At 33.0% G+C, this 135,404-nt stretch overlaps 6 protein-coding genes across 6 annotated transcripts in view; 3 read left to right on the top strand and 3 right to left on the bottom strand.

Moving 5' to 3' along the window:
* Nucleotides 1-449, bottom strand: part of LOC132756437 (uncharacterized) — a 73,707-nt gene extending 73,258 nt beyond the window's left edge. The window contains exon 1 of the mRNA XM_060747510.1: nucleotides 1-449. This exon is cut by the window's left edge and continues 3,431 nt beyond it. Coding sequence (XP_060603493.1) covers nucleotides 1-362 — 362 coding nt within the window. The 5' untranslated portion in view covers nucleotides 363-449.
* Nucleotides 450-9,445: 8,996 nt separating this feature from the next.
* Nucleotides 9,446-40,800, bottom strand: LOC132756444 (lon protease homolog, mitochondrial-like). Its single transcript, XM_060747517.1, has 23 exons — nucleotides 40,158-40,800; nucleotides 38,914-38,926; nucleotides 36,399-36,454; nucleotides 35,929-35,987; nucleotides 35,159-35,211; nucleotides 34,569-34,658; nucleotides 32,173-32,285; nucleotides 29,853-29,914; nucleotides 29,315-29,379; nucleotides 27,216-27,274; nucleotides 26,413-26,496; nucleotides 25,483-25,614; nucleotides 22,744-22,832; nucleotides 22,042-22,180; nucleotides 21,208-21,330; nucleotides 20,767-20,910; nucleotides 20,079-20,201; nucleotides 18,166-18,282; nucleotides 16,865-17,005; nucleotides 15,217-15,382; nucleotides 12,770-12,896; nucleotides 12,278-12,458; nucleotides 9,446-11,735 (listed from the first exon to the last, which is right to left on the bottom strand). The coding sequence occupies exons 1-23, from the start codon at nucleotides 40,722-40,724 to the stop codon at nucleotides 11,574-11,576; spliced, it is 2,865 nt and encodes a 954-aa protein (XP_060603500.1). The 5' UTR covers nucleotides 40,725-40,800; the 3' UTR covers nucleotides 9,446-11,573.
* A 17,297-nt stretch (nucleotides 40,801-58,097) lies between these two features.
* Nucleotides 58,098-78,697, top strand: LOC132756443 (CUB and sushi domain-containing protein 3-like). The gene is made up of 7 exons (XM_060747516.1): nucleotides 58,098-58,216; nucleotides 58,919-59,176; nucleotides 60,017-60,265; nucleotides 63,522-63,755; nucleotides 74,536-74,736; nucleotides 75,644-77,040; nucleotides 78,635-78,697. Exons 1-7 carry the CDS (start codon nucleotides 58,174-58,176, stop codon nucleotides 78,695-78,697), a joined length of 2,445 nt encoding a protein of 814 aa, XP_060603499.1. The 5' UTR covers nucleotides 58,098-58,173.
* Nucleotides 78,698-83,745: 5,048 nt separating this feature from the next.
* On the top strand, nucleotides 83,746-107,535 carry LOC132756436 (E3 ubiquitin-protein ligase arih1-like). Its single transcript, XM_060747509.1, has 15 exons — nucleotides 83,746-83,825; nucleotides 83,963-84,295; nucleotides 84,615-84,682; nucleotides 87,028-87,112; nucleotides 87,731-87,808; nucleotides 89,323-89,471; nucleotides 89,993-90,045; nucleotides 90,646-90,781; nucleotides 91,807-91,921; nucleotides 92,721-92,851; nucleotides 95,243-95,300; nucleotides 95,960-96,043; nucleotides 98,046-98,222; nucleotides 100,060-100,172; nucleotides 102,409-107,535. Exons 2-15 carry the CDS (start codon nucleotides 84,077-84,079, stop codon nucleotides 102,494-102,496), a joined length of 1,554 nt encoding a protein of 517 aa, XP_060603492.1. The 5' UTR covers nucleotides 83,746-83,825; nucleotides 83,963-84,076; the 3' UTR covers nucleotides 102,497-107,535.
* Nucleotides 107,536-112,381: 4,846 nt separating this feature from the next.
* On the bottom strand, nucleotides 112,382-119,740 carry LOC132756435 (cilia- and flagella-associated protein 53-like). The gene is made up of 8 exons (XM_060747508.1): nucleotides 119,500-119,740; nucleotides 117,985-118,214; nucleotides 117,290-117,463; nucleotides 116,751-117,054; nucleotides 116,111-116,212; nucleotides 115,272-115,388; nucleotides 114,523-114,739; nucleotides 112,382-113,820 (listed from the first exon to the last, which is right to left on the bottom strand). Exons 1-8 carry the CDS (start codon nucleotides 119,566-119,568, stop codon nucleotides 113,498-113,500), a joined length of 1,536 nt encoding a protein of 511 aa, XP_060603491.1. The 5' UTR covers nucleotides 119,569-119,740; the 3' UTR covers nucleotides 112,382-113,497.
* Nucleotides 119,741-132,742: 13,002 nt separating this feature from the next.
* Nucleotides 132,743-135,404, top strand: part of LOC132756434 (uncharacterized) — a 10,508-nt gene continuing 7,846 nt past the window's right edge. The window contains exon 1 of the mRNA XM_060747506.1: nucleotides 132,743-133,136. Within this exon, the coding sequence (XP_060603489.1) occupies nucleotides 132,954-133,136 (183 nt within the window). The 5' untranslated portion in view covers nucleotides 132,743-132,953. The remainder of the gene's footprint in view (nucleotides 133,137-135,404) is intronic.

Raw genomic sequence — 135,404 nt, 5'->3', positions numbered from 1 at the left:
TTGTCGTTCTTATACTCTTTAACACCAAATTTGCGTGTTGTAAGTTGTTCGCTATCACTCGCGAAAGATGTTGGCGAATCACGTTTTTCGCTATTTCTGCTGTCTGTTTCTGTTATTATTCCATCAAGTGCAGACGAAAACTTGATAGTAACTGTCACATTTTCGGAAGGACTTCCAGAACCAAAGCTAAAGTCTTCATCAGAAAAATAATCTTTGTCAGCACCAGCTGTATCGCACACCGTAACTAACGGTCTACCGTTATTTTGGTTCCTATCGTAACCGTTTGGAAAAAGAATTTCTTGGTTGTTCACTGGTTCAGCCCGTGCGGTTGTTCCAATTTTACCATAATTACGGGGATCCATTTTATTGTAAAGTCAAGTAATATCCATTTAAGCTATACATCCAAAATAGACACAATAACTTTACTTTCACTGTGTCATACGACTATGAAAGAACAGAAATGAGAAATATGCTGACAATTTGACAAAATGGGTACGTTTAGGCTAATTACTTTAATATGAATCACAGGAAAAAGGATGTTGACAATTTAATCTGTGTCCATAGTAACACAAGGTGACTACATAGGGCGGGATATTTCCTCTGACATGAGAACAAACGAGCAGAATGTCAATGTTGCCGTAGGCGATTATAAAGAACGTTTAAAAACATGATTTATCAAGACTTAATACACTGACGCTTGCATACATAATGATATTACCACCTTGTAGTAAAAAATTATTATAATTTCAAGTACCATTATTATAATTATCATCAATAGTCATCTTTATTTATACTAATATATCTTCTGTAGATATCAATAGTATCATTATAATCTTTCACATTTGTACATTAATTTATTATTATTATTATTATTATTATTATTTATTATTATTATTATTATTATTATTATTATTATTATTATTATTATTATTTTTACTCCTACTTATACCACCATTACTTTATCATCATCATTATCATCATCATTATAATCATTATTATTATTATTATTATTATTATTATTATTAATTGAATTATTATTATTATTATTATTATAATTATAAAAGTATCTCATGAAGTTATTTTTACTGTCATTATCGCATGTACATGTATATAACATTTATTACTGTTACAGCAACTGTAAGAATATTTCATTAGCCGCTGTTAATTATCATCGTGTACACGTGTGTAATATTAACAATATTTACCATAATTACTAAATATACGTATGTATGTGCAATTATAATTGTAAACATATTATGATTTATATTATCAATGTACATGTATAATGTTTATCATAATCGTCACAACACGTGCAATATGTAAACTTAATCATTCCCGCACGTGCACCATGCTCATATATTATAGTATTCACAAACATTTGTGTAAAGAAGTAATTTAAACCACACCTCAAAAAAGGTTATATACACTTACGATTATGTTTACAAATTTCAGAGATATTTGTGTGTTTAAAAACATTTTGTGCGTTTTAATATCTATTTAAGATAATTGAATACATTATCAAATTGAAATGGTCAATCGGCCACGAATGGGTTACATTTAAAACATTTCATGATTCATTTTTTTTCTCATGTGTTTTAATGAAAGTTTCCCTTAAAACCGTCTAAAAGTTGATACCTTGTGTTTTGTTGTTTTTTTTTTTTTTTTTTAAATTAAATATTCACGTAATGAAATGTCAATTAAAATGTTGAAATATTGTAATTCAAACTATAAAGCTACAAAAAAGAAACATATATGCAGGTATAAAGGTACAGGACCTCATTAGACGGCGCGACGGCGCGTCTAGTAGATATGCATTTGTTCATATAGCAATGGGGAAAATTTTAGACTTGATTTTGTACATTTTTTTCTTGGTTTAACAAAATCCGATGTTTTCAAATTTTCTAATAAAAATAGCTTTTCTGATGTACAACATGTCACAGAGCAATAAACGTTTAACTGAAGTGACAGTGCCATGTTTAAATATTCTCTATATCATATTCTTTTTATAATTATCTAATTTTATCTACCTCATAAATAACATGCCAATGAGATCGTTCTAGTCTAATGAAGAGGTATCATTAAAATACGCAACGGATATTTTATTGGCGATACGGAGACAGCGGCATTTTTTTTTTTTTTGCAAAACAGAAAATAATTAACATTTTAGTTATAAAACAGATTAACTGATTGAAAAAAGTACGTTTATTTTAAAATGTATCACAAATATTTGCAATAGGTTATTTTGAAGGATTCTGTGACTGACGATTGTTCATTTCACCTTGATTTTTTACAACATTTAGTGGTCCTATACCTAGATTCTAGGCGAATATGCAATCTTGAGTTTAATCAAGTAGTTTAATCTTTTATAAATAAGAAAACAAAACGTAACTAAGAATTGATTATATATATTTATATATCAATTTATTCATAACTATTATCATAATACTGGCACACGCGACTTTTTGTCATCTGCGCAGGGCAGACAACCACTCTGGAGGACGGTCAAAGCTTTATTTTCTTCCATGAGGCCGTATGTTTTGGGTTGAACTTTCTGTTAAATTTACGGGGAAGAGCTTAATATTTGTAAATATTTCATTGGTCATCTGAAATCTCGGAATATGATTAGCCTTTGTTTAATTGTTAAAGTAACGTAAAGGATTTTTCTGACATTGTATCCGCATCTACTTTTTAATTGATCTAAAGGAGTTCTGGAAACGAACTACAATGTTTCATACAATTATAAGTTCTACTATCAAGATAAATTTAACATTCTTAAGTTTTGTTTAATCGTGCCAACTCCTTTCACTTGACTATGCATCCTCGTACAGATTATTTTTCGCTGCTTTAATGAGTTATTAATGTTGTCCATAATAACGTAACCACCACTTTTTTTTTTAAAGATACTTCTTGTTTTAGATAAGATGTACAGCCCGCTCATTCTAAAAAGGAAGCTATGTAAATAATTTTGTGATAAAAAAGAACATTATTTTTCGTCAAGTGAAACCGCGTAATTATCTGTTTGACATTCCGTAAAAAGACTGTTTTCCCTTTAACCTTTTACTTCATAAAGACGTGTTTGCCCCCTCCCCCTTTTTGAGGCCTCAAACAGTGAAAAAATGCCTTATTTAGGGCCCAAACACTGTTTTTCGTTTGAGCAATGTTGTTAAAAAAGTGGCCCAACTCCCCCCCCCCCCGCCCCATCAAAAAGGTACATCAGGGGGTTGCCAGAAGGGATATCGAGATGTGCCCCCTTCGGTTTGGGGGATTTAAAGGGGGTAGTCCCCCTCATCGCCAAGACAAGAAAATCCGGATTGTCTATTGCATTGGTTTTTCGCCTCGAGCAGATCATAAAATGTCAATGTGGTATAAGCGTTTTTTGTCGAAATTTATAAGCTCATAAGTTAGAAGTTGGGTAGGTATTTTGCGATGATAATACTACTTAATTATCGGTCAGTCAGCCTGTCAAACAACCAGCCAGCCAGCCAGTAAAGTAAACTAAGGTAAAATAAAGTAAAGTACATGTAAAGTAAAGCAAATCAAAGCAAAGTAAAGTAAACTTGAGTGAGTGTATTTATAGCGCCAAGAAGCGACACGTATTTCTATTGTCAACGGAACAATTCTACTGCTAAGAGAGATCATAACAATCTCTGATACGAGAACAGATGCCGAATATCTCAGTGTCGTGTTAAATTTTGCGAAAATTTGATGAAATTATAACAAAATATTAGCAGAAGACGTTTTAAATCAGACAACAATTTTTCCCAGCATGTCATGGGTTGAAACAATTTATCTGCTATCATCAAACGTCAATAATTTTCTATTTCAGTAAGATTCTGTTCATTGACTAAGAAATTCACTTGGACCAGTTTTTTCACTGCTATTTTATGATATCACCGATATTTGCATTTTAGCATGTCTTACTACATGGCCAGGGTCTTTATTTCACAAACTTTGGTAGTTTAGCGCGGAGGAAGGTAGTCTGGTACTGGTGAATACTGTTAGAAAAAGGCGTAAAATGAAACAAACAAACAAAATTATTTCACAAAATAAAGTCCGTCCTTGTGCCTAAGAAAATATATATCCAATGAAATACATCTGAATTTAATAAGATCAAACTACATATATCATTGTCGTTCGAATCTTTATAAGGAATAACACATTAATTTTACCTTGTTCAGAAGACGTGTACTTAACCCCATTTGTGAGAGACGTTAGTTCAAATACTGTCGGCAGAACGTCTGATTGTACTTGACCATTTGTCGTTTGTCCAGTCAGCCCACTTCTAATTCCCCAATCCATATCTATATTTATGTATCCGTTTGCTCCAAATAATATACGCTATGCAAACTTTAATAACTTATTTTACTGTTAACATTTAAAGTTTACAATTTAAGTGTTTATTAATAACTGCACCCATTCGTGCGAGATTTAGCTAAAATTCATATTGAACTACTGTAATTTTTTTTTACTTTTCAGTGTTAAAAAGTTTTGAATGCTAACGTATAACTCATCCTACAATGTCACCAATGCCCTTCCTTGTTCAGTCATAAACTATTTTTACAGTTGTTATTTCTACATTCAAAGATACTTTAATTTCATTTTTTTATATTGAAAGGAATGCATGCATATATGAAGGCGTTTGCACTCTATGTAAAACTCACCCACGCAGAAAATTTGTAAACGATCTGTTTTGCATATATTAAAGCAATCAGTTTTCTACACGAGGACACTTCTTTGTTAAAAAGACCTATTTTATAGAATTTACAATGAACAATATTCTCCGGCTGAAACATTTAAATTTATAAACAAAGTGGTGGAAATTTTCACAATATATTATATTTTACTTCCAGCTATTATCACCTTAACCGTTATTATTATCACCTTCTAAAGATGGCCGTTTTCATTGAAAAACCTCCTGTTACAAGTTCAAACTGCTATAAAACTATGAAAAATGCTTCAATACTTATCAAACTTGGCACAAATGTTGACTCGACCATTGACTTTGTAACGACATGCTCAGTCTTAAATTTCCTGTTACCATGGCAACGAGGGGACATCTCAAAATTGTCAAAAATTACTATTTTGCCTTGATTTTTTCCATCAAAATTTATTTCAAAGTGCTGCAACTTCTCAAGGGATTGAGATAGAGTCGAAGGCTTTTCAGCGTTGGTTACACGCTACCTTATGATCGACCTGGGGTCATTTTTAGTCTCTCACAAGTCCAAAATTTTCTTGGGGGCACATCCCCCTTCTAGCAACCCCATGATGTATCTTTTGGATGGGGGCGGCGCCGAAAAAGTGCTCACTTTTTTAGCAACATTTCTCAAACGAAAACATGTGTTTGGGGCCCAAATAGGACATTTTTTCTCCCCGTAGCCTTAACTCTCTCCGAAACCGCAACTTAACTTAACTCTCCCCGTAATCTCAACTCAACTCGCCCATAAACCTCAACTCAACACAACTCTCCCCTAACCACAACATAACTCTACCGGTCAACTAAAACCAACTCAAATCAACTCTCCCCGTACCGTCAACTCAACTCTCTCGCTAACCTCAACTCAACTCAATTCTCCCCATAACCTAAACTCAACTCAGCTTTCCCTGTCGACTCAACTCAACTCAACTCAACTCTTCCTGACCATTCAACTCAACTCTGCAATCTCAATTCTTCGTGTAGCTTCTCAACTCAACTCTCCTGGTAACCTCATCTTAACTAAACTCCCCCCTCAGTCTCAACTAAACTCTACCCATAATCTCAACTCAACTCTTCCCGTAGCCTTAACTCAACTTTTCCCGAAACCTCAACTTAACTTGACTCTCCCCATAATCTCATCACAACTCTCCCAATAACCTCAACTCAACTCTCCACTTAACCACAACTCAACTCTCCCGGTATCCTCAAATCAACTTAACTCCCCGTTATCACAACTTAACTTAACTCTCCCCGTTATCTCAACTCAATTCTCCCATTAATCTTAACTCAACTCTCACCGTAACCTCAACTCAACTCTGCCCTGAACCACAACTTAACTCAACTCTCCCGGTCAACTCAACTCAATTCTCCCCATAACCTAAACTCAAAACTCCCCGTAATATCAACTCTCCCTGTATCCTCAACTCAACTCTCCACTTAACCACATCTGAACTCAACTCTCTCGGTCAACTGAACTCAACTATCCCCATAATCTCATCTCAATTCTTCGTGTAGCTTCAACTTAACTCTCCAGGCAACCTCACGTTAACTAAACTCTCTCTGTTATCTCAACTTAACTCTCCCCTTAATCTCAACACAACTTTCCAGGTAACCTCACTTCAACTCATCTCTCCCTGTCAACTCAACTCTCCCTGGAATCTCAACTCAACTCTCCACGTAGCCTCAACACAACTCTCCCGTTATCTCAACTCGACTCAACTCTCCCCGTAACCTCAACTCAAACTCTCCCGGTAACTGCAACTCAATTCTCCCCATTATCCCAACTCAACTCTCCCCGTAGCCTCAACTCAACTCTCCCGGTCCATAACTATGTAATGATAGAGTTATGATAGAGTAATGATAGAGTTATTCCCTTTGTTACTTTTCCGTTGCATTTTTCTTGTCTATAGCATAACTTGAAAAGCACTAGTTGGAATTCAATTCAACTTCATACAATGGTCAAGCACATTGAAAGAAAGTGCAGTGCACAAGAACCATAGCTCCATCTTTACTAATTACAAAGTTTTTGCCCTTTGATACTTTTCCTTGTCCAGAGCATAACTTGAAAAATACTGGTTAGAATTCAATATATCTTCATACAATGGTCAAGCACAATAAAAGGAATTACAGTGCACAAGAATCATAACTCTATCCAGAGTTACTATAGTTAATGCCCTTTGTTACTTTTCCATTGTTATTTTTTCTTGTCCAAAGCATAACTTGAAAACCACTTGTTTGAATTCTAAACACCTTCATACAATGGTCAAGCACAATAAGAGGAGGTGCAGTGCACAAGAACCATAACTATGTCTAAAGTAATTATTCAGTTATTCCCTTTGTCATTTTCCGTTGCATTTTTCTTATCTGGAGCATAACTTGAAAACCACTAGTTGAAATTCAATTAAACTTAAAACAATGGTCAAGCACATTGAGTGAAAGCGCAGAACACAAGAACCATAGCTCCATCTTGACTAATTGGAATTCAGTGCAACTTCATACAATGGTCAAGGGCAATGAGAGGAAGTGCAGTGTACAATAACCATATCTCCATCTTCAATATTTGCAGAGTTATTGCCCTTTGTTCCTTTTCCTCGTCCGGTACATAACTTAAAACAGATGTTTGGAATTCAATGCAACTTCATACAATGGACAAGCACAATGAGAGGAAGTGCAGTGCTCAAGAACCGTAACTCTATTTGGACTTCTTACAGAGTAGGCCTAATTCAATAACACTTTGTCAATGGTCAACCAAAGTGAAAGGGAATGCAACATACAAGAACCACAACTATCTTTAATTGCCCACAACCATAACTCTTCAATTCTTTTACAAGGTATTCTGTTACTAGTAACTTCATCATTTCCAAAGTAGTCTTGTCGGGGTATTAATCACATTTAGTGATAGCTCTAGTTTTAAGATTAATTTTTCATTACCCTTTTCCATTGTGGATGTCGGTCGAAAGTACATCCTACCCACATCTTTAATGTATATATTATAAAATAAACAGCTAAGTGTAATATGCAAACAAAAAACAAAAAGACCAAGCAACAAAATATACGGCTATAATCTATTGAAACGATTACAATGTAGTATTATGAACAAGGCATGCCTACGGGCAGAATGTTGAGCCCCGCTCGTCTTAAATCAGACCTGGACCTATTAGCTTCAGATCATGGAGAAACCTACATGTATTCATAGACACATCCTCTTTATTCTTTACATTGCATCATCTAAGGTGACCTTGACTCGGTGATAAGGTTTATGTGTATGACATGATAAAAAAACTCAATTCGTGTTATTTGAAAATTCCCCAATACACTAAGAGGACATTGCATGGACAAGTTAGGATGCACACACAAACACTGAGCCGTCATTTTGACAACTGTCGAGCTCAGCGCAAGCGGGCTCGACATAAATCCTCTGGCCATGACCCATAATACTTCAAAGCATAAGCAAAATATAGTGCGGACAAAACAAATGTTGTTAGATTTATTTGACTTCTTATGACATTGGCCTTTATTTTGCACAAAACAACTCAACACACCATGGAGAATATTTATACTAAGTTATATATAAATCCATCCATGTACGAGTAGATCTACACGTCTATAGAAATTATACTCACAAATGAATTAATACTAGCTCTAATGTTTTTCTTTCATATTATTGCATTGATTTAGTTTCATTTTTCATTTGAAGTTATGCTGTAAACGAGGATGTATTATGCACAAATCGAAGTTTTGTTCTATTCTGCTCACTAAATAACTGTCACACCATTGTTGTATTTTGTACGTATGGAGAATTAGTATGAGTGACATTTACGTAGTGACAATTGCTAGATGAATTGTAATAGGGCGGTAAAAAAAGAATATGTTTATAGATTGCCCCGAGTAACTGCTCCAAAAACATATCTGGTCTGTAGACAATTACAATAGAAGATTTCTAAAATATTCATATGAAATCATTTGTGTGTGAAACTGGTAATAAAATACCGGTAAATATTTCATTATTGAAATGATTACAAATAGCTTTAGTTAATCACATTCAGACAAACATTTTATTGAAACTTTGCAAGTCATCAGGCGTTTTATTAGCTCACTTGTACTCAGAGGTGAGCTTTTAGGTTGCTAACGTGTCCGTCGTCCGTACGTCATTGTCCACAATTTCTTTAAACAACATTCCTTCTAAACCACTTGAAAGATTTTGACCAAAGTTTACAGCAATGATCATTAGGTGGTCTCGACAAAAACTATATAAATGGTTATACATGATTAGGTCATAGGACCTGAAAACAGATTTTAAAAATTATATTAAAATTTCTACTCAGAAACCGCAATGCCAAGAACATAGAAATTTGGCATGTAGCATCACCTTATGGTCTTGTACAATATAGATCTTCCCCCGGCGTCAAAAATGACACAGCCGTAGGGCTCAAATAGTTTACAAAGGCCTATAAAGGAAACAATACAATATTTAAGTTTCCTATCATGAAACTGAAATGCATAGAGTTTAGATATGTTGCTTTTAAGCATTGTCAAATAGATCTTTCCAAAAGTAATATCAATCATGCCTCTGGGGTCAAAATTGGTCCCTGCCCAAGGGTCATTTGGATTTGTAATAGTGGCATTTTTATAGAAGAACTGCTCGGACATATAAAGAATCGTTCGGACATATATCGATGACAATTTGGCCATAATAAGGAATGTATATTTGTATTTTGTGGGTTTGTTGTTGGGATACAAATAACAACCAAGTAAATTTAAATAAACAATAATCTTTTAATCATCAAGTCCCAATTATGAATATAATATGTCTATGAATGAAAAGTTTATTAAATAATTTTTTTAGTAAAGATTCCTATTTAAGATTAGTACAGCTTTATGGAGTTATAAATTGACAGTAAGCAGTCGATTTGAATTAACACTTGGAAGTGTTTACTTTAAGACCGAAGTCTTTATTTAAAGTCAAGGCTTGAGCCTTTTTGTAATGACCTAGATGATGCAGTACCGAACTAACAATGACAAATTTCGGCTATTTATTTGTATAACAATTGATTAGATAATAATGAAAATAATCTAAAAATTGATTCGTTTATTATAATTGATAAGAGTCAATCAAATTACTTCTTTTATAATGTACTTGGCAAGACAATCAAAATGGATGCCTCCATGAAAAAAACCATTGTGGAAAGTAAACAATTCATAAAAATGTAAGTTAATCAAAAGTCGTTCTGTTACAGATTATATACTCTTGTATAAGGAAAATCATTTAAATCTTCTTTTTGTGAAACTATGTTAATGCTAAGAGATGTAATATTTGGCATGTAGCATTGCTTCGTAGACCCAAAAGTTACATAATTGTAAAGTAAAAATGTCTCAAAAATCTTCTTTGAAATGACAATGCCAAGATCTATGATATTTTGCTTGTAGCATCACTTATTTGTGGTCTTCTACAACCGTTATATAAATCATGCCACTTGGGTGCCCAGGATTACTTAGTTTATGTAGACTTGTATAGGAAAATGCTTTTAAGTCTTCTTTTGTGAAAATAAATTTCCATGACCATAGAAATTTTGCATCTCTCATTGCAAAGTGGACATCTACAAATAATGTAAAAGCCGGGAAACGGACAAAAGCCCTCCCAGACAAAAGCCCTCCCGTCAAAAAATGACAAGGCGGACAAAAGCCCTCCCGTGAAAATGACAGGGCGGACAAAAGCCCTCCTGTGAAAATAACAGGGCGGGCAAAAACCCTCCCATGAAAATGACTGGGCAGAGAAACTTTAACTTTTTACACGAAATTCGTTAAATACAAAGTCACTTTTTAAAGTGATTGACTTCTGTCCGCCCTATTATTTTCACGGGATGGCTTTTGTCCGCCACGTCATTTTTACGGGAGGGCTTTTGTCCGCCCTGTCATTTTCACGGGAGGACTTTTGTCCACCTTGTCATTTTCACGGGAGGGCTTTTGTCCGCCTTGTCACTTTTTGACGGGAGGGCTTTTGTCCTACACTCCCTTTTTATCTATGCAGGTGTGAAAAAACTTGTCAGTGTGTGTTAATTTCTTATTGGCAATTAAATTATAGCCCTTTCATCATGATTAATTGTGCCTTTCCCTGCTGTATAGGTACGATTTTCAAAATGTTTTTCATTTGTTTAGGTTTTCTCCATATAAAATGTAGAAAAGAATTGGGAAACTTTTGTTAAATGATTCCTGTTTGATCTTGAAGTTATCTTGTTTGGACATTAAGTTTATGCAAAAATAGTAATACTAATTTCCATTAATTGCATATTTCAGAAGCCAATGAAAAGATATAATAATATATTTCAGACAATGTGTTGATTTAATTTCTAATTTTCTGAATAAGATTCATGGATTTGCATAATAAAATAACTTAAAGACAGCTATTGCAAAAAAAATCAAATATGACTTATACAAAAGGGTTGAATAGTTAATACCAAATGATTGAATAAAGTCATTGTTTAAACACATCATAATCATCAATAAATATATAAAACCTCTGAAAACCGGAATCTTCTGAAAACCGGTCTTTTGGTCAAGTCCGGACAGGGCCCAGTTTTCAGATTATTTACTGTATAAGTATATATCACAAATGTTAATCTCTGACATGCATATTCACAGAATTCACTTTCATATCCAACGTTCTAGCACAAATAAACCTAATATATCTTTATTTCAAAATATCTTGAAAATCATTATCTACTTGATCTTTATAAACAGATGGTCTCTGTTAACAAGTGGCCATTAACAAAGGTTTCACAGTATTTTATCATTATGCTGAGTCAACTAGAGCAAGACTTTAGAGTAAATAATGCGTATGATCAGAACACAGTTATTTTGACCCAATTAATCATGACCATCATCAGCTGGGTGGGGTAATGTCCGGGAAAACAACTCGAAATACATCTTCGTATGTGTCAGCATAATGAACTTCTATTCCTTGTGCTATAAATTCTGGTAAATCAGAAAAGTCTTTACGATTATCTTCCGGCAAGATGACACATTTCATACCAGACCGCTTTGCCTATAAAGTAAATAATGTAGTCTGATAATACATGTGACATCTTAATAAAACAACAAAAACAATAAAACACACAAGCTGTAATAAGCTACTTATTATAATCTCATTGTTGTCATATATTAGTCCTGCAGGATTATTGATATCAATAATTTTAGTGTTGAGGATCATATACCAGTTAAACTTGTGCAAGGGGTCTTGGAATTGTTGTACTTAATATATCTATAGGGCTTGGAGTTGCTGTTCTTTATACATCTATATATTTTCATATGAAAAACGGTGTATGAAATTAAATAAGTACAGGTACAACTCAAAACAATTTTGCACTTACAGTGCAACCTGTAAAGAACAATAACCACTTTACAACAACAGTATCAATTCTTTCTAAAGTAAGTCTTCACAATAAGCTTTTCCTCCCTAGAGCAAAACCACTTAGCAACAACAAAAATCTCCATTACCTTGCTCTGCAGTGGTTATACTGTCAAACTAACAGTAAAATAAATTGTAAATTGCTCAAGATTGAAATATCTATGAAAAAGGAAACTTACGGCTATCACTTTTTCTTTCACTCCACCTATAGGCAATACTTTTCCTGTTAGTGAAATTTCTCCTGTCATAGCTAGATCTTGTCTACATGGCTTATCCAGACCTAGAGACAATAATGCTGTAACTATGGTAACACCAGCACTTGGTCCATCTTTTGGTGTGGCTCCCTGCAAAAGTAATGAAGTTAATACAAACACATTTCAAAAAGTGGACAACTTTATGGTTTTGAGTAAGCATTAGACAAGTCAAAAAATTTCTGCATGAAATTGAAGACTGGTGGTGGAAATTTAACAGAATATTTAAATGAACTGCAAAAACATAAATGCTTAAGATAATTTGCATGTATTCCTAAATTATTGATAAAGAAAACTGCCATAAAATAATAATAATGATTTACCTCTGGTACTGTAGAATGAAGAATCGTGTTTCCTAGATGTTTAATTTTCAGGATTAGTTTTATGAAAATAAGAATTTTGGGCGTTATGTATTATTGCTAGGGTTGTAATACTCTCTCCTGCATTACGTTACCAAGGTTACCTGTAACCTGAAGATCACCAGAATCTTTACTTTCAAGGTCAACAGCCTTCTTTAATACCGTCTCGATGTAGAGAGTTGATCCACCTAAAACAAGAACCGGTTGAACCGGGTGATGCTCCCCGAGAAGGTTCTGGACACAGGAAAGTATAAAAAAAATGAACAAAGGGCAATAACTCCAAAATTAGACCAGGCTTTGTTTAGGTTCTTGAAGCGTTGCAGTTCTATCCAATTATATCTAGCTACCTACAAAGTTTCATGTTGATATCTCTAATAGTTTTAAAGTAATGTCCAGGACAAAAGTCATAAAGTAAAAATAAACAAAGGGCAATTACTTCAAAATAAGGCAAGGCAGAGTAATGATTCTTAAGCACTGCACTTCCACCCAATGAGACCTATCTATCTACAAAGTTGCATGTTGATATCTCTTATAATTTTAGAGTAATGTCCCAGACAAAGTTCAAAGTGTCAAAATGAATAAAGGGCAATAACTCCAAAAGTAGGCAAGACAGTGTTACAGTTCTTGTGCACTGCAAACTTACTTAATGAGATCTATCTACCTTCAAAGTTTCATGTTGATATCTCTTATACATTAAGAAATATGTCCCGGACAAAGTTCAAAGTGTAAAAATAAACAAAGGGGGATAATTCAAAAATTAGGCAAGGCAGAGTTAAGGTTCTTGTTCACTGCACACCTACTCAATGAGATCTATCTACCTACAAAGTTTCATGTTGATACCTCTTATACTTTTAGAGTTATGTCCCGGACAAAGTTCAAATTGTAAAATAAACAAAGGGGGATAATTCAAAAATTAGGCAAGGCAGAGTTACGGTTCTTGTGCACTGCACACCTACTCAATGAGATCTATCTACCTACAAAGTTTCATGTTGATACCTCTTATACTTTTAGAGTTATGTCCCGGACAAATTTCAAAGTGTAAAATAAACAAAGGGGGATAATTCAAAAATTAGGCAAGGCAGAGTTACGGTTCTTGTGCACTGCACACCTACTCAATGAGATCTATCTACCTACAAAGTTTCATGTTGAAACCTCTTATACTTTTAGAGTTATGTCCCGGACAAATTTCAAAGTGTAAAATAAACAAAGGGGGGTAATTCAAAAATTAGGCAAGGCAGAGTTACGGTTCTTGTGCACTGCACTTCTACTCAATGAGATCTATCTACCTACAAAGTTTCATGTTGATACCTCTTATACTTTTAGAGTTATGTCCCGGACAAAGTTCAAAGTGTAAAATAAACAAAGGGGGATATTTCAAAAATTAGGCAAGGCAGAGTTACGGTTCTTGTGCACTGCACTTCTACTCAATGAGATCTATCTACCTACAAAGTTTCATGTTGATACCTCTTATACTTTTAGAGTTATGTCCCGGACAAAGTTCAAAGTGTAAAAATAAACAAAGGGGAATAATTCAAAAATTAGGCAAGGCAGAGTTACGGTTCTTGTGCACTGCACACCTACTTAATGAGATCTATCTACCTACAAAGTTTCATGTTGATACCTCTTGTTGTTTCAAAGTTATGTCCCGGACAAGAAAAGGGGACGGACGGACGGACGGAAAGACGGACGGACGGACAGACGGACGGACGGACAAGGTGGCGACTATATGCTCCCCCGAAATTTTTTCGGGGAGCATAAAAATTGTTTATATGAAATTGACCCACTTCTCCTATCATTTTTATTTTCAATAACTTTTGCTAGCTCCATAAGGTGAAACATGGTAAAGACCCTAATAGGACTCAAACCCACGGTCCATAGTTTAAAAATAAGACACCATACCCACTACTAAGCCTCTCCTCTTATTCTTGAATCCTCATTTTCATCCTTTATTTGAATAAATTCAGCATGAATTGTTTGTGAAACCTATTAATTTATTAAACAGCCAGGTTTTCAATAAAATATAACAATTCATGGTGGCAGGGGCCTTGTGAATGATGTGACAACTGCAACCTTGTCATGATAAGCAAGTATTCCAAGTTTTATGTTGAAATTTTAAAATGTTTTGTTATGGGCTACATTAAAGTTTTGATGACAACAACAATGTCAAAGCGATCATAAAAGCTTGACTTTTTCTTTAAAAGAAACTTGAATTAGCATTGATCCATTTCCCCCTTCCAGTAAGAGATAAAAGACATATATATCATACTACAATTACTCATAGCTTTCCATACCTAGTACACAATACACACATTTTAGTCATGAAAATTTGCACTAGCCAGACAGTAACACAAAGGTAAATTTAATTAAGAGTAAGTAAAAATTCCACAATTTTTATATTTGGGCTTGAAAAACATTTATGGCTTTACACTACAGAATATGAATTCAGGTGAAGTTAAACATGAATTTCATTGACTGACAAATTGTTTGTTTTAAATGTTCTTGTCTTACCCATGGCTGTCCATGCAAGTCCTGTAACAACACCAGGAGGTGTAATATCATACATCCTCTCCTTGGTAAACAGAGGCTTCCCAACAAAGTCTTGTAAATTATCCAAATCTACACTTATACTGGCTATATTTTCTGAAACAATCTTCAGTGCAGTTTTCCTATATATCTGAAATAAACACAAATATTTTATTATGGAAATAGAAATACCAGTGCACAAAATATTTGGTAACTTTAGAGAATGAAATGTGATGTGATAATTAATAACACAAATGATTCAGTCTAAAAAGTATTCTAACACTCCACGTGATTTTTCACTATAGACAAAGAAGGAAAAAAAAACGGTGTTAAACTGCCAATAAACACTGGTTAGGGACTACTTGTATATGCGGCTGTTATGTTTTCACCTTCGATTATATAGTTTACAAGGCCTTTTAAAGCAACAATAAAAAGCATTTTCATTTATATTTTCAGTTCTTATAATGTTTTCTTTTCATATAATACCGAAATAATATCTCACAAACACTAATGCCACATATTTGATTCATATCAGTTAATAAATATTTTGACAAAACGGCGCCAATCCATAAGCCGCGTAATGATGTCATCCTAAGTAAACAACTCATTCATAAATAAGCTGACGTTATTTCACACATACAAGAATGGTAAATGGGGCACTGATGTAAACACAATACGACGTTAGTTTTTTGTTGTTGAAAACTTGATAAAATAACGTTTTTTTCTTAATATTTCTTTTAATTAATAATTTCTATATCTTCGCAACAGTAGGGTGCGAAAATCGTACAGCGTTATACGAAAATCGGCACAGGAAGTAATTTCCGCTTTGAAAAAAAATAACATTAGTGATCTTCCTTATTTTATTGTGTAAGAATCGAAATAACATCGGCCTGAGAGGTGTATTTAACTATTGTATTGGCTATTTAACACCGGTTTTGTCGTTTTGATGCGGGAAAATTAACCACTCTAATTTCTACGCATCAAAACTCCAAACTGCTGTTAAATAGCCGATATACACCTCTCAGGCCGATGCTATTTCTTAATTAATTTAGTATTGTATCAATAAAGATCATTGTAAGACTTGTAAGATATTATTTCGCCTGTTCTAATGTAATGTTCATTCTTTTTACAACTTACGATTACAAGCTGCAATTGTTTGATTTCTCAGATTTTGGCTACTCAAACTTGCCATTCTTTTCCTTCTTTGAGCCAATATCCAGCAATAATGTAAAGGTCATTAAAGTTCAGAATACTAGCTGTATTTGATCCTTACAAAACAAACAAACGGCAGTAAGATCTGAACCTCAACAGTATTATTCCCTTCGCCATCAATGTATTATATACTTTGAGTTTCTATTTTAAAATCTGTGTCCGCCATAGGTCAACAAACCTTTTACTATTTTGAAGTATACTGAAACTTTATTGATATCATTATCAACCCTTGGCCATAGCATATTTTTTTATAATTTGGAACTCACATATATTCATGGCTCATGAGAAAGACTTTGGTATCAGTGCAAAAATCTGGCAGTCAACTGTAACCAAACTAGTCAAAAAGCGTCTTTCTGTAGGCTAGCCCAGCTCTATCATAATGTTTATCATAAGCAAGTCAATAATATCTCTGACCACATACCTTCTCTACATGTTTTTGAAGATTTCTCACACCACTCTCTCGACAGTAACATTTTATAAGTTCCTGCATGGCATCCTGGGATATTGTCACCTGATCTGACTTGATTCCAGTGTGTTCTTGGGCTTGGGGTATAAGGTATCTCTGCGGAAAAAAATTCAACTTTATAAACCCTACGTACTTCAAGCTTGGTTAAAAAGTTACAAAACAACCGATTTCTTTGAACACAAAATCTAGTAATCTTAACGATGAAATCATATTTAAGAGGCAGATACCACAACCACTCAGCCAACAGTCCACCTTAACTATAACTAGTTTCTTAAAATATCTAGGCACATTAAACCCCTTAAAATATTACCTCAGCTATAGCTAGTTTTTCCTCAGCAACATATCCAGACACATTAACAACTTAAAATATTACCTCAGCTATAGCTAGTTTTTCCTCAGCAACATATCCGGACACATTAACAACTTAAAATATTACCTCAGCTATAGCTAGTTTTTCCTCAGCAACATATCCAGACACATTAACAACTTAAAATATTACCTCAGCTATAGCTAGTTTTTCCTCAGCAACATATCTGGACACAATAACAACTTAAAATATTACCTCAGCTATAGCTAGTTTCTCTTCAGCAACATATCCAGACACAATAACAACTTAAAATATTACCTCAGCTATAGCTAGTTTCTCTTCAGCAACATATCTGGACACAATAACAACTTAAAGTATTACCTCAGCTATAGCTAGTTTTTCCTCAGCAACATATCCAAACACATTAACAACTTAAAAGTATTACCTCAGCTATAGCTAGTTTTTCCTCAGCAACATATCCAGACACATTAACAACTTAAAATATTACCTCAGCTATAGCTAGTTTCTCTTCAGCAACATATCCGGACACATTAACAACTTAAAATATTACCTCAGCTATAGCTAGTTTTTCCTCAGCAACATATCCAGACACATTAACAACTTAAAATATTACCTCAGCTATAGCTAGTTTTTCCTCAGCAACATATCCGGACACAATAACAACTTAAAATATTACCTCAGCTATAGCTAGTTTTTCCTCAGCAACATATCTGGACACAATAACAACTTAAAATATTACCTCAGCTATAGCTAGTTTTTCCTCAGCAACATATCAGGACACAATAACAACTTAAAGTATTACCTCAGCTATAGCTAGTTCTTCCTCAGCAACATATCCGGACGCAATAACAACTTAAAATATTACCTCAGCTATAGCTAGTTTTTCCTCAGCAACATATCAGGACACAATAACAACTTAAAATATTACCTCAGCTATAGCTAGTTTTTCCTCAGCAACATATCCGGACACATCAATCAGCTCCATCCTGTCTTTTAAAGGTTCTGGTATTGTGTCTATTATATTGGCTGTACAAATGAACAGTACCTGAAGAAGATTTGAATTGTTCCTTTAAACAGTAACTGTAAATTGTATCAAAGCATTTTATTTGAAATTCATTGAGTTTAATTTTTCTTCAATTTAATAATGCCTTAAATCTTACAGAAACAAGAATATAAATTAACAAGAACTGTCGGAGGACAGTATTGGCTCAACTATTTGGAAAAGTTGTCACCAAGGGTGTTTTAATGAGTATAATAATGCTAATTACCTATGAATACATACAATTGACCGAAAAGGTACAAAGGCTTGTTATTAAGATGTTTTATCAAGTAAATCACTGCTTTATTATTATGAATGCATAAAATTGTCCCAAAAAAAGGCACAAACCCTTCAGTAGTTATGAAGATAACAGCTTACAAGCAAAACTTTACCATGAGTTTCTAAGTTGAAAAAGGGGAGAAAAATCATCCTAAATGCAAGATAGAATTACGGATCTTGGTCAGTGGCCTACAATTATGACCCTAAATGCATATGTGAAGTTTTAAATAAATATCTTAAATAGTTATTGAGATATGTAAAACTTGCATGTTAACATTAACAAAGAGACTAAGTAGAAAAGGGGAGATAAATCAGCCTAAATGCAAGATAAAGTTATGGAATTTGGTCAGTGACATACAATTATGACCCTCCATGCATATGTGGGAAGTTTGAAATCAAAATCTCAGATAGTTATTGAGATATGTAAAACTTACATGTAAACATTAACCAAGAGACTAGTAAAAAAGGGTGAGATAAATCAGCCTAAATACATGACACAGATATGAGTGCTGTTCAGTGATCATTATTTATGACCACAAATATACATATGAAGTTTCAAGTTTGTATCTTTAATAGTTTCAGAGATATGCAAAACTTGCATGTTAAACTAAACCAAGAAAAGGAGATTTTTTTAGTATAAAAGGGAGCATAATTCAGTCAAAATACATGGCAGAGTAATGAATCTTGAGATGTGACCTTCAATTATGACCCTAAGTACATGTGTAAAGTTTCAAGTAAATATCTTATAATAAGACCTTTAACCAAAATTTCTAAGTTTCAAAGGGGCAAATAATTCTGCAAATATTGCAGGCAGAGTTATGCAATTTTGCAAACTGATGTACACTGCTACTATAAAAAAGTCTTTTAAATTTCAATTGAATACCTCAAGCAATAATTGAGATATCTGACTTTACAAAAAAACTTTAACTAAAATTCTAAGTTAAAAAGGGGCATAATTCTGTAAATATTGTAGGCAGAGTTATCCAACTTGTCAATCTGATTTACATTGTTACTATACATAAGTATTGTAAGTTTCAATTGAATATCTCAAGCAATAATTGAGATATTTGACTTTACAAAAAACTTTAACCAAGGCAGACGGCGACGCGGACGCCGGGGCGACTACAATAGCTCTCATATTTTTCAATAGTCGAGCTAAAAACCTTTTTGTCAGACCCATGTCTTGAACAATAAGTATCAAAAATTTCCATTCATTTACAAAAGAACTTTTTTTTTCCAGACTAATAACAACATCCTTGCAAAATATGTAAGGGCATTTTAACCTCATATGACAGAGGCCTAAAAAGGCCAATTCCCAAATGAAATTATCTTTAAAATCATGCAGATTTTCCAAAAATCATTAACAAGGTTTTTACTTTCCAAAATTTGCAATTTTAGCAATGATTTTTCTGAAAATCAAAGGCTAAAGCCTCTCCCTAATAAAGACAGGAAAAAAAATGTATGTTCAAAACATGTTCTGAATCTTTCATAGTACTTATAATTATAAGATCATAGTATTATACCTTAGAGAGGTCAACGTTCACATCTAGATAATGATCGAGAAAGTTAGCATTTTGTTCAGGGTCCAACAACTCTAACAGTGCCGATGCTGGATCACCCTGGTGTCCTTTACCAATCTTGTCAACCTATTTCATATAACAAAATTATAATATATATAACACAAAAATATGAGCATCAACCAACTTTTTTATCTTGTCCCTGACATTAATTACTTATATTAATATTGCCTAAATAGCACAGATAAAATTTTCATGCCCATTTACAATCTATGTCAAATTTTAAATACACTGCCACCCCACTCTCTTGTCCAGGTCCAAGGTCACAACCCTGGACTTTTAGTGTATTAGCGAATATACTCAATCCACTTACATGAGCATATCACAGTATCTTTCTGTATCAGTTCTTTCAATTTAAATCATTTCAAATAAAATATTTGTTTCTTAATCATTTAAATAATATAATATAGGCAAATATTATTTTCTTTACTGTTACTAGTAAAAATCGATAAAAATCGCAAAATAAAAATGATAACAAAACCACTTTCTTATAAAGATAACGACCAGAAAACAGCTCCACGGTATATCTTATGCACAAATGGAAAATTACCTGTTCAAGGAACTTGACGTCTGCATCATTGTTTTACACTGAGATATGATTGGGCAATAAATATAAGAATTGACAAGAGCTTACTTCATCAATTAAAACTAATGGGTTTTCTGTTTTAGTCTTCTTCAAGCATTGGATAATTTTTCCTGGCATGGCGCCAACATATGTCCTTCGATGACCTTTGATCTCTGCCACGTCTGTCATACCTCCTACACTAAATCTGAAATACTATAAATAGCAACACTTTCAAACAGAGTTCACATTCAATCCTTATACAACAAAAGAGCATTATCCTAGACTTTAACATGCTTCATATTATTCCTTACATGAGGACTTTTTTCAGCATCTTTCATGAGCCTCACAATACAAAATTAACTATAAACTTTAAGATTTTAAAAAAAATGATTGTTGTTATTTTGGTGGTCAATCAACATCAGAAATTTGTTAGGTAATATAAAGAAATTTCATGCTTTCTCTTTGAAAAGTTATGATATATAGTACAGGATACATAATAATTAGTAATACCTCTCTATTTAATGCCCTGGCAATAAACTTAGCTATACTGGTCTTCCCCACACCTGGTGGACCATGAAAACACAGAATCTTGCCTTGAGTACTACCCTTCAGCTGACTAACAGCTATAAATTCCTGTCAAAAAAGAAAAGTATTTCAATTTATAAAATACATGTACCTCTTCCACAAACTTTTATTATTTGAAGTACAAAACAGAAGAAAAAATTCAGGTCTGTGGTAGATTCAAACTGAAGAGCTGCTTATAAACAAAGACAATACCTGAGTCAAAGAACTGTGTTCTTGGTGCCGTTAGCATGGATTTATTCATTTCTAATCTTAATGGATTTAACTCACTAGAGTGTTGGAGCAGTACCTCTAGACGCTTGCAGAAATCATGATCACAAAGTAGGATATTGTTTTTTCGTAAATTTCCATTCATGACTGTACATAAATCGGTGTAAAGCAATAAATTAAACGTCTTAAACTGCGTTTTCGTAGGTGAAAAGGCGAGATTTTAACATTTAATCCTTCAAGTGCCTTGTCTGGTATATACCAGAATACAGTATTTAGCATGGTGCTCTGACACTTTTTTTAACATTTAAGCTTAATTATTGGAAATTTATTTATTTGGATGGGTTTAAAGTCACATCAACACTATAAAGGTCAAGTGGTAACTTGGAGAAATTCAGCAAACAATACATCTTACAATAATGTGTTTATATAGTGTTTTATGGTTATACATGCAACCATACTTCTAAAATATTTTTCAGGGAAAATCTCCCAATCATTTTTTGCATTCTAAAAGAGACACTGTGAAAGATGCCTACATTATCAAATATGTCATACCAATATTCTCTTTTTAACATCCTCCATACCATAGTGGTCTTCTTCTAATATTTCTTTTGCCTGTTGCAGATCTAGATTTTCTTCACTATATTTTCCCCATGGCAAGTTGGTCAACCAGTCTAGATAATTTCTTGTCACACTGTAAGAAAACATGTTAATTCATGTCTATTATGGTTCACCTTTGTCATAACTACATGTATGTTGATTTTTTTTTCAACAAAGAATATCTCTGGTTATTAAGAGTGCAAAAAATAAAGCATCCACTTGAGGATTCCACAGATATCAGTAATTTCAGTGGAATAGAACTCCTGTCCTCAAAATATATAGTCTGACAGTAATACCACTAAACTAAGTAACCCAATGAAGAGGTAGTGATTTTAAAATATACTTTTACATCACTCAAACATTCAGTATAAAGAACAAATATATACATCCATTTTACAAGAAGAAGTCTGATCAAATACAATGTATATCCACCATTCATATCAGTAGAAGGTCCATTTCAGTGTATTCCTACAATGATTAACTTCTGGAGGAAGACTTAGACTGCTGCTCTCTGCATTTCTACGGCCTCTTGAGTAGAACCACAACCTTGCATGATCTTGCTAGTTAGTTTCTTTACAGGAGTCCTAACTCCCTGTCAAATAATTAAACTAACCAACCCAGTGACATTTGTTTTAAAGAATATGCTCAAGAACTTACTTAAATTCTGATGAATGGTTATCAAGGGTAGACAATTTGTTGAGTTCTTCATTTATCACAGTCATAACATGCTCCGGTACAGTCAGATCCTGAAATATAATAACAAGAATATCTTAACATACTGAAGTTGCGAAATTGATTTGCCCTGCTTTGAATTTGGAATAGTCCATTTAAAGTTTAAGGGATTCAATGTCAAAGCTACCAACAGTACAGAGATGATCAGACAGCACAAGGTCTAGGCTCACTGACCCTATACTGGTGGCAAAGACTAAACATTTTCAGTTCCAGAAGGTTAAGGGTTACTTAGTTGTATTTTGTTGTATCTGATTGGCTAGAGTCAAAAGAAATTACATACCACAACAAGAGCTGTCCGTAAGACAGCGCGCTCGACTTTTTTATTGCTTGCCAATAAAAAAAGTTTTTGCAGTAAAAGGCAATACAAGAATCTCTGTATTTTTAAAGTGAACAATGGCCATGAGCATTAAGATATTTAGTGAAGAATTATTTTACTGAATTGTGTGATACCCTTGAACACTGTAGCTGGTCACTTGTCCACCAATCAAATAGGCGAGATAAAATGTGAAATATGCATATACTACTGATTTTAATTTCAAGTACAAAAAGAGAAAAATAACTAGTTGTTTGATACCCTTGAATATTACAGCAATGTTTATATGACATAATTTATGGTAAAGTGAACAAGTGGATAGGAATGAATTTTTTTAGATTTTTTAAGTTTTTTAGTGCTTGCCTATAATACAAACATTGACAGTTAAGGGCCATAATTCAAATAAAATCTTTGACAGAATTACCTTCTCCTGGACATGTTTGGGAATCATGATTGTAAACAAGTATTCCAACTTTCAAATTAATATCTCAAACAGTTCAGTCAAAAAGTGGACTGGTACTAAAAACTTAACCAAGATTCTAAGTCGATAAAAGGCCTTAATTTTTAAAACAAATCCTTGACAGAGTTACCTTCTCTTGCGTACAGATGGGGGTAATGATGTGAAATAGCATTAAAAGTTTCAAAGCAATATCTCAAAGGGTTAAGGCAATAAGTGGATTTTACCCATATTCAATGTATTTTCTAAGTCAAAAAGGGGCATAATTCTGTCAAAAACCTTGACAGAGTTATGTCCTCTTGTCTGTTGATGAAGGTCGTGATGGTAAACAAGTATGGTCAGTTTCAAAGCAATACCTCCAATGGTTTTGAAATAAAGTGAGGTGGTACAAAAAACTTAACCAAGCTCAATACACTTTCTAAGTCAAAAAAGGGCCATAATTCTGTCAAAAACCTTGACAGAGTTATGTACTCTTGTCTGTAGATGGAGGTTATGATGGTGAACAAGTATGGTAAGTTTCAAAGCCATACTTGTAATACTTCTGAAATAAAGTGGGGTGGTACGAAAAACTTAACCAAGGTGTGACGCCGACGCCGACGCCGGGGCGAGTAGGATAGCTCCCCTTTTCATAGAAAAGTCGAGCTAAAAACTAACAGAAAGGAATCACAAAACCTAGTTTTTGAAAACTTATAATAGAAGTAGACTTACAAGATACATATAAAACATGAAAACAAGTCAGAAACAGAACTATAAGAACCAAATAATTTACAAAATTTCTAATGCATTTTAGCATGCCTAACTATGAGGGAACACAGGAAAGTTTATTTTTAGTCTCAATCAATATCTTGCCTCAGAGACTTTGACCTCACTGACTTCAAAGGCAACACAGAGGGTAGATATGTCCATGTAAAATAGTTTTATACCACATTTTTATCAATAAAATCTTTACAAATGATAGAATAAACACCTATTTATTGCCTCATTTACATTAAACTTACTCCAACAACCTCAAATCCTACTCATTGGTAAAGACCATGCTTGCACCCTCCCACATCCAGTAATTTCCTTTGGGTCTATAATGCTTGCCCCTCGGCCTCCCACATCCAGTCATTTCCTTTGGATGTTCAATGTGCTTGCCCCTCCCACATCCAGTAATTTCCTTTGGGTCTATAAAGCTTGCCCCCCTACATCCAGTCATTTCCTTTGGATGTATAATGCTTGCCCTTTCCACATCCAGTAACTTCCTTTGGGTCTATAATGCTTGTCCCTCCCACATCCAGAAACTTCCTTTGGGTCTCTATAATGCTTGCCCCTCACACATCCAGCCATTTCCTTTGGATGTATAATGCTTGCCCCTCCCACATCCAGTAATTTCATTTTGGTCTCTTTAATGCTTGCCCCCTCCCATATCCAGTTACTTCCTTTGGGTCTATAATGCTTGCCCCTCCCACATCCAGTAATTTCATTTTGGTCTCTTTAATGCTTGCCCCCTCCCATATCCAGTAACTTCCTTTGGGTCTATAATGCTTGCCCCATCCCACATCCAGTCATTTCCTTTGGATGTATAATGCTTGCCCCCTCCCATATCCAGTCATTCCCTTTGGATGTATAATGCTTGCCCCTCCCACATCCAGTCATTTCATTTGGGTCTATATTGCTTGCCCCCTCCCAAATCCAGTCATTTCCTTTTGCTGTATAATGCTTGCCCCTCCTACATCCAGTAATTTCCTTTGGGTCTATAATGCTTGCCCCTCTCATATCCAGTCATTTCCTTTTGATGTATAATGCTTGCCCCCTCCCACATCCAGTTATTTCCAATTTAATACTTGGTAATTTGCAATTACCAAACTGTTGTCAAATAAAAACAAACAAAAGCTGAGAACAGATATTTTACCTTAATCCTCCCAAGGAATTTCTCTCCAATAGCATCTTTATCATCTTTCTCTAAACCCAGTTCTCTTTTGATAACTTTCAGTTGTTCACGTAGAATATACTCCCTGTGTTGTTTCTTTACCTTCTCTTCAACCTGTTGTCAGGATATAAATAACATAATATGATGAGATTTTGTTTAAATACAGTAAGTTTACTCATTTTTTGTTATGGATTTATGATGCTGGTTTGTCACTCAAGACATACATGCTATAATTACCGGGACACCTTCCATCATAAGGGTAAAACGTTATGAATGCATTAATGACTTATGAAGATAATATAATATGAAGGTGTATACCAATAAACTGGTGTCAACTTTGCCTCTATATTACTACGTCACTGTAAGGTGTCCTGGTAAATCCATTTTTTAATAATTTACATTAAAGAATATTGCCTTAATTTTTTTCATTTAACGACAAAATCTTTTATGGGACAAGTGCCTGATTTTTAGGACAATTGCAGACATCCAGGACCATATGGCATGTATGTCTTAATCTATGCATGCTTGTTTAACAATGTTACTGTTCTGTTTACATTTTAGTTTCAATATCAATTGTGTTCAAGTCAACTTAACCTAAACAAAATAAAGCCATTTAATTTCTTATACACAAAACACTCTAATAACCTTAAAACATAGAGGATATTTTCTGCACATATAATGACTTTTGAACCCCAAGGTTATTCAGAGTTCTAATATACTGAAGGCGCAAGTTTCAAATTTCTAGTGGGAACATATTAGACATTTTTTAATTTTCTTCTTTTTAGTTCTTCCAACATCAGTTTTAATCAGTTTTAAATCTCCATTCAAGCAAATGTTTTATTTTTCTACTGTTAGTTTGCCTCTGAAGGTTGCTCAAAATCATTGATCAAATTACATGAAACATTTCATAACCTCTTTCCCAATTTTCTGCTGTAATTTACTTAGTTCATATTCCTTCTTCAACATTGATAGAGCCATCATAAGACGTTGTGGTATCTATAATAACAAATATAATTATATTGTCACACAAAAAATGCCTGAATACAAACAATAAAAGAAGCTGCTAGATGATACAGAAAAACAACTTCAACATACATGTACATAAAAAATTTACAGTACACTATTTTTACTTGTACTGAAAAGAATGATCAGACATTCTTTAAATAGAACAGTTTTGCTTGCACCTAAACTTTTCTTATAGATACTGCAAACTAAATTTTGAAGAAAATAAAATCATGAAAAGAAAAGGAACATTGTTCTTTGTTTAAAATTATAGCATGTAATGTTCTATTACATATAAATGGTAAAATTATGTTCAATACAGAAAACTTTGACATTATAACACCCTGTTTTCAACACTCCTCACAGTGATAACCTCCTTTGGCAGATTGAAATCAATGCCTTCAGAGATTGACGTCACATTGAAATTCAAATGTAAACATCAACCGTTACATAGAAAATTTAACATCATTTTTCTCTTTCTGTTTCATTTTTAACTTTTCGTCCCTACCTTTGAAATAGTTTATCAAAAAACTATCCTTAGTATACAAAATGATGAAAAATAAATTCAAAAGCTAAAAATTTTTTTTAACAGAATATTGTTAAAAAGTATGTGTGTGGTGGCACAGATCTCTGTACTGATAAGGGGAGATAACTGTGTAAGAGAGTGCCCCTCTTCCTGCAACTCTGCTAGGTTAAGGACAACAAAGTCTTACATTTGTTTCCTCAAGAACTTTCTGTAACTCTTCTGGCTCAGCAGATGTCATGGCAGCTCCTTTAAACACATAATATTCACTATATACATGTGAACTTACATAAAATCATTGAATTTTGTATATATCTTTTGGTTCAGTTTAAAGTTACATTAAATAAATATGTAAAAATATTTTGCCGTCGGCCTAAAAAACAAGCATTATACAGTTTCAAAAACCTTTTTAATATTTATGTTGTAAATCTCATCAAATATTGTTCATAAATTAGGATTTTAAACGGAAAACCCCACGATAACACTAAAGTTCGTTATACGAATTTTAAACTCGTGTATGCGCTACGTCACAGTGTTATAGCTGCCCCCCCCCCCCCCCCCCCCCCCCCCCCCCCCCCCCCCCCCCCCCCCCCCCCCCCCCCCCCCCCCCCCCCCCCCCCCCCCCCCCCCCCCCCCCGGAACACAGTAAATATGAGATTTTCTTGTGCAAAACATACTTTAACCGTTTTAGCTTCACGGTGCACTAGGCCTGTGGTTCAGAAAAAAGTAATCATCTCATAAAAAGGATTAAATTTGTATGAAAACATCCGTTACAATGCAGAAATATACTGTTAGATTAGAACTGCTGCACATAGTCATGTTTGTTGATATAATATTGATGTACGGATGAACCGAGGGCGGAGTTTCTCATGCAAACAGAAATAATTATTATTGTACCTCCGATTTCACCACAATGAGGTTGCCAATTGTTTATGCTTATAAAACTTATTTTGGTTGTCTTGACACCAAAATAAAATCTGGAGTCGATATGAAACCCAATTTATTAATGAAATGTCGCCATTTCTGTTTTTATGAAATTTATTTAATGTAGCTTTAAACATAATTTATTTAACAAATTTACAAACATGTATCATTTTACATCGCAATATATATGGATTGGAAAATAAGCATTACACTTCTATAATTTCTTTCCATGATGGAGTTTGTCTTTATCATTTTACTTTATATGATCAGAGCATGTTTTACATTTCAATATCAACAAAATTTTGTATGTTATCATTTAGTTATGATTTCTGATTCATTTTGCTTTTTGATTAACAAAATACACCAACCAAATTAGGAAAATTAGCAAAGTCAACATAATCACTGCTATTTGATTTTTTTTCTTACAACAGAGAAAACAAGTTTATTTAAACAAGATATGTTTGTAAAACATGTATGCCCCCTATGGGCAGCCAATTAGTCATGTGATCAGGTTATTATGCATGACTTCTGACCCAGTGAACAAAAAATTAATAAGGGTTATCTACTAGTCATGACTAGTTACAAGGTAATAATAATAGGTTGTGTGCAGCAATTTAAGTTATTACAAATCTTACCAAATAAAATATGCATACTTTTGTGAATCATGTAGGCCTCATTAATGACAGCCAAGTTGTTATATTACATAAGACCTTCAAATGTGTATACCAAAAGCATTTTAAGTTTAATATAAAAATACCAACCAAGGCAACTTGACTTGTTGAGTTATTGGTCAGAAACCATCTTAAAGTCAATTTGACACTGACCCCTTGACCCCAAAATCAATAGGGGTCATCTGCTGGTCATGACCAATCATCATACCAAGTTTGAAGTTCCTAGGCCTAAGCGTTCTTGAGTTATTGATCGGAAAAGGTTTTTACATCCAAGGTCAATGTGACCTTGGCCTTTGACCCCTTGACCCCAAAATCAATAGGGGTCATCTACTGGTCATGACCAATCACCATACCAAGTTTGAAGTTCCTAGGCCTAAGCGTTCTTTAGTTATTGATCGGAAACCGTTTTTACTTACAAGGTCAATGTGACCTTGACATTTGACCCCTTGACCCCAAAATCAATAGGGGTCATCTACTGGTCATGACCAATCACCATACCAAGTTTGAAGTTCCTAGGCCTAAGGGTTCTTTAGTTATCACTCGGAAACCATTTGGTCTACGGACCGACAGACAGACAAATGCAAAGCAATATACCCCCTCTTCTTTGAAGTGGGGGCATAATAATTATACCATGAGATGAAGATTACAAAATTAAAGTTTTTTATTCAGACATTATTAACTATTAAATACTTACCCATGTCACTCAAGAACACAGGATTATCAATGACTCTTTCACCAACTTGTATTGCCAGGCTTGCACTATGTAGTAAGAAGAAACACATTTTAAAAATAAGGAATTTCTTACACTTTTTTGTCATTTATACTTAAATCATAAAAAATAGACACATGCCAGGACATACCTTTATCAATATTCTAATGTTCAAGTTATTGCTTTTCTGACTTGTCATCTAAGTTTTTTTTACCCTTATCCTTCTTGAATAATATTAAGGTCTACCAAAATGAAAAATCAAGCAGGTAACAAGCTGCATTAGTGTGTAGAGAAGTTCATTTTCACAATGACAGTGAGAAGTCAATATTTTGGTTATCATTTGTCAGTTAATGTCTAATTTCAATACAATCTTTTTAAGAAACTTGGTCAACTCAAACCCTGACATCTGTGTTAATACACTCACCCTGGGCACAAGTTTCGTGCAAATATCTGTTTCTCTGACAGTGTCATACATATCATAACAACTTTACAGACAGACAAGACAAGATATGTAAATAAATACCTGAAGTAAGGGTTAAGAACGTTGATGTCTCTTATAGTTTGAACAACACCTGCTGTTAAAGCCTGCAAAACATTAATGCAAGTTCAGTTCAAAAAAACAATGAGTACAAAACACTCATCCCATCTTCTAAATATGTTGTTGTTTTTTACCTAGATGTACCATGTTTGTTTTTTTACAAGTTGTTTGTGAAATTCTCCTTAATGCAGTTAACAAATCATTATTAGAACTGAGCTTTATAGTTCTTGATATTCAAATAAGAAAGTTGTTGTTTTTTCATATGAAATGATGGTACAAATAATTATCAATATACTTTTATTTTTGTTTCCCCTTAATTGTCATCTAATCATGTATTTGTAAAATATGTCAAACAGTCATGTACTTATTTATGAAGCAATATGTATCTGAAACCTACATTGCTTAAAAAAAAATTTTTTTAGTAATTTTTTACTAAAACTAGAACTATCACAAAATGTGATTAATACCCCCACAAGACTGCTTCGGAAATGAGGTTGTTACTAGTAACAGAATATCTTGTAAAAGAATTGAAATATAGAGTTATGGTTGTGGGCAATTAAAGATTGTGGTTCTTGTATATTGCATTCGAATCCTTTCAATGTGGTTGGCCATTGATGAAGTTTTATTGAATTACTCTGTAATAAGTCCAGAAAGACAAAGAAAAGAAACAAAGGGCAATAACTCTATAAATACTGAAGATGGAGTTATAGTTCTTGTGCACTGCACTTCCTCTTTTTGTGCTTGACCATTGTATGAAGTTGTTTTGAAATTCAACCAGTACGTTTTAAGTTATGCTCCAGACAAGGAAAAGTATCAAAGGGCAGTAACTCTGTGTTTTGTCAAAATGGAGTTATGGCTCTTATGCACTGCACTTCCTTTTAATGTCCTTGACAACTGTATGAAGTTGTATTGAATTCCAAACAGTAGTTTTCAAGTTATGCTCTGGACAATGAAAAGTAACAAAGGGCAATAACTCTGTAATTTGTCAATATGGAGTTATGGTTCTTGTGCACTGCACTTCCTCTCAATGTGCTTGACCATTGTATGAAGTTATATTGAATTCCAACCATTAGTCTTCAAGTTATGCTCCGGACAAAAAAAAGCAATGGAAAAGTAACAAAGGGCAGTAACTCTGTAATTAGTCAAGATGGAGTTATAGTTCTTGTGCACTGCACTTCCTCTCAATGTGCTTGACCATTGTATGAAGTTATAATGAATTCCAACAATTAGTCTTCAAGTTATACTCCGGACAAAAGAAAGCAATGGAAAAGTAACAAAGGGCAATAACTCTGTAATTACTTTAGATAGAGTTATGGTTCTTATGCACTGCACTTCCCCTTACTGTGTTTGACAATTGTATGAAGTTGTTTTGAATTCCAACCAGTAATTTTCAAGTTATGCCCCGGACAAGGAAAAGTAACAAAGGGCAATAACTCTGTAGTTAGTCAAGATAGAGTTATGGTTCTTGTGCACTGCACTTCCTCTCAATGTGCTTGACCATTGTATGTAGTTATATTGAATTCCAACCATTAGTCTTCAAGTTATGGTCCAGACAAAAGAAAGCAATGGAAAAGTAACAAAGGGCAATAACTCTGTAATTACTTTAGATAGAGTTATGGTTCTTGTGCACTGCACTTCCCCTTATTGTGTTTGACAATTGTATGAAGTTGTTTTGAATTCCAACCAGTAGTTTTCAAGTTATGCCCCGGACAAGGAAAAGTAACAAAGGGCAGTAACTCTGTAATTAGTCAAGATAGAGTTATGGTTCTTGTGCACTGCACTTCCTCTCAATGTGCTTGACCATTGTATGTAGTTATATTGAATTCCAACCATTAGTTTTCAAGTTATGGTCCGGACAAAAGAAAGCAATGGAAAAGTAACAAAGGGCAATAACTCTGTAATTACTTTAGATAGAGTTATGGTTCTTGTGCACTGCACTTCCCCTTATTGTGTTTGACAATTGTATGAAGTTGTTTTGAATTCCAACCAGTAATTTTCAAGTTATGCCCCGGACAAGGAAAAGTAACAAAGGGCAATAACTCTGTAATTAGTCAAGATAGAGTTATGGTTCTTGTGCACTGCACTTCCTCTCAATGTGCTTGACCATTGTATGTAGTTATATTGAATTCCAACCATTAGTCTTCAAGTTATGGTCCGGACAAGGAAAATGCAACGGACGTCTGGACCGACCGACCGACCGCCCGACCGACCAACCGACCACCGGGTGACTCCTATATACCCCCCCAAACTTTGTTTTTGGGGGTATAAAAAATTAGCCAACAAAAAACCCTACTGATGTGTTTACCTTAATCTCATCGGTTGTTGTAAAAGGCTCATGTTTCACATTTTCAGTTTCCACCATTAAAACACCATCCAGTATCTCCCCTTTGAGCATTTCCTCTTGTGGTGACACATCCTCTGAGAATATAGATACATTATCATATAAAATTTCCCTTAAAAAAAAAAAACAATTCTTCTTGTTCATTATTGGTGGATGGAAGTATCTTAAAATTAACCCTTTCAAAAACTTAGCATATATGGAACTTGTGTTAAACACTTAATAAATGTGATACTGTGTAAATGATAAGGGAAACAAATTCATAAAAGTATAATAATTGATATTATTGCAATAAGAATTTGTCAAGAGTACAAATAAATACACAAACAATGCCCACTGCACATATTATCCACAGTTGTATGTTAAAATATACATAAATAACCCTGATTAATCGTTTTACCGGGGACAAAAACTTTAATTCGAATAATCGATGGTTTCGAATGATAGAAATCCAAACATAATGATAGACAACAACTAGTTATTTTTGACTGTAGGCCAATCATAGCAAAACTACTGTTGACATCACAATTGTTTCCAGTAATCAATCAGGAAAATAAATACAGTAAAAACCCGCTAATGAGACCAATGAAGGGACTTTACAAATCTGGTCTTAATATCGGGGTGGTCTCATTAATGAGTTTGGTCAAACAGAAAACCAGGCAATATATTAAGGGATACCATGTACTGTACACATGTTTAATTCTGGGCTAACCTTTTTCAAATGAGAAAATATTAAACATACACTATTATTTTTTTATTTTCATTTATTTTCTTTTATTTTTTAACATATAAATTTTTTAAACTTCTTTAGAGGTACAAAATGTATTATGAATGTCTTTTAAACACAAAGATATTTTTACATTCTTGTTAAAAAGAATGACATGACTTACTCAATTAAATCACCATTTTACTACAAAGCACATCGACCAAGTAACCTTTAATTATTTTCACAGTTTTCATCGCCGATAAAAACTTTAAAAACCTAATCGTATCATGTTTATGTTTGTTTAAAATTATGGAACGAAAGAGATAATGATAGCAGCAACACCTCTAAAAAACTTATTGAAAGTTTTCTGTTCAATATTTTGTTGTTTTAATCCTCCAGTTATGACATTAAAGGTGTGAAAAATTAAGAAATTATCGACAATATTATTGATCATTTCCGGTTTGATACAAAAGTAACCTTGACCTCTGCCGTAAATTGGATGTCGTTAAATGTCGTACAACTAGGACAACTGTTGTTTACACTACGTGTCAAAAGATTTCAGCAATATATATGCATGTCAATATCAAGGTGAGAAAGTGCCCGCGGTCGTATTTATGGGTTTCCAAATGTACAGAATTTACGAAATGGGACTAAATTTACTGGTCGTATTACGGAATAACGGGGTGGTCTCAAAATCGGGGTTAGCGACCATTAAAATAAAGAATAAAAAAATCGGGTCTTTGAAAAATCGTTTGTATTAGCGGGTTGGTCTCGAAAACGGGGTGGTCGTAAAGCGGGTTTTTACTGTAAATAATGAAAGATGTTTAAAAAAAATTTCATTAATAAAAGTTTGCATTTCATACCAAATTATGCCGCACAAATACAGTAACATACTGTATTCATGAAAATAATGACATCGCTGTCATCTTCAAGCATTTACAGTAACAGCATCAGACACTGTGGGTGCACAATTTTAAATGTAGAAATTTATACAAGCAATATTAGGATATATTGTGATAGATTTGACATAATGTACTGATGTTAGATAATATAAGAAATATTTTAGTTTGTACCAGGGACAATTTATGTTTTTATATACAAATACACGAAAGTACTTGCTTGCCTTCTTTTACTTTAATTTGCTTGATTGACATAATTGAACCCTTTTAACTGTCTTATTATTGATACAAAATCAATTTTCGGTAATAAAAGAGTACACAAAGCGCACTGTAATTATCACGATTGTCTAAATACACGCATGTCTGTTAGAAAATTTTCTTAAGATTGAACAGTCAGCGAGATGATCAGCACCAATTAGTCTAGGTTCGAATAATAGGTGTGAAATTCTTTCATAAATGTATAATTGGGACCAAAATTTTACCTCGAAAAACAGGAGGGGTTTGGAAAATGCATTTCGAATAATACAATACGTTGGATGGTAGTCCCTATTCCACTAGTAAACACAGTGGAAATATGGCAATATAAATAGATAATTTTATATTATATTTTGTTTTCATAAAACTTGAATAGAATCACTTGGTTTGTTATATTTATGCATATGTTAACTCTATTTATTTTTCTAAAGTTTCATTTTTGAAAACATTTTGCCTCCAACCAGAAAATGATGAATACCGGGTATTTATGATTATAACCAGACCTTTAATCTCGGCTTCTTCTTCTTCCGTTTTTAAAAGTCCATTTCTTCTTTCTTTTCTGGTCATTTTCTGCGGCTTTTCAGTTATATTTTCTGCATTAGGAAAGCAAAAACAATCTATATAAATTATGCTTCCTTCAAAGCTAACATTGTTGTACCCTATTTGATAAAGTTATGATAAAACGTTTTCCTTATGTTTAAATATATATATGATATAAACCTAACAAAACACATTAATTTAAGAGAAAATGATCTGGCATATTCTAACCATTACCATGCTAAATATCTTAAATGAATTTGTCCAGCTTTCCATCTTGACAAACCATTAATCAATTTCAGGAAAAAGTTCGAAAAAAAGTACTAACAGATCATCAAATAGAGCAGAATATTCACAGGTTAGAACCAGATAAAGTATTCTTGAAACTTTTCCAAATTCTTTGAAAATAGAAACTTTAACTGTATTCAGATAAATATTCAGCATTTTTGCTTTTCACTGTAGATGAAAAATAATTCACTTATCATACATGAATTTACTGGTGATAAATGATGAACGTTTAACCGTATGTGTTAGACGGAATATAAAAGTGACATACCTTCAACTCTAGTATCTAAACCAAGCTCTTGCAACTGCTTCACAATCGATATTCTAAAAGAAGTAGACATGGTCAGTAATATATGCTGTTTAACATAGCAAAAATAGATTTTTAACAAATAAAAAAGTTTATGCCAGCTGGTTAGTCAAATATTGCCTCTATCTTAAAGTATAAGGGGTGAAAAGTGAGGCACCTTTGTATAACCCTAAGGCCTGATCTTCCATAAGAATACTTGAGAGTTTCTACACATTAAGATTAAATGAAATTAACATCCATTCCCCAATGGCTTGAAAGTGAATCAAAGTTTATGAGCCACACATTCTTTTTTTTTTTTTGCAATGAACAGATAGTTCATAGCTTCATTTAAGGTGACACAAACTATTTGTGTATGAAATCATTTCAAAGTCATATAAGCAAATTCCTTAAAGTTTCATCTAATTTGTACCAAACAATGCAAGCTTTACAATGGTATCAACCAGATTTGTTGTGTTCCTATTAATGTCCAACCCCATTAAGGGGGCATAGACATGTGCTTAAAAGTCATGCCAGTTAACCGCTTTCTGGGCGTCATAACCAGTAATTGCACCAGTGTGGATTGTGGAAAAGAATCCCACTACTAGTAGGATTCACACAAGTCTTCCAGATTAGATGATGCCTTGCTTTCTCCACTATATAGTTCAAACTGTCAACAACATAGACACTTCATATTTAGGTTGGATCCCTTATTTTACAATGAAATTTTAATAGAACTGCTTTATATGATCATTTACCTTCTGTGACCCTGGATGGTCATTCTTATTTTATTTTCTATCAATTGAACCTCTCTGATCTGAAAAAGTTCCAACTTTTATGGGACTCTGAGGGGTTTGGGCCCACAACACCATTTTTGGGTTACTAAAAAATTTAAAATTAAATCATTACTGCTCCCTAATGAAGAAAAAACAAAATTTGAAAAATGAAACCCCAATCCCAAAACCCCTTGATTTAAAGGGCTTTAAGCTGAAAGGGTCCATGAAATAATGTTTCATTATTAAAATATCAAGATTTGAAAATATCAAGATTTAAAAATGGTGAAAACATATGGCATAATTCTTAATACAGTACAACCCCTGCAGTGCAACCTTCTGTAGTGCAATAACCTCTTTACAATGGAAGTATCAATTCTTCCTAAAGTAACTTCACAACTGATTTAACGTCTCTAAAGCAACATCTTTCATCAATATTTAATTCATTTTTTTACCAAAGAGGTTTTCTCTGTAATGGTTGTACTGCATTTCTTATTGAATTTCCAGATCACTATATAATAACAAATCATGTACAAAATCTGTTTTGTCAATCATATATCCCCTACACAAATGTCTCACTTTGTCAGAAATGGATGTTAGGAAGTAATGGATGAGAAATATTAGATGTATGTATATTTTGCTTTGAACAGTATGATGGCAAGGCTCTGTGACTTGGTCTCAAGGTGACTGTGTTAGTGAAAGTTGACTGTGTTAGTGAAAGTTGACTGTGTTAGACTGTGTTAGAGAAAGTTGACTTTGATAGTGAAAGGTGACTGTTGTAGATGACTGTGATTGTGTAAGGTGACTGTGATAGATGACTTTGATAGTGTAAGGTGACTGCGATAGAGTAAGTTGACTGTGATAGTGTAAGGTGACTGTGATATGTGACTGTGATAGTGTAAGGTGATTGTGATAGTGTAAGGTGACTGTGTTAGTGTAAGGTGACTGTGTTAGTGAAAGGTGACTGTGATAGCGAAAGTTGACTGTGAAAGGTGACTGTGATAGTGAAAGGTGACTGTGACAGTGAAATGTGACTGAGGGTGACTGTGACAGTGAAAGGTGACTGTGTAAGTGTTAAGTGACTGTGTAAGTGTAAGGTGACTGTGTTAGTGAAAGGTGACTGTGATAGTGAAAGTTGACTGTGAAAGTGAAAGGTGACTGTGAAAGTGAAAGGTGACTGTGAATGTGAAAGGTGACTTTGTAACTGTATGGTGAGTGTGTTAGTGTAAGGCGACTGTGTTAGTGAAAGGTGACTGTGACAGTGAAAGTTGACTGTGTTAGTGTAATGTGAGTGTGTTAGTGTAAGGTGACTGTGATAGGTAACTGTGTTAGTTTAAGTTGACTGTGACAGTGAAAGGTGACTGTGTTAGTGAAAGGTGACTGTGATATTGAAAAGTGACTGTGTTAGTGTAAGGTGACTGTGATAGTGAAAGGTGACTGTGATAGTGAAAGGCGACTGTTATAGTGAAAGGTAACTGTGTTAGTGAAAGATTTCTGTGATAGGTGACTGTGATAGTGAAAAGTGACTGTGTTAGTGTAAGGTCGACTGTGATAGCAAAAAGTGACTGTGTCAGTGAAAAGTGACTGTGTTAGTGTAAGGTGACTGTGTTAGCAAAAGGTGATTGTGGTAGCGATAGGTGACTGTGATAGTGTAAGGTGACTGTGATAGCAAAAAGTGACTGTGTCAGTGAAAAGTGACTGTGTTAGTGTAAGGTGACTGTGTTAGCAAAAGGTGATTGTGGTAGCGATAGGTGACTGTGATAGTGTAAGGTGACTGTGATAGTGGTAGTTGACTGTGAAAGTGAAAAGTGACTGTGTTAGTGTAAGGTGACTGTGTTAGTAAAAGGTGACTGTGGTAGTAAAAGGTGACTGTGATAGTTAAAGTTCACTGTGATAGTCAATGGTGACTGTGTTAGTGAAAGGTGACTGTGTTAGTGTAAGGTGACTGTGAAAATAAAAGGTGACTGTGATAGTGAGGTTGACTGTATTAGTGAAAGGTGACTGTGATAGTAAAAGTTGACTGTGTTAGAGTAAGGTGACTGTGTTAGTGTAAGGTGACTGTGTTAGTGTAAGGTGACTGTGTTAGTGAAAGGTGACTGTGATAGTGAAAGGTGACTGTGTAAATTAAAGGTGACTGTGATAATGGAAGGTGATTGCGTAAGTGAAAGGTGACTTTGATAGTGCAAAATGCAGTGTTCAAAATAAGCGGTAGTCTGATAGCCCCCCCCCCCCCCCCCCTCCGGCTACTAAATTTATCACAGTAACAAGCCCGACCAGGCTATTGTATTTTCAGAGGCAAAATAAAACAACTGTTTTTAACAAATGAATCATGCTAGTGAAATGTCTTTTGGGCTAGTAAAATATTCCAAATCTGAATTTTTTACACTGAAAGTGACTGTGATAGTGAAAGGTGACTGTGTTAGTGAAAGTTCACTGTGTAAGTGAAAGGTGACTGTAATAGTGAAAGGTGACTGTGATAGTGAAAAGTGACTGTGTTAGTGAAATGTGACTGTGTTAGTGAAAGGTGACTGTAAAAGTGAAAGGTGACTGTGATAGTGAAAGGTGACTGTGTTAGTGAAATGTGACTGTGGAAGTGAAAGGTGACTGTGATAGTGAAATGTGACTGTGTTAGTGAAAGGTAACTGTGAAAGTGAAAGGTGACTGTGATAGTGCAAAGTGACTGCTCTGATTAAGGCTGGTTACTGTTTTAAACTCAAAAATTTAGTAGTTACTCTAATTAAGATTGGTTCTTTTATACAGATTTTTCAATGACACCATTTACACAAACTAAACATGGGGGCTTCTTCCCAAAAAAATTGAAAAGATTTGGGGCAAAAGGGCTAAAAATGGCCCAAACATGTCATCAAAAAATTTTTTTTTAAACCCTTTTTTTTTTCAAAAAAAGACCCCCCGCATTTAAAAGGGAAATTTTGTTTAACCCCTTTTTCATTATAAGAAACAATTAAAAACTTTTGTCCTCTATCTGAAAAAAATGTTTTTTCTGCTTGAAATGTTACGCAAAATTTTTTCAATAAATTTACATAGCCCAAACCCAAATTAAAAATTGTATAAACTCAACTTAAAAAAACAAATATATAACAAGAAAATGTTTTAAAAGGACAGGGAAAGCTTTACTATTCGAAAGTTTTCACAAGGGTTTTATTTATATAATAATGGCTTACCTATATGAAAACATTAAATTATCCGAAAAGATAAAAGGCTTGATATATGGATGTTTTATCGAGTTAATCACTGCTTTATTATTATGAATGCATAAAATTGTTTTAAAAAAGCACAAATTCTTCCGTAGTTATGGAGAAACCAGCTTACAAGCAAAAACTTTACCTATAATTTCTAAGCCCAAAAAGGGGCATAATTATGCAAAAAACAAATCAGAGTTATGGGACTTGTGCAAATCACATAAGATAATCACAGAGAACAAGTGTGTGAAGTTTCAATCCATTCCCTTCAGTAGTTATGGAGATACCAGCTCACACGCAAAAGCTTAACCAAGAATTTCTAAGTGGGAAAAGGGGCATAATTATGCAAAAAAGCAAATCAGAGTTATGGGACTTGTGCCAATCATGTTAGATAATCACAGAAAACAAGTGTGTGAAGTTTCAATCCATTCCCTTCAGTAGTTATGGAGATACCAGATTACACGCAAAAACTTAACCAAGAATTTTTAAGTCGAAAAAGGGACATGATTGGTTTGTGTCAATCATGTAAGATAATCACAGAGAACAAGTGTGTGAAGTTTCAATCCATTCCCTTAAGTAATTATGGAGATACCAGCTTACATACAAAAAAATAACAAAGAATTTCGAAGTCGAAAAAGGGGCATAATTATGCAAAAAAGCAAATCAGAGTTATGGGACTTATGTCAATCATGTAAGATAATCACAGAGAACAAGTGTGTGAAGTTTCAATCCATTCCCTTCAGTAGTGATGAAGATACCAGCTTATATGCAAAAACTTAACTACAGGGACACAAGCAAATGGGTGACTGCATTAGCTCGATTATTCTGCTTATGGTCAAGATAAAAAATAAGAACTCAACATAAAAAAACAAGAACACAAAAAACAAGAACAAACAATATTCATCTAAACATTAAAAGAATACAAAAATGTATACATTGATATTTCTAAGCAAGCATCATTTCTCTAAAGTCTTGTATATTTATTTAAAAAAAAAATTGAGGTAAGTGACTTACCTCTATAATCTTTTGGAAACGAGGGAAGATTGGAAATCTGTTGGTGGCTATGACAGGGACATTGGGCAACACCTCAGGAACAGACAAAGTGGCTATGGCATTAACTGGATAGTTTGATACTGGAGATACAATTTCTGGCTCTGCATCAACATTATCAGGATCATCTTCACCGTCACCCTCAGACCCCTGAGCTCCTGAGGCAGCATTGCTACTAGAACTATACCATGCAATCTGATTACGGTTAGATGATCCTCCATACGAAAAATAATTGTTTTCCTTTAAAGTTCGTGATACATGAGAGAGGTAAGAATGTCCAGTTGACAACAAACGTGCGTTTGAATATGTATTACATAAAGAGTTATTATTCTTCTGATGCAATGTCCTTTCAAGTTCAACTGGTTTTTTCATGTTTTTCTGTAGCAAAGATCTGTGGCAATAGTAGCATTTGGATGATTTACAAACATTGCTAATGTATGATGACGCTAAATATTCTCTTTTGCGAAAAGATCTCGCAATAACGGGTATTTTCAGTTGAAATTGGAAACATGTCCGCATGTGGGCTGCCATTTTGATCGCTCTCAGTTCATTAGACGCTTGACATCAGTTTCATAATCTATAGGCTGAACGCCACTACATATCTTCCATGATTTGCCCCAATCTCCTTTGTATTATTTTGTATGTATGTACTGTTTTATGTTCAAAAGTGTTGTCACATGCCCATACGGGCCCTGACTTATTCAAATTAACCGGTAAAGATGGATACCGAAAATAAGCTATTTTCGCGAAAATAAGATCGCGCTACGAAAATAAGATTTATTTTTGAAATAGTGCATTTATCTGTTGAAATAATTATGTAAGTTATATATTTATGCATTCTTTGCATGATTTCACAGCAAATTAAATTTTCAGAACCAAAAAAAAATATCTAAAAAAGTACAGTTTGAGCCGAAAATACATACGTACGAATATAGCTCAAATCGCCGTGTGAAAAAAAAACCCAGAAACAAAGACTACTGTCTACTGTATATAGAATATATGTACGAAAATAAAATCTATACAGTACTCTACGAAAATAAGATCTGTAAGTATGAAAATTATGTACATACGAAAATAAGGTTATACGAAAACAAGATATCTTAGTAAATAATACCTGTATGAAAATAATATATGTATGAAAATACTTATACTTGCACGAAAATAGGATCCAATTGAAAATCATGATGATCTATACGAAAATAAGATCTGTAAACAATTAAAACCCTTATGAATTGATATTTGTACGAAAACAAGATCTAATTGAAAATATGTTTTTTGCCAAAATAAGATATATATACGAAAATGAGCTATATTAAAAATACCTTCATGAAAATACTATATGTGCGAAAATAAGATCCTATTGAAAATGTTATCTATACGAAAATAAGATCTATAAAAAAAAATACTGTATGAATTGATATATCTGCACGAAAATAAGATCTCTGCAAACATAAAATCTGTATGAAAATAATGTTTTCAACTAAGATTTTTACAAATATTTTATAAGGTCTGTGAATATGAAATACGAAAATGATACAAATGTATGTGTATGAACATAATATCTGTTTCAGAATGATACGAAAAAATGATCAAAATCTGTAAATAATAGGATATCTAGCTATATGAAAATAAAATATCAATATGGAAATGATTTATACCAAAATAAAAGATAATTTAAAATACGTGTAATATAAAATAATATCTATATTTAGTAAAAGATCAGTATATATCTTTGTTGCTTTAGTGCTTTAATAAGATAATGCACGGACAAGATGAGAAGGAAAAAATTATACAACGTATGACACGTGCACATGGCTGTCGGCAGCAATCAATGCGCTAATACGATGCTTGGATTATTGGATTTTCGCACACGATCTTATTAATGCCCATCATTAAAGGTGTTTATTGGCGGTTTATCACAGTCACCAATCATATCAAAATATAGAATGATGTCTTAATTTTTTTTACAGATTTTGTTATCATACAGATATATTTTTACACAGATCTTATTTTTGTTAAAGATTTTACTTTATATTTTATGTATCTTATTTTTGTAAGGATATTATTTTTATTTCACAGATCTTACATTTGTAAAAATCTTAGTCGAATACAAACATTATTTTCATACAAATCTTATTTAATGTCTATTCAACTCCATGATCTTATATAGCCTATATTTTGGTTATATGTTCATGCGTTCTTTCTATACTAAATTTTGAATACTTACGTACGGATTTATATGTATTTACCATGTTTGCCGCACAGACGTCTAATATTTCATTACAAAACATTTCATTCTTTATTATTTCATTCATACAAATCATTTGATAACACCAAAAAATACGTTTTAATACATTATATCAAAGATAAATCTTATTTTTGTAGACCTGATCTTATTTTCGCTTTACGCAGTGATCTCCCTTATCAGTACTGCCAATGGAGGTAATCACTGTGAGGAGTTGGATTTCCCCAAATCCCCACGCAGTTATCTTCCCTTCTAATATTTTATGAATGTTGATCATTTCGGCTTGTTTCAATAATTAATCAAAGGGCCGCAAGCTCTGTGGTATTTTCTGATCTTTGCAATCTAAATCGTACTGTATATCTGTATGTATTTTCCTGTATAAGTTTATTTTTATATACTATCAAAGGACTGCAGCTCTATGGTATTTTCTGATCTTTGCAATCTAAATCATACTGACTATCTGTATGTACTTTCCTGTATAAGTTTATTTTTATATACTATAATTCATCTTACGCAGCGACAGCGTTTTGATTTTCTTCTATAACAGTTTGAGATTTACATATGGAATTTTGCATGAAAAAAAAATAGAATTGCCTCGACTAGGATTTGAACCATAGGCCTCTCACACCCTCAACGAGACCGCTTACCTCTGCACCACGGCGAAGTTATACATATAAACCTTGAATAAAAACGAATACATTATGTAATTCTAAATTGAGAATTTCCATTTCGTGTTTGTAATCCATATTAATTTCGAGGTATTTTGTTCACGATAAACGTGTTGTTTAACACTGAAAAAAATAATTTATCGAAAATCTTCTCGCCAAAACAGTCCGACATGTATAAATTCCACTACTCGACAGTCAGATTTATTTGTGTACTACGCTCTGGAGTATTCGGTAATCGGCATAGCTAAAAATAGCATTTTCATTGATTAAAATGATATTCATGATAATCCGAAGCTTTACGGAAATAGCCGAACATTTTTCATTGGGTAAAAAAGATATTCATCCGCGAAATTTGTGATTGTAACCTCATAATTCTATTGACTAATCTAAACTTTTAATGCAATGTAATTCGTTAAATGCCTACATTAAAAATTATTCTTTCTTTTAAATTGCTGGTTTTTAAGCAGTTTTGAGTGAGAACTACTTTGCGTTGTTAGGACTGTTAGGAAATTTTGTGTTAGACCGTGGATGTTAGCTATGTATTTACTGAACTTACGATCAGAAAATACAATAATTCATCTTACAGGGCACCGAGTTGCAGCGACTGCGTTTAGATTTTTTACTATAACACTTTGATTTTGATACAAACGAAATTTTGCATGACTAGAGTTGCATCAAAAATCATTTATGTTCATTTTTTATGACAGTCACACTTTATCCTTGCATAACGTGGCTACTTTCTGTAAAAGACACTTACAAAAAAAGTGGTTGCCTCGACTGTGATTTGAACCCCAGACCTCTCACACCCTAAACGAGCGCGTTACCCCTGCCCCACGGGAAAATTATACGAAATATGCCTGAATAAAATCAAATAATTCTAAATTTAAAATTTCCATTTCGGGTTTGTAATCCTTATAAATTTCGAGGTATTTTGTTCACGATAAACCTGTTAATCCTTTAATATATACGCGAATCAACGCACTTTGGACCCCCCCCCTTTTTTTTAGGCCTCAAATAGTGAAAAAATGTCCTATTTGGGCCCCAAACACATGTTTTCGTTTGTGAAATGTTGGTAAAAAAAAAGAGCACTTTTTCGCGCCGCCCCCATCCAAAAGATACACCAGGGGGTTGCCAGAAGGGGGATGTGCCCCCTTCTGTTAGGGGGGTTTGAAGGGGGGCGGAGTCGCCAAGAAAATTTTGGACTTGTGAGAGGCTAAAAATGACCCCAGGTCGATCATAATGTAACGTGTAACCAACGCTGAAAAGCCTTTGACTCTATCTCAATCCCTTGAGAAATTGCAGCACTTTGAAATTTGAAATAAATTTTGATGGAAAAAATCGAGGCTAAATAGTGATTTTTGGCCATTTTGAGATGTCCCCTCGTTGCCATGGTAACAGGAAATAAGACTGAGCATGTCGTTACAAAGGCAATGGTCCAGTCAACATTTGTGCCAAGTTTGATTAGTATTGAAGCATTTTTCATAGTTTCATAGCAGTTTGAACTTGTAACAGGAGGCTTTTCAGTGAAAACGGTCATTTTTCACAATAATTATGCTCATGGGGGAAAGGGTTAAATAACTTAGCGAAAATATTCTCGCCTGTATATAATCTACTGCTCGACTACTCTGGAGTTCCTTCCTCTTGTACTACGTTATTAGTCGCCGGTAGAAACCGGCGACTATATTTTTAACAGTTTAATAATATATCTATGGTAGGAGAAGGCCTTAAAATCTGTAAATAAAAGCATATCAATTACTGAACAATTAAAAACTACAATTGTTTTCAGTAATCTCAAAAATTCAAACATACAATAACGTTGCTCAATGAAATGAAATATTCAAATATTAACATCTTAAAAAGAAACATTACAATTTTTATAAAATGCATTAATGATGTATCCCTATGGATAAGTCATTGAATTTAGGGATAATTTTACTTATTTCAAAGTGTCAGACGTTGCTATTTTTTGATAAATAAATTATGCATGATATTTGAAATTACACTTTAAATTATCTGGTTGTTTGTATCTTATGAGACCTATTCTTTTTTTATTATTTTATTTAGCTAAAAACTATTTCTCCCTGTTTCTTTGTAAGAATCACGTGACTACACGTTGTATGTAATTGTTATAAAATCTATTTATAGTAACAAATGGCTGATAAGACAGACATACAGGTAACTTGTAAATGGTTGGCACATGGTATAGAAGCTGATAAAGTGCATATCAAAGTAATTTTGTTTGAATAATTACAAAATCTCGGTATGACGGTAGGGGGCCGGAATCATATTGGATACACAGAGAAAACTAATAAACTATCTTTTTTTGATAGCTTATCATTAAACGTTAACTATATCTTATGCAACGACGGGAATATTGGTTTCAACTAAATTATATATTTTTTCGATTGCGCATAAGAATAAATTTTTTTATGCAGCCACCACTTTTACAGTAGAATTGCATTGTTTTATGCAATAATTAAGCATATATATTTTCATAGTCACTTTGCAAATATTCGATGATCGGTAATTATTTGTCGGTAATTATCGGATTCTGAAGTAAACTGTATGGTACAACGGTATATCTATAAAGTAGAATTACAAGTAGAATTACAAGCATATCATTTGCTTTAGAAGCCTCGATGACAAGGTGTTAGATTTTCAGTAAGTTTCAAATTGAAAACTGTAGGTTCGATAAAGTGATTTTTTATGTTTTCTTTTATGACATTTTTTTTTATTTTGCAAAACTTGACCATTTATCAAAATTATGAAATAAAAAAGTGCTAGAAATGAAACACACGATTTTTCAACTTATGTTTCATATAGTTAAAAGATATAATAAAAATCAATTTATAAAAACTACAAACAGGATTTGCGCCTACTATGTCACAACTTCGTCATACTTACCACTAGGCCATCGAGCGGTATTAATTGTTATATACATGTAATTATACTTACAATAAAATCGTCAACATGAATCATAATAAGTTATGAAAACTTACGAAACACCGCCCGAAAATTAATGAGTCTCGGGTAAATATTGCCAAACAATACTTGCTTATCTAATAATGATAACAGTTTCTTGACAAAATTGCTAAGCAAGTTTGCTTCAAATATGATGTTTTATTATAACATAACATAAATTTATTGCATGAAACTCTTTTACAAAGTTTATAGCAAGAAAGATATAATTGTGGCAAGTACATGAAAACATGTTTATGAATAAACATTAACTCAACTTATTGTTCCTCTTTTCTTTATACTCGAACCATTAAACTGATATTTTCTTTTATCTATGATAATACAATCATATTTTTATCCGGCGACTTGATGCTTTAGCATCAAAAACTCTACTTGTACTACTTTCCGTAGTAAATGTAGGCAGGGAACCAGACTATCGATTTGTGTACTACGCTCTCAAGTATTCGGTAATCGACATCGCTAAGAATAGCATTTTCATTCATTAAAATGATATTCATCCGCGTAATTTGTGATTGTGCATTTATTGACAATTCTATAATCCAACCTACTTTTAAACTTTGAATGCGTTGTAATTTGTTGGATACTTGTAACGAAATAAAAATATTTCTTTCTTTTACATTGCTAGTTTTAAGCTGTTTTGAGAACTACTTGTTGTTAGGTTTGTCGTGAAATTTTGTGCCAGAGATTGAATGCCAACATTGTTTTTCCTGATCTGCGATCAGAGAATACAAAAATAGAATGTGTTTCATTTTATTAATGTTTCCTGCATGAGATGTGTACTGTGTACAAAAAAAACCCATATTTTAATATAATTACTTTGAAACATTTTATTTCTTTTATTTCATATGCGTCATGTTTTAAAACAAGATTAAAATATTTTCCAAATTGTTTTTTGAAAAAATGTATTAAAAAAAGGATAAAACTGAATGGTTTAGAAATGATACATATAAAATATTGCAGGATTAATCGATATCTAGTCAAAACATAAAATGTGTCCTAATTCAAATCGGTCTCCAATCAAGCACGGATTTATATTACATGTAATATAAATCCGTGAATCAAGTCAGCTTAAAATGTTGTCTGTTGAACCACGGATTTATAGTACCCGTGGTTGAAATAATATTAATTAATATTGCTGCATCGGCATTCTATATTATCTTTCACATACCAAATAACTATTTTATTTAACCATTTATTTTTATGTCTTTGTACAGATCATGTCAAGTTATAAAAAGTAGACCAATTTAAGCACACCCGCTGACAAACCATACTTTTGTTAAGGAAGCCGAGAAATATGTTTTATGTGAACTATTTTATTACATGTATCTCCATTGTTAAGTTTAATAAACACATACTTTCAATGCCAATAATACTTACCTACGCTGTCCTTATATTTTCACTATACTTACACTAATTAACACGATGATTAAAATGATGAATATGTTACAAAATTTAAATCTCATTTTTGTAGTAAAATAGTTTATTGTTAAATTGGTGTAGGGTTTTTAAATAGATAAAATATCGATATATACCTGGGAATTTGAGAAGTGAATGCTTAAGACTATAATAATAACATATTATGAATTTTAGAAAGGCATGTTAAGTACGCCACATTTCTGCTACACTGTCACAATTCTGCAAAGATCAAAATTTTAAGCACGCAACATTTCTGCTACACTATCACACTTTTGCAAACGATGTAATATTGATCAGAGCATCTGACGTATCCATGTATATAGCAAGACTGCACTTATTAAAAAGTATGAAACAATAGCATCTTTAATATACCTGGAATCCTTAGGTGATATATATATAGATTTAAACTATCTCTCTCTCGCCGTGCTTTTATTTACATATACAGTTATTACAAATGTATATTTATTTGCCCTTTTTTATAGAAAATCGATTATATGTATATTATTTCTGGAATAAAAAGTACTATATTAAAGATCGTTGCCCCTCCCTATGACTTTACTGTTCTTGAAACAAATGACAACTTCACTCGATTTTGTAGAATATTATAACAATTAAGATGATCTACCGATAGTAGAAGCAGTAGTCAAATTTGAATTATAGAACGCGGGTAAAGGGATACATATTTTTTCACGACAGTTTATCAGTACCAGACTCGGCATGAAAAATACTACAAAAAGCGGAATGTACACACGGGCTTGCTCCGTATTAATATGTAAACACATTGATGGCTTATATCATACCAATCAGTCAAACATCGTTGGTAGACTGTTTATAATTTTACGCGCTTTCAAGAAGCTGGCAAACCCAATGGTAGAGAAAATCAACAACTCCCTTGCAGCTCTATATTGGGTTATGACGTAAATAGTTTATATGTAGCCTGTATGCGCTTAGTAAACTCATACCATCAAACGTTCAAAAAGCATATAGTTGCTATTGAAAAAAAAATACCGACAGGTATGAGCTTTGTTTCATTCCTTACCTAGCGTAAGGTGACAGGTCATTTGTCGATTACTGTTTAACAAATCAACCAACACGTAAAACTTAGTCAAGGCACGATATACAACACGCGAGTTCCAACATTACAAATTTAAATCACCGATCTCAATAACCGGAGCTTATCAAAACTGTATTTACCGCTTGTATGGAGGAGCGATCTGACAAAAGACAAAAAGAAGCTGAGCAAACCATACAAACTAATACATTAATTCAAACTGTTTGACAATTTTCTCTAGGTGACACATGCAATAGTGTTGTGCTGTAAGTTATATAAGACAATAAGAGTTGATTTTTCAATATGTGGTCTTCGTTTGTTATATTAAGTGATGCAATATCATTTTCGTAGCTAAAGTACAACAAAACTAATAACGGTTTTTGTTTCATTTTATTCCATAAACATGTTTTATAAATGCAGAACCAATGACACTATTGGTATTGAAATGACATTTTTGTAATACAAAAACAAAACATTTTGGCGTCAGTTCACTTTAGTAATCGCATGTTTATTTGTAATTTATCATCGGTTGATATTTTTTCAATAGTTTATCGAACAGATATTTCCTTTTACTAACGGCTGCCTTCCATGCTTCTTCTGATTCAAAGTCATCTTCGTCTCGAAGCCTTCTCATAGTTTGTTTGACAGCTCTGTGAAAGCGATCCTTTTTTACCGATTCAAACCACATAATCCTGAACAGATACTTTTTCATCACTGTCCTTCTGATCACCGGAAGTAGCTTGTGGTAAGCTTTTTTGCTGGCATCCTTTTCGCTTATGTCATTATCATCTTCCATTATCTCGGAAGCTAACGAGTTCACTTCTTCCTGATGTTCATCATAACCGTATTTGACGATATCCCACCAAGGGCCAATTGTTTCTTCAGCTAGTTCTTCATCCGATTTACTTTCCAAATCCGATTCCTCTGTATCGTCGCTGTCACTGATTTCTGATTCCTCATTCTCTTTCGAACGGGTGTCCTCTTCGTGAACGGATTTCTTATGTCTTAGCAAATTGTACTTCTTTGCAAAGTTTTTGTCACAATCGCTGCAGGCAAACATAATTTTAAGTTGAATGCACTCACTTATAAAACCTCTGTGTAGTTCGAGTTGCGAACGATAAATGACTCAAACGTTCAACGCTAGAGGTAAATATGCTATTGTCGAGCAGCAGGCTAAATGACAGTTTGGGAATGAATGAGCAATCTACGAGCAGATGTGAGCAGGCTAGATGACCTTTTTTTAATAAATGAGCAATATACGAGCAGGTGTGAGCAGGCAAGAGGACAGTTCGGGAAAGGAAGAGCAATCTACGAGCAGGAATGAGCGGGCTAGAGGACAGTCCTCTATGGGACTTTAATAGACTCAAATATCGTTTTAACTGTCTCATTATGAGCTCAAGTCTGATCCTAGTAGTCTTATACTAAGTCATGACATGTATATTATGCTTTGATTGCTTTTGTTGTTGCAAGCTTAACATTATTTTGTCTATATTTGTTTATCTCAATTTTCTTTAACTTTCATTTTGTATGTGTGTGTCATATTTAAAGACAGACACGTTATATTCCAATAAAAATACTAGTTGAACAGTGTTGTTTAGTCTCAGTATTCAGTAGAGCTACTTTTAAAACTTTATCTCTAGTCTTGTACATTTTAGTGTTTATTATTATGCATGGTTTTGCTATGCTAGAGTTGCTTACTTTGCCACCTAGTTTTATTATAATGTGTCGTTAAACATTTGTCTTTGATCTTTTTGTGAGTTTCATCGTAGTTATTTAAGTCTTTAAGAGTCAATTTGTCTTTAAGTCTTCTTTAGGTTACTAACTACAATATATTAATTGATGTTTTGGAAAGCTTATTTTATGATTTTCCATTTAAAGGTAGAGTCCTACTTAGTACAGAAATCAAACAGGTAGTTGTCAATTGTTTCTGTAAATATCTGATTATTAAGATTAACTTGATGGATGGTATCTATCAAAATTGTCAATGAAAAGATATGTTAAAATCTGTTTTTGTGCTCTCTCAGATCCACTAGGTTTAACACTCAGGGAAATGAAATCGTGATACTTTGCTGTCTTGAAAGTGACTTGCTGTTGAATCTTAATGTTGATCCAGAAATGATTTTCAGTGAAACATTAACTACATTCCATTTTGTTAACTCTCACACTGAGACTTTTGAATGTTCAAACATTGTTTCAACAAAAATGAATTCCTTTGATTATAATTTACTTGAGCTATTTTAAGAGATATTTGTAGTTGTGTTGAATCATAATTATTGTTTGAAAGAATAACACATTTCGCTTCCTTTTTCTTTCATGAAAATTAACTTTTCATTCTATGTAAATAAAGACATACATAGTTCTTATTTAAGTCTTACTTCTGACTGTGTTTTGCTCAACAGACTTGGACAACATTTGCTCTTTTCTTCTACAATATTCATTCATAGATTAAGGATTTATAACTGAACGTTTTGTGTTTTACTCAATTTACAAACCTTTACTCTATAGCTTATATATTTTGTTTGTGCCGTTTGTCTTTCTATAAATTTCAAGTTAAAAAAATATGTGCATGTAATTTCACAACCCAAGAAGGTAAAGGAAATATTCTTTATTAGTGAGTCAAGTCTGGATGACTGAATCTAATTTTCAGACACTAAAACATAAATACTTTATCTGCAATAAGGTTTCATGCAGATATTCTAACTAGATTAAACATTCAGCAGTGTTAAGATAGAAGTGGAACGTAATGCAGTCATTTAGTTGCGAACATTTCAGGCTTGTATCATTAAAAATCATTTTAGTATAATGAAGGTAACAAACAAGAAAACACTATCATGCTGTATAAGTTTTTATTGCTAAATAAAAGTACATTTTTATTATTCTCTGGTAAATATCAAATGAAACAAATTAAAATAAATCTTGAATCTCTCAACTTCCGCTTTCATCGACATTGCATGGTTTCAGCTTCCTGCAACAAAAAGCGATAATATGTAAAAATATATTCACATTTCATCATCCTAAAGCTAAAACAAAGAATCATTTAAACATAATGGTAACGTAAACAATGAAATCATTAAGTATGTTCTTTAATGAAACAGTTTTAACTATGTATTAAGGTATATAACACCGATGGAAGATGTTTAAAATTCAACATTAGAATTCAAATTTATGATTAATCGTTGGCGTTATCATAATCAACATATTATCATTATTATTACTAATACTATCATTATTCTGAAGACGGTAGCGTGCACATTAATCCCAACTCTCAACAACATTTTGAAGTAACGAAATTTATTTCAAACGAGTAATGTAAACAAGCTTGACTAAACATGAAATGATACTATCCCAACATTAAATATGTAAGATCATTGTGGACTGTCTGTTTATAAACATATGGTCATTTTGTCAATTGACAATGTTAACTGAGCTAATATACATAAACCGTTACAATAGATAATATAGGATCTTTGTAGACTGACAGTTTTATTAAACACATATGGTCAATCTGTCAACAAACTATGTTTAGCCCACGGGCAAATACTATCGTTTTACTTTATACAAGTTTATATTCATGGTGTCAGAGCAAAAGCGAATTTTACTCGGTTTTAACAATGGTATTTCTCGTATATACTATCATATACAGGTAAGTTAATACTATACAGGCGCAAATAACGTCAAAGCAATACTGGATTAAATCTTATTTTACTTCAAAAATAAAACAAATGCTCTATCGTATACAGATAAGATAATAGCAAATATACATAGTGCATTTTACATCCGACCATAACAAACATATCGCTTGTCTTGTCCGAATACACACGAATCTACCCGAGCGTTATACGTCGAATTACGCCGACCAATCGGTGGACGTCGTCTTGTTACGCTCGAATTGTTTTGATCAAAATTTAGGCATGATCATTTTTTAGGCACTGTCCATTTTAGCTCACGCTATACTACTTGAAATATAAGTTTAAGTAAATTTACTTGGAAGGAAGGTTTTTTCCCAAACTTTCGCAATTTAGTGCAGTTAAATATGTATACTTTAGAAAAGAAAGCTGATTTTTTTATACTTAATTTAAAAATATGAAGTATCTTAACAACTTTGGGTTTTAAAGTTAACAGTACAAACAATATAATTAATAAATAGAGGTGTGTGGGATTAAGAAATGTCCAAATTACATTAAAGTTAGATAGCAATATGCTTTAAAGTATGCCACTAAGTCTTGTAAATCCAAGCAGAACTCGCTTAAAGATCCTGGAACACATTTTTATGGTTTTATATCATATATATGGTGCTCAAATTAAGATTTATCAATATTGTAAGTTCCAAAAAGCATTATTTTTAAAGATATTACCGAATTTAACATTTCATGTAAATAAAGGGAGGTAATTAGAAATTAGTAAAATTTTTCAATAAGAAATGAATGCATATATTTTAATGATTACATTAAAATTAATGTGTACAGATATTTGAAGCACATATTTCACATATTCTTAGATGTTTGAAAATTTTTTATAAGCATAATTATATACATAGATCTATATATTATTTCACTTAAGTGTGGTATACAGCCTTAATTAGGGCATACAGGATCTTTAACTTTACGACAAACTTCAGTTGAACACATTAGGACTGAAGTCGCTACTCCTCGTTGATTTGTTAACCAGTGTAACACGTGCTCACTCTTGATCTTTACTTTGACATCATTTGACAAACTTATTTTCATTCATTCTCTTTAAAACATAATATTATTAATTTGATCTCGATTGCGAAACAAGTCCTTGCAATTTATACATGTATTAGTACCGCCTCCGTTGTCGTCGATGACTTCTTATCCAGTTACCTCTCTGGCGTGGGTTCGATCCCCGGGAGATGCTTTGTTAGTTTAGCACGGAGGAAGGTAGTCTAGTAGTGGTGTAACTCTCCAGGAACGATGGTTAGGAAACTACCCGCCTATATGACTGAAATACTGAACAAGTAACATTGGGAAAAGGCGTAAAATGAGATAAACAAACAAAACAAACAAACAAACTCTTTAAAACATACTATTATTAATTTGATCTCGATTGCGAAACAAGTCCATGTAATTTATATTAGTATCGCTATTAAGTCCACTTCCTGGAACGAACCAGTACTGGTGTCATATGAAGAAACATGGTCGTGACCTAAGTAGGGTTCGAACCCACGATCCCTGGGTTAAGAGGTAGACACCTTTACCATTAGACCACCACTCCGGCCCCTTAAAATGTTCAAGTGCATCCTCATTAAACCCCACGTTTGTAGAATCAGCATATATATTGTGTGTATTATGGTACATTCTGATAGTGCTCGTTGTTTGAAGGAGCATTTGGGTGATTAAGAAGGAATTTCCTGCGCTTAAATAGTATGACTCAAGGCCGATAACAATCGGAACACCTCGGGAGAAGTTCCTGTCGCCCTTTCTCATTTCAAAAGGGCGTCGCGCTTCGGCGCGGACGCCAATCATTTACAATGGAATCAATAAGACCCAGCGTCTTACAAACATGTGTGTTTAATGAAAAAATAGTATCTACAGGAAATATCTACATACGTAATAGATTATTAATATTTGTAAAAATCGAAATACAAATTCATAATGTAAACAGTCTGTCTAAAAAACTTAAATATTTATAGTGCCCAATTCTGAGAATTCTTTTGTCTGCATTGATTGATTTATACTTTTGTATATTGGTTATTAAAGGAACACACGTGTCTCACACTCAAAAAGATTTTTATCTGACCATACGCATTATGACGGAATAACATAAATGCAGCTTAACACTTGAGAAGTGTTTGTTACATTATATGAAGAAGTAATAACTGATGCTTATGCTACTGTTTCAGGTTACATTACATTGTATAACATGTATAAATGTTCTCTGATATGTAATCTAAATTATCTTGAAATTGTCCATTGGTAGGGTAATAAATTTTTAGACAACAATTGAAAATGATTTTCACATTATAATTGCTTATGTCTTGATGATAAGTTTGATAAGTTTGATAAGTTTATTTCAATATTCCATTGGACCAAATGGTCCATGAGGATAAACAGATACATGATACATGGCAAGACAGTGTAAAGCATATACATACAATAACATGTGTAAATGGAGAAGGTATACACAAAATTGTATATCATCAATTAAAATGAACATCATAACAAAAGGACATTCAAATTTATCTAATGTTAAATAAATTACCACTGTCTAGCAAAACTTACAGAGAAGTGAATTTCATACATTGTTTTGAGTTAATTTGATAAGATACATGTATATAATATAATGCATCATATAAATTTATATTCATATTTGCTTGAGTATGTATATGCTGTTCTTGTCGAATCAAAATACAAGAACAAACATAACCATTTGTCGGTAAATTTAGATATAGAACGTGAATCAATTTAAAAACAAAATTAAATGAATTTTGACAAAAACTCGGATGTATATACTGTATAATATGAAATTATATTTATACTTGTTCGAGTACGTGTATGTTGTTCTTGCCGAAACAAAACACAAGAACAACATAACTATTAGTCAGTAAATTTAGCTATAGAGAGTGGTTCGATTTAAAAAGGACGCACAATCTTAAGAATCATTTAGCTATACATTTACAAATATATATCCTTGACATGTATATCTTCTAAACTAAAGCATTCACTAATTCAAAATTATTAAGCATAATAATTTAACTATGCATTTACATATATATTTTTGACATAATTATCCATTTCACTAAAATTTCACTTATTCAAAACAAAATAAATATAATCAACTTAACAATAATGACTACTAATTATTTGTGTATAATCTTTCTTTTCTTAGTGTAAAAGCATTGTTTACAAATTTTCCTAATTTACGTAATGTGCATACATTTTCAGAATTTAATAATTCAATGAATTTTGGCATATTTGGACGTCTCCAGTAATAAGGCGGTATCAGACTTTTTCTTAAATCATTATATACTTTGCATTCTAATATGAAATGGTATTCGTCTTCTAAGACATTACATGAAAAACATTTTCTATCATTTAAAGGAGTACTATTTGGTTTAGTCCATCTACCTGCTTCTATATGCAATCTATGTGATGATACTCTTAGCCTAGTGAGATCTTTACAAAACCGTTCAACATTGATAATATTTAGATATGGTTGAAACTTAAAAACAGAAATATGTCTATAAAATATAGCTCTACTAGAGTTATCTAATCTACTTGACCAGTTTTGTACAAATTGGTCTTTCAAACGTTGTTTCACATAAAATAAAAACAGGTAAGTATTACCAACACTTTGCATTAACCAAGCATCATAAAAACCTAATGTACATAAAAGATTTTTCACTAATGAACACCAATTTGTTTTATTAAGGTAATTTTCACAATCATTTTTTAATAAATTATAAACTTTGTTGACAAATTTATTCTCATTTGTATGTAATATTTTAACCCAGTATCTAATAATATTATAGTATCGTATTGTCTTGAAAGATATTCTACCGAGTTCACCATATATAAAATCATTCTGAGTTGTTTTTTTAACACCTAACGTACGTTTACAAAATTGCATGTGCACTCTTTCAATTGCATTACCATGTATAAAACCCCAGACTTCGCTGCTATAATTAAGTATAGGACTAACTAGTTTATCAAAAAGATCAAATCTGTGTAAAGTAGAAATATTAACAAATTTATATAGTTATTTGTTCATTTGATGTATTTTTTAAATTAAATAAGCTTAAACGGATCCTTGGATCCTCTCATGCGCATCGGTCCAATGTTTCACAATCGTTCATTTTGCACGGTAGTGTATTCACTTGGCTGCTAATGGAGCGTAAGAAAACAAGAGAAGGGTCAACAGTAAAGTTAATATTTGCGAATGATTTAATTGATTAATTAATTGATTCTATATTTTGGCAAGTACGCGGAAACTATCCATGTCATCTAACGCTAAACGACGGAGAAGGAAAGTTACCCTTTAAAATTTCTTAATTCAATATCGGTAAAAGTTGATTGAGTATATGCAAACAATTAGATTTTTAAAGAAAATGTTGTATTTTTCGCTTATAAATATTGAACGATGAAAGAGCACGTAGTTGTCGTTGGTTTTTAAAGAATGTATCAGGGTCTTTCAAAAATTCTCTATACTTTCTATTTGAAAGACCCTGAATATATCGACTGGTGAAACCATTCTATCTTTAGTGGCTTTTGTTAATGAAATTTGCATATCTAATCCAAAGTTTTCATCTCATGATTGACATTAACATTATACTTAACATTTATTTACCTGTCTGCATGAGGTCCGTGCCTACAATTGACAGTTTTAATATGTCACAGTGACCATGATGTCCCAGATAAGCTCATCGATCCCTCTGAGTTTTTATTTGTCACAAAAACTTTTTTTTGGATACTAAGCCGCTCCAAAACAAAATAGGTCATATGGCGTTTTTCCAACTTTACTGGTGGTAGAAGACCTCAGGTGCATTATTTCAGTCACGAACCCACAACGGTGAGTGGCAAGTACCTGAACCACTCGACCACAGATGCCCAAATTAAAACTAATAACATATTCTGTCCAAATGAAACCTTCATTCAAATAATAATAATAATAATAATAATAATAATAATAATAATAATAATAATAATAATAATAATAATAATAATAATTATAATAATAATAATGATAGAGATAGAGATAGTTGTAAAAAAAATAAGAGGAAAAACAAGAACTATAGGCGAGGAAGAACAAGAATTAAAGAACATCTATAAAATACCATTCAAATGTCAGAGAAAAAATAATATTATTAATGAACAATGACATTTTCATCAAGTTCAGCTCTTCGCAATTTTTTGTTAAATTTTGAACATAAGTCAGCGAGGGCCTCTAAATGAGAAAAATATAGCGCTTTATAACAATCTTATTGTCAGATATGCAGATCTAAAATCTTCAGACTGTTAATTTTGAAATGTAATTTTTAGTGAGCTAACATTCTCTTTCAAGGGTTATTTGTAGCAATAAACCCTTTAAACACGATCATATAACAAAAAAACCTTGATACCAGCTCAGTTCAATTAAATAGTCAAATTCATACAGGGGCCGTGTGTATATAGATCATATAACCATCTCGATCATCCAATGAAAATCAACGTTATAAACGTGCATTAATTATTTTCAACTTTGTGCAAGCAAAGTTTACTACTTGTACTCTTATAATAATAAAATAGTGTTGGTTTTAGTTTCTTTTTTTTTTCTTTTTTTTTGTAACTGAAAATAATGTACTTTCAGGCCATGTTTGCTTTAAAAACGGCTGTAGTCCAAATGACCCTAACAACACGAAAACGTTAGTAGGTTGAACAAACAAGGTCATTGGCATCATGCCAATCGGGCTAAATAACGGCTGATTATTGACAAATGTTTGATTTTAAATAATAATGTTACTCGGACAGAAACAAAAGTTATGCTGTCATTGAACAGTTGTAAATCGTTTTGTTAATTATATGGATACATTTCCTGTAATATATTTTTATAAATATAAAGTATTAAATTTTTTTTTTTAAAGTGCGAAAGTTATTTATTCTCATTTTTGAGAGTATAATAATTATGAGGCTCAAGTACCAGTTATTCCTGTCTTGCGCTTTATTCGGTAAGTATTTAAATATGACTTCATAACATGACTTTCCTGATATATTCCTTATACTTTACATGTAACTGAATCATTCAAACATTATTCATTATTAGATAAACATTTTTTGATAACTTTAAACAAACTTGACACAAAAAGGAGACTAAATAAAACAAGTTATCACACACCCGTGCCGATTTTGCGACTCCGTAAATATGGTATTGCACGGCCGTGCATATATTTTGACGTGACGTCATTAGCGTTATACAAACATAGTGTAAAGACGCGATAAATGTTAGCGTTATATTATAGACGCGTCAATGAAAAATGACTCTTATTTCTCTTTAAACGGTCTTTATTTTGGGTATGTGATAAAAAGAATATTAAATTCGTGTAAGTTCATTACTGAATTTATTGCACTCGTTGAATAAAATAATATTATGCTCGCCAGAGGCTCGCATAATATAATTTTATTCAACTCGTGCAATAAATTCAGTATTGAACTTACACTCATTCAATATCCTCTATTTATATAATTATGTATATCAGCAAACAAAAAACAAGCATAGGAAATTAGACAAATGGGTATGGCAAATTTAGACATCTGGTGATGTAAGCATTTTGCCTCAAATTCCCATTTGCATTCGACAGAGGTATTTTGTGCCGTTTTCCTATGTCTTCGTGCACTTACATACATTAAAATCCCTATCCATTTGTTTTTAGAAATCTTTGCTCTTTCTGGTGCGGCCTGTCCAGATGTGAGAACGTGTTACAATTGTGAAGTGATTGGGAGTTGTGTTATGATAGAAAGTACAGGTTTTTTGTTAACAGAGGAACAATGTATGCAAAGACTTCTTCTGTATTCTGTTGTTTGGAGCGTTGAATATACATCTTTGACGGGCACGTGTTACCAAAACAGTTGCGATGATCAAGTGGTGTATAAAAAGGGTAGCGTTGTTCACAGGAAAACCTGTGATACTGGTAAATTTTCCGCTCATTTATACTATCGTGTAATACGCTACAGATGTTTTAACACAAATTTATATTTATTTATGTTAATCTACTAAGCCGCATACGTATGATATGACAGTTGATAATTTTACTGTAGCTTTTGAGAATTGCATACATGAGACAATATAGACGAAGGATTTTTTACTAAAATTATACATCAAGATATGTTGAATTTGTTGATTCTGAGCTTAACTACATGTGCAATGTATGCTGTTAAAGGTTGCATGAAATAGTTTCAGCTTATAATGAATCTTTGTGGGTTTTTTTTCAAAACATAAATAATTTGAGTACATTTTTTTGTAATTTATAAGGTTTCAGAGATCTTAAGTACAAATTTACTAGTTATCTGAATGTAATAATAATCATTATCATCATCATCATCGTCATCGTCATCATCATCATCATCATTATTATTATTATTATTATTATTATTATTATTATTATTATTATTATTATTATTATTATTATTATTAAAAGACATGTGTGGTTATTAAAAGACATGTTTGGGACTCAAATACCAGCTTTTCCCGGGGTTTTCTTTAATTGTATACATTGTGTATTTTTGATAACATGATGTACAATTCATATAACATAGTTTCAATATTTAGACGGCAACTTGTATGCCTGGTATTTGTGATAAGGTAATGCTTTAAACGTTATTTTGACATTAATAGATTTACGATTTCAGAGTTTTAAATCAATAATATAGAGCCTGGTCATGCAGGAACGGCTGACCTGACTCAATACTGGTAGCAAAAAGTTTTAATTTGGCTTTGAAATTTGCCATATAATCTCTGAATATATATTTAGTTTGTGAAGATTTTACCTTGTCATCGGGCTATAGGGTTAACTCATCTATCCCTTATGACTCGTATTATACTGGGGTCGACGTACAGACATGCCTGTCTGGGTGTCTCACAACTAATACAAGCTGTGCTGTCCTGTACGAGCCGGGCACAATGGAATGTTGGGTGTACACAAATTGCTTGGATTCTTGTAGCATTGAGCATGCACAAGGCTGGAATGTAGACGTTTACCTGCGTCAATGTGAACCTGAAGGTAATATATTACAAAAAAGCAACCATATGTTAATCTTTGACATTTAACATACTGAATTTTTAAATGGGCTTGTCTAGCTTCACATTTTTGAACTGTCTATGATTTGAATATGACAAATTGAAGTTTGTCAGTCTGATGCTTTGAAGCATGTATGGCTCAGTGATAAGGCATTTAACATAACTTTCCCGCGCAACGTCAATCGAAATGTCCTCGGCTGTTATCTATAATGTCTTTATCCGAAGACTTATAGAAACGGCCGAAAAGTTGCGATTGCGCGCAACGTCACAATACACCGTTTCTTTCTGGACAAAATAGTAATGGAAGGCTAATCAAATTTTAGGAAATTGCTTATAAAATATTTTACTGCTATACATTGCAAACTTATTCCAACTTTTTAATTATTCCATCGAATTTTTGAAACAATTCATCGCTAAAATAGCACAACACAATTCGCAAAACATCATTATTTCGAAGAAATAGTGTTTTCAAAATTTTGTGTCGACCCAACATGACTTGTCACAAAAAAACCTGGGCTTTAAAGACGACTTGTTTTTGCTACCACATGACAAATATGTTTTATTTGATGGAATTTCTGTTCACTTCCTCTTTTATTAATAAAATGTTATTTTATGGAAGACTTGAAGGTCGAATGTCCAAAATACCAGTTAGATAAGTGCAATGGTCTCAATAGACTAGTAAGTTGATTTTTTATATACATGTACATGTTTTTTCAAATTTCTACAAATGCATAAATCCACATGTAAATATCTCTCGTTGATCGACATTATTGGAAAAAAAACAGCAGAAAAATGCGATGATATAAGGACGAATAATGCGGTGTACCTAAAGTACACACGTAGAAACATCAAAATCATGTCAAAAAATATAGAAATCAAAGGGCTGCAAGCTCTGTGATATTTTCTGATCTTTGCGTACTGTATATCTGTATGTATTTTCCTGTAGAAGTTGTTTTGATATATTATAATTCATCTTGCAGGGCACCGAGTTGTAGCGAACGCGTTTAGATTTTTTGCTAAAGCAGTTTGACTTTGATACATATGGAATTTTGCATGGCATTTATGAAATCATTTATGTACATTTTTATGACAGTCACACTTTATCCTTGTATAAAGTGGCTAATTCCTTAAGAAAAATTGTTCAAATCGCTAAAAAGATACTAAAAGAATAAATAGAAAAAAATAGTTGCCTTTACTGGGAAATGAACCCCAGACCTTTCACTTCCGAAACGAGCGTGTTACCCCTGGACCACGGGGAAGTTATAAGAAAAGATGGGAAGCAAATCAAATGGTTCTAAAGTTAGCATTTCCATTATTAATTTCGAAATATTTTGTTCACTTTTTAACACTTCACTGATGTAAATAATTTAGCGAAAATCTTCTCGCCCAGACAGTCAGACATGTATATAATATTTCACTACTCGACAGTCAGATTTATTTATCGGCATCGCTAAAAAAACAGCGTTTTGTTTACGTGGATTGAATTATCGGGTGCTTAACTTACAAGACCCTAATGATTTTCGATCGTCGATTGCCCTAAATTCGTCCCTGTCCTAGAGTCAACATCCTTACTTTATTTTTCAGACAGTCTAAATAACACGTCACAATAATCCGAAGCTTTACGGAAATAGCTAAACAATTTTTGACGTCCGCGCCGAAGCGCGGCGCCTCTTATAGAATGAAATCAGATTTTGTGAAAGGGCAATTACAACTTCTCGGGTATTTTAGTCGGTCATAATAACCGATCATTCCGATTGGGGGGTGTTTGATTATTAAAAATGAAATCTCGCGATAGTACAATGAATAGCGAACTGGAGAATTTCGCAAACATATTCAAATGAAATAATCTTCCGTCAATTAATCGCGCTCTACTGGTTTTTTATTAATCATTTTGTAGTACATGACATGTTATTGTTGTGCATGTATCCGAAAGCTGTAAATAGAGTGATGACCTTAACATTGTGAAAGTCCGAAAATCTATTTATCATTGATTAAAATGATATTCATCCGCGTAATTTGTGATTGTGCATTTTTATTGACAATTTTATAAGCCAAAGCTACTTTTAAACTTTGAATGCGTTATAATTCGTTGGATACTTGTAACGCAATAAAAATATTTCTTTCTTTTACATCGCTACGTTTAAGCTGTTTTGAGAACTACGTTTTGTGGTTAGGATTGTCGGGAAGATATTGAATGTCAGCATTGTGATCAGAAAATACAAAAACGGGTATTAAAGTGGTGAAACTTGTTCAAACGACGATAATGTACATAGTTATATTGCATTTCGATGCCATATGAACTAAACGGACTAGAGAGTCCTTATATTTTGCAATCAAAGCAATATTGTTCACAGTATGTCCGAACTGTTTTCACTATCTTAAGATGGTGAAGCATTTTGCATGTAGTAAAGACTATTAAGCTTCAAGTTAAATGACACATTCGGTGGAATGACAACTTCGATTATTTTACCTTGTTTTGGGTAAATTATCATCTGTTTTCTTGTTGTATGCAGGCATGATATCTATTTTGTAAGAAAGATACGGTGTATGATAATTTGACGTTGCGCGTAAAAGTTGTGGTTAACGCCTTTTCACCATGTGATGGCAAAGGCTTACCGCAGGGTGAAGACAAATGAATATCATCTAGAATGCAAATGACTTAATGCTTTGCGAAATATTTCTATGGAGCTAATAATTGCCAGTTTGGTCATCCATTTTTGTTTCCGCTTTTCATTTGTTCTTTCCTCGCGGTAAAACACCGAATAAATACGGGACAAAAACGTGGGAGCTAGAATCGACCGGAGCAGGGGCACATTAATAAAACAAATAAAACCACATTTAAATTAGGACAATCGGCAACAAAAATCTTAAAAGTTGCTAATTAAGTAGATGTGATGAAACTGATAGAAAGTTTTAATGTTTCATTAGATACAAAAAATGTACATAAATAAGTATTACCTATTGATAATTATAAAAGAACAATGACCTTGAGGAAGCCAGAGCAATAAGAAAATATCTACAATTACCAGAAGATGCAAATTAATTATTTTGGTCCATATGGTGTCTGTGATCATGGTTTAAGAATTTCAGGTGTATACACACTGTTAAAAGTAGTACACAATTTCAACCTAAATTTTACTTTTCATGAGAAAAATAATACATTCCATAATTTTCTGAAAATGTAGTATCTCATCGATATTTTGTTGCAATTCATTTTAATTATATCAATAAAATTACAGGAACTTCAAATGTAGCATTGAATAAATCCACATCCATGTCGACGCTTTGGACAGCCTGGGGAGATGCTTTCACATTTAGGTCTCCCCTTGGCGTCGACGGCGATACTACCCAGGACAAATATGCAAATTCATGTTTCGTCACTGACTGGGAAATAGGACCATGGTGGAAAGTTGATTTAGGGGCAATGTACAGAATAAATCGTGTTGTGTTGTACAACAGACTCGATAGTAACAGTAAGATGTCCTATTATTTTTCTTACAACTTATATAAAAATGTGTATAGAAATTCAAAAATCAACCAACTCCTTATATGAGCCGGACATTTGTAAATGACTTTGTAATTTCATATGTTTACTTTTATATGTATACAGACAATCAATTTGTTTTACTTTTATACACTTAACGAAACTTATAAGTACTCCGACCAATTTTTTATTATATTGTGTTAGAATTACTATAACTAGTCTAAGTCGATACTGTATAAACTTTAATCATAGTATCATCATTTTATAATAGTAAATGCATTTTACAATAACTCAAACTTAACAGAAAATCAGTTACTGAGATCACCATTGTAAAAACAATCAAATACCTTCAAGTTTAGTATATATTTTGAAAACCGGAGTTTTCCTGCAAGTTTGAAATCGGAGTACTTATAAGTTTCGTTAAGTGTATGTATACTATGGAAGCACTGGAGGGCCCTTTTGACTTCTGACTTAATGACTTTTGACTATTGACTTGGGAGTTATGACTTGTGACTTCTAAGTTATGACTTGTAATTTGTGATGATGCATTGCCGCTCATTTTAAGCCAGGAGATGCAACATGGCGGACAGCGATTTGTCAGATGATGTAAGTTTTTAAAGTTTGCTTGAATACTCTTCTTAAATAATGTAATTTAGCGATGTTATACATATCCATCACTAATCGGGCAATACAATTTGGACGGTCTGTGTTTTTTTGTTCACTGAGATTTAGATGCGATTACCATAAGAAATTAACACTCTCCCTCAACGTGAGAAAAGTGACTCCTTTCAAGGCTCACGGGGGAACCGAGTCTAACTTCCATCAATCAAACAATCTATACTTAATGAATCTTATAAGTACTAAGATTAAAACTTGCAGATAAGTTCGAGTTTTCAAAATATATGCCAAATTAGTTATTGGCTTCTTGTTAAGATTGAATTATTACAAAATGTATTGACTGATATAAAATGATGATACTATGATAAGTGTTTATACAAGAATCGTTGTAATTATTCTATACAAGTATATATATACATAATTATTCTGACCACTATATATACATGTACATAGAAAAGGTTGTCGGAATGATCGATTTCGTTTAGTGTATTAATACCATTCACAAAACTAAAAAACAAAGAAACACTCTTCTTTAAATGACTGATTATGCATAAAATACAATTACACACCAATTTTATTCATCAAGGTTATTCATCTGGTCCTCTCCATGTATATGAGAATTAGATTTATCACTGGATTCGGGTTGGTCAAACACATTCGACGTTTCCATATTTTTAGTTTACTGTACATTTACTGTACAAAATGCCTCCTCAGATAAAAATACGGCATATTATATTTGAAAGCCAGAACTAGACCCAGGAGGCCATAAGTGGCTAAAAAACACTTTGGTTCAGCTAGCTAGTTGATCAGCTAGACCTTGTCAGAAAACAAAATAATAAAAGAAAACTTTGCTATCAATAATACTGTACAGAATACCGTTAGGGCCATCGTGGTTGAACATTATAATCCAGAGGGCAACAATGTGATAGTGCGACAACGCGATGGCGATAGTACGAGAGTACAGTGACGATAGTACGATAGTGCGATGATGACAACGCGACAATGCAATGGCGACAATGCGATGACGACAGTACGACAATGCGACAGTGCGATAATGCGATAGTACGATGACAATAATGTGCTAGTTTATAGCATTGTCGTCCTCGTGTTATCGCGTTGTAGTCATCGTACTATCACCATCGTGTTGTCGCATTGTCGCCCTCTGGAATATAACGTACAACCACGATGGCCCTTACGGTATTCCGTAATACTGTGCTTTTCGCTTCATAGATTCATTGAATTTAAGTTTACTTGAAAGAAGAATTAACTTTGATAAAGTTAGTCCTTCTAAACTAAAATGATTCAGTTTTTAATTGTGCTAACCCAAATCAAAAAATATGTTGGTTTGTAGTGTATGGAACAGAATTAATGCATTTATTCTATCTTGCTTAATGACATTGGAACTTGCATTATGCTTAATTCCATCTTGCTTGATGACATTGGAACTTGCATTATGCTTGATTCCATCTTGCTTGATGACATTGGAACTTGCATTATGCTTAATTCCATCTTGCTTGATGACATTGGAACTTGCATTATGCTTGATTCCATCTTGCTTGATGACATTGGAACTTGCATTATGCTTAATTCTATCTTGCTACATGACATTAGAACTTGCGTTATGCTTGATTCCATCTTGCTTTATGATAGTTAAACTTTGCATTATGCTGGATTCCATTTTTCATTATTTCATTCAAACATTTCTAAGTGACCAATTCTTTCATTGAGTGATAACTATAAAAACTGGAACAAGCCATTTGGAATACTAAAATGTTAACGTCATATACCTTTACGCATAAGCTACCTTTGTTCATGCTCTATACAAACCATTTACGGTTTAGTTTTTTGGCTTGCAGCCGTTGACTATTTTTTGTTCACTGATGGATTTTGTTAAAATGTGACTTATTTGATTTATAGCTCGCATGGCGTTTTTACTATTAGCTTTCGCTTATATCCATTATTGCTTAATAAAGCTCGGTGTCTGAGGCATTGTGGATTATGTTTGATCATCTTACATTATGATAAACAATTTAATCTATATCTAGCGATTTGTGAACTGTTAAGGGGCGAGAACTCTGTTATCGATATCAACGGAATTTTTCCACGATTCGCCTATCATCGGAATTTTCCGTACATGCATATATAAATACGTACTAAGCGCTTAATACATAAATTGCAGTTGAAAGAATATAAATACAAGTAGTAAAGGATTATGCAATATAATTTTATATATGTATACAGTCTAATAGAAAAAATATGCTCGTAAACAGTTATTCAATGGGGCAGTTACACGTACACGTACAGTGGCGGATTCAGGCCCTAGCTTAAGGGCTGCACCTACCCCCAAATATACGTTCATGAGCTGGGGTGGAATATATACGTGTCAGTTTCATGCAATAGTCTTCTTACCAAAACATATTATGCTGTCATCCAGTTGTTAAGCACCTGCCTAGGTACTGCGAAGGTCTTTATCTAATGACTTGGACATTAAAAAGCAGCAAAAATTATTGGCCTTTTAACTTAATGAATGTCTCAGAGTCACTAATAGTAGCGAATAGGTATGTAACACATTAAAATATACATGTTTAATAAGGAAAGAAGTTGTTTATTTTTGTAACATGTGCATAGTCAAGTACAAATGAGCCGCGTCACGACAAAACCAACATAATGGGTTTGCGACCAGCATGGATCCAGACCAGCCTTCGCGTCCGCGCAGTCTGATCAGGATCCATGCTGTTTGCTATCAGTTTCTCTACTTGTAAAAGAGTTGGAAAGCGAACAGCATGGATCCTGATCAGACTGTGCGGACGCGCAGGCTGGTCTGTATCCATGCTGGTCGCAAACCCATTATGTTGGTTTTGTCGTGACGCGGCTCAAATGTTGGGCAAATGTGTGTCTGATTATAGATCAGACATCCCGCACATACCACCACATTCACATACATTTGTGCTTAATGATATACTATGCACATCTTTCAGTAACATATTTTTATCACAGAAATTTATTGAAATCTATAAAATTCGTAATAAATATATTTTTTTTAAATAAAACACATACACATAATGTATAGGAATCTGCTTTCCTTATTACGGGTAAAGTAAAGTTGTGTCTGTCTTTAAAAGAAACTTCCATATATTTTTTTGTAATAACACTATACATGTATATTCATACTGCCCACTTACAGTGTAAAGGATTTAAAGCACAATATTTGTGTGAAGCCAAATTATATTTATTTTATTTTACAGAAAAAAAAAATCAAGTTTGTACTGTACTAAGTCATGGCCACGAGTTACTAAGTCGTTTAAGTCGTGGGAACGAGATAACTATGTCGTGCAGGCGAGATAATTAAATCAGATTACACCATGATTTTCAAAACTTAGAAAATTTCTGTTTAAAGATTTACGTGCAACATTAATCTTTGAAAATACTGAAGTGTTCACTTTGAACTTGATACATGTATTTAGGATCATAAGGCCCAGAAATCAGACAATAATTTTGACTAAGTTATAGCCCTTTGTTGGGACAATTCTATGATAGAATTGGTCATTTTGTACGTACAACGGCCTGTTCACATTGTTTATACCATAACTTGAGAGGGACTTAGTCCTGGTTTATTTTATTGGGTAGGGACATTGCCCGTGGACAGTAGATATCCCATAAGGATGTTTGAGGTCACGGGTCAGATAAACATGACACGTCATGTAAAATCCTTGTCTGATAAATGATTTAGAAAGAATAAGCCGTAGTTTATATAACCTAAAAAGATCAGTAGATGGCACCTAATAATTTTTAGGCAATTTGGTCAGAAATCAGGGTCACAATGACGCTAAATCTTTGACCAATCAATAACTTGTATAAATGGCACTTTTACGGACAGGAGAAGTAGGGGCATCCTTGTTAGGAAAATTCATGTAAATAGTGTAATTTGATTGGTTATTTATCTCGTTCGCACGACTTAACTTTTCGTGGCCACGACTAAACTTTCTCGTGGTCACGACATGGTAACTTGTTCCAACGACTTATTTATCTCGTGGCCACGACTTAGTAACTCGTGGCCACGACTTTGTCATTTCGTTCCCACGACTTAATTATCTCGTGGCCACGACTTAGTAACTCGTGGCCACAACATAGTATCTCGTTCTCACGACTTAACTATCTCGTGGCCACGACTTAGTAACCCGTGGCCACGACACAGTATCTCGTGCGCACGATATAAATAAACACACACACACATGTCACCTTTGTGCCACCGTAAGTTTGAGCATAGTATATCTTAAAATTCAATTTCACTATTGCTCATACGACTATCACACACGCTCAAAAAGAAGTGTAAACAATTGTATAAGAGGTGAGTTGCCACTTGTAGGATGAGTTATTAGAGACATATATAACATTTTTTTCCACAAGCTGGCGGAATCTTCAAAAACACGCACTTTTCGTCTGTCGCATCGTGTTCTCTTGTTTTTCAGTAAATTTTCCCTTTACATGTCAGTCCCCAACTAACACTGTTCTGTATACGACCCTGTATAAAGGGGACGTAACTTTGTTTACTCCACGAGCCAAAATATGGAATCATCCGGAAAATAACGGGATGTACCGACAAAGCGACACCTGCTGTCATAATATGAACACAAATTATTGCAACTCGCATTATGCTTACTGCCAACTGCTTAGTGCGTACTGTCACATGCGACTATAATATCGCTATCGTTGTCATCTTCGTTGTCGATGCGCAATGGTCATGTAGTGCATTATATTTGTAATCAGTGAATATATTGAAGCATATGTATGCTAAGACACATCAAATTCGCCAATTATTGATCAAAATTAATAATTTTTTGTGACATAATGTCGACAATATAAGTGGCAGATTTATAGCAAATTAAAGGTACTGACAGAAACTTACCATGTTACATATAGTTATATCAAGAACAAGCAAAGAGGTGTTATCTTAAACACCAAACATAATACGTTGTCCTTAATAAAAGATGCAATTAAATATATAGCATATTAAAATATGTGAGTTTGATGGTTTAGTAGGGAACACATAAGGTTGCAATTACATGAAAGTGCATTCAGTAATCATAAGGCATGATTGAATTCAGCAAAACGCAGGTTTTCATTGTCATTAAGAAGTATAGAAGCAAGCATATTGTAAGTCCCGATAACATAACGCAAGATGGAATAAATGCACTAATTCTGTTCCATAGTAGTGCCCGCTACCTTCCCATCTTCAATTTTTTTAGGCCATCGACTTGATTTTGTTTTATTTACCGATATGTATCCTGTTCTCCCATAATTACTTCCCCTTAATAAGAATATGCCATTTGTAATAAAGATTAGTAACGGAATATATTTGCTATGTTTTATTAAAACAACTAAACCATGTGTAATCTGATTATCTCATGACAGTATACTTTGTGTCGTTAATGGTTAGTATTAGAAAATTGTAATTCTGAAACTTCAATTAATTGAGAATGTTTGAATTCACAAAATACTATCTCTTGTGCAACAGTGATTAAATAATATTATTAAAACACCAGGTAAGCAATGTTGATAAAATGAAGAACAAAATGAAGCACCTTTCGAAATTTTATCTTTTTGTATTTACAGGTCATACATAGGAAACAACGTATAAAGGATGTCATAGACAACATTAAAAATAGAAAGGCAAAGAAGAAAAAACAGCCCCAACTACTAGTTCGCTGCTCCAAGAAATGGAACAAAAGGTTGGACACTACCTTTCACCAGGCGCATACCTTGATAACCTTGACCCCTGGATGACATTGACCTTGAACATAGAATTTTCTAATAAAAACTTTAACATTGGCGTTAACTTCCTCATTAGTAAACATGTTTACTTCATATTTGGACATAACATTCCTTTGGACATTACCTTTATCAGGCGCATTCCTTGATGACCTTGAAAACTCCTGGATGACATTGACCTTGAACATAGAATTTTCAAAAAACTTTAATATTGACCCATAACTTCCTTGTTAGTGAACATGTTTACTTCATATTTGAACACAACATTCCTTAGGACATGACCTTCCTGCAGGTACACATGACTTTGACCCCAGGATGACCTTGACCTTGAACATAGAATTTTCTAAAACCTTTAACATTGTCAAAGCGCGCTTCATCTTACAGTGGCAGTTCTTACTGTGATATGTAATTGTACCTGGTGATTTTTAAACACTAATCTTTTTCTACTTCAATTGTTTATTGCTAAATTAAATCAATATTATAATAAATACTGATTTTTTTCTAATTCAATTGTTTATTGTTAAATAAAAGTTCTTTTTTAAATCAATATTATAATAAATACTAACATTTTTAAAAAGATATTGTCATGTTGTGCTTTTAGTACACAATTGTGTTAATCGTCCTTGATTTTACATCCTGTAATTTATAGCTCGACTATTCGAAGAATAAGGAGAGCTTTCACCTCATCCGGGCGTCGGCGTTAGTTTAATGTTCTGTCCAATTTTTCATACAACATCAATTATGTTCCAAGTCCAAATTTTTCAGACTTGTTAACCACCATGACCCCAACCCCTAGACATGGGTATATAACTCTGTCAAGCATTTTGTTAAAATTGACTGCCTTGTCGACTAAGATGGTTTTCATTTTACTACCAAGAACTAAGAATAGTCGAGTGTCGAGTGTGCTGCCCATGACGCTCTTATTGTAGTTTTCAATTCGCGTGAGCTTAAGTAGAAGCTTTGCTGAGAATGATATTGTTGTCATCTAGAGGAAAATATAACAAAAAGAACCATCTTCCGTGTGCTGGTGTCTCGTATCCAAAGTTGTGCTATTTCAATCTTAAATTTGCTAGAGTAAAATAGGACTGGTGGAATAGGAACAAAAAATCTTAGTTTTGTTGCACGACCTTGCCCTACATTGGCGCTTTATACTAGGGCTAGAAAAAGTCTAGTTGTTTAATCCATTTTGAGGGATTATTGCGAAACGGTTGTAACTAGATAGAGAAGGAGATACAACTGTTTTGCACCAATCCCTCGAATTATATTTTTAGTTGCATTTTATGATACACGTACAGCTGCATGGCGGTTGAATATCTGTTCCTTTGCCAATCCCCAAACCATATATTAATTCCATGCATTTGTAATAGAGGTCGATACGTAAAAAGTCAAGACCACAAGTGTTTGAAGTCACTACTCACAAGTAGCAAGTCAAAAGTCACAAGTAGGAAGTCACAAGTAAGAAGTCAAGTCACACATAGGAAGTCTCTAGTCAGAAATACGAAGTCACAAGTCAGACCATTGTGCACGAAGTGTCATTGCAATATCGTTTAAAACGTCCTTAACTTTACAAATGCGTCATCCTGGAAATTCTTGAAAGCTGACCTTACCACGGATAACTACCTATTCGCCCTAATAAGAGTCAATGCTTCTATAAGCGCCCATCCCTTCTTTTCCATTTGTAAGTGGTTAAGCGCCCAGAATAAATTGTCTTAAAAGAAAAAAAAAAAACTGACCACAATCGACATTTTTAAATTTTTATGCATGTCTGCGGGCCTAGAAAATTTCACTGTTCAAGGAAAGACTGTGAATATTCACATTTTAAACCCATTGTAGTGATTTGTCAGTAAACGGGACCACTTTAAATACGAGATATCAACAGAATTTGCATAGCTGTGACTCTTACATATTGTATACTTTTGTAAGACCTGACTCCTAATAAGCACCCACCTTTCACAATTTTCTAAGCGCCCTGGGGCGATTACTAGGAAGAATACGGCAGTACTGGCTAGATATCCTGTGTAAGTTTCGTACTAGGCGTTTGGTCTACAAAGATGAACGTAAGGCAGTGAATTTATTTTAATAGCCAGATTCTAATTAACTGAAAGTTAAGTATATAGGCCCTAGTAAGTCTGCACACCTGCACAGACTAATTCAGTCTACACTTGTCACAGGTCCGTAGTTTTTCTTGACTGAAACGTTAACGGTTACAAACAGACCTTTGTGAGCCATGATGTATTTGAACGTAGAAAATAACATTTGACTTTCGTGACATATTCGTTTGTTATAGTTGACTGTCAAACATAAGAATAAACATATGCCACTTACGTTATGAACTATAAAATATATTATACTATAGTTTACAATATCATCACGATCATCATCCTTAATATAGTTATCATCATCGTCATGATTATAATCATTATCATCAAAATCAACTTCTGCTTATCATCAACAAACATAATTATTTTTAAATTATAAAGTCGACCTTCATCATGAGGAGCATCATCATGACAATCATCATTGCAGTCAACAAAACTAATAATGATAATCATGATGATGTGTAGATGATGATGATGATAAAGATGAATCGTGTTGATCATTTATTTCTCTCACAAAACAAACTTTATGGCTACAAAAAGACTTCAGTCTTCATACGAGTTTGCCACTAAATCATTCAATTACAGGAACAAATTCAATGCTGAAGATCGGCATCTACTGGCATTGGAGGTCTGGCTTTTAACAGATATGCCAATTCGCTGAATTCGTCAAGCTTTCTCTTTGGGAACTGAATACATGTCTTTACAACAAGTCACATCACGTTTGTCAACCACCGTACCATAATCAAGCGCGCCAAACGTTTCAGGTAAAAAATACATAATGTCAGGTTTTCCGTAATGTGCGTCGGAATTGTGCTGAGGTCTAATTTCATGTACATTCCACTGTTTGAGCAATTCTATCCAGGTGTGTTTTGTATTAGGTTCATAAAACAAATTTTCAAATTTTCACAATGTATCTGGTCGAGTTTATTGAAACGACCAGAATCGCGGAAATCCTTAAAAAAAGTTAATCCACCACTGTATTCCTTGTTGACGTAGCGTACCCCACCATCTTTCAATGTGCTGGTTAGAAGTGCTTCTTCCAACAATAACGCTGCGACTTCCAGCAAAGTGGTCGCTTGCTGCATTCCGAAAGAACTGCTGTAGAAGACAAACAACACTGTTTTCTGTTCCAGCATCGCAACGAAGTATGCGAGGTGTTTTTTCAATGCGCTTCAATGCATCCAAAAAATATATCGCAATCAGTTTTGGATCGTTGTTAGTGTCAGAAACTTCTAACCAGATAACTTTCCTGCTAAAACCATCTACCGCTCCGTGTATACAAAATCCGAATGGTTTCAACTTATCATAACCATCTAAATGCCAAATATTGTTTGGCCCTTTTGCATAATAGAAACGTCTTTTTAGTCGACGTGCTTTTCTCATTTCAACACCATTTGGATCTATTGCCTTCATTATGTCCATAACAGCTTTATGGTTTACATCCATATTATGATTCACTTTCAGCCGGCGCCATATCGTCCGATAACCGACAGACTGTCCACTATAATGCATTTCCGTGCCAATTACACGAACAACGTTTTTCAACTGCAATTGCAAATGTACACCTCGACGTTTCATGTTCAACTGACGCAGTGACAACAAAATACCATACTTAAGTAGCAAAATCCAAGAATTTCACTGGGTTTAAAACCTTGTTTGAAATATTCTTCAATGAGTGATGCTTTATCAACATTCGGAGACGACAAAGGCAGGTAAGGTGGCACCACACCAGCTGTTGTCTTCAACAGAGTGCACAGAAAACAACACGCACAACACAGCCATTTTCGCTCATTACTCACGTGCTCTCTTAAAGTGTGATTTAATTAATTAATTTCACAACTAAGAAGTAATAAGTTTTGAGTTAAAAGTCAAAACTCCCAAGTCAAAAGTCATAACTCCCAAGTCAAAAGTCATTAAGTCAGAAGTCAAAAAGGGCCCTCCAGTGCTTCCATAGTATACAGACAATCAATTTGTTTTTTCGATAATTTTTTAAAAACAGTTTATAAAGACAGTGCGATATTTTCCATTTTACTGTATCCGAATGAACTTATCTTTCATCACCTTTACCTAACAGTCACAAATTTTATTTTGAGTATATTACCAGTTTAATTCATTTTTACTGTGTAGTAAACTTATATATTTAGACAATGTGACAAATAGTATCATAATTTTTGTAATTGGTATATACAAAACATTTATAAGCTCTGTAGCTTTCTTTTCAATTTTTGTCATCGTTGTTACAAATAAGCTATGTTTAAACTAATTGAAATAAGATTTTTCCAGTCGACAGAGCACATGACATTGTCTTGTCCATGGGTTTGACGGAATCGAGTCTTGCAGTATATGACTACATTCCTTATATGTACAGTACATATCCATTTACATTCAGATGTGGCACTACTGCCAGGTTTGTCCAGCTACAGATCAATGCAAGCTATGGTGATCACTTCCATTTGTGCGAGGTTCAAGTTTTTGGTATATCAGGTACATATATATTTATTATGTACAAGAAAATCAAACAAGAAAAAAACGTATTTTTAAGAAAAATAAAAAAGATTCATGATTCACGTAATAACTTACATTATAATATGTGAGATTAATGACTGATTTTACTAAATTTATCACCATATTTTTATTGCGTGACTAACGCAGTAAATAAGGTCCATTTTTACATATTTTGGCCTCGTTTTGGTAATTTACGTGGATTGTAATCGCCATTTGTAATGTGAAAATCCCTTTCTTTGGTCACTTTACAATATTTTACTTTTAAGTACATTTTCAGAATTTTCATAAAAAATAAGCATAAATATGGAGGCATGCTGCTTTAAAAAATAGTGGTTGATGTGTTTACAATATGTTTATATTTATTACATATCAAAATTGCGTTATGCGAATAAAATCTGTTCATGTGATTGAATGTTCCTATCATATATAACATCTTATAATGTTTAGCTTTGACTTATTTGGAAAATCATTAGAAGTTTCTGATACTATATCAACTAAGAATGTTTTAATACACCAATTACCAATAAAGTTTATGTCATCAGAGATATAAACAAGTGAACTATCAACAGAATATGGTAAAGTTTGATCTAATCTACATAGTGGCCCTATGTACAGCAATAACCACTTTACAACAACAGTTTCAATTCTTCCCTACAGTAAGACTTCACAATAAATTCAACATCTCTAGAGCAACACCCATCAGGAGCTAAAAAAAGTATTTGTCTTTCAAAGGATCTTGCTTTACAGAGGTTGTCCTGTATTTATCACACGATATAAGATGAAATGAAAACTTTTTTTATTTATTTCTGATAATCATGTTGCTGTTAATGTGTGGGTATTTCTTAGTTGACTGTTTTAATTCAAGTCTTTTTTCTCTTTTTGACAGACTGTGGAAGTTTGACAAACCCTTTAAACGGTCTGGTTCACACAAATGAAACCACGCTCAATAACGATGCAGTATACAATTGCAATACGGGTTTTATCCTTACCGGAAGCGTTCCAAGAACGTGCCAGACAGATGGGATATGGTCTGGAAATGCTCCTACTTGTGAACCAGTAAATTGTAGTGATCTGGTATCTCCTGCAAACGGTTCCGTGACATTGTCAGGCTTAACATATATGAATACAGCTAGGTACAATTGTTCTATAGGATTTGTTTTAACTGGGTCATCAACACGGACCTGCATGTCTGATGGAAATTGGGACAATTCTCCCCCATCTTGCATTATAGTTGATTGCGGTCCAATTTCCAACCCAGAAAACGGAAGCGTTTTAGTGCCGAGTTCAACGTTTGCAAGTGTAGCAACTTACACTTGTTTGAACGGATACTTTTTAACAGGTTCCGCTACACGACTCTGTACTTCAGATGGTTATTGGAACGGCTCAGCTCCGTCTTGCACTTACATTGCCTGTGGTGTTTTGCTGAATCCCTCAAACGGATCAGTTTCCATTTCAAGTTATGGGTTTATGGGAACAGCGACATATAGTTGTTTAACTGGATTCAACTTGTCAGGAAGCATCGAAAGAACATGTCTTTCTGATGGAAACTGGAATGCGTCCGAACCATCTTGTTATATCATTGACTGTGGCATTTTACAAGATCCTTCAAACGGAAGCGTCACATTATCTGGTTCAACATTTTTGAGCACTGCGTCATATAGTTTTGTTCTTACAGGGATTCAACCTGTTCTGGGTCCAGTTCGAAAGAACATGTTCTTTCTTGATGGAAATTGGAAATGGTTCTGTCCCATTGTGCGGTTGTGGTTAACTGTGGTGGCTTCTGTCGACCCTGCAAACGGTATTGTATCAGTTTCAGGCTTTACGTATTTGAGTACAGCGACATACAGTTGTTTTGTTGGATATAATTTGACAGTATCGGAAACTAGGGTTTGTATGTCAGATGGGAACTGGAATGGTTCAGCTCCCTTTTGTTTATCTTCTTTATCAGTTACAACAAGCACTACCACGCCAAGTCCAACTGTACCGCCATCGAATTTGTCAAGAATTTATATTATGGCATGCATTTGTTACCCTAACAAAACATTTATCGGGCTGACACAAAAAGAAATTATCCAACATCTAATTGAAGACACAAAAATAGACACTAAAAACACATCGCGTTCAAAATCAAAGCTTGTGTGTAGAGATGATTCGAGACAGTCGTCAATGATAATGGGGTCAGTCGGAGCAAGTGTTTTGAGCACTGCGTTAGGGGTTATCATTTGTTCAGATTTGATTACATTGTTGTTTAAACTGAAAAAAGTGAAAATTGCGTCGAACAAGGTAAAAGCCAAAACTTGACAACAAACATTTGGCATGTATTCATGAAATTATGCATCAGCAAGTAAAAACTGTGCATAATTTTGTCAGTGTGATTGTAATCATAGAACATACAATTCATGATCCAGATAGACGTAAGACTGTAAAACGTCCTCTCTTACATTTTTCTGACTTTTTGTTTTCCTTGTAAAACTTGATGTCTTTTGGGAGTATTTGCATATTTATTGTTTTAATTTTTAAATATTCTTTCATATTAATTAAAAATAATAATTTTCATGTTTGCAGTACTTAGATCCATTATTTTAATGAGTGAATATATATTTACTGTAATATGACATCTTAATGATTTACAAATTAATATACATAAATGTAGCGTAAAAGAAATAAGAAGTATCTTTAAAAAGATACTCGGCCGAGTATACCTGTTTTTACGCGCATGGGTTATATCGGCGTTTTTAATACATTAAGAAATGTTAGCTCAGCGTGAAATTAATAATGACAGTCATCATGTGTACAAATAATACTTTGGTCACAATTGACATAACATTTATTGGTATATTAGTTTCAGAAAGATCCTTTAGATTAATTTTACTAATTTATGAATGGCCAATGAGATTCCTTTATTTCAGTTTATAATTTTAAAATGACCAATGAACTATCGTAAAGTGACAACTGTATTATCCGTCCACTCCTGCTGGAAGTCTCTTATCCGTGTCATTTCCTCGTATCAGATTAAAATCTATTTGTACTTAAGAAAGTTGTAGATCAAGTAGCTGAAAGAGAAAAATAGAATGGTTGAAATGAAAATAGCGAGTAGCGGTCTAACAATTAAATGCTTCGTTGATATAAACAAATAAACATGATAAAATTCCTCTGCAATTTTAACTGGAATGTATGGCCTAATTAAGCCCTAATTCCGACTACATTGTGAAATATTATGCAGCAAAAATGTCAAAAAAGTTTTATATGTTTTTTATATGTTTAACAGATTAAAAGACAAACTCTGTGTTCTTAGTCTACGGATTTGATTTGTTAACCATTTGTTTGCTGGGAAAATTGTCGTCGGCTAAAAATCTCGTCTGCATATTTTTTCAACGTTATCCAATTTTCTCAAATTTAAGAAATAAAAGGGGCGTCCGTGGCCCAGTGGTTAAGGTCGTTGACTTCAAACCACTTGCCCCTCACCGCTTTGGGTTCGAATCCCGACAGGGACTTGGATTCTTTCATGTGAGGAAGCTATCCAGCTAGCTTACGGAACGTCGGTGGTTCTACTCAGGTGCCCGTTCGTGCCTGAAATAATGCACGGAGGGGCACCTGAGGTCTTCCTCCACCAGTATAGCTGTCCCAGAACGTCGCGATATGACCTATACTGTGTCGATGTGACGTAAAACCCAATCAAATCAAATAAGAAATAAAACAGCTTTACGACTAACAAGATGTACCCGTTGTCTCATCAGGTACCAAGCAGCTTACAAATGTTACTGTAACAGTCTCCGCATGCTAATGCTTAAAATTGGTTTCAGTCATATACTGCCAAGTCAGTTCCCAAACAAGTGTTTCTTAATTCTGTACCAGTTTTGTAAACTTTTTTCAATAGCTTGCAGCAAATGACGGCAAGCTGTCTTCAACAGATTCAGCGTTGGAAGATGGATGGCGCTAGACTTTTTTTTCTTTTCTCATCATGGAACAAACATGCCGTTGATTCAGACTCGCAGTTGCGAGGATCATGAATTTATAATTCTCCGTAATTACTTACTTGATGGGATCGATTTCCTCCGATTGAACAAAATTTAAACTAACGAAATTTACATTAAAAACTGATAATATGGCTTTTAATGAGTGTCTTAAAGAACCAAGGATTTACATAGCTGTCATTCCACATTTATTCTACCAGCGTTGTTTTACCACATGCACTTCACTAAATTATTCGATGTCATTTGACTTTATGTCATCCTATCAATCATAATTATATTTCTGCCCCTTTCACAAACTTAATGAGCACACACCCATTTTCAAAACTGCTCTATTCCTAGATTTTTATTGAATTTAACAAGGTAATCTATAGACAAATTATATTTCAAGAAGTAGAATAGAAATTTTTAATTTGCTGCAATACATGCATGTATGTATGTTTGTATGTAGATATATAAATAATTCACTTGCAAAGTTCATTCGGACATTTAATAGGACATTTTCACGAACAACCCGCCCCTAACACCATCTCCTGATTTATTATATGTTAAGAATACTTTTATATTTGAGAATATGTTAGATGTCTTGTCAAATTAACGCGTAGACGTACGCTATTGTGAGTATAAACCAATCAAGCTCACAGAAATCAAGAACCATAAAATGATAAAAAAAAACAATATCTAATCGGTTTTAGTTCCCTTGACTGCTAAAAAAATCACACAAAAATCATAGCAAAAATCATATGACAAAATGTATTTACAACATTATACGATTATTTCATTAAATCATTTATTACCGAATAAATTCATAAATGAAGCGACATCCCTGTCTTATCATTTATAATATTATAATTTATAGTGATAATTAAGGACTATGTGATTTAAACACATAACTTATGAAGACCGCTTGTCTGTCTAGTCGGAAGTTGCTTAATGAAATGTAAATGTTTTAGATCACAACTCTTTGAATGGTTGTCTTGAAATCATGTGAAGAAAGTAGCGAAACCAGTTGAAATTAGAGAAGGCCTATCTATGGAATCGATTTTGAAAGTGATCCGTTAAAATTGTCTTTCAGTGTAGAATAAATGCATACATTGCAGTATATTTATTTAAGAAATACTATTGGTCTGAGCGGTGTTTATCAGCTATTTAACACCCTTTGGAGTTTTAATGTGAATGCCTCGATCACGTAGGTCGAAAGCCTTTTTACTTTTGAAAGGAGAAACAGGGCCTTAAACGGTGGTTGTGGAATTTTGATATAAACTTAAGATACAAGTTTCTTATAGAAACCGAATGGACACAGAATCCCATTATATTGAATCTGTTTGGTTACAGGTTAAATTTTCAAACAATAAATATGTATTGTTAAATTTCTTATACAGGCCACCTAACAGTAACCAGTCGTGTATTGATTTTTTGAGTAGCAATTAATATTTTACTGCAGAATTGCATAATCTATATATGTAACTGGAGATATGAACATTAACTACTCACAATAATAGCAAATGGGCCCATGTTGTTAAAGAGTTTGGTCTCAAGCAATAAATCTAATATTCTACTAGAGTAACTAAAGACTCCAATTTAAGTTAAAGCGATCAGCAATAATTGGCGTTTACAAAAGGGAGGCAAGTGCTTATATTCGTATAAAACGATCGATTATTATAAGAATTTAAATAAACAATTACCTAAAAATGATATGAATGATATCAATTTTGATATAATTAATTCAGACTATTACAGAGCAAAATAACTCGCTTGATGTTCCATATAGGTATGATTAAAACATTATTTGACAAAAATAACACGTACGTATCGACCAGACTGGTACTCTGGCGAAATTCAGAGGCCCGCAATGAAAGGGATCACTTAATTAAGCATTGTAAAGAGTGGTTTACTTTAACCGTAAGTTGTGGAGAAATAAATGCCATGATGTGATAAAAAAGATAGTGAGATGCAATTGAAAATTCAAGGGAAATATTATACTATTGGCAAACTTTAAAAAAAAAACATATATAATGAGAAAATGTGACAGTCTTCTTTACAAATCACTATAAACATTAAAGATTCAGGTTTAAATCATAAATATGATGCTCAAATGAACATTTATCAATATTGTAAGTTCCAAAAAGCATTATTTGTAAAGGTATTACCAAATTTACATTTCATGTTAATAAAGGGTTGTAATTAGAAATTTATTTTCTATAAAGTCCGAGTCAAATTTTCCAATAAGAAATGAGCACAGGAGCAATAACAGCATCCTTTAATTTACAAGAAGGCATTTACCAGAATAATGAACTAAATAGTAATGTATATGTATGCATGTTAGATACTAAACAGGCTTTTGATACGGTTTGGTTAGATGGTGTTTTCTACAAAATGTCAAAATTAGGTATAACTGGTAAAATTTGGACACTTCTAGTTGACGCACACACAAATATGTCTAGTTGTGTCGCTGCTAATGGCCTTCAATCTACGTTCTTCCCAGTAAGACAATGCATTAGACAAGGAGGGACGATCTCTACTTGGATATATAAATTGTTTATAGATGATTTGATAAACGAATTAGAAAATAGTGAATTAGGATTAAACATTCTACATCTTTCTGTAGGGGCGACAACTCTTGCAGATGATATAGCCCTATCAGCAACTAACCCCACCGGCCTTCAAGAAATGCTTGATATTACACATAAATATACATGTAAATAAAGGTACAACATAAACCCACTGAAAAGTAACATTATAGTATTTGGTAAAAGACGAAAAACACCACAGGTTCAACTATTAATAGGAGGTTGTCCTATTGATCAGGTTTATAGTGTTAAACATAAATGACAAACTAAATGACACAGACAAGGTCGAGCGTGCATGCGAAAAAAACAAAAACATCCCTTTTTTCTCTATTATCACTTAAAATAGACCCGGTCCACGTAAATCCAATCAAATCGGCTTCGCTTATTTCAAAAATTTGTATACCTAGATTATTGTATGGTTGTGAATTCATGTCTAACCTTAAGAAAACTGACTATAAACGACTTGATAGATTTGTTAGACTAGCTGCAAAAAAGATACAAGGGTTCTCTGTGCTAACACGAACGGATATGTGTCTTAGTATGTTAGGCTGGAAAAATATTGAATCTGAAATAGAGCTTAGAAAACTAGGGTTTTTAAGACAATTATGTGACATGCCAAACACTGTTTTAGCAAAACATGTGTTCAATGTGAGATTATCAATTTATGTATGTACACTCTGGAACACTCTGCTATGATATCATAAAACATGTTGTTGTAACTTGTAATAGAATGGACATTTTTCGCGAAGAATTGTTTAAAACTTTGTATAATTTATTTGGCAAAGATGTTGTTTCAGAAATATTATTAAGTGATAGCGAAACGAAGTTTCAAAAACTTATAGGCAGACGCCTGTTATCATTACAAAACAGGAATGTTCATAAACATTTTTAATTATTTGGGTCGTCAGTAATGGTCGTCAATAATGGTAGTGAAATTTCAGACTCTAATGCTGTTAATTGCAAATGCCGAAAGTAGTCCGCTTTTTTGAAGCGGTTACTTCCCTTTATATGTATACTAACGCCGAAAAATTCAGGGGAGATCACTGCGTAAAGATAGTCAAATGACAGGCGCATTAATTTTCAAGCAAAATGATTCCCGAATGGTCGAAGATTTCTAATATTGTTTTATTCTTCATAGATATACATGCTTATAGTAAGCTCAATGATTATTTACATCTGTGTTAAACAATAGTTAGCGTCGTTACAAACCCATATTTAGAATAATTTGGTTTTCTCCAGGCCGTTTACATATAAATTCACCATGGCCGAGGGGTTTGCGCGTTTGCTGAGGAAGCGAGAGGTCTGGAGTTCAAAACCCAGTTGAGGCAACTCTTTTTTTCCAAATTTTTTAAGTCAAATAAACATTGGATTGAATATCAGTGTTGCAATTAGTCTTATAGCCAATTTACTATAAAAACGCTGGAAAGCATTGGTGGCACTAAACAAAAACAAATTGGTTTATAATCTCACAACCTTCACCTTTCTGACATTCTGAGACCCAAACAAATTCAGCACCTTATGTGCTTTGATTTAAGAATAGCAATCGCATATGTTTACTATTGCATTAAAAATGCACGATGTATACAAATCTCGCAGAGACGATGATTTTGCTTTAAAAGTACCATGTTAAATATGCGTTGTCATAATTATGTTTTTTTAGAAATGAAATACGACACTGGCATCAGTGATAGCTGTATAAGCATCTTAAGTATATCACATGAAAAAATAATGAAAATGTAAATACTCATGTACTCATATAATCTATATCTATTACATGTTAGTACCACTTCTTTTCTTTTAATTATGAATGTATTATATGGTCCCAAAGTAATAAATCAGACATAAATAGAATAACGAAATTACAAAAAAAAAACAATAATTAAAAAAAACAACAACAAAAAACAGCCAGAATTATTTTAAAGAACCACATAGTTTTAAAAATATGTTTAAAAATATAAAAAATTTATATTTTCAATCTAGGTGTAATTACTTTTGTTTACTTATGGTGTATAAATCGCTGAACAAATTAACACCAGCATATATATCTCTGATTCCGTTATCTCAAAATAAAATGATCACAGAAAATAAGACATATAGTACACAAACGGTCAATAAACAAATTATTTAAAACATACTTTTTATTATTTTGGTATGGAGACTATTATAGAACACAATTCTTTTAGAAATAAGTATTTCTACCAGTCTGGAATTGTTTAAATCTCATATTAAACATTTCTTATTATATAAAATAAAAACCAACAATATTTAACATGTATTACATTTATAATATGATTTATAAAATGACATGTTATGATCTTTATAACTACTGGTTGAAAACAAGGTTTTACATGATATGTGTTTTCTTTGATGCTTTGGTACAGCTACCATCGTTAGTTATTATGCACTGAAAAAATCAATGAAAATATTTAGTAGCTTCTTACCTAACTGAGCTCTTTAATTGAAAACAAAATTTGGTCCAATGAATTAGATTTCCCAGCATTCCTCATTCTCAAAGTGAAAACATTTGGTAAGGGTGAAATTGCGTTCTGAACTTACTATCTCTCTGTCAAAATTTAGATAAGTGAACTCTCTTATTTGAAAGAGTTAACTTTCTTCTTTCTAAATTAATCTCAAATAATTAATTTTTAATCCGATTTTTTACAGATAAATACATTTCAACAGGCAGCCCAAAATGATGAAGTGACGTCATGAACGTAAATACAAATCTCAGACCATAGATATTCTTTCCATTCCACACTTAAAACTTGACTTATAAGAATGGACAGCGAAGACGATATGATATATGAAGATGATGAATCTCATGAAGAGGAGGACAGTAATGATGATGATGACTTTGTGGACATAGCTATGGAGCCTGAACCATCGTCTACAAGCGAGTCAAAAGACCATGAAGACTATCCGTTTGAAGTTTTGACAGCAGACAGAATTGTTCATGTAATGGTTGAGTGTATAAAAGAAGTAAATGCGGTGGTTCAGGTATAACTATTCATATGTATTTTACTAGAAATGGTGATACAAATAAGTGTAATTTTGTAACCTGTACAACTGTTTTAGGTTTAAGATGTTTGTAATTAAGATAACATAATGTTTCTAATAATTCTCTATATTCTCAAATCATCCTATAATAACTTACACTTTTTGACACTAAGCTTAAGTGTTTGTTACTTAATAGCACTTAGATACAATTAAATATGAACCAGGGTTCTTAAGCATGTTTTAAATCGAATCCAGTACAAATTCATATGCTAACAATCTTGTCCTACTTTTTCAAACCATCGTTTTGCCTTGTTTGCAGATTCCATCAACCATAACAAGAATTTTGTTAAACCATTTTAGATGGGACAAGGAAAAGCTGATGGAAAGGTAATTTTACTTGTAACCTTGAAATAATAAGAATCCAAGTAAATTTGTTGGTGTCAGTTGCTATGTGGTTTTGGAATGAATTGTAAGGTTTATATCATGTCAGGGATGTTTAAAAAAGCAAAAAGTTTTAGCCTGCTGATGACTGTGATAAAACGCAAAAGTTGCAGCTTGGGCTTTTATCAGTAAAGACTTAAAAGTGGATAAAGAAAGCTATATCTGAGGAAATATTTTATAAAAGTGCAAAAACAGTAAAATTATGTTGTTTTCATAACCTTATGGTGATTCCTTTAAAGATTTATAGCATTGAAGTTTAAATGTCTTTGTCAAATAATATGTATGAATATTGTAAATAAATAGAAGCATTCCGCTATTAAGAAGGATTGGCTATGATTTTATGCATTTTAATAAAATATACTGACAAATTCCTTCATACTCAGAAATCATAAAAATCAAGATGAGAACAATAATTTTACAGTCTACAAACAGCAAATATAAAAAGCATAGCTTTAAACACTGTGATGTTGAAATTGTTCATTAAGTTTAATGTTACTGTTATATATTTCTTTTCATCTTAACAGAAATGATTGTTGCTGAATGACGCAAATAAGTCAAGAGTATTGTTAAAATGTGAATGTTTAATGAAGTGACTCTTTAAAAGTTTGGTTTACTCATTTATCATAGCTATTGCGAAATATATTTTAAATTTGAATTTAATTTATTCCAAGTACACATAAATATTGTAGAAGTACAGGGCTCAAGCTAGGTTCAAAATTTAGGGAGAAGTCACTTCTCCCTCCAGCTGCTTTAGGGAGAAGTGGGGAGACTTTAGGGAGAAGTGAGGAGATTCATTTATCGATGTTTGTTGTATGTTATTGCAATTACATTGACTCACTGTACTTATCTTATTAAATGAATTGGATTTGTGTTACAACAAAATATTCAATTTTAATTTAAAAGTAGTTTGAAACAAGTAATAATAAGAATGAGTATCATGTAATGCAACCATTGCATTAAATGAAGATAAAAAAGCCATAGTTGATTCCTATCATGGATCATATCATGGATGGATTAACAGTTATTACCTTCTGATTTACTATTAAAAAGCTTGCGCGGACATTATATTCATATTCACTTATGTTGTAAAGAAAATGAAAGTAGATAACGAAAGAAACGGTCTTTACTTTAACTACATTTGTAATAAATACAGTGTAATACGCCGTCAATTTTATCAAATTTAACTCGTCGACAAAAAAAGGTTATCATAACTTTCATTTAAAATTACCGTTACAGTTATATCTCGAGCGGTCCTCTTAATTCTGACAATCATTCGATAGTGAAAATTTAATTGACGTTTGATCCGTCCATCATAAATTATTGTTACTGGTATGTTAAAGATTTAATGTCGCCTCGATTGAAATGTGAATTACGATTGGTTTCTCGCACGTATCGGTAATCTCGCCGTGGGCGGAGTCTAATTGTTCCTCGAGCGTCTGTTAATTAGACTTTTATGACATGTTGGTAAACAAACGGATTAATGACATTTCGCGTTGATTGAGATGCATGACAGTCCCTTTTTCCGGCGGCGAGGGTAAACAAAGCAAACACACAACATGTTATTCACAGTTATTGTTGGTTATTTTCAATAATGGATCAATAAAATCGGGCAACTTCATCTTCGCTTTCATGTAGGATGTCGGCGAAGTCAGGCGGAATTCGGCGACTATTTCGCCCGAATCGCCCAGTAGCTCGAGCCCTGAAGTACAGATGATGATATCAATCTGGTGATTCAGATAGTACTATGGTATTTTCATACAGGTGTGAGCACTGATTTCTGCAGAAATTGGATTAAGTTGAAAATTGTCCAACCAATCAAACATTTTAGTCAGCTATGACTGTTTTAGAGGGGACTTAAACAGAAGTCACTACTTATCAAATACTCCATTCTGATTGGCTCAAGGGCTGTTTTTAATTATTACTATATTGATGTCTCATCGATTTTCAACACTCCATCAAACATTGATTTCAATTTAGCATATTTATACAATTTAAAATCAATTTTTTCCCAGTCTTGTGAAAACATCTCTGTATTTTGTTGGAATTTGGAAATCGTCTGTCTACCATTTAACTAGCATGAAAGTTAGATATAATTTTCCTATGTTAATCAGAAGTATTAACAAAAAATACTCTCTTTCTGTATTGTTGTGATCTCCTTGTCCAGTATGTTACTTAACTATAAGCTGATTATTAAAATCATTTAATTTATGTCTCTTGCTTTTGCTGCTAATGTTGCTAAAGCCATAACATATTAATTTTATATATATGAATTTTATTTTTCTTGTTTAAAGGTACTATGATGGTGATCAGGACAGCTTGTTTTCTGAGGCCCATGTTGTAAGTCCATACAGAAAAGATGCCTCAAGACAGGCTAAGGTATTGATTAGCTATCTTTAAAAAGTAATGTTGAACGATTGTTTTGAATAGCTAGTAGTACTGCATTGTAAAAAAAATGAAGTATTTTTACATTGCCAACATTAATGAATTTGTACTTTAATTCATGTTTCCTTGTTATAACGATTGTAAGGAAAACTACATGTAAATGCTAATGTTAACATTTTAAGATTTGATACCATATCATGTAATATAATATTATTTGGCATTTAACTGTCAACATGCACATAGCTACAGAATCTACCCCTTTGACCTTGCTAGCACATCAGTGTTGTCTGATCTGATCATGGTCTGCTTTGTTGGCTATTCAGTTTGTACATGTTTGGAAATTTTCCCTAAAAATGATGAATGGTCTTATCTAGGTGTAAAGATGGACAAATCCATTTAAGATATTTGTGGTAACTTAGGGTTAATGTAATATTCATTATGTTATCTGTTAGAAGGAGATATATATGTAGCCACTTAACATTTGTTCCTGATTTATAAATAAGTTTGAAGTTACTTTGAGAAACTTAATTCACAACTGATGTAGTAATTTGGTGGTATTCCCAATATGGCAAAGAAATATTATGGTTGACATATATTATTTTCATTTTTCAGAGAAACACCCGAGGTTCAACTGCCTCCACATCCAGTGAGATCATGTGTGAAATCTGCTGTTTTACAAAACCTGCAAATGTATGCCCCAATTTTATATTTGATAGATATTGTTATTAAATGAAAATTATAAAGCCTTTCTAGTTATGTTCAGAAGTATATAATATCATCAGTTATTGAAATTAGGATTCTGTGAGTAAGCAATGAACCAAAAACTATTGTTATAGATAGGTTATATTTTTCAATTAAATGCCAAATACACATTGGGTGGGGGGGGGTTAATTAAAAACATTGTGGCTTTAAAATTATTCCGTGGAACGTGACATCCCCTGATAATTTTTTGTGCCCCCACTATAGGTGGGGGGGGGCATTTAGATTTACCCTTGTCCTTCCGTCCGTCCATTCCCTTTTTGTGTTGCACATAGCTCAAAAAGTAATTGATCTAGAGTCATGAAACCTTACAAGAATATTGATCAGCATGTGAAGTTGTGCACCTGGGTATTTTTGTGTGGATATATTTAGTATTTTTAGAGTTGTTGCTCTTGAATTAGTAAAAATTTCCAATTTCAACTTGTGTCGCACATAACTAAAAAAGTATTTGACCTAGAGTCATGAAACCTTACAGGAATGTTGCTCAGCATGTGTAGTTGTGCACCTGGGTATTTTCGTGTGGATATTTTTAGTATTTTTAGAGTTATTGCCCTTGACTTAGTAAAAATTTGCAATTTTCAACTTGTGTCGCATGTAACTCAAAAAATATTTTACCTAGAGTCATGAAACCTTACAGGAATGTTGATCAGCATGTGTAGTTGTGCACCTGGGTATTTTTGTGTGGATATATTAAGTATTTTTAGAGTTATTGCCCTTGACTTAGTTAAAATTTCCAATTTTCAACTTGTGTCGCATGTAACTAAAAAAGTATTTGACCTTGAGTCTTGAAACCTTACAAGAATGTTGCTCAGCATGTGTAGTTGTGCACCTGGATATTTTTGTGTGGATATTTTTAGAGTTATTGCCCTTGACTTAGTAAAAATTTACAATTTTCAACTTGTGTCGCACGGAACTCAAAAAATATTTTACCTAGAGTCATGAAACCGTACAGGAATGTTGCTCAGCATGTGTAGTTGTGCACCTGGATATTTTTAGAGTTATTGGCCTTGACTTAGTAAAAATTTACCATATTTAACTTGTGTTGCACGTAACTCAAAAAGTTTATGACCTGTAGGCCTGAAAGTTTACAAGAATGTTGGTCAGCATGTGTACTTATGCACTTTGGGGTTTTCTTGTGGATTTATTCAGTATTTATGGTATTTGCCCTTTGCTTTATAAAAGATTTTTAGTTTTCAACTTGGGCACATGTAGCCAAAAAAATTATTTGACCTAGAGACATAAGATTGACAAATAGGTGGAGTGTGGGGGCACCCGTGTCCTATGGACACATTTCTAGTTAACTATTAAAATGTGGCTATTCTTTATCTTAAGATCATACTTATAGGTTATTTAAGTTACTACATGTATATTACAATGGTGTGAATCCTGTTAAATTTACGTGTCTGTCATAAATTGCTTTCTCAGATGTAAGATTTATATTGTAGGAAATGACAGGGTTAGAGTGTGGTCACAAGTTCTGCTCCCTATGCTGGATGGATTATCTGACCTCAAAGATTGTTGATGAGGGTATGGGACAGACTATAGCATGTGCGGCCTTTGGTTGTGATATTCTAGTTGATGATGTCACTGTCATGTATGTATTTATAGATATTTGCCTAATTTAACCTTTAGCCTGATGTCAACAATTGATTCTACCAGTGCAGCAAGGGCAGAACAAGATCATTTTGGCTCATCTGTACCATCTGATCATGTTCTGCACTGTTTGCCATTCAGTCAGGACCTATTTAAAAAAATCATAAATTGATAAAGTTTTGTCCAAATCGCAAGATGGATTGGTCCATCTTTGATATTTAGAGGGATAAGAATTAGTTTCAAAACTTTCAATCTAATTTGTTGACAATATGATCATATACATTGTTAGATTGCATTAAAAGTTTGTGACAGGATTGAGGAGGTCAATAACTTATGTTATCCTTTCTTAAGCATATATGTTTGTTTCAACCCTAAATCTGCTGCTGAAATTTCGGAATGGATTTGCCCAGCTTTGAATTTCTGGAATAAGTTATTCAATGTTTAAGGGATTTTAATATCAGAGTGCAGAAAATGAACTATCAAGAGTATAGAAACTAGCCAGGCTGAATACTGATGACAAAGGTTAATTACTTTTGGTTCCAGCAGGTTAAAAGTTAAGCAAGTACCTATTAATTGTTTTAATACCACAGATATAAACAACTGCAATACAACGTACAGATAACATACCATCGGGCTATTTCTCTACATTAAGATAGTTGTACGCAAGAAATAATACATAAATTTTCTTTTTTTAAAGGAATTTAAAAAAAGCCCCAAAAAGTGAGTTTAAAAGTATCAACCTTTAATTAAAAAATTTAGTTTTGTGAGGTAAGTCTTTTTTTTAACCCCAGTATATTTTTTTTTTGTATTTTTGATTAGAAATTTCAAATACTAAGAAACCCTTTGACCTTGCTAGACATTTTTAGTTATTCAGAAATTTAAAAAAAGGGTTTCACTTTAAAGGGAAAAATTTATAATCGTCAGAAAATTTAAATTTTTTTTGGGGGAAATATGAAAATAGGTTTAAAAATTTGGAATTAAGGGAAAATTTGCCCAAATTTTAACCAACGTGCGTAGTTTTAACCCCCTTGCTAAGCAACACTTTAAAGGAAAAGCCCAAAATTTTTTGATTAGTTTACAGGTTCCCACGGGTTTTTAAAGTTTCCCAAAAAGTAAGAGGTGGACAGGGGGGGGATGAACATACACCCCTGGGTTATAAATAAAAATGAAACCAGACTTTTATTTGCTTTTATTTCAGTGTAATAAATTATTACGTTGGTGCCCAGCCCCTGATTTGTGGCCCAACGTTGTTAAAGTAAAAATATTTTGTTTGAAAAAATTTGTACAGTGGCTTTGTGACAAAACATTCTGGTAAATTTTTTTTTTGCTTTAAAATATTTCCATCTTTCTTTTAAAAAATTTTCAAACTGATGGCCTTGTCCAACGCAAGTTTTTAATTGTGTACTGTCAAATCTATGTTTTTAAAATGATTTTTGATTTGGAAAAAACAAAAGCAAAACTATAATACCATTGTGCAAAATGCTTGGTACAAGTTTTCTTTTCTGTCAAATTTTTTTGGGTTTGACTTTTGTTTTGAAAATTTTTAGTTACTATTTTGGGCAGCTAGTATTAACCCCAGCTGAAAAACCCCCCTTTTTATCGCATTACCCTTTCTGTTAAACCCAAAAGGGGTAATATAAATAAATACATTGAGAAAATTTAGGGAGCGTTATTTAATAACTTTAAAGCATGCTGTCCCCAACCCCCTTTGATAGCAGAAACTTACACTTTGCTGCATTTACTGTCTGAACTCTAGGTGGAAATGTGTCCTCAGCAATTTCTCAGATAAATTGCTATTGTTTAGTAAACAGCAATCATTGATGCCCAAATGACTTAAAATTTCCTAGACTTAGCAATAGGAAATAATTGGCTTGAATAACTTAAATATCTATGTTTGTTTAAAAATTAGAAATTAGTGAAATGGCTTATAATATTTAAGATTGATATAAATACAAAGATTGTTTTTACTTGGCTGTTTTGGAGAAAAAAGACAAATTATGATAGCTGCATTTTCGTTTTACAAAATGTTGCTCATTATTCAAACATTTTAAAAGCTATCAACATGAAACATGGAATACTTGCTCTTGTTCTGTCATTGGATTTGGAGCTTTTGATAAAGGGTCCCTTAAAATTCATTAAATAATTTTCAACAAACCTTTCTTTGTGGATACAGTATTCCTTTAATAGTTACAGGAGACACACTGATGCATGTGATTGATATATTTTCAAATAATGGATATTGTTAGATGGTTCTTTTATGTATTTAATGAAACTTTTGACTAAATATATAATGAGATATTGAGATCAGATATTTGAAAGTTGTGTGTATTTTATAGTTTTGCATGTGGAGAAAATTGGCATGACCCGGTGAAATGTATGTGGTTGAGAAAGTGGATACGAAAATGTGATGATGACAGTGAAACATCCAACTGGATAGCTGCCAACACAAAGGTATGGTATAGCAAAAGTGCAAATAAAAAAACTGTCAATCCTCAATCTTCTTTATTTCTTTAATTGATTTGTCAAATTTTATTTTTGGAACTGTCTATTATCAATTTGGGGGATGTCAAGATGAAAATTTAGTTAAGTCAGCCAATAGTATAGAGCCTGGTCAGACTGTAAGGATATGCATGATGGTCTGACTAGATACTGATGGCTTATCACTTTGGTTGTAGCAGGGTTATGGTTTACCTACAATATAAATGGGTACGGATTTTCATGCTACCCATGCTTTATATGTGTTATTATAATGTACTGCTTTAGATAAAGATTTGTGAATGAAATATTTTTATTATCAAAATGCTTATAATGTTTGGGTCAGGTTGCAAAATGAACCTTTCTCTTATAGCCTATACATTGAATAGTTGTTATTACTGCCAGAAGTAAAAATTGTCTAATGTGTGAATATAAGTTATGACAAGTAAAAAGAGAGCATCATAATTTACATAAGATATATTAAAATCTTCCTGTTATCCCTTTAGATATATACTCAGGCAAGTCAATAAACTAGAATAAAAAAATAACTGATCCAGATGCTGTGAGAAAATTTATCAAACTGAAACTTAGGACTTTTTAGACTGACTTTCGATTTCTCAGTTTTGGTATTTTCATTTATCTTTTAAGTAAAACATAAACTTCACTTTCAAAAGTCAAAGCAGAATTAGAAACACTTGCCCCTCACATGTATTTGTTTTAATCTAGAAGGAGATTTATGATCTTTTAGTTATTATTTGAAACTCTTAAATTTCAGGAGTGCCCTAAATGCCATGTGACCATTGAGAAAGATGGTGGATGTAATCACATGATTTGCAAGAATCAAAACTGCAGGGCAGACTTTTGCTGGGTGTGTTTGGGACCCTGGGAACCTCATGGATCTTCCTGGTATATCAGATTCTTTATCTATCCCTTAACCTACTTGATTTCTTAATAGACCTGTCCAGCTTACACTTTTATAATTGTCCATAATATTGTTTTAGGAACTTCAAGCTAATCAACAATATAAAGTATTGTAAGACTGCATGGTAGTGCAGGCTAGCCTGGATCTTAACTTGTGCCAAAGGCTTATCACTTTTGTGCCTGCAAGATAGGAACTATTTTTTTATCTCCTGAAACTAACAACTAAAATTATGTTACAGCCAATCTTAAAGCTACATTTAATAAATTTCATAAAAAACTAAATAGCGACATTTCATTAATAAATTGGGTTTCATATCAACACCAGGTCTTATTTTGGTGTCCAACTCCGCCTTTGGATCATCCGTACATCAATATTGAATCAACAAACATTACTATAAGTACATGTAGTAGTCCTAATTTAACGGTATATTTCCCGCATTGTAACGGATGATTTCATACAAATTTAATCTATTTACGAAATGATAACTTTTTCGGAACCCCAGGCTTAGTGCACCATGAAGCTAAAATGGTAAAAGGAAAATATATTTGCTGTGATCCGGATAGGAACTATTAAACTGTGACGTAGCGCATACACCAACTCGTAATAGGCTTCATTTGCATGTTAAAATTCGTATACTAACTTTAGTGTTACCGTGGGGTTTTCTGTTTAAAATCCTAATTTATGAACAATATTTGATGAGATTTACAACAATACTGTTAAACATGTTAATGAAACTGTAGAATGCTTGATTTTTAGGCTGATGGCAAAATATTTTTAAAATTTTTATTTAATGTAGCTTTAATATATGGATGAAAGCTGTTATAAAACCTGTTGCTGGAGCCATCATTTATTTAATTATCCCCCGCCTATGGAATCGGGAGGGGGATATAGTTTTGGCGTTGTCCGTCCGTCCGTCCGAATTTCGTTTCCGGAGTAGTTCTCTGCAACTACTGGCTGGAATTCAACGAAACTTTATGGGAATCATCAATATCAAGAGGAGATGCGCATATCGTCGGCTTGTTCCGGTCAGACACTTTAACTCAGAGTTATGGCCCTTGATTAGTTATGCAGTATGCATATGGAGTAAAAATCGTTTCTGCGCTACTTCTCTGCAACTACTGGCTGGAATTCAACGAAACTTTACGGGAACCTTCAATACCAAGAGGAGATGCGCATATCGTCGGCTTGTTCGGGTCAGACACTTTAACTCAAGAGTTCTGGCCCTTGATTAGTTATGCAATATGCATATGGAGTAAAAATCGTTTCCGGAGTAGTTCTCTGCAACTACTGGCTGGAATTCAACGAAACTTTATGGGAATCATCAATATCAAGAGGAGATGCGCATATTGTCGGCTTGTTCCAGTCAGACCCTTTAACTCAGAGTTATGGCCCTTGAATAGTTATGTAGTATGCATATAGAGTAAAAATCGTTTCCGCACTACTTCTCTGCAACTACTGGCTGGAATTCAACGATACTTTATGGGAACCTTCAATACCAAGAGGAGATGCGCATATCGTCGGCTTGTTCCGGTCAGACACTTTAACTCAGAGTTATGGCCCTTGATTAGTTATGCAATATCCATATAGAAAAATATTTGTTTCCTCACTACTTATCTGCTACTACTGGCTGGAATTCAATGAAACTTTATGGGATACTAAGAGGAGATATGCATATAGTCGCCTTGTTCCAGTCAGATACTTATAACTCAGATTAATGGCCCTTGATTAGTTATGTAGTATGCATACATCTCATTGGCATTTCCAGATTTTACTATTTAACACAAAGTTATGGCTCTGTTTTTGTTCTGAATATTTATCATGTTCAAAGAATATTACTGTTTATGCCATGATTAATATATAAATAAAGCCTTATGTCTTCAGTTGTTGTGTTAATAATAACCAGTACTCGGCGGGGGATATAAATTCAACGAATTTGCTTGTTAAGCAGTGTTTGATTTTTCACCCCTTTAGGAAATGGGATTCAGCTGTGTAAACTTTGGTTTATATTGAAGCCTAAAATAAGTTAATTGGGTAAAAGTTATGTCTCAGCAAATGCAAAATTGTTAAATTTTAATAACTACTGAAAAATTTTTATGTAAAAAAATTGTATGTAATAAGGCATGGGTCCCTATACTAGACATTTCAAAAGAAAAATGAAAAAAGGACTTGATTTGCTGAATTTCTGTTCTGAAATAAATTAATCCTCTGGTTCTGCTCTTTTGAAAAAAAAATAATAAAAAAATATCAGTATTTAATAATAATTTTTTTTTAATGAGAATAGCAAGTCCTGTATAATTATATCATTGGGTATTTGTGAATTTTTATTCACAAAAAAATATATTTTATTCATTTATTGTTAATGTTTTATATTACAGGTACAATTGCAACAGATTTGATGAGGATGAGGCAAAGAAAGCCAGAGATAGTCAAGAAGTATGTAAAACTTATTATAATACATTATTTGTTTAATTTTGTTAGCAATACATGGCTGAAATTTGTAATTGTCTTGCCCTGGTTTATCTTGAAATTGGTTATTGTTTATTTCAAGGATTTTGACATATAATAAAGGGCAAGAATAAAAACTTGTAAAATTATTTATTTAATAGATTGCTAAAAACAAAAATGTTTTGTGTCATGTGATTTAACAACAGAGAAGGTGTTTTTAATAAAATTCTAGAACAAAAGGACTTGTTTATGTAATTCTTCAACAAAAAATCTTGTTTCATGTAAATATTCAACAAAACTGTTTTGTTTTATGTAATTAAATAACAAAAAGGTTCTTATTTAATAGAATTCTAGACAAAAGGTATTTTAATGGAACTTCACAATAATGAATTAGATGGGTTTTTATTTCATTAAATATTTTTTAAATTCTTCAGCAAAACAGTCCTTTTTATTCGAATTCTAGAATGATTAATCATTTTGTTGTTGTTGTTTTTTGTCAGAATTTTGAAGTGCACAGTCCATGAAAATAAAATGATTATAAAATAAAGTTCATAAACAAAATAAGTAAATTTTTAAAAACCCTGAAATGTGTAAAACTTGTAAATATGCAACAGCTCTATATTAACATTGTCTTCTGTTTTTATCAGAAATCTCGTTGTCACCTACAGAGGTATCTATTTTATTGTAATAGATACATGAATCATATGCAGAGTCTCAAATTTGAGAACAAAGTAAGTATCATAATATATATTTGTTGTCTTCAAGTCTTAAAATCTACTTTTCATATATGAGATGAGTGGCCTCCCTGTGTAAGGTCCATGACTTCAAATCACTTGCCCCTCAGTGCTGATGGTTGAGTCCTGTTAGGACCTTGTGATAATTTCATGTGCGAATGCTGGCTTGCTAAAAGAAGTTCAAATGTTCTACTCACATGCCTGGTTATGCTTTAAAACATACATTTAGGACACCTGAGGTGTTAGCCACAAGTAAAACTGAGAAGTTGCCATATGATCAATAGTTTTTAACCAGGTTTTTTTACCAGGTTTTCCGAAGGAAAAAACTGGTTATTAGATTGAGGGCGGGCAGGCGGGCGTAAACAATTACTTCTGTGCGCAACTCCTTCTACATTTCTCAACTGATTTTGACCAAACTTTCACAGAAGCTTTTTCATCAAGTGCCCTGGCGCATATTGTCGGGGTTTTGCGATTGGATAATATTTGACCTAATTATGGCCCTTTGTTTTTTTTCCTTATATAGAATATATAGTGAACAATTTCTTCTGTGTGCAGCTCCTCCTACATTTCTCAACGAATTTTGACCAAACTTTCACAGAAGCTTTGTCATCAAGTGCACTGGGGCATATTGTCAGGGTTTTGCGATTGGATAATATTTGACCTAATTACTGCCCTTTGTTTTTTTTCCTTATAAAGAATATATAGTGAACAATTCCTTCTGTGCGCAACTCCTCCTACATTTCTCCACGGATTTTGACCAAACTTTCACAGAACCATTGTCACCAAGTGCCCTGGGGCATATTGTCGGAGTTTTGCGATTGAATAATATTTGACCTAATTATTGCCCTTTGTTTTTTTTCCTTATATAGAATATATAGTGAACAATTTCTTCTGTGCTGAGCTCCCTCTACAATTCTCAACGGATTTTGTTCAAACTTTCACAGAAGCTTTGTCATCAAGTGCCCTGGCGCATATTGTCAGGGTTTTGTGATTGGATAATCTTTGACCTAATTATGGCCCTTTGTTTTTTTTCCTTATACAGAATATATAGTGAACAATTTCTATCGTGCGCAACTTCTCCTACATTTCTCAACGGAATTTGACCAAACTTTCACAGAAGCTTTGTTATCAAGTGCCCTGGCGCATATTGTCGGGGTTTTGTGATTGGATAATATTTGATCTAATTATGGCCCTTTGTTTTTTTTTCCTTTTAGAGAATTATCAATATAAATTATAGTGAACAAATTCTTCTGTGCTGAACTCGTCCCACAATTCTCAACGGATTTTGTTCAAACTTTCACAGAAGCTTTGTCATCAAGCGCCCTGGCACATTTTGTCGGGGTTTTGTGATTGGATAATTTTGACCTAATTATGGCCTATTGTTTTTTTCCTTATACAGAATATATAGTGAACACTTCTTCAGTGGCAATTCCTCCTACATTATTCATGTTTTACATTGCACATAGTTACATTGTTTGTTGCTTGTATTTGTATTTCAAATACAACATATTTATCTACAATGGTGATAATTGAAAACCTGGTTTCATGGCATTGCCATGTTTCTTGTTTACAGTGTTGTTATGACTTGAAAACAAAAAATTAACAATTTTTTGTATATAGGAAATTCTGTCTATAATAATGAATTAAGTAGCTTTTACCTTTAATTATTAATGAAAATTATGTATTATAAAAATGTTAGGATTTGAGTGAAGACACTTGAAATACAGCACATCACATACTGATGAAGCTGGAAGTATTGATATTCAGTAGACCTGCCGATTATGAATTAAATGAGATGACTAGTCTTGGCCACTTTGATATGGGCAAACCTTTCAGTTTTTGCTCCTCCATTAACTAGAATTTTAATTCTATATCAGTACTCAAGAGAAATACACTAAGTTGTAAATAAAAGAAATAAGGGGTACATCAAAGATTGATAACTTGACACATTTAATTGTTATATTACATATGATAAAAAAAGATGTCCCTTGTGTTTCAGTTGTATGCATCAGTTAGATTGAAAATGGAAGAAATGCAGCAACATAGCATGTCATGGATTGAAGTACAGTTCCTTAAGGTCGCTGTCGATGTACTATGTAGCTGTCGACAGACTCTCATGTACACATATGTATTTGCTTTCTATCTGTCAAAAAACAACCAGTCTATCATATTTGAGGTAAGGAGTGAAATATAATTTTATCTTTTTGTTTTCTCCCTTATAAGATATTAAGATAAGGCCATTGTTGTAAAGTGTGTAAGTTTTTCATTTGTAACTTGAAGAGTATAGATCATGATATCAGAAATTGGATCCCAGGCTAGTCCAACTAGAAGAACTAATAGTCTTAAAGATTCGAAATGGAGGTCTTTATTATTTTAATAGATCATTTTGGTTCCCAAGATTAATAATTAAACTAAGGTTGAATAAAATAATGCAAGCTGGGCATATTTTTATGCCACCGCAGCATCTGCGATGCGGTGGCATATAGCGATTCACCTGTGTGTTTGTGTGTGTGTTTGTGTGTGTGTTTGTGTGTGTGTTATATAGATTATATAGTGAACTTAAAAAATCTTCTTGTGAAAAACCACTAGTCCAATTTCAACCAAACTTGGCAGGATTGTTCCTTGGGTGAAGGGCTTCCAAAGTTGTTCAAAGAATTTCATTCCATGCAGAAATCTGGTTGCCATGGCAACCAAAAGGAATTATAAGAATAAATTTAAAAAATCTTCTTGTAAAGACCCAAAAGGCCTAGAGCTTAGATATTTTGCATAAGACATTGTCTGGTAGACCTCTAACAAGATTGTTCAAATTATAGCCCTGGGGTCAAAATTGGCCCCGCCCCGGGGGTCATTGATTTTCACTATGTACATATAGTAAAAACTTAAAATACCTTCTTGTAAAAACCCAAAAGGCCTAGAGCTTAGATATTTTGCATAAGGCATCGTCTGGTAGACCCTTACCAAGATTGTTCAAAATATAGCCTTTGGGTCAAAATCGGCCCCGCCCCGGGGTCATTGATTTTCACTATATGTACATATAGTAAAAACTTAAAACACCTTCTTGTAAAGACCCAAAAGGCCTAGAGCTTATATATTTTGCATAAGGCATTGTCTGGTAGACCTCTACCCAGATTGTTCAAATTATAGCCCTGGGGTCAAAATCGGCCCCGCCCCGGGGGTCATTGGTTTTCCTTATATGTATATAGTAAAAACTTAACAAAGGCTAGAGTTAAGATATTTTGCATGAAACATTGTGTAGTGAACCTCTTGCAAGATTGTTCAAATTATAGCCCTGGGGTCAAAATTGGTTCTGCCCCGGGGGTCATTGATTTTCATTATGTACATATAGTGAAAAAATGAAAAATATTTTTGTCTGAAGGTACAAGGCATAGAGCTTTGATGTTTGATATATAATATCATTTATAGTTCCTCTACCAAAGTTGTTCAAAATTTTCCCCTGGTGTCAAAAATGGCCCTGCCCGGGGGCAGTGATTCTCATTATGTACACATAGTAAAAACAGAAAATAAAACAAATGTTTTCTGAATGGGAGAAAGCTATAGCTTAGATATTTGACTTGAAATGTTGTTTGGTGGACCTGTATCAAAATTGTTTTAAATTAAACCCTTGGGTCAAAATTATGCCTTGCCCAAGGGGACAGTGACCTACTTTCTTGTCCTTTGATGTACAGCAATGACATTTTGACCATGTGCACAGTTTTAGTTGTAAAATTGAACTTTGATATCAGGTGACCTAGATTTTGATGATGTGACCTACTTTCTTGTCCTTTTATGTACAGCTATGAAATTTGAACCATGCGGTGGCATAGCATTTTTCTCAAATGCAATCTTGTTTCACTATTAACTTTGTTTTTTTATGCCTCCTTTTAGCGAGGACGTATAATTTTGCATTTGTCCATCCATCATGCTGTTAAGCTTACTGTTCGAGACGGACAAAAAAGCTGAATGTGCAGTCATTTCTAGTTTTATATAAGAACAACCTCTTTTCCCTCCAACAGGAAAACCAGAAAGACTTGGAACATGCCACTGAACAATTATCAGAGTACTTGGAGCGTGACATAACCTCTGAACTTCTTGTTGATATTAAACAGAAAGTACAGGACAAATACAGGTAATTCTATGTGTTTTACTGATCATAACATAAGTTAATGCTTTTACAATTACTTAATATTGTTATATTTGATAGGAATATTTTATTGATTAATTTTTCAAAGAAATCATGTACAGAAGAGCTTCTATATGTCAAATTTTGATAAGTGTCATAGTTAGATGAATGAAAGTCCAGATTTTTTTCCCTCTATGTATTCTTAATTAATATGTTTATATGAGTTTATTTTTTATGTGCTCCATAAAGAATAAGTGGAGAACATTTTACCATATTAATTATAAGTTAAAATTCCTTGTTTAATTTGACATGTTTGATCTTGATGTATTTTACACACCTTTTATATCAGCGATGATGATAGCTGATCAACTTGTATGACAAGTTTCAATTACACTGCCTGGTCAGACTGTACAAACATGTAGACTGTCCTAGTTCTACAATAGTGATACAGGGTAATCACCTTTTGTGTCAGTAGGTCAAGGTTTTATAGAAAAATGGATATGTCTGAGTTTATACAACTATATACAGTGCCCATCAAAAGTCTGGAGACAAGTAAATAAAATCAAGTATTCTTGACAAAATATTCAATTTAATTCAATTTGAATGTATAATAATACATAACAATTCATTCATGTCATATATCATCACAAAAACAATACACAACTTACATAAATAAGTATCAAATGCCAAATATTGTCTCATTTACACTTATAGCACAACAACCAACAAAAGCACTACAGAAAAGGTCACACAGTTAGTACTTAGTGTGTCCACCTCTAGCTGCCAAAACGGCTTGAATTCTTCTTGGCATACTCTTAACTAATGTTCTACATCTGTTAACTGTCAACTCATTCCAGGAATCACAAACATTGACCGACAGTTCTCTTAGATTACCATGAAGCTTGTTCCTCAGAGCTTCGTTTTCATGTCATGCCACAAATTTTCGATGGGGTTTAGGTCTGGAGACTGTGGTTGCCAGTTCTCCAAGCACCTAATGCTGTTCTGGGAGTGCCATTCTTTCACTATCTTGGCCCGGTGGCATGGGGCACCATCATCTTGGTACCAGAACTCATCTCCATACCCTAGCAGATGAGCTGATGGTATGGCACAATTGTTCAAAATGTCAATGTAACCATGGGAATTGAAGTTTCCATTCACGACCTTCAGAATACCAGTTCCCCGGTAGCTCATGGCACCCCATACCATGATTTCACCACCTTGAAATTTAACTGTTGACACAACAAATTTGTCCAAAAGAGCTTCACCTGGACGTCGTCTGACAAGAATTGGTCCATCTGTCTGAAACATGTTGAACTTGCTCTCATCGGTGAACAAAACAGTGGACCAATCCACCCATGTCCAGCTAGCATGTGCTCTAGCAAAAGCCAAACGCTTCTCTCTATGAGCATTGGTCAGTAGTGGCTTCTTAATGGATCGATGACTCTGTAATCCAACTTGCTAAAGTCTACGACAAACTGTGGAATGTGAAGCATTTACTCCAGCCAATTCCCATGACCTCTTGAGCAATGGAACAGTAAGTCTCCTGTCTTGTAGAGACTGCCTGATAAGTGAGCAATCATCTCTTAGTGTAGAGGTCTTTGGACGGCCTGAACGAGGTCGATCATGGTGACTTCCAGTAACCTCAAATCGTTCCAGGATCTTGTAAACAGTGGATCTGGAAGAAGAACAAGTAAATTAAGCAAAGAAAAGACATCCAAAGCTACATAAGAATTTTGATGTATTCAGCAAGTGAAAAAAAAATGGAAAAAAAAGATAAATTTAAGTCGCTAACCTTCCTATTCCCAGAATGTTGGCAATTTCTGCAACAGCAACTCCTTGACTCCTCAGGGTTTCACAGCGCACTCTGTCTTCATACGAAACCATTGTTTTGTAGTGGAATATTCACTAGATTGATCATGGATGTTTTGTTCGTATTTGGGCAGACAATTTTTATGGATAATCAAAATGTTTTGAAGTGATCGAAATTACAAGTTAATTATCAGTTTTCCCTAAAAATATGTAAAACTGTAAGTCTGTCATAAAGATATGAAAATTTTATGACTTTCTTAACATTTTATATGCCAAAAGTTAATAACAGGAGATAATGTTATATTTCAAACAATAAAACTGCACTTTATAGACAAATTTTGCCAATTTTACACAAAAATCAGTAAATTGTTGGTTGTCTCCAGACTTTTGATGGGCACTGTATATATGACGTATGACATATTTTATATTGCAGATACTGTGAAAGCAGAAGAAAGGTTCTGTTAGATCATGTACATGAGGGATACGAGAAGGAACAATGGGAATACCAAGAAGTATTGTGATAGCAATTATCTCCCTTAGTTACTATTTATAGACAATTGAATACATTTCATTCATGTTACTTCTTAATTTTGCAAGAACCAAAATATCTGGAACGAACGTCATGATAATTTTTTATTTATTTTTTTGTAAACATGTAAATCTCATGAATTATTGTTAGTAAAAATGAAGCATGTACTTTCTGCTTGTCTTTTAAGTTTTATCATCAATATTTTACTGTTTGCAGAATGACAGATATTTCTGGTATCAATAGTATTTGTTACTTGACATGGTGTATGAATACATATATCTAGTTTTGATTATTTAAGTAATTATTTAAATAATTGATTCTGATTATAAATTGAATTCTTCCTATGTTTGTAATACATGAAATATATGAAATTTTTTACTTATGATGAAGCATTGTTTAAGAATATGGACTCTAGGATAAAGGTAGAGTGTTCATGTAATGATTGGCATTTATCACAAGTTTATTGTCAGACCAGCCTGTCCACCCTGCATTCTGACAAAGGCTCTTTATAAACCTGGTATTTTATATGAAAATCCCTCAAACCACTAATACACTCTTCCATTTCACAGCAGGGCAATTTCATTTTACAAAAGAGGCAGTTTATGGCTTAAGACTTTTAAAGGGACTTCAATGAGGTTTATTGACATTATTGACAATTTCTTTTTACAATTTGATGTGGGTCTATACCAATAAATTGTGGACAAAATTTCAGATCATTAGCTGGCACCTTTTTTTCTACAATAATCCTTTATATTGTGCCAAATGACCCAAAAACGAAAATTTAAAGGTATTGAACTCAAATCAAGCTAAAAATCATGCTAAGTATTGACTTTTTATTAAATTCTGCATATATTTCTGAATTGTCTTTTTCATATTTGTCTGTTTTAGTATCCAATACCATGTGATCTTAAGTGAGATTTTCATATTTTATGTTTTTAGACTTTGGACCTCAGTGGAGTCCTTTTAATGTTTTTTGTTGATTTTTTTTTTAATAGACAGTTAATATGTTGCTATGAATAAAATAAGACATACTGAAAATGGCTGCCCTGAACAGATGTGCGTGACCACTGAAAGTTGTGTGCTCTGTTATGATATAGACCATTGTTTCAAGGCTTATAAAAGATGCTGCATTTCATGTTAGTTGTTTCATAAAATTTAGAAGCAAAGAAGTGTCAATATTTGTAATAATTTGCTTAGGTAAGAACCAATTGACTTCTTGTTTTAAAGAGTCTTGGTATAAAAGAGGGGTCTAAGTAACTTAGTGAATATGTCAGTCATTGACTTCAGGCTTTGATTAAGATTAAAATTAGTGTAAGCATAGAAACAATTTGTGCTAATTCATGTAAACTCTGTTAGCAGTACTTGATGTCATTGAAATATTAACTTTTCAATATAACATTTTTATATGTTTAGCAAAGAGAAAGAATGACCAGGTTAATATACAACATTAAAATCACTGAAAATTCTTCAGAATTATGTTTAAAAAATTAAAACATGCATAATTTATGTGTTTCTTAACAATTTAGACTTTGTATTTGTAGAAATTTAAATATTTTAAGGTTTAACTTGGTGTACAAAGTATTGGAACCTTTCTAAATAATAAACATTGTGGTATACTGTGCCATATATGGTTGATTATCCTGGTTATAGTATACACATTTCTCTTGGGTATATACCACATATATCAAGGTTTTTACATAAACATTTTCAAAGAAAAATTCTATTGATACTTTACTTATAACATGTATCTCTGTAATGTCTAACACTCTGTTTTGTCAAACACTTTGTTATGTCAAACACTCTGTTATGTCAAATGCTCCTTGTTAGCTCTGTGAATAGGACTTTACAATTTTGCTGCTTTCAAGACAGATATACACTTTTCACACAGTTTGCCTGCAAGGCTAGTTATGGTAACATGTTTATTATCTTTTATGAGCTGGTTGATAAATAATATTATATTTACTATGTGCATTTTCTTCAATTGTGTAACTAAAGAACAGCATGCTTATTTTTGTGGTGAAAAAAGACTAGAATTATTATTCTGGCATTGAATAGGTTTAAATGTATGGAATCTTATTGCAGGTTTTTAAATGGTTAAATTCATTCTTTGCTAATATAATTGAAGATAGTATACAGAAATGGGTGTTTTCTAACATTTCTGATTATTACATCATAGATCTTGGAATAATAAATGACTTAATTATTTCATGTAGTATTTGTAACAGGTATTGTATAAAATGGTTTTAAGTTTCATTATTTTGTATACAAGCTCCACCACAACACCTAAATATTTCAAGAAATGATGTTAATAAAATAAAAAAATGAACATGTGCTCATTTATCTACAAACCCTTAAAATAAAAATGAAATATATTTTGCAAGAGATTGTGGTGTTGTGTTAACCTAGTTTAAAAAGTACCCATAAACATGTTTAATAATCAAGACTGTCTTTGTAAAATTGTGTTTAGGAAATGACCATCTAGATATCAAAACAACATAAAAGTTTACTAGTAGATTGTAAAGTTCAATTGGTCGTCTCTTCCAAGGAATAGTTTCCACCAATCAAAAAAAGAAATGTAAAGAAAAAAGGCACAGGCAGAAAATTCTGTCTGTTTTAGCATTGTCATCACTTTGATGAATGAGAACCATCGAAGTGCAACAAAAAAACAAGAACATTCCTTTAGTCTTAACAGACAAGTTCATTTTGACCACAATCTGCGTGTACTCAGAGTAGAGTATATATTTAGTACAAATATTTTATGTAGAATTGTCATATACTTCATCAATACCTAAACCTTTCTTCAAAATCATTTTATGTTTTGTTTCACAAAGAATACATTTTTATTAGTTTAAAACTACATTTTTCTGTTTGAAAAATTTCAGAAATGTTGAATAGATTATGTTTTGGTTTTATTTTTATTGGATATACATTTTATCAATAGCTACCGGCCTGCCATGTTGTTATAAACACTTGGATTCATATTGTGTCAGCTAAAGTCTGAAATTTAGACACAGACTGCAAGTTGCTTAATATTTTATTGTTACAAAAATACTCAAATTATAATGAATTATACTACAGAAATGTTGGGATGTAGAAACACAAACTAAAAGCCTCTATGGCCAAAGTCCCTAACTTTTATCACTTGCCCCTAAACACTATGAGTTTTAAAATCCTGATAGAAATCGGGAATTTTCCGTCTTATTAAAAACAGCTAAATTATGCAGTCCCTGTCTAACTTTTGAGGCTTTTGCTGTAGATGAATTATGAGTGCTGACCTGTGACATTGAGTATTTAAAGTGTAATTTTATTATGTGATGATACTAGGTTTATAGCATTAAGTTTAAATTTTGTGTGTGTTTTACTCGATTTAATGCTTGGTTATGTAAATAATATGTTTTGAATGTTTGAAAAATTTTATTGTATAGGAATAGACGTTGATATGAATTGTTTCTTGTTTTATTTGTTTTAATGCAGTATGAAATACATGTATTTGGAAAGCTGATTTAGCAGACAAGCAAGTGTTTGTAATGCTTATTTGTTAAGGTTATCAATCAGTTACAAGAGTTGATTAATTTTCAGCATGTAATGTACATGTGTATATTTTTCAAGATTTCTCTCAAACTGGAGAGAATTGATCCAGCATGGTAAGCTAACTTAGTAGAGGGGGATTCACCCATAATCTGCTTAAACAGTGATAAGCCTTTACCACCCTGGCCAACCAGCATTATTGTGTGCAGTATAATATGACTTTATATTGTTGGCTGACTAACTTGTAATTTCTTAACATTCCCAAAATTGATAATGGATTGTACTGATGGAAAGTGTCAAAAAAGAAGCTGGACAAGTCCATTCTAGAAATCCAGCAGGTTTAGGATTAAATGACTGTGTGTATTTTGGGTTAATCCTGCTACTTTTTTGGTTAAATAGACTGGTGAATGTAAATGCAAAAATAATTTGGTCACAGTCTATAACCAAGTCTGCTTCCTGTTTTCACACTGAAGGTACATAAATCTGAAGTACGGTAGTAGGTGCTTGTAATCACAACATCTGGTACACGTTGAATTGTATAAGCTTGCAAGACATGGTTCAGTGATTTCGTTTACCCACTGTGATATCATGTGCAGTGGCAGTAAAAATTACATGGATTTGAGAAATCTGCTCATTTCTATTGCCTTACTATGCTATCTTTAACAACATGTTTTATGTTGGGTAACTCCATAAAAATATACTAAAAGCTAAAAACTATACTCTGAATATAAGGTATGATGGGCAAATCCATTATTTAAATTTAGCAGGGTTTATATATAAGTCATGTTAAAATGTTTGTTTATCAGTGCAATGTATTGATTTTAAATCATTATTGTGCAAAATTTGGATCTCAGTACTTTGAATATTTATGCTAATATGTTGAAAAACAAAATATCTTAAAAGCTTTTGGTCATGTATATAGTAAATTAGGAAAATAAATGTTAATTGGACAAAAATCTTGTATGTCTGAGTGTTATCAACTTGTATCTAAAATGTAAAACATTTGGAAAATTGTCAAAGCATACTTATTTCAAGTTTCCAAATTGTATAACTTGTCCAAGTTGGGAACAAATATTGGAGACAATTACTTGGTTGATGAGAAGATAGGAAATATGTATCCAAATGTATGATTTTTCCACAATTATTATGTATAATGGAAATTTTATTGTACCTTTTAACAAAAATTTGAGGAAACTTTAAGGGATTATTTCTCTTGTAAAGGCATTACTCAAGATGAATTAAAGATGAAAATGAAATATTACATTTAATCATTTCTTGCTAATGTACATTATGACATAGTGAACTGTCGGTGTCGCAACTTGTCAATGTTTTATATCATTGCATCATCATAATTTACAGATTTTGCTTAATTCAGCGCTTGTTTATTATTTGTGTATACATACAGTTTATGAATGGTTGCTTGGATATAAGGGATTTTGCACTGTGCATCTTTTGTTTATATTGTAAAATAACTACTCCAAATAAAGGAATACTGTTTTCATACGTTCTGTTTGTTTTTTCTTTGTATATATTTGCATTGGTTTCAAACATTTACTGCGAGAACACAGGTTTTATTGGCCAATTAGTTAAGACCTTAACTTTGAATTATTTGCCATTTTTGTGTTCGAATCCTGCCAGTCTTGAATTGTTTCTTAAATGCAGCATTGGAAGGGCTTCATACAGCAGAAAAACTGACAAGTTGTCATATGACCTTTACAGTATTGGTAGCCGAATATATACTCACTTAATATATTCAATGAAGTTTCGATATTGATGAATTATCATATTTGCAGATATGGAAGGTTCCAGCTCGAATATTATTTGTGACAAATGTGGGAAAACATTTCATTCACCGAAAGGTCTTAATGACCCAATAAACAGGCTGCTCTGCACAGGATCTTATAAATTGTGTGGTAAAACATTTTACAGCCGAGCAAATCGGAAACGTTATGGCGTTTTACTGTTACTATTTAGATCCAATAACATTCAATTATAAGTTATCTAGATACTATCACTCTGTTTGTAAAATAAAGACTCATTCTGATATTCTTTTAGGTTTTCACACACACACATAATACACAAATTATTATAGACATTGAAAAAATTTTTTTTATTTCAAAACGGCTTATATCAAGTTTTTTTTATATATCAGTACATGTGCTGGGATAGACAAATATACATTTTATTTGGATTTTTAAGGCGTTTTAAGCTCCAAACTCCTCACAGTGATTACCTCCCTTGGCAGAATCTCTGAACTGATAAGCGGAGATCACTGCGTTGGACCGTTCCATAGAAAATTTAACGTCATTTTCTCTTTGTTTTATTTTTAATTTTTTGTGCCTATGTTCGTTATAGTTTATCAAAAAGTATACAAAATAATGAAAAATAAATTCAAAAGCTAAAAAGATAAAATAACAAAATATTGATAAGGGGATCACTGCGTATTTGCCAGTTTACTTACCGCGTTGGAAATCCAGTCAGGTATTCGCCATTTATTGCACAATTCTGCGATACTTATTGCAGGAATCGTGCATTATTTTGACATTTCGGCGTTAACTTGATATACACGGTGATTATGGAATTTGATCATTGAATTCTCATCCTTTTTCTATATAAGTGGTGAGTTGTAGCAGACATAGATAATTTTCTGTTTGATAAATAACGAATAATTAAGTAACTAGCTTCCAAAAACGCTAAAAAGTGTACAGAACTGCCAACACTTACCAGTTAAATATGTTAATTGTAGCAGACTTAACACAGGTATCAGACTGTAAATTACTAATGGCAAATCAGTACAAGGTGGCTGATTGTCAATTAAAGCTGACTGAACAGTAGAACCTAAATGTCAATGACAACTGTCTAACCAGTTATACCTGAATGTCAATGACAGCTGACTTAACAGTTGTACCTGAATGTTAATGACAACTGACTGAACAGTTGTACCTGAATGTCAATCACAGCTGACTTAACAGTTGTACCTGAAGGCCATTGAAAGCTGACTAAACAGTTATACCTGAATGTCAATCACAGCTGTCTAAACAGTTATACCTGAACGTCAACGACAGCTGACTTAACAGTTGTACCTGAATGTCAATGACGACTGACTTAACAGTTGTACCTGAATGTCAACGACAGCTGACTTAACAGTTGTACCTGAATGTTAATGACGACTGACTAAACAGTTATACCTGAATGTCAATGACGACAGCTGTCTAAATAGCTATATCTGAATGTCAATGACGACTGACTAAAAAGTTATACCTGAATGTTAATGACGACTGACTAAACAGTTATACCTGAATGTCAATCACAGCTGTCTAAATAGTTATACCTGAATGTCAATGACAGCTGACTTAACAGTTGTACCTGAATGTTAATGACGACTGACTAAACAGTTATAACTGAATGTCAATGACAGCTGTCTAAATAGTTATAACTGAATGTCAATGACGACTGACTAAACAGTTGTACCTGAATGTCAATGACAGCTGACTAAATAGTTATAACTGAATGTCAACGACAGCTGACTCAACAGTTATACCTGAATGTTAATGACTGACTAAACAGTTGTACCTGAATGTCAATGACAGCTGACTAAACAGTTATAACTGAATGTCAACGACAGCTGACTTAACAGTTGTACCTGAATGTTAATGACGACTGACTTAACAGTTGTACCTGAATGTTAATGACGACTGACTAAACAGTTATAACTGAATGTCAACGACAGCTGACTCAACAGTTATACCTGAATGTTAATGACTGACTAAACAGTTGTACCTGAATGTCAATGACAGCTGACTAAACAGTTATAACTGAATGTCAACCACAGCTGACTTAACAGTTGTACCTGAATGTTAATGACGACTGACTAAACAGTTATACCTGAATGTTAATGACGACTGACTAAACAGTTGTACCTAAATGTCAATGACAGCTGACTTAACAGTTATAACTGAATGTCAATGACAGCTGTCTAAACAGTTATACCTGAATGTCAATGACAGCTGACTAAACAGTTATAACTGAATGTCAACGACAGCTGCCTCAACAGTTATACCTGAATGTTAATGACGACTGACTAAACAGTTGAACCTAAATGTCAATGACAGCTGACTAAACAGTTATAACTGAATGTCAATGACAGCTGTTTAAATAGTTATATCTGAATGTCAATGACGACTGACTAAACAGTTGTACCTGAATGTCAATCACAGCTAAATAAACAGTTATACCTGAATGTCAATGATGACCGACTAAACAGTTGTACCTGAAGGCCAATGACACCTGACTCAACAGTTGTACCTGAATGTCAATGACAGCTGTCTAAATAGTTATACCTGAATGTTTTGTTTTGTTTTGGGTTTTACGTCACATCGACACAGTATAGGTCATATCGCGACGTTCCAGCTTTACTGGTGGAGGAAGACCTCAGGTGCCCTTCCGTACATTATTTCAGGCTCGAACGGGCACCTGAGTAGAACCACCGAGGTTCCGTAAGCTAGCTGGATAGCTTCCTCACATGAAAGAATCCAAAGTCCCTGTCGGGACTCGAACCCACAGCGGTGAGGGGCAAGTGGTTTGAAGTCAACGACCTTAACCACTCGGCTATGGACGCCCCATACCTGAATGTCAATGACAGCTGACTAAACAGTTATACCTGAATGTCAATGACTGCTGTCTAAACAGTTATACCTGAATGTCAATGACAGCTGTCTAAATAGTTATATCTGAATGTCAATGACAGCTGTCTAAACAGTTATACCTTAATGTCAATGACGACTGACTTAACAGTTGTACCTGAAGGCCAATGACAGCTGACTAAACAGTTATACCTGAATGTCAATGACAGCTGACTAAACAGTTATACCTGAATGTCAATGACAGCTGACTAAACAGTTATACCTGAATGTCAATGACCACTGACTTAACAGTTGTACCTGAATGTCAATGACAGCTGTCTAAACAGTTATACCTGAATGTCAATGACAGCTGTCTAAATAGTTATATCTGAATGTCAATGACAGCTGTCTAAACAGTTATACCTGAATGTCAATGACGACTGACTTAACAGTTGTACCTGAAGGCCAATGACAGCTGACTAAACAGTTATACCTGAATGTCAATGACAGCTGACTAAACAGTTATACCTGAATGTCAATGACAGCTGACTAAACAGTTATACCTGAATGTCAATGACGACTGACTTAACAGTTGTACCTGAATGTCAATGACAGCTGACTAAACAGTTATAACTGAATGTCAATGACAGCTGTCTAAATAGTTATAACTGAATGTCAATGACGACTGACTAAACAGTTGTACCTGAATGTTAATGACGACTGACTAAACAGTTGTACCTGAATGTCAATGACAGCTGTCTAAACAGTTATACCTGAATGTCAATGACGACTGACTAAACAGTTTTACCTGAAGGCCAATGACAGCTGACTGAACAGTTATACCTGAATGTCAATGACAGCTGACTAAACAGTTGTACCTGAATGTCAATGACGACTGACTAAACAGTTGTACCTGAATGTCAATGACAGCTGACTAAACAGTTATAACTGAATGTCAATGACAGCTGTCTAAATAGTTATACCTGAATGTCAATGACGACTGACTAAACAGTTGTACCTGAATGTTAATGACGACTGACTAAACAGTTGTACCTGAATGTCAATGACAGCTGAATAAACAGTTGTACCTGAAGGCCAATGACACCTGGATGTTCATGACAACAGAAATAAGATACCATAATTTTCTTATATATAACCATTTTATTTATCACATGCATCAACAAATTAAAGGTAAAACAAAAGAATAATTGTAATAATATATGTTGCATATTAGATAATGTCCATGTCTAAAACTTCACAAAACAGCCAAATTACTATACATTTATTATTATAATAAACAATATACATTAACTTCTATCATTACTGAAAATTGAGAAATAAAATGTTGATATATAAAAGTTATATTTAAATTTTACCTTTTCAGTTAAAAAACTTGTTAATTACCAAGAAAAATCAACAATGGAAAGTTTCAAAACATAATTAGCTGTTTTAAGGACAATATACAACTGAAATGCATACATGCAAACCATTTATGTGTTGGCTTATCTTTAGTAACAATACTTTTGTTTATGGAACTAGATATATATATCATTTTAAATATGAAAAATGTAATTGACCCGAAAGCACAGAACTTTATATCTAACATAAACTAACAAAAACTGTACTTATACAATAAAATGCAATGTAAGGAGAAAATCAAGTAACAAAACTGGGATTTTTAGCCCAAAGGAACCGCTTAATATATGACCCATTTCAAAGTGTAGTCAAAATTTTTTTAAGCCATTTGTGCATTCTCATTGAACTGTGACAAAGTAAAAAAAACAACAAAGCTTTACTTGAATTTCAAATGTACTGTGGCCTTTAAAGGTGATTCATAAGTATACTTTGTTTGAGAAAATATTTGCAGTTTTGACATGCCCTTAAACTAGGACTAACTATATGATAAAATAAACTACAACATTTTTTAGTGATAAACATATAAGATTATGATTTTGTCTTAAATACGCATGAATTACTTCAGTATAAACATTTTATCACATGAAAGGAAGATATAGATCTTGTCATATTACACTTTAGCTTGAATTAATGACAGGTATGCCAAAATAACAATTTAAATACTAGTTATGTTAACTAGCTTATGTAACATTATTTGAATTGTTCACTTTTCATATGAAATGCAATGCCAACAAGACACTTATATACAAGCTCTAGAATGCCTTTAGATTTCCCTTAGAATAACAGCAGGGTACCAGACTCAATCTCTATCATCTGATTGGCTGGTTCCCAGTACTCAGATTGTAATCTACCACTAAAAGAAGACAGAAGAGTACCAATCTAAATCTCTATCATCTGACAGGCTTACTGACTTGAGATTGTATAAACTTTCCCTCTTATTACAGGGGCATTTTACATTCACTGACCAATCAATACAACATAATTTATTAACCATCAAATGGAAGATAAAGACAAATAAAATAAATCAACATATCACAGTTTCTCTCAATTACAATGCAACACCTCTTCATCACAACTACCTTAAGCATTATTTTCATCATCAAAACATCACATCATGATTTTAAATTCAATAAGTTGCTGGACACTGATCATCTGAGGTATATGAAAACTCTTCAATATACAACTTAGGACGAACAAAATGAATTTTATATATAAAATATTTAATGTTGTTCAAATTCTCTTTTTTAATCATATATCATTAATTAGTTATATTTAAAAATAGTCTAACAAAAAGATGCTAGCATTAAAACTTGTTATGTGACATATCCAACATGATCATAAAGTATAAACAAAGCTAGCAAAGAAACATTTCAATGTTCTGATGATAAAAAAACAACATCTAATCAACAGTAATACTTTTTCATTACTCAAGCATTCCTTTGAGCCATAGCACGTCGCATTGGGTGGACTCGGTCGTATTCAGGGTTATCCAAACAAGACTTCAATCGTGACTGGTACTCTCTCTCCGCCTGCATACCCTTTATATATTCATCTTCATCGCGTTCAAATTGAGCACGTCTCAAATTCTGATTATGCTCAATCTGTCCTTGTAGGTCACTTTGGTAGGTCATGTGTTTTTCCTTGTTTTTACGGGCGAGTTCTTCCTCATGTTGGCGATTCTCCTCGATTGTTCTCAACAAATCTTGACGCTCTAACTCTGCTTCCTGTTGACGAGCCATGTTAGCATTCACTAAAAAATGAAAATAAGGAAAATATTCAAAAGCATGTTATTTGCAAAAATAATTTCTTAAAAGTACTCTGATTAATTTTGATTAACATTATTTGAGCTTGTACACTCAATAATTAAGGCTCAATGTTTTGAATTAATATTACATTTCTAGATACACTTAAATTTTAAAATTCATGCACCATGAACATATATTACTTTTAGAACTTACAAATTCATGCACCATGAACATTATTACTTTTAGAACTTATAAATTCATGCACCATGAACATATATTACTTTTAGAACTTATAAATTCATGCACCATGAACATTATTACTTATAGAACTTATAAATTCATGCACCATGAACATATATTACTTATAGAACTTATAAATTCATGCACCATTAACATATATTACTTATAGAACTTATAAATTCATGCACCATGAACATATATTACTTAACATTTGTCAAAGTTGTGGACAGACAACAGTATCAGATTATTTAATCATATTAAATTCTATTTCTTTGTAGTTTTTGGTCAAGTTTGAGATACTTTACTCTACAGATCAGGACAATTTTTTGTAATCAGATTTTTTACTTAATGGACTTCAAACATGTATATTAAAAAGTTGTGAACAACACATCACTTTAAAGTTCCAAATTCAAAAGAAATAGATGTTAATAATATTAAATAGTGTTATAGAAACGAAAATAACTTACATCTATCCCGTACTTGTTCAGCTCTTACAGCAAGAACATCATTCATAAGTTTCTTTCTGGCTTCACGTTCTAGACGCCAAGCTGCAAGACGTTTCTGCCACATACGTTCTACTTCCTGTTGGATGAGAGCTTCAAGCTCGCGCTCACGTATGCGCTCCTCTTCATACATCTGTTTCAAGTGTTCTCTGTACCTACGGTCCTCTTCACGTAGTTCTTTCTGATATTTTAAGAAATGAATATTTATGAAAGCAAATTTTTGATGAGACTAAACAGATACATATATTTTTGTATTATTCTTTCAATAAATACAATGTTGAAGAAAGAAGTATATCCTATAAATATTATGCCATCAAATACTTAAATAAACATATAAATTTAAACACACAACAAGTATTGTACATTATTTCAAAGGACATCCAAAATGAGTTTTTAATAACTTGATAACAATTTTGAAAACAATGAACGACTGTGACTATGTATAATTCAACCAAATAATGCATTAAACATTTTTAATCATTTCTAATATCTGATCAGGTTTTACAGTTCATAAGTAAATATTATCTGATGTAAATTCACAGTTTTTCCAATTATTTTATCTTTTTAATACAACTCGGGGGAAAAAAAGACTTGCCAATACACTCAAGTATTATTAAAGGCTAACCTGCATGTCTTGACAGTTCTTATTTCATAGCAAATCTTTTATAAACACGCCTTTAAGCCTGAGATAAGGAGTTGAATATGCCACATACCTTTCTCTGCAATTGTTCCATGGCCTCGTTCCTGGACTCTTCCAGTAATTGTTCCAACATCTTGAGGTCAAATGCCAGCTCCTCCTGTTCTTCTTTTGCCTTCTTCTTCATCTTCAACTACAACAATGTGACAAATATCATTTATTAGCACGGTAAGATCAAGCATCTAAAAGGTATATTTCATAGTTTGTGGAGTTATTTTTGACTGTTAATGTAATGCATATGAGATATTTTTAATCTTACTGAATATCACATCAAAGTACTTTAATAACTTGCAAGAATGAGATTTTCAAATTTTTGCAAATATCGGTTGCTGACTTACTAAGGAACCTACATTTTTGTACTTTTGGAGTTAGAATGTTTTAATAAGGATTTGACTTAATAATCCCTGTTTATACAGAATCCACAAGCCTTAATAGAGACACATTTTGCAAAAACTTGTTTGAGAAATAACCATAAAGCATGAAATCCACAGATATTAACAGATAAAACTTTATACCAATCAGGACATGCACTTTATATATAAGTGATTCACTGTTTCATTTCTACAAGCATTATATAATATCCTGTCTGTAATAATCTACCCATCTAGTGGCATCTTTTAAACATATAATAGACTGCTAACCTTCTGCAAGCATACTAATAATTGCTCAAATGAAAATACGATATCCTGGAGGGGGTTCAAACCCACAATCAGCAAGAGATAATGTCTTTACCACAATCTGAATGTATTGAAACAACAATTGCGTATATAATAATACTCATAAAGTGTGTCTGTTTATTTGAAATCTAATTACCCCTCCTTAACCACACAGTTTTCAAAATAAAATATTCTCTACCTGAAGTGACATGTCTAACATTTCTCTGGTTCGTCGTTGGCTTCTTATCTTCTCCTCATATTTGCGCTTTTCTTCAGCTGCTCTCAGTGCATTCTGCTCCCTCTGAATATAATAAACATTTATAACTAATGAGAGAGCTTAAAACAATGCCTAAAGCTTGAGCTCAACATTGTGCTGGCAAGTAAACTAAACTTGAAAATATTACTATTGTGTGCCATTTCCTAGCGGCTCGGTTGATATTTACAAATAACCATTAGGGCCATATAACCTGTCAAAAATCTTTATGCTTACTTCATTCTGATTCATCTTTTTTTCATTTTGATGCATTATCAGCAATATTTTGCATTATTATTTGTCTAAAGTTTTATTACTGTTTCTACTTAGCATTTCTTTTATGCACCAAACATACTCTAAGCTAAACAGAGTTGCTTCATAGCTTCAGATAATGGATCTTTATTTTCCATACATTTTTCAGTAAAAAACTTAAATATTTGAATGTGGTTCTAAAAACATATCCCTTCAAATCATTCTAAACCATATACATGAATGTAATATAAAAGTGCACTGAAAATGTATTATATCTGATATATATGACTATAGTTAGACTGCTTTAGGCTATTAATACAATAGATTAACTAACCAAAAGTACAGCCTCTTCCTCTTTCAATCTTCGTTCCTCATCTTTCATAGCCTCGAGGGCAGCCATCTGTTTTCTAAGTACTGCAAGCACCTCAGCATTACGTTGATGAGCAGCTTTAGCATCTCGTTCTTCTCTAGCAGCCTTTGCCATCATGTCTTCTTCCCAGAGACGAGCATACATTTGCTCTTCTTGTTTTCGCTCATCTTCAATTTCTTCCTTAATACGAATTTGTTCTAGACGTTCAACACACACCTCATCCTGTTGTCTTTTTGATAGTGTAGATCTCAGTTCTTCACACTGGTTTCTAAAATAAATAAAACAATATGCTATAACAACCATATTTTAAAATATGCTCTTGTTTTATACCAACTACATGAAATCTTGAGTTTAAGAATTAATAAAAGAAAAATGATATATGTAAAGAAAAAAATAAAGAAAAGATTCTCAATTTAAAGCTATGTTGAAAATTCAAAGATGAAATTTTGTAACCAACTTTCAACCATCTTAAACATCATAACGTCATCTTCAATTAATAATACCTGAACTGTTGATCATATTTCTCTTGGACAAACATCAATCTCTCTTGTTCTCTCTTTTCTTTTAAAGCACGAGCCCTGTCCCTCATTTTAGCTTGCCTCTCAATTGTTGTCTCTTCTTTTTCTTCCATTTCCTGTAAATACTGTGCCTCCTCTTGCCTTAAAAGGTCCCGCAATCTAAAAAACACCATGATTCTTTGGCATTCTGTTTCCAATATATACTAAACTATTAGCCCTTAGTTCAATATACATGTGCATATATACATCTATAGTGGTTCTCATATGATAAAAAGTGCTTTGATATTTGGCTAAATTTAACTAAAATAAGTTCTTTTTATCAAAAAATATCCCTTTGATAACTTAAACAGCCTATTAAAGTTTCAATATATCTTGTAGACTTTATATAGATATGAATATAACATTTTATATGTTCCACATTTAAAACAAATTCAAACAACATTAAGGAAGTTTCTTAAGAAAATACAGTTATGTATGATACAGTTTTACTTACAATATACTTTTTACAAATACTTTTTCTACTGAATTCATTAAATATAAATCAGATTTATGATAGAGGTGAATTCCTTTCAACCTTTTCATTCTGCTAATTTTATTGTTACCCTGCTTGACTTAAATATTCTATCAAATGCCTTTCAGTCTCAAATTGAATATAACTTATTCATCTTCACAATCATTACCTTTCTCTCCTATCTTCAATTGTAAACTGATTTGTTTGCATCATAGTTTCTACTTTTCTTTTACAAGTGTTTATTTTGTATTTTCTGTCTGTCCATCTTTCCCACTCATTTTTTAGGTCATTCAGTCCTATATACTGAGTATTTTTCTGATGCTCTGCTAACATGTCTTCTTTTTTCCTTCGTTCCAGGATGAGATGCTCTGGGGGACGCTTGTTTGGTGGGCGTGCCAACTGAAAATCAGTAATAATAATAACCTGGTAAACAGTGATTTTTGTTAGCCAAACTTCAGAAAAGTTGAATATTTGGGCAAGAAATGGTTCGTAAATTAAATCTTTTTCATCATGATTTATGAAAAACTTTTTCAGGGGCATTCTATTATGATAGTAATCTGTCCTTGTCTATCATGTTTGATGGCAAAACAATGAAGTGCATTGAAAATTCTGTATCAAGCTATATAAAACTTAGAAGTCAAATGCATCTATAAAACACTAGATCTATCATTTGTATAACAGAATGCTACTAATGCATTAAGAACTGATGAAAATGTTTGAAAACTGGAAAGCATTTAACCACTTGTACATGTACTGGTATAGTACTCCCCGCGGGTACCGCGTCATTGTCCATTCCGATGTAATCAGAAAATGTGTTTCTTTACACATTGAATGCCACCAAATACTGTTTCCACCATTACAGTGAAAGATGGAGTGCTGCTTTTTGTGAATTTGGATAGAAATTGTTAGAATTTTTTTCATTTCAAATAAATTCTGTCATTGATAGGAAAATCCAAAGCTGCCTATGTGTGCTGAAAAAACTTCTTTATTTTACCCCATATTTAACGGTTAAACTTATAATTTCATGTTCTGACAAGTGAAGGCGTCTGCTGAAACTGTAGTGACAGCATATTCTATTACAAAAAATTATACTGAAGCCAAAAACGGCCATCAATTAACATACCACGGTACCATAGTGCTCTCCGTATAAGCTCCTATTCTAAACATGGCTAACGGACCATAGATGTTTCTAATTAAAATCATTGAGTTATTCTATGAATGACATGTGTATTTTAAAGTCAAGATGCGACAGCTAAACACAATTCAATAAAATAGTAAATATAAGTTCTATTTATTTGTAAAATTTGCTGGAAATAATAAGAACAGTGGTACCATAGGGGACCATCCTACATGTATTTCTGTTTGTTTGACAGCTTATTTGTGTAAATGTATGTAAACAAACACATTAGAAATTAAACTGATTTAGGCAAGCGAGATTTTGACCCAGAATAAACATACCTCAGAATCTTGCTCTGACACTTCAATATTTTTTTACTACTGTAATCTGCCATCAGCAGCCATATGATATGTAAATATATAGCTCACTTAGTCACTAAATTTCTAAGTGTCAACCACTGGAGTTTGCATATATTACATCATATTTAATAAAAACATCACATTTGGTTTACATGTTACTGGTCAAGATCTATCGGAAAAGTGCGTTTATAGAGTAAAAACAACTTACAATTGCAACTGAACTTGGCGTAGGACCAGTGAATTCCCTGGTCCTACGATGCCGCTGTGAGACCATCATATTTGCAAGTTTATTGCTGAGAATTATCAAAAGAAGATCTATACGTTAATGTCTGCAAACACTATATGTCTTTCATCAGTTCCTTTAAACTGCCAAACAAACAAAAGAAAAAGTGTAGCGACTTCCCCCGTCCAAGTTTATTTGTATGTATCAAAGGAAGTGACGTCATGTAACCAGGAAATGGCTGGATATATAAACTATTGACGACTTATTTTGTGGTAACAGATAATGTGTTAGTCGGCCATCAACCAACTTAACAAAATGATGTCAAATACTATCTTATTACTTATGATTTTTGTGTATGAGTTCCAGCCGTCTCAACTACCAGTGCATTAGTACATTTATATATCTGAGCTGGAAAGATTGATTATAAATATGTGTCTTCCCAGATTTTTACTTAGGCCTAGGCCTAATTTAAATCCATTTTAACCAAATATATCAATGACTTAAGGAAAATTTATAAAGACAAATTCATTACTCATTTGAATTTGTCTGCTTTAAGGGATATTTAACAGGTTGACTCAAAGAATGATTATTTTTAATTAAAAATGGGCGCGCCACATTTCCTCTTGTTATATAGCCATAGTCCCTTATCATATATTTCGTAAGCTTTTATTTCTGTAAAATTATATCAGTAATAAAATTCGGTTTAAGTACATGTATATGTGTTTCATATAATTAGTGAAGCATGGAATTTGGAATAATAGCGCGTGATATTAAGCTGTATGTAGCGTAATTAATGTAAAATATTTCCTCGTTTGAAGTTATACCTGATCATGTTCTGTCGCCATCACCTATAAGGATGAATTTGTCACATACATGGTTTAAAGAATGCAGACGGTATTAAATCAATCAGACTATGACTCCGCGTGATTGTTTCATAGGAAAGCTTTTAAATGAATGAAAGAAAAGCTGCAATATTTAAATTAGACCATTAAATAAAAATGATTGATACATTGTAGCGCTTTAAAATAATGATTAATCACGTGTATTATTTCATGACACAAGGGTGAAAAAATAACCACGTCAGAATATGATCGATATGTTTATTAATTTTAAGACAGTCCTAATTAAACATGATTTATATGTGGTAACAATATGCTGTCTCCTTATATTTCCGACATCTTTGCCCAACGTAAATATAGGTTCATTACGAGCTGATTATGCAGTCCTTTTAGTGGACACATATGCGTAAGTGTCAAACATTTTTAAAAAGGACTCCACTGTGGTATTTTTTTGCTGTTGTTTTTTTAAATGAAGGAACTGGATTCATTCATTCATTCATTCATTCATTCATTCATTCATTCATTCATTCATTCATTCATTCATTCATTCATTCATTCATTCATTAAATCTATTTTAATTTACTTTTATTTTGAGATTTGCGTTCTATTCGTCTGGACAGTATTAACTTGTGTGCAAAGTTTCGGACCATCTGCTTACTCAATTTTTCCTCAGTAATCATTTAATCATTGTGCAAAATTACCACAGTAAAAGTTAAGACAAGAGTACTCGAGCTGAGAATCGCACAGAAATCGATTTTCAATTTAACTCTGAGTATATTTCTCTTTAATAAAATTTATTATCTTATGCATTTTTGTGTGTTTTTGTTGTTGTTTTTTTTTGTTGTTGTTTTGTGTGTGTGTGTGTGCGTGCGTGCGTGCGTGCGTGCGTGCGCGCGCGCGCGTGTGTGTGTTTTTTTTTCTCTCGTTTTAAGTGTCCGAACAAATATATGCAAGAAGTACAAGAATTGGCGACCCACAATTATTCAATAAGAAGTGACTTTACAAATGAGCAGTTTTATAAATGGCCATATATCTTGTCAAAAATATTTATAACTAATAATTTACTCCTCTTTTTTCACTTTAGCCACTCCATGAAAATGCTATTGGTTTTTTGTGTCGCCTCTACGGAAGAGTAGCGACATATAGGGATCCCTTCTCCATCGTCTGTCTGTCCGTCTGTCACAAAACTTGTCCGGACTACTCCTCATAAATTACTGGTGCAATTTCATTCAAACTTTACAGGAATGATCAGTACCAAGTCTAATTGTGCATGCCGTCCGCATTTTCCGGTTCAATGATTTTTGTCCGAGTTATGGGCCTTTAATAATTTTTATTTTTAAAGTTTGTCCGCACTACACCTATGCACTTTTAATGAAATTTTACAGGATTGAACTGTAGCTCAAGTCCTTGCGCATATTGCACGGGTTTTCCGGTTGAATGATTTTTGGCCGAGTTATGGCCCTTTTAAAAAAAGGTGTTTTTCTGTGTGTTGCCAGATGCACAAAAGCTTGTCCGGACTAGTTCTCAAAAACTACTGGTGCAATTTCATTCAAACTTTAAAGTAATGATCAGTCCCAAGTCTAGTTGTGCATATCATCGACTTTTATGGTTAAATGAATTTTGTCAGAGTTATGGCCCTTTAATTATTTATATTTTTTTAAAGTTTGTCCGGACTACTTCTCAAATACCACTAATGCAATTCCAACGAAACTTTACAGGATTGATTGGTAGGTCAAGCACTTGTGCATATTACACGGGTTTTCCGCTTGAACGATTTAAGCCTAGTTATGTCCCTTGAAATAATAAAATTTGTTCGGACTACTCCTCATATACCATTAATGCAATGTCAATGAAACTTAACAGGATTAATTGGTAGGTTAAGTACTTGTGCATAATACACAAGTCTTTCGCTTGAATGATTTTTGGCTGTGTTATTGCCATTGAATAAAAAATGTGTTTTTTGTGTTGCTAGCTACACAGAAGTTTGTCTGGACTACTCCTCAGAAACTGCTCGTGCAATTTCATTAAAAAATTTAGGGGAATAATCAATACCATGTCTAGTTGTGCATCACATCAACATTTTTCGGTTCATTGATTTTTGTTGTCAGGGTTTTTCCCTTTCATGATTTTAATTTGGAAATTTGTCCGGACTACTCCTGTTATATAACTAATGCAATTTCAATGGAACTTTACAGGATTGATCGATATTTCATTTTGTTGTGTTTTAGGTTGAATGATTTTTTGCCAAGTTATGGCTATCATTAGGGACACATGTCATCACTGATGGCCCTTGTTATATTACATCATTTACTTTATTCAAATATAACTTTATGATTTTTGACAGTGTTAGTGTATCAAAATAATTTAATTCCACTTGTTCAGTTAATTCAGTGGTGAACATACCTTCACTCAGTTTATACCAAACAACATAATTTTTGACTCTTTTTCTCTCTAGTGTAAGTTACAAGATGTTTGAGGTGAAGTGGGAGATGTTACAGTTATCTCTCAAACATAGCCTTCTATTTTCATAAAGTTTCATTGATTGCTTTAGAGAGACCACACTCTATAAATTTCTAGTATCTTTAATTAAAACATGAACATTTAACTCAGGTTGTTGTTCCTGAGAATTCCTCTCCACCTATTGACTTTAGGAGACTGGCCCCTATCTGGTGCAACAACTGCATTGAGACAATTGTGACTTGAAGAAGTCCTCTCACTTGTAGGGTAAAAAGGGAGAGACAAAAGAAAAGCTATGAAAAAGGGGAGACAAATGAAGTCAAAAATTGTCAAAAAATTGATGGATGGATTTTTTGATCCAGAAGAATTAGCAATTTAATAGAAGAACAGCTGCATTCAAGGAAAATGCAATATTTGAGTCAATAAAATGTAAGTTCTACATTTTTTTAATTTGATGATTTTTTATGACTGTAATTACCTTTAGATTTACTTTATTAGTTGAACTTAGGTTTGAATGTGATTTTCTATCAGGCTTGTGTATGTACATTTAAGTATTGAAATTGGTTTTAATTTCCTTTTTTTTCCCCATACTTTAAAGTAAATCAAACAAAAAGGCTAGAGAATATTTAAATATTCATTAAATCATTTTAATGAGAATTGCTAATGTTTTTTTTCATTTCACTAGTAATTTTAAGTACAGAAACATTTAAGAGTTATTGCAGATTATGTTATCATAATTATTCTAACTACATAAAAGTTATTAATTCCTTTCTCTTCAGTGTATGCTATCCACTGTCTCCAAATGAACACAACAACATTTGAGCCGCGTCATGACAAAACCAACATAACGAGGGTTCAAAGGTAAAAGGTAATAACTGCCATTTTCAAGATTTCGAGAAAAACGCAAAAAACATATTTTTTTAATACAACTTTATTTTCCGTAATATTGTTATAACAATTTTGATTCTCCCATATTTGTTGACTACATTAGATCATATTTTGTTTAGTTTACATTGCTTGGTGCTGATAAAACACTGTAATTATAGTTTGTTTTAAAGTTCTAAGATCAAAATAATATCATTTTACAGAAGTAAAAGGTAATAAATGTACTTAGATCCTGTCAAGACTACAAGTTTGAGAGGTAAAAGGTCATAACTGCACTTACGACCTTTTCCTTCTGCAGGTTTAGCAATAAAAGTTAGAGATAAACTGTGGTAAAATGTTATAAGTGCAGTTATAGCCTTGTTCCTCTGAAAAATTTAGATGTTGCAGTAATTGTTACTGTTGCAAATTTATCAGTTATGTCCTTACTTTGAAGAACCTTACGTAATGTAATTAACACAATGCACATTAATACTCGTACACAAAATTAACACTTTTCATTCATAGAAATATGAAATATGTACCTGCTCAATATTTAGATTCTACAGAAATAAATTAATAACTAAAAAGTTTACGAAAATACGCACTAAAATCTAAGTTTACAAATTTCATTTATTTTGAATGTTCTCTGGTATATAATCGAACTGAAGTCAAACAGACCCCAGACATCAGCAATTAAGGATATTAGTGACCCATATCATAGATAAAGATTACTGTTTCATGTCACAAAAATGTGAATGTTTGTCATTAATTATTCTATGACCTCCACTCATCTTCTTCACTCTCACTAACAGAAGGCACTGAAAGTTTGTCTTTTATAGATTTGCTGCATGGCAATGACTCATAGTATGATTCGCACTCCTTCGGAATTGTTCCAGAGGCAACAAGTGACATCAAATCAGCTTTTGCAACAGATATTGGAAGCTTCTCTGTATAAGCCTTTCGTGGAGCCTTAAGAGACTTTTCTTTGCTTCTGTTCTTCTTCTGCATTAACCTAACTGCCTTGAACTCACTAACCACAAAACCATAGCTCACAACAATACTGTATTTTTGTCTTTATCTATCTCCAGTCATTACGTCATTTGATAACGTCACATGTTTAGCAGCAAAACAAAACTACATATAGATGTTATTTTATCGGGGAAAAAGAAGAATGAAACCATTTAATTATTCTAAAAACATTATTAAAAGCAGGATAAAACAAATACATGGTTGATGTCGGGCTGGAGAAGGTTTATCCGGTTCACTGCGAAAGTGAATCTTGGCTTGCTAAAGCTCGCCAAGATACACTTTCTAGCTCACCGGATAAGCCTTATCCATCCCTAAATCAACCATGTATTTTATATATATTCAGCCAATTAACACGTTCACCATCAACATCGATTTTCATTGAGCCAAAGTTTTGTTCTTTGTACAACTTGTAATCTAGTATGTCATTGTATTTTATTAGAACGACAATATATAGTTGCTTCCGGCGTGCTTATGATATAACTGTTTCCCACTGCGATGGAACATGAACTATTGTAAGGCTTTTTGCATGCTTGATAGATGCATGTATGGAATTTGCATTCCATTAATGAATGGCCAATTTCAAGAAATTTGTGGTTTTACCATTGATGTGAGGTATATCTTGGACACAGTGAACTAAGCAACTTGCAACAAACTGATTGCAATTCTGTCCTCCACATGCATTACTATATAATGTCACTTCTTCAATACCAGATGTCTTACTTGCAACAAAGGTTACATACAAGTACACAAAAGTTCCTACTTTACACAAGCCTGGTTTCCCCATGTGTCTCATCCAACAGATAACAAGTCCCGTTACCATTTCCCAGTCCATAGAATGACAAATTGCAACAACACAGTTTTCTTTTGTAACGAAGATCACCAATTAAACTGAGTGGTGTTTTCAAAATAGCCTGGATATCAAATGCCGACACAGAAAACTTTGGATCTTTCTTTGTGCGTTTTTTATCGGCTGATTTTTGCATTCTTGCACTGTTTTTTTCTTTCTTTTTGGTCACTTGGTGTACTTGATATTTTGCTTTTGTTGCATCATCTAGTCTATCTTCTATTCTCAAAGTGTCATACAGATTGCAGAGTGGACATTGATCTTTCTTAGGACGGAAGGAAAAAGTTATATTCTTTACTAAAAATGATTCTGTACACAGCCTCTGAAACACACTTTCTATTTTGTCCTTTGCATTTTTCTACATACAGTGAGTATATTCGTTTTATATTTAAATCTTGCGTTATTTACTTCCTGTTGGGGTCTTCGTGTGTAGTGTGATTCAACAGTCGGAAAGCTTTCGTTGTGTTACAAATGATCTGTGATATTCCGTGGTTTTATTTCCAGGCACAGCTTTCCCTCTCTTGTCATTTCCAACATATAACCCTGCCACTTTGTGCTTAACTGCGTCTGCAACTGTTTTGGAACCGACATCGATAGTTTTTAGTAAAAAATTCTGGAAACAAAGTGATCCCTCGGAAGCATTAATCACAACAAAATTACATAAAAATTGCAGACTCGGTTTGATTGAGTCTGTACATGAGAGATAATGAATAAGTGCAACATCCCTCACGCCCTCTTTTCTACCTGTGTGAAAAACAAATTCGAAATAGGTCTTTGTTTTGTTCTCTGTTTAGATACATTCTCTGGTTCTTTATTGGCAACATGGAAACAAATGAATTGCCTCTGATTTATGTAATCACCCATTGACCAGTATGTACTGAATATTTTCTGTCTTTCATATTCGGTTATATTCTCGCTGCATTTAATTCTAAAAGATAAATTCCGTGGGAAAAGAGATAACAGATAGTGCCTGTGAACTGTATGAATGCAGCATTCTGTCAGGGGAAAAAGGTGATAAAATCAGTTATAACCTTTTTCCACTACAGATTCATCACAACATGTGGAACAACAAGTAAACAACAGGTAATAAGTACACTTAGAACCTTTTACCCCTAAATAATTTGTAGAAAAGAAGTTATTACAAAATACTTTTTAATTTTTTGCCCTTATAAGGATTGAATATTTATATAATATTTTCGTCAGACATAAAGGACAATAAGTACATTATAAAAAACATAAAAAGTCAATTTCGGCAAAAGTGGCAGTTATAACCTTTTACCTTTGAACCCTCGATAATGGGTTTGCAGACCTGCAGCATGGATCCAGACCAGCCTGCGCATCCGCGCAGTCTGATCAGGATCCATGATGTTCGCTATCAGTTTCCCTACTTGTAATAGAGTTGGTAAGCGAACAGCATCGATCCTGATCAGACTGCGCGGACCGGTTGATTATATTGATTTTGAACCGATTTATTACTGGTATACTGATTTTGAACCGATTTATTACTGGTATACTGATTTTGATTTATTACTGGTATACTGATTTTGAACCGGTTGATTATACTGATTTTGGGTCGATTATTGCGAATATACGGATTTTGGACCGGTTGATTATCGACTTATTGCGAATGTACTGATTTTGGACCGATTTATTGCGAATATACTGATTTTGGACCGATTGATTATACTGATTTTGGACCGGTTGATTATACTGATTTTGGGTCGATTTATTACTGGTATACTGATTTTGGACCGGTTGATTATACTGATTTTGGACCGATTTATTACTGGTATACTGATTTAACTGAACCGATTTATTACTGGTATACTGATTTTGGACCGGTTGATTATACTGATTTTGGACCGATTTATTACTGGTATACTGATTTTGAACCGGTTTATTACTGGTATACTGATTTTGAACCGGTTTATTACTGGTATACTGATTTTGAACCGATTTATTACTGGTATACTGATTTTGAACCGATTTATTACTGGTATACTGATTTTGAACCGGTTTATTACTGGTATACTGATTTTGAACCGGTTTATTACTGGTATACTGATTTTGAACCGATTTATTACTGGTATACTGATTTTGAACCGATTTATTACTGGTATACTGATTTTGAACCGATTTATTACTGGTATACTGATTTTGAACCGATTTATTACTGGTATACTGATTTTGAACCGGTTTATTACTGGTATACTGATTTTGAACCGGTTTATTACTGGTATACTGATTTTGAACCGGTTTATATTACTGGTATACTGATTTTGAACCGGTTTATTACTGGTGTACTGATTTTGAACCGGTTGATTATACTGATTTTGGGTCGATTATTGCGAATATACGGATTTTGGACCGGTTGATTATCGACTTATTGCGAATGTACTGATTTTGGACCGATTTATTGCGAATATACTGATTTTGGACCGATTGATTATACTGATTTTGGACCGGTTGATTATACTGATTTTGGGTCGATTTATTACTGGTATACTGATTTTGGACCGGTTAATTATACTGATTTTGGACCGATTTATTGCGAATATACGGATTTTGGACCTATTTATTGCGAATATACTGATTTTGGACCGGTTAATTATACTGATTTTTGGTCGATTTATTGCGAATATACTGATTTTGGACCGGTTGTTTATCGATTTATTGCGAATATACTGATTTTGGACCGATTTATTGCGAATATACTGATTTTGGACCGATTGATTATACTGATTTTGGACCGATTGATTATACTGATTTTGGACCGGTTGATTATACTGATTTTGGACCGGTTGATTATACTGATTTTGGACCGATTTATTTGGAATATACTGATTTTGGGCCGATTGATTATACTGATTTTGGACCGGTTGATTATACTGATTTTGGACCGATTTATTGCGAATATACTGATTTTGGACCGATTTATTGCGAATATACTGATTTTGGACCGATTGATTACCCTGATTTTGGACCTATGGATTATGCCATTGATTAGCCTATTTGCATGTCATTTCAATCATGAGATTTGTTTTTCATTTATTGCACCTATTCATTCAAATATTTTTTGTTTGTTTTTGTTTGGGAGGTTGTTTTCTTATTACCGCAGTAGCGCTAGTCGACCAGTACTATAATTGGTAGCTGGTTATAGATCGATGCCAAGCCAGTCTTAATCTGACTTTTATCAGTCAATAGAGCAGAAGGTAGCGATGCAACATGTATATTAATTGGAGTATTGGAACTTCTCCATAATACCAGACGAATTTGGTCCCTCTAACTATATATAGCACACTTTTAGGCGTAGTAAGGTGAAAACAATGCATGAACTCGCATGCAAGGTATCTTAATCATTAAGAACACACTAATGAATTCTGATAAAAAAAACATGCTCCAAAATTTGTTTTTATTAATGCATTTTTGATAACGTTTAAAGTTGTCTATGTTATAAGTCAACATCTAAGTCAGTTGTCTCATGGAGTTATATGATATATAACTTATTAGTGTTTGAATAGATATAGCAGTGGACGCCCATAAGTTTGCGTTGTGCTTTACATTTGAATAATTATATCAATGGCCAATTATGTCGTTAATTATAATATGGCCATGAAACTCTGTAAATCAATTGGAAAACATTATCAATTTTTTTTTTTAAATCTTCTTTTTTTTGACGAAATAATATTTTAAGAATACAAAAGCGACCTGTTAACAGTGAATGTAATTATATATTCAACTGCTTTAAGACAAATTTGTCAATGTCAAAATGAACAAAAAGAGGTTACGTAACATGTGTATTTATTGCCTTACGAAATACTTCTAGACCTGTGAGACAGGAAATCAAAACAGTTTTTCTCGCTGTGCTTTCAAATATAGCACAATTATAAATAGTTCTTCTATTGTAATGATATGTGTTGCACCACTCTCTCGTACAAACTTGTACATGTATATTTAAAAACGGAAGAATTATTTGAGCAAATGGCGTCTTTTATCTATTTATTTGTTTGTGTTATACAACAACGGTGATCTTAGCCAGATGTGTGGAAGGTTGCCCGTCTAATTCATAGCAGGGTCATATATGAAATTTCTGTAAAAAGGTAGCATTTCAATTTCAATTTTATTTACAATAACACTCAGTTTGTATAATATACAAAACATTCCGCCGGGCACTAATTGTCACGAATAGGATGAATATGATATCGTGATTATGAAGAAAATTCTAAATAAGAACTGAATAAGCTCAGTACATCATGATACATGCTTTCTTCAAGTAACATATCATTTTTGTAATAACCTGTCATTTATCAGAACACTTTTTTCCTTTCCGACACAAATGATTGTACTGCTAGTTTTAAAGCTACAATAATTGTCAATGAATAAACCACAACGTTATATCTTCGCGAACATTTTGCTAAACCAGCGTGTTGTTGAAACAATTAAATGATTCATTAATGTGTCGAGTATAGATATTAAGATCATTGGAAACTGAACAAAGCAAGGCTGTCAGTCGAGAGGTTATTCGATGCGGACAAAAGATTATTCATTACATGCATTAGTTATCGAATACTCATGATTTATTTCGAAATATTAATTTCGTTTCTCAACTTTCTCTTTAATATGTGCATTAGTTCTGTTAACTTCTTTGAGTCACGCAGACGACACACAATTATACATGCATATTTTCGTATTAAAATTTTTTTCAACGACTTCTTCACTGTAGACGAAGTTTGGTTTCCATGTACAACATTTATATACAATTATTTAAAGTATCAAAAAGAAGAAAATAATAAATGGAAAATAATGTATGTACTTCATGATAAGTATACAATACACTGATTCCTGTGTTTATTTAATAACCTATATTTTCATAAAGTTTCATTGATTGCTTTAGAGAGACCACACTCTATAAACATGAACATTTAACTCAGGTTGTTGTTCCTGAGAATTCCTCTCCACCTATTTACTTTAGGAGACTGACCCCTATCTGGTGCAACAACTGCATTGAGACAATTGTGACTCTCACTTGTAGGGAAAAGAAGGGAGAGACAAAATAAAAGCTATGAAAAAGGGGAGACAAATGAGCCGTGTCATGACAAAACCAACATAGTGTGTTTGCGACCAGCATGGATCCAGACCAGCCTGCGCATCCGCACAGTCTGATCAGGATCCATGCTGTTCACTTACAAACCCTACAACAAGTAGAGAAACTGATAACGAACAGCATGGATCCTGATCAGACTACGCGGATGCGCAGGCTGGTCTGGATCCATGCTGGTCGCAAACTCACAATGTTGGCTTTGTCGTTACGCGGCTCATATGTTCTTTCAGTGTGTTCAGCATGTTTAGCCTCTTAAAAGAGTGGTTCTTTTCCCGCCTGTGACTGGATTCTAAAACGTGTGAAAGCTATTCAGTCACTCTCTTGTGACTGGTCGTGTCTAAATTATAAAACGGAGCGGATAATTTTTTAGCAGCAATATAGAAAAAGTTAGACATTAACGTATTAGAATATGTCATTTATGTCCAATCCAATCTCTTGGGGATGAATTTCATTACTTATTTGAATGTAACTTTTTTAATTCTCTTCGTAAAAAGTTTATTGATTCAAAATTCTCAAATCATTCTAAATTAGTAATATTTATAAATTAGAATCTTAAATGAATAGCTCTTACCATTCAACTTTATTAAAACTTGCATTATTCTGCAAGATAATTATTTTAAAATTTCAAAAAGAGTAAAGTCAAATACCTATATGTGTTATATGTGTTATTCAAATTGTTTTCGTTATTATATAATTATATGTATATATGTTTTGTTAATCACTTTTGAATAACTGTTCATTATATTTTTAATCTATTATAACCTCATGCATATTATATGCCTTGATTTTGAATAAAATCTTGAAAATTCTTGATTTCCAAATCTTTAAAACATTATATCAGAATCTTTTTGTTTTTTTCTTTTGTTTTTGTTGTTACTGCTGTTGTTTTTATTTTTACCATAACTTGTGCTGTATTTGAAAATGAATATGTCACTATGTGAAGTAGATCTTAGCGAAATTTCAGAATTTACTGGCACACTTGAATATCCTCAATGACACAACTTGGGTTCTGTTTGAAACATCTTATGTGAAAAAATCGACACTTATCTGAATAAAAAATGTCGATTTATGCAATACATGTAGTCTGTAATGTGTGGACAAAATCAGATACTGTTTACATTAAACAGAACTTGAAAACGTGATAATTCTGGACATGAGTTATGACACAAATAAGACAGTGAAAATAGCACTCTAACTGTCATAGAGTTTGCTAATGAGAGATACTAAAAGCTATCATAGTTCTCCCGCTCCCTAGCACCGGTTTGTATTAACGTTGTGAATTGGTACTTTTTTATTTCAATTTTTAAAGATGCTCGTCCTTGAGTAAAATATTTTAATCATAGAAATTTATTGAAGTCTATATGACATTATTACTGACTATGTCTAATTTGAATAAAGGAATGAATTTACTTGTGTATGGGAAGCTGCGTTACCTATTACAGGTCAAGTAAAATAGGTCCTTTCTTTTAAAAACTGCCAGTTTTTTTTAATGACATTTTATATTCATATTGTTACCAACTAATGTTTGTAGAATTTGAAACATAAAATATCTACTTTGTGTTAATTAAAAACATGTTTATTTCATATTTACAAAGAGACTGTGTAGCAATTATCAATATTTTCTATTATCAAGCATTTTCTAATATTTGAGCATAGTATAACTTTAAAGAAATGTAATTTGAAATTAAATTGTAAATGTGCTTATATGATGAAAGACATATACTCACCATCTAAGATCTATGAAATAGCGAAGATTAACAAAAATTACAATAATAGCATTATGTTTCTTTCATTCATACCAGATACATTAACATGTCGTGTCCTTTCAATGACATTTTAATATTTTTTGTACGTTATTAATAACTGCCATGTTTTTATAATTCATGTGCTTCTAAAATGTCACTTTGATAAACGAAAATTAGAAAATACTTTGATTGCAGTGGATCACTCTTTGAAATGTTTCCTTGTTTTAAGTGAACACGAAGCGACTGAAATGATATACTAGTAACACTATAATGTAGATGTCCGGAAATTTGCCCGATTGTCAAGGATTTACCTGTCATTTGGGCCTCATAATTTCGCAGTTATAAATACAATCTTGACAGGTTTCGTACGATGCATAACTGTTTCGGCAAGTTTGTCAGTTAAGACTGTTTCATGCCAATTAATACAGGCTATTAAATATTATCTGGATTTTACGAATTAAAACTTGCTAGTGTTTTCTGTACCAAAGTTCTTGTCTAACATAATTATATATAGCAGACATTTTTTTACTTTCTTCTTAAAGGAAACTGTGTTTTAAAGAATGACTTCAAAACTATTGATTTTTAAGACTGCGGTATTTGCTTTACTATGTTTCATATTCATGGATTCAGTAACGGGGCATGGTCGATTGATCGAACCCGCTTCCAGAAATAGTATGTGGAGATTTAACTATAAGAATCCCAGGAATTATAATGACATGGGACTAAATTGCGGTGGATTCACGGTAAACAATCGTTTGTTACACTTTTTATAACATTTATTTTTATTTATTTGGCTGCCCAGTCACATCATACATAAAATTGTTAACTTAAATATATTCAAATGCACTTAAAGGAATGAAACAAAATAAAAATAATGTAGCCAGATGTAGCTACAATAACTCAACTGATACAGGATATGTACAATTAATTGTCATACTTGTACAACTATAGACATAACCTGCTTTGGAAATCACTTTAATCGTTTTAAACTGTAAACTGTCCAGTGAGGCTTATATTAAAATGTAGTTTGATTTATATGTTGTAACACAATCATTCAATGAAATATAGGTCTATAATAGAACGGTTGCCTTAAATTAAGTTTAAAAACACATTAAAGTAAAGAACGATGTACACATTAAATGCATCTATTTGGGTGGACCAGTTATAAGACATTTTTGTCAAATTAATGAGCGCGATGGCATGTACACAAGTGTGTTTATCATAAAAAAAGCCATGTTGAAAACTCGAAAATTGTGCAAAAGAATGTTACATTCGGAACATCTAGCGGAAAACGGAAATGTCCGAAAGTAACGATTTAATTAATCAGCAAGAAGATCCTAATAATTGACAACTTAACGCTCTGAACAGTTCAAAGATTTCATCAAAAAGAAGTCAAATATTTATAAAAGGCCTCGAAAGTTGGTAGGATTTAGCTGTACAACACCAATAAAATGATTTAAAACAAATCTTGATTGGGATAAGTGTAGACTACAATTTCATGAATATAGGACATGTTTTATTACGTTTTGCTTGTAGAGACCTCACAGGATGACATGTAAAGTAACAGATCGTCAAATTACTAAGGAACAAATGAATGAAAAATGAATATGAACTGAGAAGTTTTAAAAAATGGAGAAATTTTCTTGCTGGGACCATTTCTAATGAAGACGAAACCTTCATTCAGAACACAAAATAGGTTATAGTTGCTTAATGGGTGTTCAGTTTTTCCATAAAGGCTCCCACCTTTCATTTCTAGGCCGAACCCAGTGTATGCCTATTAAACGGCCAGTAATGTCTCAAACAGTAATTTCATTCTTCGAATGGAAATATTTAAGAGGGCCTTAAATAGAAAATGAACTTGTTTGTAAACACTTCGTTGATTACAATCACTTTTTGTTATTTCATATTTCAATGGGAATGACTCATTATTTTTTCTCCGATGTATAAGAATGAGTAAAAATAAAATGTATATAAATTGTCATAAAGCGATGATTTGATGTATGGTCTTTCTGACAATTTGGTGTCGTTGTAAGTGTTTATTTATTGTTTATATCACAATCGATTTTCGTGTAACATATTAGACGGTTTGACCTGTCATTCTCAACCATATAATTTGCATACAAATCATTCGGTGAATGTATATTTCTAGGTCAAACAAATTCATGCTGGACATATAATTTATGATGACTAACCATTCGTGTCATTCTACGTTAAAATATTTAATGGGCCTATAACCAACAGCTCATCTTTTTTCCTCTCTTTTTCCCTTATTTTTTTTTTATTTCATTTTTTTTAATTTTGGGTTTGATTTTCTAAAATTGTTTGCATGAAACAGACGCAACTGATACCATTTATATATATTTATAATTTTATATGTTTCGATCTTAATTATCATTCGAATTTGTAATTCGAATAAGTGTCGTAAAAAGTCTTACTAATACGATACCTGTGGTACCAGAGTTTGGTTCGTTGACCTGAAAGTTTTCTTTCAAACTTCAATGTATGCTCGTGTTCTTTGTGATGGGATCATTAATAAAGGTCATTCGGATTTTTTTTTTTCATATATGCGAAGATGCTGGATACAGAAGGTTCACTCGCTGGCACATTAAAGTTTGATGAACACCCGGCCGATATATTTATTGTACGTCGGTGGTACATTTTGAAATGAAAAAAAAAGAAGTTGAATTGTTGGTTAGAAAAAACCGAAAACAGATCGTTGAATCAGTCCAAGGGGTTATGTAGATCTTATATTATAATGACTTCGCGCAGGACTTTTCGGAATATTTCGTCTCTTTGCGTATTTTGTAGAAATCAAATAAACATGTATAGGATTGGGAACTATAAAGTACCTCGTCAACAAACTATAGTAGATACGGAAATTGATGGCGCATTTTCGAAATATGGTTTGACAGTATTCATTCATGTATTACCTTTCGATGTAATTAATACTTATTGTAAGATAAACGAACATTTTCGCGTCTGGAACATCAGAATATGAGCAGTGGTATTGG

The sequence above is a fragment of the Ruditapes philippinarum genome, unplaced genomic scaffold (genome assembly GCF_026571515.1).
Source record: "Ruditapes philippinarum isolate M1 unplaced genomic scaffold, ASM2657151v2 ctg789_1_1_1_1, whole genome shotgun sequence".
In the NCBI taxonomy this organism is placed as follows: Eukaryota; Metazoa; Mollusca; class Bivalvia; order Venerida; family Veneridae; genus Ruditapes; species Ruditapes philippinarum.
This window is presented reverse-complemented; position numbering and strand designations above follow the sequence as displayed.

Bases quoted from the DNA above. Each gene is read 5' to 3' on its own strand.
- LOC132756444 (XM_060747517.1), bottom strand. From the start codon at position 40,724: ATGGCAGCCCACATGCGGACATGTTTCCAATTTCAACTGAAAATACCC. The intron at 17,006-18,165 runs GTAATATTTTAA...TTTTTTCCGCAG, and splicing joins AAAAACTAGCTATAGCTGAG to AGATACCTTATACCCCAAGC. The intron at 12,459-12,769 runs GCAATAATACAT...GTTTGTATTAAC, and splicing joins GAGAGAGTATTACAACCCTA to TTCATTACTTTTGCAGGGAG.
- LOC132756443 (XM_060747516.1), top strand. From the start codon at position 58,174: ATGAGGCTCAAGTACCAGTTATTCCTGTCTTGCGCTTTATTCG. The intron at 59,177-60,016 runs GTAAATTTTCCG...ATATATATTTAG, and splicing joins CAGGAAAACCTGTGATACTG to TTTGTGAAGATTTTACCTTG. The intron at 77,041-78,634 runs GTAAAAGCCAAA...TTTTTTCAATAG, and splicing joins TGAAAATTGCGTCGAACAAG to CTTGCAGCAAATGACGGCAA.
- LOC132756436 (XM_060747509.1), top strand. From the start codon at position 84,077: ATGGACAGCGAAGACGATATGATATATGAAGATGATGAATCTCATGAA. The intron at 90,046-90,645 runs GTTTTAATACCA...AAATGAAACCAG, and splicing joins TAAGCAAGTACCTATTAATT to ACTTTTATTTGCTTTTATTT. The intron at 91,922-92,720 runs GTATGGTATAGC...CTTAAATTTCAG, and splicing joins GGATAGCTGCCAACACAAAG to GAGTGCCCTAAATGCCATGT.
- LOC132756435 (XM_060747508.1), bottom strand. From the start codon at position 119,568: ATGATGGTCTCACAGCGGCATCGTAGGACCAGGGAATTCACTGGTCCT. The intron at 116,213-116,750 runs GTTAGTTAATCT...TATTATATTCAG, and splicing joins AGGAAGAGGCTGTACTTTTG to AGGGAGCAGAATGCACTGAG. The intron at 114,740-115,271 runs GTATGTGGCATA...TTAAAATATCAG, and splicing joins TGGAACAATTGCAGAGAAAG to AAAGAACTACGTGAAGAGGA.